This window comes from Lithobates pipiens, unplaced genomic scaffold (genome assembly GCF_037356315.1).
Source record: "Lithobates pipiens isolate NorthernLeopardFrog02 unplaced genomic scaffold, aLitPip1_a1.2 Scaffold_18, whole genome shotgun sequence".
NCBI lineage: Eukaryota > Metazoa > Chordata > Amphibia > Anura > Ranidae > Lithobates > Lithobates pipiens.
The window spans coordinates 257574020-257705648 of record NW_027507758.1 but is presented as its reverse complement, the minus strand read 5'-3'; the positions used below and the strand labels follow the sequence as shown (position 1 = coordinate 257705648).

General features: G+C 43.6%; 2 protein-coding genes and 4 non-coding genes across 9 annotated transcripts; 5 read left to right on the top strand and 1 right to left on the bottom strand.

Annotated features, from left to right (window-relative positions):
• Positions 1-10017: 10017 nt before the first annotated feature.
• Positions 10018-90763, bottom strand: SLC18B1 (solute carrier family 18 member B1). 4 transcript variants are annotated; one of them, XM_077486850.1, is made up of 14 exons: positions 90632-90763; positions 83720-83878; positions 77550-77645; positions 67281-67354; positions 66687-66834; positions 63017-63173; positions 35652-35788; positions 33851-33952; positions 31478-31569; positions 15171-15266; positions 12305-12379; positions 11295-11388; positions 11167-11219; positions 10018-10245 (listed from the first exon to the last, which is right to left on the bottom strand). In XM_077486850.1, the coding sequence occupies exons 2-14, from the start codon at positions 83867-83869 to the stop codon at positions 10182-10184; spliced, it is 1338 nt and encodes a 445-aa protein (XP_077342976.1). In that variant the 5' UTR covers positions 83870-83878; positions 90632-90763; the 3' UTR covers positions 10018-10181. The 4 variants fall into 4 exon arrangements, with proteins under 4 accessions (XP_077342976.1, XP_077342977.1, XP_077342978.1 ...); XM_077486851.1 differs by having other exon boundaries at positions 67281-67345; XM_077486852.1 differs by lacking the exon at positions 90632-90763 and adding an exon at positions 78920-79077 and having other exon boundaries at positions 83720-83858.
• A 13615-nt stretch (positions 90764-104378) lies between these two features.
• RPS12 (ribosomal protein S12) lies at positions 104379-112334 on the top strand. Its single transcript, XM_077486848.1, has 6 exons — positions 104379-104479; positions 104622-104669; positions 106488-106604; positions 109444-109546; positions 110790-110891; positions 112245-112334. The coding sequence occupies exons 2-6, from the start codon at positions 104656-104658 to the stop codon at positions 112305-112307; spliced, it is 399 nt and encodes a 132-aa protein (XP_077342974.1). The 5' UTR covers positions 104379-104479; positions 104622-104655; the 3' UTR covers positions 112308-112334.
• On the top strand, positions 106347-106417 carry LOC143990706 (small nucleolar RNA SNORD101). The gene has a single exon (XR_013277423.1). It is a non-coding gene; the product is annotated as a small nucleolar RNA SNORD101 (small nucleolar RNA).
• On the top strand, positions 109299-109372 carry LOC143990705 (small nucleolar RNA SNORD101). Its single transcript, XR_013277422.1, has one exon. It is a non-coding gene; the product is annotated as a small nucleolar RNA SNORD101 (small nucleolar RNA).
• Positions 110644-110728, top strand: LOC143990727 (small nucleolar RNA SNORD100). The gene has a single exon (XR_013277441.1). It is a non-coding gene; the product is annotated as a small nucleolar RNA SNORD100 (small nucleolar RNA).
• On the top strand, positions 112038-112170 carry LOC143990719 (small nucleolar RNA SNORA33). Its single transcript, XR_013277434.1, has one exon. It is a non-coding gene; the product is annotated as a small nucleolar RNA SNORA33 (small nucleolar RNA).
• Positions 112335-131629: the final 19295 nt, after the last annotated feature.

Genomic DNA, 131629 nt, shown 5'->3' with positions numbered 1-131629 from the left:
ATCCTGCAAGCTAGACCTGTCTGTTTTGATTCTGGGGCTGGGAGTGGTTAGATAGGCAGTGGGTGTGATCACCTGCATTTCAGTTCTGAGGCACCTCCACTGCTTCCAGGGAGAATGTTCTGGAAGAGGAGGCTGGGCCTTAGAGGTGGAGTGGTAGGCAGCACACGTGGGAGACCTGACCAATCCCTACCTGGCATTGGCAGGCCTCCTATATATGCTGAGGTTACATGCTGCTGGGGAGGAGTAGTCGACTGGTTGACGTGAGGAATGGAGTGCTAGACAGTCGCAGAATCTCACCCCCATCTGGGGGGGGGGGGGAGGTGTGGGATCAAAGGAGGAGGCCCGGGAGAACTGTGAGGGAACATTGCATTTACATGGTCACTGGCAATGTCTCTGTCACCACATGGACGGTGGCAGGGAACTCCTGGAACAGAGGGGCAGGAGAAGCTGTCGGAACGCATGGGCAGGGAAAGTTCCTCATCAAGGACTCAGGGCTGGAAGATTGGAAGGTCGGTGAGTGTTACCACAGTGGGTGGCTGGAGGATGTGCCAGGGATTCTGTAAGGGAACTCTGCTTCTACACGGTCACTAGCAGAGTCTTTATCATGCACACGGTGGATGGTGAAGAGTCCTGGATCAGAAAGGAGACTGTGGGGATGTGTGTGTCAAATCAATGTAGCCAGGGAACAAACGATTTGCAAATGGTACTGGCTAGGAGCAGTAGTCTATTTCCTAGAACATAGACTTTAACCTACTAGGCCTCTTGGGAGAGGTTCTGCAGGCCTCAGGCCTAGTAGCAGCAAGTCACCAGAGCCAGTAGAGGGGCTTACTCAGCGTGAGTTCTTCGAAGAGGATGTGTTATACCTTAAATATAATTACAAGTTGTGCAGGAGGAAATCAAGTGTGTAAGAGGAAGCAAGTTTGGACAGGTGATGGAGATAACAAGACCATTACTTTTACACAGTCAAAAGTGATGTTTCTGTCCGTCACACCATGATGGATGGAGAACTCTTAGTAACAGCAGTCTGCATGGAGATGCAGGGAGCAATAGTCTGCATAGGAGATGCAGAGGGAGTAACAGTCTGCAGGGAGCTGCAGGAGAACATTTCTACTTAGCTCAAGTGTTCACATTCAATCTTCAGGCTCTAAATATGATCAAAGTATATTGAAACCTGTAAATATGATGGCAATGATTAATTCTATGGGCATCCCATATCCCCAACCCTATGTACCCACCAATAAAATAACAAAAACAAAGCTCACAAATGACTGTTCATTGTCTCTGGAAAGGATGCAAGAAGTCTGGCAGTGGGGTGATTTGGCAGATTGTTGGTCAATAGTGCTAACACCATGGCTACACTTGGATTTTCCGGTCACTGAGGAAACGTATTCAGAAAGTAAAGATGCATTTGTACTGCACATAGGAAGAGACAGGATTGGATGCCTTACAAGCTTCATCCATGAGATCAGTTTTAACACGTTTCACACAGTTTGGCAGAATAAAGCAAGTTAAAATAATTATTTTTATTTTTGTAAGATTTTATAACATATCCCACAGTTGTAGTTACAGGTAAAAAAAAAAGGTGGTAATAAAACTAAAATAATTCAAACTACCACGTTTTCTATTCTGTTTTTGCATTACTAGAATTGTGAAACAAACGTATCCAGCTAGACAATCAGGGAATAATACAAAATTACCATACTAAATACATGGGTTTGCATGTGTGAGGGGGGTTCTCACACTACATAAACAAGTTAATCATACTTTGTTAACCCTTAACATCACGTCCCATGCCACTCTAAGTGGGCTTTAATGCCTGGGAGGCAGTACGGCTTCTTTATCATGTGATCATTGTGACTGGCTCCCATTTAGAAGCCTTCACTAGGAGCAGTAGTGACAGCTTGGTCAGTGTGCTAGGAGTGCACAATGAGTGAGCTCTCAGCACACAACCTTATGCGGCCATGGACACTTATGTGCGTAAGCTGGATATTAAAGCCCATGTTTCTTGCCATTATATACAGTATATGCATTATGGGGTTGGCTTGAGGTTAAAGCAACACATTATAATAGGCCAAAGCATTGTTAATGCCCAACTTAAGGAATTACAAAAAAACTACCTTTACAGCTTTAACTCTAGGAGATGAGAAATAAGGTGCAATACTTACCCTACTCCTCGCTCCAACCACCTCCTCCTTATGTGGGCTGTTCCCCCAAAGCCTCTTCTCTAAGGTGCTGTGGGCCATGGTCACATAATGATGTTGTCATCTACAATGCAGGGCCAAGAGCCCTCAACTATATGCTATGATGGCAAAGCACCATCCACAAACCAGAGGGGAAAGAGAACACTGCTGCCTGACTGAGCAAGGACCAAGTATCACACCATAATCTTTTTCCAGTAAAGTTACCAAGCATTTAACCCTTGCAGTGTGGAGGGATGGGTCCATTGCAAAGGGTATTTTTTTGTAATTCTTGGAGTTATTTTTTATCAACTCCTTATTGTTACTGTACTGATATTTACTGACACTTTGAATCTTGGCCTATAATGACCAGATCGAACATGGCATTTTCTAGAATCTCTACTTTACAATGTAATGATTTTATTCGAAAACTGCATGTTTTTAATAATCTAGATGCTAAAGACATCACTCAAAGTTAAATTCACCATTGCAACAATGATATATTCTTGTGAACATGCAAGTCATGTCTGAAGATTAGATCAACTCATAAATCTTGATTGCTAAATGATGACTAAAGAAAATGTAAAGAAAATTCTCTTGAGACACATGGAGGGGCTGCCATTGTCACCCCCTTCTAATAATGCCATAGTGGGTGTAGAAGATAATCGCCTCCCTTTAAAATATTCACATTTTTCAGTTTTGCGGCCTGCAATGAGGACAGACACCGTTTTTGTTTTATCCAGCTGTATTTACTTGCAATTTATAACATCTAAGTGAAAGATCAACATGTCAGAATTGTTTTTTTTTTTTTATCAAAACATTTTCAGGTGGCGTGGTTGCACCCAGGGGAAGTAGTGAAAAATTCTATATATACAGTATATGCTGCAATGTGACCATGTGTCGTGTAGGGGAAATGAGAGAATGATGCCCCGTGGGTAAGTAGCATTATTTGTATATATATTAACCTACTGCCCTGACCACATCACCTGCGCACGACAATGAAATATTTGTGGAATTTGTTGTATTATTATAAACTGTGACAACTGCTGGGATCCCTGTAGATTGGGCATGGGAGTATATGTATGCATGGGTATGTACATGTGTGTATGGCATGCACACATATGCATGTAAATGTGGGGAATTAAGGGGGCGACTGTATGTCTTGTGAAATGTATGTGCGCCTTGCCTTGGTATTTTTCTTTATATAGTTACAATGCGATATTCTCTATATGCACTGGGAGGCTGTTGTAGTGCATTGGATGATGAGTAGGCGTTGGACCTACCATACTCGATCTGCCACTCAGCTGCTATAGTTTCTAGAAGATGAACTGGTTGGAAATTGTATGTTGTGGCACTAAGAAAAGGGGAAAAATGTAGTGTGGTGGGTTGTTTTTTTTCGTGTTTGAGAATACAAGCTCTTTGGGGTGCTAAGTTGTTGGAATTTTTGTCTCTCATATATATTGGTGACTGTGATAAAAGTTGATATTTCCCTCTTATTATGGGGCCTTCTTTGAGTCCACTCCCCCCTCGTAGGTACACCAGCCCTCTGGTAGGGATTGGTGGGAATTGTTCTTTTTTTTTTCTATTTGGATATTTGTAATCCCTTTTGTGTCTAATATACTACCCTCCTTGTATAGTCTAATACCTCCTTATTTAGATTTTGGTTCCTGGGTAGCCCCAGGTCCAGAGAGAGTGATCTCTCTCATCCTTGTGTCCCCTTTTTTCTACCCTTTTTCTTGGTCTTTTTTTGCAGCCAGGAAATGGCACCTGACTCATCCTTGATATCCTCATTGAAACTTTTTTTCATATAATGTTAATAGTATTAACAACCAATGAAAAAGAGGCCACATTTTATATGTTCTTCATAAATCTAGGGTAGACATTATACTTTTCCAAGAGACACATTTTAAAGCTAATTGTATTCCAGCATGCTCATGTAGACACTATTCAAGATGGTTTCACAGTACCTTGACCTCTTCCAAGACTAGGGGAGTCTATCGCTAATCACAAGCGTTTACCAATATTGCCCTTGGAACATGTGACTGATCTGGAATAAAGTCTTTACAATTGCCAATCTGTACATTTCAAACAACAATCAAATAATGGCAATTACATGATACCTTCATTTTTTGACAGAATTTGCAGAATTACTATCCTTGTACGAGGGGGCTTTAATATGGTACTAGATCCTCAGCTGGATACCACCTCCCAGGCCTTAAAACAGAGTTGTTTGAACATGGACTGCTTGACCTTTGGCATACCTTAAACCCTAAAAATCTGAATTATACATATTATTCTTCAGTTCACCAATCCTATAGTAAGCTAGAGTATTATTTTTTTGTGGGACCACATATATTTGAATGGAATCCCCATATGGATATTGAGTCTTTTATTTGGTCTGATCATTCATCTCTTTTGACAATATACCCTCCAGAGACCCTGCGTTTTGACAGGTCTTGACGCTTAAATTAAACTCTTATGTCAGATCCACTTTGCCATCAGGCAATTGTGGCGGAGATTCAAAATTGTATTGCTGACGATAAGCATGAGGAGACTCTCTTACCGCTACAATGGGAAGCCTACTACGAGGACTATTTAACATGGAACCCGCCTAAAGAAAGAAAGATCTGTGACTATAGAAGATATTCTGTCCAAGCTTCGGGCTTTGGAGATTTCACATAAAAAAACTCTGACTTCTAAGCTATTGGCCGATATCTTTGACAAGGTCATCATTACTACAGTCCCTAGAGGTGTCCCATAATAGAGGTCAACATAGATATGCCCTAGGAAGGTATGGAAACAAGTCTGGGAGATCACTTGCTCGGTCATTACACCCGGGCTCCTCCCAGACCGTTATATCTAGTATTGCATTGCCATCCAGGGGAAATCACTTCAGTTCCACACTCTCTTCAATAGGCTTTCTGTGATTATTTTACAGCTTTGTATAATTTTGCTCCTTTACCATCTTCCGATTCAGACTCTTGACCACCGAATACAGGAATATGTGCACAAAACTGCTATTCCAAATTAGATGAATATATTGGGAACTCTTTGGATTCTCCTTTCTTACTTGAGTAATTATTGGAAGCAATTACACCATCAGGTAAAAGTCCTGGCACCAATGGTTTTACTTCAAAATTCTGCAAGACCTATAAAGGAACAGTGTTCCTTTATGGGTATTCAGTCAGTAGCATAACTGCTATCAATGGGTTTCCACCTCAGACACTAGAGACACATTACTTCCTAAAACAGAAACGGATTTTAGGCTGTGTTTTAGCTATTGTCATATATCTTTAATTGGGGTTTGTGTTAAAACCTATGCCAAATTGATTATCTCACGTCTGCAAAAATACCAGCTTGCCTTCCCTCTGTTGATGCAGAGAAAGTATTTGATCGTGTTGGTTAGCCCTTTTTGGAAAAACTAAAATAAATAGGACTTGGACCAGTTCTGTTAAAGAAAATTATGGCACTCTATACTAAATCAAGAGCCAAAATACAGATTAATCAATCCTCGTCTTCTAGTTTTCCCATCCAAAATGGTACTTGTCAGGGATGCCTGCTGTCTCCCATTCTGTTCGTCCTAGTAATGGAACATCTGGTAGCAGCTCTTAGACAAAACTCTTGTATGACAGGTATACCACTAGTCAGACGGGAGGTGAAGTTGGCAGTATTTGCTGATGACTTGATACTTTATGTCACCAACCCACATGTTTCCATGCCCTCTATGCTGCATGAATTTTAATGTTTCTGGGCCCTGAGCAATTTTAAAGTACATTTATCTAAATCAGAAATTCTTGATGTATCTCTTTTATCACATCAAGTCCAGGCTCTTGGGAATAATTTCCCATTTAAAATTTGCACTTTGACGCTTAAATACCTGGGTATTAAAATCCCACAAGATCTTACCACGTTATATATAGAAAATTATCACCCGCTTATGCAGCATACAATACAAGATTCAACATCTTAAAAATGGACATAGCTCTTCCAAACTATACCTATTGTGAGACCTAGACTACAAAAGGAAAACATTATCTCTCCCTAAAAAAAAGGGTGGTGTAGGGGCACTGGATCTATATTATTACCAGACTAGTAAACTGGTTCCATCATTCTCATATTAAAAAATGGGTACATATAGGACAGTCAATTGCCCCTTTTGACCTCCAGGCATTTTCCTGGCTAGACATCTCTGTTTGTGGCCCAATTTCTTCTACGTCTTGTCTCACAGTACATCTACTGCATGTCTGGGTTAAATTGCAAACCCAACTAGGACTTTCTCCTGAAGTGGGATTAATGACTCCCCTGTTCGGTAACACAGGGTTTCCTCCGACAGTGGCACAGAGAAGTTTCCTGTGATGGAGCAAGGAGACAAACCGATGGATATCTCAAATCCTTTGCCAGGGAACTCTTCCATTGGAATCAAATCTGATCCCTATTCAGCAGCAATCAATCCCATATTGACTGGAATATCGGCAACTATCAACTTTTCTCCCTTCCTTCTCTTCAAGGGATGTATTTAATAGACAGCCAGATACCTTTGAGTCTCTTCTGTTACAGGATACTATAGCAGATCACATTCTCTCTGCACTATATAGGGCTCTTGTTTTTTGGCTCCACCCATGCCTCCCGGAGTATATAAATAAGTGGAGCCTAGACTTGAGTGCTCAAATTAAACCAGAGGAATGGGAAAAAGCGTTTATTCTCACCCACTGTATGTCATTGGCAACTAAGGCACATGAGATGAATTTCAAGCTTCTTTCCCATTGGTATAGATGCACATTGTTACTTCACAGGACATATCCAAATGTCTCAGACCTTTGTTGGCATTGCCACTCTAAGGTTTCGCTATTGCATATCTGGTGGGAATGTCCATCTGTATATGATTTTTGGGATGTAATATTCCACCTTCATACTTGTGCAACTGGGGTGATTATCCACAACACGCCACAAATCACTCTGTTATCTATCTTACCTGGCTCATATAAAAGCATTAAAAAAGGCCTTTTAAGGCATTGGCCGACAGTTGCAAGAGCGGTTATACCACACCATTCATGGTCGGCACATGCTCCATTGTTGATGGACCATATTGAGATGATGGAGACTCTCCTGCCAAGTGAATTATTTTTTATTTTTTTTGTTTTCTTTGTGATAGTTTCGTTTTGTCGTGTTTTGTGTGATGTGTTATACACCACTGCGAGAGTCAAAGACATGGAGTAGTAAACCATATATTACATGGAAGTTGGATGGAAGAAGATTTGAATTGGTAATTTTTTTCCAGGGGTTAAAATCTGAATAGTCTATTGTACCACCATATTTTTCCTTATACTATACGAGTATTTATTGGTAGACTGTCCCTAATTGTACTCCAATTTGTTCTTGTTTTCGTTCTCTTTTTGGGTAGGGATTTCTGCAGGGTGAATGCATAGGTCTATATGTAATATGTTTTATGGTATGTACATAATGTAATGTGATATGCTTTTCATTATTGCCTATGGTATGTGGATAATGTATTTTGTTATATCAATTTGTATAACATTTCAATAAGGTTAGAATTCAGATAAAAATCAAAAACAGAATAAATGAGTTGGGAAAAGACTTACCTCCCCTCCTAAAAAAAACTCAATCAGGTGTAGTTACAGTAATCACCTTCTCAATGGCACACAAAGCCATTTTACTTTCAAGTGTGATCAGCTGTGGTCATTTTGATCAGCTCAGCATGAAAAGAGCTTTCCTGGAGCATTTCAGTCCCTGATAGTGCAATTGATGCAAACAACTATGCGTGGCAAGGCACTGTCAAAAAATCTCTGGGATAAGGTTGTGGACAGGCACAAGTCAGGAGATGGGTACAAAAGCATTTCAAAGGCTTTTGTAATGCCTAGAAGCACAGTGAAGTCTATCATGGAAGTGGAAGGTATTTGATACAACATAGACCCTCCCTGGATCAGGACGTTGCTCTAAACTGGATGAAAGAGCCAAGAGGAAACTGCTCAGTTAGGCTACCAAGAGGCTTACAGAAACTCTTAAGCAATTGCAGGAATTGACAAAGAGTGGTCATGTGACAACAATATCACAAATTCCCCACAAATGTGGCTTGTATAAGAAGGTTGCAAGAAAAAAAACATTCCTCAGAAAGGCCATATGCAGTCACAACTGAGCTTTGCCAAAATGCACCTTGACGATTCTGAGGCCACATGGAAAAGGGTGTTATGGTCAGATGAGGCTAAAATTGAATTATTTGGCCTGAACACCAAACAATATGTCTGGCGAAAATCCAATGCAGCTCATGATCCAAATAACACCATTCCTACAGTAAAGCATGGAGGTGGTAATAGCCTGTTATGGGGGTGTTTCTCTGCAGAGGGATTGGAGATAGGAGGATACATGGATGGGGGGGGGGGAGAAATACCTTCCAACATGACAATGACCCAAACCACACAGCAAAAACCACATGGCGTTGGAAGAAGAAAAATAGGCAAATGTCCTTACTGTGCCTTGTCCTAGTCAGAGCCCAGACTTAAACCCCATTGGAAATCTGTGGAATGACTTCAAGACTGCAGGCCACAAAATGGTCACCATGAAATTTAACAGAACTTGAGCTGTTATTCAAAGAAGAGATTGCACCTCTAGACTTTCCGATATTTGCACAAAGTTAGTAGAGACATATCCCAACAGACTAAAGGTTGTAATGAAAGCAAAAGGTGGTTCAACAAAATACTGACGCTAAGGGGCAATTCTTTTTCCAACTCAGTGATTCTGTTTTTGAATTGTTTGTTTTTTCTGATATGTTGGCATTATATGTTTCACTTAGAGCTGGATAAAACAAAAACTGTGTCTTCCTTAAGTTCAGGCTGCAAAGCAACAAAATGAGATTTTAAAGGGGGTGATTCATTTCTATACCCACTGTAGTTCTCTGGTTATAGCAATGACCAACTGGCTTAAACAATGATTAAGTCACTGACCTGTAACAAACATGCATATCAGAAAAGTCAGAGTAAAGTCTGAATCCTTGTACCAGCCAAGTGACTCAAAGAATTGAAGGAAGAGGGCAAACATGAAAGTTAGCGAACAAGCATTTACAGAATGAGAAGTTGTAGTGCTAGCCTCTTTGTTTATCTCAGGTTTCCTTCAAATAGGAGTAAAGAGAAACACAGTGGCTGTCTGTCTATTCAGAGCATGTTCAGTAAGCGGTGTACAGCAAATCTTAAGTCTGTGCGAAGTGAAAAGCAGAAAAATATTCAAAAACAGTTGAAATATGGCAAAATAAATATATGCACAAATGGAAATGAAACCCTTATGCATTGGTAGCTTTCCTGTTTAGTTTTCCCAAAAAAATTTAGGGAATCTAATAGTGAGATCTTCCCACCAATTCAAGTCTCTACCCCACATAACCATTAAGTCTTAATCCCCCTGCTGCAGTGGGACAAATAATAATACTGCCTACTGCATTCCTGGAAACGTGAATGAAAATGGTAATGGGGGAACTTAAATTGCCCTTTAATAGTTTACCAAGTTGGCAGACTTGGTAAACATGGTGCAAAGATCCTGCTGTCATAAAAAGATATAAAAAGCTTGGGAGTGATTTAACATGTTGTTCGCAACTACCTGTATTACTACAATTACTACTATAATAATTGAAATGTCAGCTTTAGTTGTTACCAAAATGTACTTCAAAGTACTTTGCAAAATATGTGTTCTCTATAATAACTGACTGACAGACTGCAGTGCACATACAAATAAAGAAAACATTCAGACTTCAAGCTAGCTTAATAAACCTGCACAATGACTATATAAAACAGTATAACTCTATAAAGAAATATTTGGCAAAATAAAAACAACTGAGTTAATGTGTGTAAAAAAATAGTGGCAATACCCATAACAACCACCCATTTTAAATTTTCTAACATTCAGGATAAAATGTAAACACTGGCATTTGTGGGCAATGCCTCCACTTTCTTTTGCAAAAGTGCTTTAAACAGTGGAAACTTTTATAACTTTTATTAGTCTTCAGCAATCCTCTTGCAACAAAGGTTCTCTTTCTTGATCTGTACTAAAATTTGCAGACTGTGGCCTGTAGAAAGCAAAATGAGTTTAACATTGCGTTATGCAAATGTGAAGATAAACACCATGTGCTGCTATGTAACTGGAAACAGTTGTATGCTTGTTTAGAAATGCTGCAAACCCCCCACCAAAAAGTGTATGCTATCACTTAAATAACCAGTAAATATTTAAACAAAGTGGTGCGCTGTTCCTTTAAATAACTATGAGGCATTGGATTATAAGTGAAAAGAATAGTGATGCACTGTTTCTTTAAAATAAATGTATAAAAAATATTATTTAATATTTTATTGATTATTAATTGCTGTATGAGATAGAAAGGGGGTAAACTTCAGTATGGTACTTTTCTATGTATATTTTTTATATTTGTTTTATTTTAAAAGGAACAGTGCATCACTATTCTTTTTATTTATAATGCAATGCATTATGGTTATTTAATTAAATTCATTATTGGTTGTTAATTGCTGTATGGTATAGAAAGGGGGTTAAACTTTAGCACTGTATGTGTGTGTATATATATATATATATATATATATATATATATAATTTATTTATTTTAAAGGAACAGCACATCTTATTTTTAAATGTTTGTTAAAATATTTCAATGTTTTGTTATGCCTTTACATTATTTTGGTTTTATTAACGGGCATCTTTACTTTTGTTTTAAAAACTGCCAAAATACATCTAGCCCTCCTCATTAAAAAAGTGCCTTAAATAGCAAGAATGAATCACTTCATTTGTTGGTCAGGAATGGTTTATTTTAAAGCTTTTTTACTGCATGTTAAAAATCTGTAAACAAGTCCATAGTCTGCATTATGTGTGTGCTTTTAACATGTATTAATTGTAATCTAAGTCTGGGGCAACATAAATGCATAAAGCATAGCTTTGGCGACTGCTCTAATTTGGTAAAAAATAAAATGCAAAATTAGCTCACCGTCTTTTCCTTTTATGAATTTCCCAGGAGTAAAACGCAACACTCAAAATAAACTGTGAAAACCAAAAAGAAATGTTAGTGGAAATTAAAAGCTAGAGGAAATCAGTTGTAACAGTTATGAAACTCACCACCACTAATGGTAAGAGGCCTTGCATGGCAGCTGCCCATTTAAAGTTAAACTTTTCATTCAGAAACCCACCAAGGGTCGGGCCAATAAATGATCTAGGAGAATAAACATGTGGTTGTGAAACATCTGAAAATAAAACAAGTACTTTATTTTATCTGCTAATAGAGCAACCTGTGAATGTTTGGGACGGCCTTCATTTGAAATGCTTAAAAGGTTAATTTAGTAATACTTTGCTGTCCTTGGGTCCTTCTTTTTCTCCTTCACATTCTGTTTTTATTATATACCCTACTTTAGATCCAGTGACATTATCACTAGATCTTTGTGATTCTCTGTGCAATTATATACTAAAGACGATCATGCGCATACCACCTAAATAAATACCTCATTAGTGTATTCTTATACAGATACTAAACGAATCATGTGCATCAAACATGTGACTATCAAATATTTGAATAAACAAATATAAACCAAAATGAAAAAAATGTCTCTGTAATTGTTGCAATTTCTCCTTTACCAAATTTATACACCACATGCTGTATATAGTCACCCTTTCCTTTTTCCTATTGTCTATAAAAAAAATATGTGTTAAAAGTTTCATACTATTTTTTTTTTCAGTTACCGGTCGGTAAGAAAAGTATAAATCTATAAAAAAAAAAAATAGTTTTGCTCACAGCACATACATTTAGAGGGAGTTTGCGATGAGAAAAAAAACGGGAGTTGACAATGCTGGCTGCAACCTTTGGGCTTTTCCAACTAGTATTTCTCATTGACCTGGAACAAGTATACAGATTAGGAGTTCATATTTGTAAGATTTCACAATCTCCATGCATGTTCCAGGTCCACAAAGCTGGTTACACAAACACAGGGTTTTTTTTTTCCTTTCAACCAGCTGCTTGAACAAAAAACAAAAAACAAAACCTTACCCCTTCTTCATCAACACAAGTGAAATATAAATAGATTATGATATCTGTTTACAACAAAAATAATCTGGTACATTTATAAAATACATACCCTGCAGACCACATAGCACCAAACAGCCCAGATATGAGGCCCAATGTACTAAGGCCTTCCTCAAAGCCATTCTCGCTGAAAGAAACCAACATCCACATATTGTATGATATTGCTACTGTACAACAAAGATGATAAAGAAAAAAGTAAAGAAAGCAACACTGAGCCCCCACCCTACAAAGTCAAAATGTCTGGAATGGCAATAAAAAAAAAAAAATTAAAAAAAAAACTGTTGCTAAAGAAAAAAAAATATTAAAACCATTTTGAATGGATATTATTTTTATTAAAATAACAAACATTTTATACCCACCTGCTCTGTGCAACAGTTGCACATAGTGGCCCTGAACCTCCTCTTTTGGGGCCCCCCCATCAGCAATCTTTGACTTTTCCTCTTCAAGTGGCTTGCTATGGGGGAAAACATGTACTCCTGAGCTGGTCCATAGACACACACAGCACAGTTTCGGCCCTGTCCCCTTCTCGCTACAGGATTTGATTGACAAAATCCTCCCTTGCTGCTGTTCTCCCTCTCCAATCAGTGACACCCATGGATGGTCTGCTAATTCATCATCCACCCACTTCATAGTAAGCTCCAGCTGATGGAACTCCACTGCCTCTTGCCACTTGTCCCCTGACTGCTGTGTGACTGAACCTCTCTCTCTCCCCTCTATGGTCATAGTGCTAAATTCCTCCTCTGAATATCTGAAAGGAGGAATGCTTGTGTATGACCAAAATTATCTTCCTGCAAAAGTCTACAATAAAAAGGTGTATTGCACTGCACAATGGTTTAACTGAGACTTTGGGGTGTTAACATGTGGAAAACTTGAATAATAGTTCTGTATGCTAGACACATATTCATAACAGCAACAGGCATATAACCATTCTGCATATGTTGCATGGTCAGCAACTAATTTGTTTATTAAAGAAAAAACTTTACAGCATCTGGAGGTTGTCACTGCTAACTTTCTTCTGAAAATGCCAGTTGTGTGTTTTTTTATACAGATCCAACGGCGTAAAATTCTTCCTGAGACACTGATTCGGAGTTGTGACTTCCCTTTGACTTCAATGGCTGTAAACTTGCTTAAAGTGATTGTAAACTCTCATTAAAAAAAAATATCAAAAACATACTTACCCGCATAGTGCAGAGCAGCCCTGATCATACTCTTCTAGGGTTCCCTGCTGGTGCTCCTGATTATATCTCTTCGGTGAGGCATCTATGCAGGCTCGATCCTGAGCCGCGCTGCCTGCGTCTATTTACGCATACAGTGTGGCTCGGCCCCGCCCCGTTTCCTTGTCACAGGATTTGATTCACAGCAGCAGGAGCTAATGGCTCCCACTGCTATCCATCTGCCCCATGAGGTGGGAGAGAGCAGAGGGAGCAACTTCTCCCTGGCACAGTGCTGGATCAAGATCATGATCAGGTAAAGGGGGGCTGGGGGGGATCCTGCGGCACAATTGCTTTTTTACCTTAAAGTGTAATTGCAGTCAAATTCAAACTAAGCCTAAACCTCTTACCACCCCCGTTTTAAGTATATTCTATCTGCCCCTTAAATGAAAAGATGTGTATACTTGTCTATTCTGAAATTCCTCCAGTCCAGTCACATGATCGGGTCCCAGTGCTGGCTTCAGTGTAGAGGAGGGCAGTCAGTCAGTTGCCCCATAGTAAGCCTATGGGTGACGTCATTTCCCAGGCTCTGCGGCCATTGTTGGATGATCTCTCCTCCATGCTAAAGCTGGCTTCAGAAAAGTATAGAAATATTTTCTTTTACAGGGTAGATAGAATAGACTTAAGCCTCATACACAGGGTTTGACTGTTGTACAACCGAGCGTCTGTTTTTTGTCAAATGGGCGTGTGTAGGATATTGTCTAGCATACTAACTATCCGCAAATTGTCATTCAACAAACACGAACGTAGTGACATACTACGAGAGTATAAAGAAAAAGTTATTTCTCAAGCGCTACCCTTTGGGCCCCTTCTGCTAAATTCATGTTAGTAGAAGTTTGGTGATTGTTGATTGACACTGTTTTTGTTAAGTTATTTTAATTTGGATGGCAGATAGCATATCTAATTTAATTTGGTTTTTTTCTGCACAATAAAAAAATTGTGTAGAATAATGCTTGGCTATGTGTTTTTCTTCAAATGACAGTTTGAGAGTAGGCAGTTACATTAAAAACAAGAAAAAAAAAACACAACTACAGGATAATGGTGTTGTGTGAACTATCCCAAAAAATAAAACAGCAATCATAATATTAATATTATTTAGATCTCTACAAAACAAATGCCTTTTAAAATATTTTTGCCATAACTACATCAGTATCACCAGCAAAGCAGCTTCATTATTATCCCATTAAAAAAGATGAGAATGTGCGCTGCATTTCGACATTTCATCAATTACCGCATCATGAATGTTAATTCTAGATTACGACCGGTAGTTCACAAGACCAAACTCTTCCCAGTTGTTCCTTAATTCGGATCATGCGTGTTTGTACTTTCGACTTTTGTGTGACGATTTCTGTACTGACCATCCAAAAATCAGACGTTGAGTTCACATCCAACAAAAATTTAATAGCCTGCACATCCAGCTTTTGTCTGACGAAAAAGTGAAAATCGGCTGTCGAAAGCACCGTACTAACGATCTGAAAATCCACAGACAGCTTGTCATAAGTATTATCCCTTCTGATTTTTGTTTCGTGTGTACAAGGCTTTAGAATGGGAGTGGGAGCCGGTTTAGGTAGGTTTATGTAGAAAGAACTACATACGCAGATTGTCAGACGATCACTGGGAAGGCAGCAATGGAACCCTATGTAGTTTTTTTCAGTACAGGTATACCTTAAGCATTGAAAAAGCATTTATTTACAAGTACATACTTACTATGCAGAGCTGAGCATCTCTGGATACACTGGTATGAGAGAGAGGCCAATACAAAATCCATCCAACACAAGTATGAAAATAAACAGCCAAAGTTTACTGGAAAAAAAAATATATATATATATATTAATAACAATATTTTTTGATATCCTAACCTCTTTACCTCAAAACTGCCAGTTTTAAATATGTATTGACATAAAAGTTTGAATTTGAAAATTATGTGATTAAAGGGTCTCTTAACTTTAGCAGTTAAATGGGCTGATAATTGCAACATCTTGCTGACTATACACATCTGTTATCTGTTTGGTGGCAGCCGATCATCATATATATAGAAGCTGTATTTCTACTTCTAATATCCATGATATCTTTCCACTGTAAATGGTTAAGGACAAAAATGGGTGCAGGCACCACTGAGTCCTTAACACCCATGTCAACTATCTCAATTAACTATTTGGTCATAAATTCCTGACTGTGTAAGCAAAGGAGCCTGGGATAACAAAAAAAGTGTGTGTCCCCAATGAGGTGAGGTGTCCCCCCAATAATTCAAACCAGTTACTTAACCGGGCATGCAGCCCGTCAGGCCAGGAAAGGGAGAGCGTCTTGTCAGGGGGGACCTTCCTGGCAAAGCACTTTGTCCTGTTGACAAGGGCCTTTTCTCCACAACTGTGGCCTGATGGATCTAGGGGTCTGCTGGCAGGGGACTTATTGGAATGTGGATTCCTCCTTTAATAATAAGGGGGTCCCCAAATACCATCACCTCATGTGAATGGGTAGGGAATACATAGTACCCCTACTCTTTACAAAAAAGTAAAGTGTATATTACTTTAACCACTTTCAGACCGGACCATTTTGCTGGTAAATGACCAGAGGTCTTTTTACACTTTGGCACTGCGCTGCTTTAACTGGTAATTGCGCGGTCATGCAATGTTGTACCCAAACAAAATTTGCGTCCTTTTCTTCCCACAAATAGAGCTTTCTTTTGATGGTATTTGATTGCCTCTGCGATTTTTATTTTTTGCGATATAAACGTAAAAAGACCGCAAATTTTGAAAAAAAATGATATTTTCTACTTTTTGTTATTAGAAAAATCCAATAAACTCAATTTTAGTCATACATTTAGGACAAAATGTATTCAGCCACATGTCTTTGGTAAAAAAAAAGTCAATAATTGTATATTTATTGGTTTGCGCAAAAGTTGTCACATCTACAAACTAAGGTACGTTTTCTGGAATTTACGCAGCTTTTAGTTTACGACTGCCTATCTCATTTCTTGAGGTGCTAAAATGACAGGGCAGTACAAAACCCCCCCAAATGACCCCATTTTGGAAAGTAGACCCCCTAAGGAAATTGATAAGAGGCATGTTGAGCCCATTGAATATTTTATTTTTTTGCCTCAAGCGATTGAATAATGACAAAAAAAAAATTTTTATTTTTTTTTTACACAAAGTTGTCACTAAATGATATATTGCTCACACATGCTATGGGCGTATGTGAAATGACACCCCAAAATAAATTCTGCTGCTTCTCCTGAGTACGGGGATACCACATATGTGGGACTTTTTGGGAGCCTAGCCGCGTACAGGGCCCCGAAAACCAAGCACCGCCTTCAGGCTTTCTAAGGGCGTAAATTTTTGATTTCACGCCTCACTACCTATTACAGTTTTGAAGGCCATAAAATGCCAAGATGGCACAAAACCCCCACAAATGACCCCATTTTAGAAAGTAGACACCCCAAGCTATTTGCTGAGAGGCATGTTGAGTCCATGGAATATTTTATATTTTGCCACAAGTTGCGGGAAAATTACAAACTTTTTTTTTTTTTTTTTTTTTTTCACAAAGTTGTCACTAAATGATATATTGCTCATGCATGCCATGGGCATATGTGAAATGACACCCCAAAATAAATTCTGCTGCTTCTCCTGAGTACGGGGATACCACATATGTGGGACTTTTTGGGAGCCTAGCCGCGTACGGGGCCCCGAAAACCAAGCACCGCCTTCAGGCTTTCTAAGGGCGTAATTTTTTGAGTTCACTTCTCACTACCTATTACAGTTTTGAAGGCCATAAAATGCCAAGATGGCACAAAACCCCCACAAATGACCCCATTTTAGAAAGTAGACACCCCAAGCTATTTGCTGAGAGGCATGTTGAGTCCATGGAATATTTTATATTTTGCCACAAGTTGCGGGAAAATTACAAACTTTTTTTTTTTTTCACAAAGTTGTCACTAAATGATATATTGCTCACGCATGCCATGGGCATATGTGAAATGACACCCCAAAATAAATTCTGCTGCTTCTCCTGAGTACGGGGATACCACATATGTGGGACTTTTTGGGAGCCTAGCCGCGTACGGGGCCCCAAAAACCAAGCACCGCCTTCAGGCTTTCTAAGGGCGTTACAGTTTTGAAGGCCATAAAATGCCAAGATGGCACAAACCCCCCCCCCCAAATGACCCCATTTTAGAAAGTAGACACCCCTAAATTTAGGGGTACACTAGTGAGACTAGGTAATAAATGGCGGGTGCCCTGAAACTATAAAAAAATAACTAACCAACCAGCGTCACCTGTAACAGTTATATGGTGATCACTGGTGAAAGGGTTAACTAGGGGGCAATCAGGGGGCTTTATGCGGTAGTATATGGGGGTCCCTGGCGCTATAAAAAGCTGCGGCGAACCTAAATACCTACCTGCCTAACTAGCGTCACCTGTGACACTAATACAGCGATCAGAAAAACGATCGCTTATTAGGCTGGGTTCACACTGGAGCGATGCGGGAACGCCACGAATGCGCGGCGGGTTCCCGCATCGCATGCCTCCCGGCGGCAGTTCACACTGCCCTATGCGAACTGCTGGGAGTGTCAGTGAAATGTTAATGACACCCCCAGATCAGTTCGCATATCGCAGTGCGATCTGCAAACTTGGATCGCATGGTGTGAACACCCATGCGATCCGATTCTGCTGCGGACCAAAAAAAGGGTCCCGTGCGAGTTTGCGGCGGGTGCGGCGGGTGCGACACGAATTCAGCCATACTATCTGTATAGCTGAACTCGAATCGCACAGAGATCGGATGTGATTTGCACTGCAGTGCGGTGCGAATCACATCCGTTCTCATAAACCGCTGCAATGTGAACCCAGCCTTAGTGACACTGGCGACGGGGGGTGATCACGGGGTTAAACCTTTATTGGGGGGGTTAGGGGGGTACCTTAGAACTAAAGGGGGCTAACCCTAACTGCCCTAACAGTTATTAGTCACAAATGACACCTGCCGGGTGATCAGGGGGTTAAACCTTTATTAGGTAATAAATGGCGGGTGCCCTGAAACTATAAAAAAATAACTAACCAACCAGCGTCACCTGTAACAGTTATATGGTGATCACTGGTGAAAGGGTTAACTAGGGGGCAATCAGGGGGCTTTATGCGGTAGTATATGGGGGTCCCTAGCGCTATAAAAAGCTGCGGCGAACCTAAATACCTACCTGCCTAACTAGCGTCACCTGTGACACTAATACGGCGATCAGAAAAATGATCGCTTATTAGGCTGGGTTCACACTGGAGCGATGCGGAAACGCCGCGAATCCGCGGCGGGTTCCCGCATCGCATGCCTCCCGGCGGCAGTTCACACTGCCCTATGCGAACTGCTGGGAGTGTCAGTGAAATGTTACTGACACCCCCAGATCAGTTCGCATATCGCAGTGCGATCTGCAAACTCGGATCGCATGGTGTGAACACCCATGCGATCCGATTCTGCTGCGGGCCAAAAAAAGGGTCCCGTGCGAATTTGCGGCGGGTGCGGCGGGTGTGGCGGGTGCGGCGGGTGCGGCGAATGGCTGAACTCGAATCGCACAGAGATCGGATGTGATTTGCACTGCAGTGCGGTGCGAATCACATTCGTTCTCATAAACCGCTGCAATGTGAACCCAGCCTTAGTGACACTGGCGACGGGGGGTGATCACGGGGTTAAACCTTTATTGGGGGGGTTAGGGGGGTACATTAGAACTAAAGGGGGCTAACCCTAACTGCCCTAACAGTTATTACAGTCACAAATGACACCAATGCAAAAAAAAAAAAAAAAAAAAAAAAAATGACATTGGTGTCACTGTGACTGGGGGGCAGGGGTAATTGGGGGGGTGATCGGGGGGTAAAGGGGGGGTGTGAGTGTGCCTGGCATGTTCTACTGTGTGTGGGATGTGTTGGTGCAACTCACTGATCCGCTCTCCTCCGTGTCGGAACGAAAAATACCGACACGGAGGAGAGAATACATCACTTCCTCTCCTGTGTTTACATTACAGGAGAGGAAGTGATGTCACCGGGGATTTCCATCCTCCGTCAATCATGTCATTCAGCGATGTAGATCCATCTCAATCATCATGCCAGACACACACAAAGAAAAAAAACTGCTATGTGACAACACAAATCTGAATGACCAATTTGGCAGATAACAGCTGATATAAACATTGGGTCAGGGTCTCCAGAGTGATGTAATTAACCGGTTCCCGACCAGCGCACGCCGATGTACGTCGGCAGAATGGTTTGGGAGCCACGTCGCATGACCGCGCAATTGTGAGTTAAAGAGACGCAGTGCCGAATCGCAAAAAGTGGTCTGGTCTTTGACCAGCAAAATGGTCCAGGGCTGAAGTGGTTAATCATATATGGTTAACAGCATGCCATGGATCCCTATGACATCATTGACCACATTAGCTTAGGTGTATTACTCTGGAAAATGGCCATTACTGTCTTTTAACTATCAGTTCCCACTGACTTCAAACTGGGTTTAGATTTGGCACCCAAACTTTAGTAACCTGCTTCAAATGGATTCCAGGTAGGTTTGTCTCATCACTATTACTTGACAAGCATCATTTCACAGTTTTGATAGAAATTCTGACTGATGGATTGTTTGATCAGATCATTTGTTTTTGCAATAGAGGGTTGGCTGAAAGTGTTTTATCTTGCCATAGCTATTATTAAAATAATTTTGCTCCACCAACCACATAAGATATAATCTGACAAAAAAAGAAAAAGATTCTTTATATACCATGTATGGAATATAAGTGTGATTTAGGTATATTGTAGTTTCTCAGCCCTTAGTAGTGCGGAATCTGCATTGAGTATAAGATGGATATTGCCAAATACACAGTGATCCGGGCAATTCTTTGGAAAAACTGGTTTCAGTCTGTAGGAGACTTGAGACTGAGGCTCAGGTTCATGGCGGCGATCAGTGGCTTTACCTTAGGAGGCCGATGTTGCTCCTCGCTCCAGCTTGCCGAAGGAAGAGCCTAGGCCATTGCTTCTCCAAGAGAAGCAACAAGTCCACCCTTTGTTAAGCTAATTAGAGCCTCAGGTTTTAATCATGTGCTTCAAAAAAAAAAAAAAAAGAAAAAAGAAAAAACCCCTTTGAAATCCATTTATCTGGCACCCTGCATGTAGATTATGGGCCGGGCGCATAGATTAGGGCACTGGATAACTACATCCAAAATAACCCTACCATGTTTTTACTTTGCCAATTTTACAGAACATTGAATACTAACAAGTTACTTAAATACATTTTAAATTTTAAATTCAAGATTGCATTGGCAGAAAATATGTACAAAACTGAGGGACAATGAGTATACTCATTCAAGGCAATATATATTGATTGTGTTAGGATCTTGTAAGTGTCCCGCAAAAGGTATATCATTACTCAGGCTGTGAATAGTACTTGCACCTACATGTAAATGCATGCCCTATAGCAGGGGTGCCCAACCTTTTGAAGAGCAAGGGCCACTTTTAAGCGACTTGGTAACCAGTCCTGGGCCACAATGAGCGGAGCGGGTGGATAGCATGTCCGTGTCCACCCTGCATTTGGAGAGCAGACATGGACACAGCCCACAATACTTTTTAGCAGATCGTATTGGAGGTAGAACACAAGTCGGTTTATGTCTGCCACTACTTAGAGGTGAATGGAGGGTCCAATTGGTTGGACTGTCAGACTGACCGTGTGAAAGGGGTCAAAGGCTGCTTTCACACTGATGTGCTGTGGTTTACCCGCACCATGTGTGCAACGCAGTTTACCTTTGGTTTTCCTGCAGTTTGCAATAGACTTCTATTATATTCTGCAGGTTTGGTGCACTTTTAGAAAGCTCACCAAACTCGCAGGTAATAATAGAAGTCTATGGCTCAGTGCAGGTAACCCGCAGGTAAATTGCTCTGCACCTGCGGATCAGTTTGAAAGCAGCCCAGTAACCACTGCAGAACAGATATGCCCATATATACACTGTGATTTTAGTAATAAACTGACCTTTAATAACAGTATTCTTTTTATTCTATCCCAGAGCAGGAGGTCGCGGGCCACATCAGAGGGCTCCGCGGGCCACATGTGGCCCCCGGGCCGCTGGTTGGGCACCCCTGCCTTATAGGCTGGAGGATTACAGTTGATACAACATACAAAACAAGCAAGCATCATGTTGAACTGAATTTAAAGCTAATGTTTAATTGGCCTATATTTTGCTTTCCTTGGTTCCTACTAGAGCTGCACGATTCTGGCTAAAATGAGAAATCACTTTTTTTTTTTTTTTGCTTAGAATAAAGATCACGATTCTTGCAGCATAACATCTTTCACATTATACAAAAAAAATTGGGCTAACTGTTTATTTTTATTTTTTTTTATTCATTAAAGTGCATTTTTTCCCCAAAAAATGCATTTGAAAGACAGCTGCGCAAATACAATGTGACTTAAAATATTGCAACAGCTGCCATTATATTCTCTAGGGTCTCTGCTAGAAACAAAATATATAATGTTTGGGGGTTCCAAGTAATTTTCTATAAAAAAATACTGATTTTAACATGTAAGCAACAAGTGTCAGAAAAAGGTTTAGTCTTAAAGTGGTTAAACTGACCTAATTTACAAACCGAAGTTCATCCCATTGATCTAAAAGAACTAAATGTTAAAATTTTTTTACAGTTGTCAGCTGTGAGCAGAGAATGGCTCTGCACTGAATCGAGGAAATTCTGAAGTTTTAAGATCGTGAGGGGGGTTGAATCACAATCTTGATAAATGATTAATCATGCAACTCTAGTTCCTCCCTTCTCCCTCATTAAAATGATGAAGATATTTTTCAGTAAAACCTTTCAGTTTTCATTACATACGTTATTTTGGACCCAGTGGCATCTTTACTGGGTCTCTGAGCAATGCAGGTAGATCATGGCCAGTGGTGATGTCCACAACTTTTTAAAAGCATCAGAGCGCCCTGCCTCAGTACTTCTCTCAAGAGCACTGCAAGCAGTGGGCTGGCTCTTAGGAGGAGTTATTCAAATATCAAAATGCCTTCATGGGTGGATGCCAGTCTGGAGGATTGGGTGCTCAGAGGCAGGATGCATTTGTATACAGACTGACCTATGTAATGCCCACATGTGATGGTGAGCATTCATGACTGAAAGAACTATAATCAAATTAATGGGGTGGGCCTATGCCAGTAAGAAAGGGGATGAAAGAGCTAGATGATGCTGGATGTCCTCCAAACAGCAATGAGGCAAGCAATCTGACTAGCTGTGACCTCAGGAAGCTATCTGACTTGCTGCAGTTTCTCACACAGGTTAATTTACTTTATAAAAAAAAAAAAAATGTCTGTGCTTCCTATTTCCTTCAGAGATACAAACTTGCATGACCATCTGTAAGAAAGATTATTCAGTTGCTGGATGGTGCATGTATGGCTGGCTGCCATCTGAAGTCTTTATGCAGCATTACAATGGTCAGCATACAGAGAAGTTAAAGGTAAAGTTGATAGAATGTAATTTGATGGTTTGTGTTTGCTTGTTTCAGATGTCTAGTACTTATCTGATATACTGTTCGTTCAAGATGGAATAATAAGCAGAAAGTATAAGTCCTGGTTCACACTATGAATTGCACAGGAATTGCACCACATTCCTGTGCAATTCACATGCGATTCAGTACGGTGTGAATTGAGCCCATTCATTTTGAATGGGCTCAAATCATACCGCATTGCACCAAAGTCATGTATGCACTACTTTTGGAAATGCACTGCAACCGGATCACATGGTAGTTTTGTACCATGCAATCCAGTGCAGGCAAATGAACTGCATTAGCGACCTGTGCTTAGGGTGTCATTAACATTGCACTGACACCCGCTGCAGATCGAAAAGGTGTTGTAAAAGCGCATGGATTGTGGATTTTCCACACTGCATTCTAGTGTGAACTGGGGATAAGTGTTCTGCCAGACATATACAAAAGACTTACGAATAGAAACGTTGTACTTTGTACCTCTATAAAGACACCACAGTTTGGAGGATAAAATGTCAGTGAATAAGAGATCCCTAAGTTGGAGATGCATAACAATGGGGTTGTGGCCTGCTACAGCCGGATGGCAACTTAACACAGAAGCTCCTGGCAACACGGGGATACAGAGGCACACAGCGACTCACCGGGGCACTATTCCACCTGTTTTCTCAGGCAGTCTGACTACGGGACACCCTGGGAACATGACCAGAAACACCGCCAGGCCTGCGAGACAGGTCAAACCTGACTGGAAGAAAGTCACAAATAAAAATGTAAAATCGCATACTTAAACATGGATGGGCAATAGAGCCAACTTAAATCCCTGGAAGGAAACCCAGGAGAGCCTACGGGCTTGAACTCACCCCTCGGCTAACTTGAGCAACAAAGTGCTGCATACGGGTATTTTCTTTACCCATCACTGTTATGAGAAATCCCCTAAATATGTTATTACACCAGTTGCATGGTTACTTAACTTTTTTTCTATGTTCCTATGTTCTTTTTCATCTACTAACACAGTCGGAAGTTGCAGAACTACCATAACGAATGATAAGCTCCACACAGCAGATCCCTTTGGAAAATCTCCTCTCTGGATGGACATTCAATCCTTCAGGGGTTTGAAACATGTTGCAATCAGTGAGTACCTTACAAACCATTTTGTCACACAAAGTACCTGCTTCTTGACATTTATGATTTGGTCACAAGATGGTGCTCACATCATAACAATGAATATACTACATCAACCTAATACAAAACACACTGACTTCTCCAAAATGGGTATTAAATTTCTCTCTATAAACGAGAAAGGTCTTAAAAGTGGTTGTAAAGGTTTGTGTCTTTTCACCTTAATGCATCCTACCTTAAAACACCTGTCAGTGACCAGCCCCCACCCCCCCCCCCCCCATTTTACTTACCTGACCCCTCGAACTTGTCCCACGGGAACGCCCCATCTCTCTGCTTGGGGTTCTTGGCTGTTGATTGGATAGATTAATATCGCAGCCATTTGCTCCTGCTGCTGTCAATCAAATCCAATGTCGTGGCCAGTGGGGGGGGGGGGGGCCCCGAGTCCTGCATTCAGCGTCTATGGATACCAAGTGCTGGACTCTGGAGCGAGTCCGCTAAGGTAACCCCCCCCCCCCCCCCCAGGAAGAGTACTTCTGCATCCGATGCAGGGAGGAGCCGAGAGAGCCACCGAGGGACCCCAGCAGACGAAGTTTGGGGCCACTCTGTGCAAAAAAACTGCACAGTAGAGGCAAGTATGATATGTTTGTTGTTTTTTTCTTTTTTATTTACCTTTAGTGTCACTTTAATCACCTAGAAAAGAGGAAGTCCCTATGGAAGGAAGCACTCTCTTATAAATGTGGGATTCTATGTGCACAGGAAATGCACTTTTGCAGCCTATTTCCACCTGTTTCCACCCACAGAAACTTTTCCCATGTATTTGCTGCCAACACAGAAACAAAAACAAAAAGGAGTCCTCAATTAGAGACTCTGAGGCGTTTACTTTACATGAAGAAGTCAAAGACTCTCAGGGCCATTTCCTAATTTTCGTTTGTGATCTCAATTCTGTCACATACACCATTGTAAATGTCTACTCCCCTAATCAACATCAGGTGCACTTTTTCCATAAATTAATTCAAAAGGTGTGCAACCATCAAAAAGGGACTTCTAGTGCTATATGGGGACTTCAACACAACACCGAACCCTTCTATAGACTCTTTCTCTGGCATTAATATACAAGCACATCTCTTCTAACATCTTTCCACAACCAAGATTTATTCGATACATGGAGGTACTTACATGCAGTTGAAAAGGGACTTCACCTTTTTCTCCTCACCCCATCGGGTTTATACTCAAATTGACTTATTCTTAGTTGATCAACAGACCCTATCCAAGGTTACTTCTGCTTCTATGAATAATGTAACATGGTCAGACCACGCCTCCATTACCCTATCTATAGAGGACTCCGTGGCCAATATCTCAACTCCTGTGTGGAGGACTAACCCATACCTTCTACAACAAGCAGAATTTAGAAAGACTTGAAATGCATTTAAAAGAGTTTTTTAACCAATGAATCCTTAGTGCAGGATCAATTTGTTTAATCGAATGCTCATAAAGCATTTATAAGGGGTATTCATATACAATTGGGTGCAAGGGCCAAGAGGCAGCAGGAAAAGTGCGTAAGAGAGCTCACAAATAAAATCTTTACGCTAGAAACAAGCAACAAACAAAAACCTTCCCCAATAATATCCCAAAAACTAACACAGTTGAGATATGATATCAGACGCCTCCTACTGGAGAACTTTGAAAAATCAACCAAAAGGCTAATAATTACATATTATGCCACTGGAAACAGGGCGGGAAACATTTTAGCGCAAAAATTACTGGAAAAAAAGATACAAAACCAAGATACCATATATAACCCATCCCACAGTAATATTAAACTATATAACCCCCAGGGTATAGGAGACCTGCCAACCCAACCATTATTATTATTATAATACAGGATATATATAGCGCCAACAGTTTACGCAGCGCTTTACAACATTAGGGCAGACGTTACAATACAATACAATTCAAGACAGGGGGAATCAGAGGGCCCTGCTCGTTAGAGCTTACAATCTAGGAGGGAGGGTCAAGTTATACAAAAGGGTAATAGCTGTGGGGGATGAGCTCATGGAGAAAATAGTGCAGTTGTTAGATGGAGGGAGGATAGGCTTCTCTGAAGAGAAAAGTTTTCAGGGATCGCCTAAAAGTGGATAAATTTGGAGACATTCTGACAGATTGGGGTAGTGAGTTCCAGAGGATGGGCGAGGTTCGGGAGAAGTCCTGGAGGCGGATATGGGAGGAGGTGATGAGGGAGCTAGAGAGCAGGAGGTCTTGGGAGAAACGAAGTGGGTGATTAGGTTGGTATTTTGAGACTAGGCTAGTGATGTAGCTGGGGGCAGAATTGTGGATGGCTTTGTAAGTACTGTATTTATCGGCGTATAACACGCACTTTTTTCGCCCTAAAATCAGGGGGAAATCGGGGGTGCGTGTTATTCGCCGATCCCCCGCTGTTGCTAGGGCTTTCTGTCGCTATCTGCGGCTTCCGTGTATTTTCGGTCGCACTCGGCCATTCTCGGCAGCTTTCGAAAAGCCGAAAGCCGCAGAGAACGGCCGAGTGTGGACGAAAGCCGCCGAGAACGGCCGACAACTACCGGCGCCATTTTTAAACGGTAAATGACTGACAAGACTGCAAATGCAAGGCTGTATACGACTGACAAGGCTGTGAATGCAAGGCTGCAAACAACTTACAAGGCTGCAAATGACTGAAAAGGCTGCAATGCAAGGCTGCAAATGACACTGATAAGGCTGCATTGATGGGCATTTAAATGTAAGTTTCCCTCCTAACAGTTTTTTCGTTTTTTTTAATTGCCTCCTAAACTTGGGGGTGTGTGTTATACGTCGACGCGTGTTATACGCCAATAAATATAGTAAGTGTTAGTATTTTGAATTTAATTTGTTGGGCAAGTGGAAGCCAATGGAGGGATTGGTAGAGAGGGATAGCAGACACTGCGGTTTGTAAGGTGGATGAGTCTGGCAGCAGCATTCATGATAGACTGAATGGGGGATAGTCTATTTAAAGGTATGCCAATGAGGAGGGAGTTGCAGTAGTCAAGGCGAGAGATAACCAGGGAGTGAATCAGGAGCTTTGTGGTTTCATTGGTTAGAAAGGGACGTAGTTTAGAGATGTTTCGGAGGTTGAGGCGGCAAGCTTTGGAAAGTGATTGGATGTGGGGCTGAAAGGAGAGTTCAGAGTCCAGCATAACATCTAGCACCCTGACATGTGGGGATGGGTGGATGATTGTGCCATTGCTTATAAGTTCGGTTTTGGACAAGTTGAGTTTGAGGAAGTGGTGTGACATCCATACAGATATGTCTGTTAGTAAGTTATTGATGCGTGAGGAGACTGATGGGGTGAGTTGAGGGGTGGAGAGATAGATTTGTGTGTCGTCAGCGTACAAATTATATTGAAAGCCGGGAGTGGCTATCAGCTGACCCAGGGAAGAGGTGTAGATTGAAAATAAAAAAGGTCCAAGAACAGAACCTTGGGGGACTCTGACAGAGAAGGGAAGAGGAGTGGAGGAAGTAGAATTGTAAGTGACACTGAAGGTGCATTGGGATAGGTAGGATGAGAGCCACTAAAGAGCACAGTCACTGAGACCAAAGGAGTAATGTTTTTTGAGGAGGAGGGGGTGGTCAACCATGTCAAAGGCAGCTGAAAGGTCCAGAAGTAGGAGTACAGAATAGTGTCCGTTGGTTTTTGCAGTTAGTAGGTCATTTGTGAGTTTTAAAAGAGCAGTTCAACCATGACCTAATCAGCAAATTTTTACAGAAATGAGATCTACCTAAACTTTCCCAAGACCTTCTACAGACACTAAATTTACCCTTCAGCCCAGCAGAGATTTATAAAGAAATTGAATCTCTCCCAGCGAATAAATCTCCAGGCCCAGATGGATTCACTGGGGATTACTCCTGCTGGCTCCTTACTTACTCCTTAGACTGTACTTTTAACACTACTGTGGCCTCTTTCTCCTTGCTACTTGAGATGCTGAAGGCATCGATTGTGAGTTTGTAAAAGCCAGGGAAGGAACCAACTATGCCTCCAAACTTTAGACCCATTTCATTACTGAATATTGATTTTTAAATTATATGCCAAACTCATTGCTACATGCCTAATAGATATACTCCCCCTTCTTATTCAGCCAGATCAGACAGGGTTTACCAGAGACCTCTGATGCTACACGCCGATTAACGAACATTCCCTATTTGGCTAAGCTCAATAAAAGGCCTTCTCTGCTATTGGCATTGGATGCAGAGAAGGCCTTTGATCAAATACATTGGTAATACCTAGCCCAGGTATTGGAAAAGTTTGGGTTCTCTGGTCCCATCCTTTCAGTAATTTTGGCCCTCTACTATAAACCATCTGCCCAGGTATATACCTCTGAGTTTTATCCAAACCCTTTGACATCTCAAAAATAGAACTAGGCAGGGATGCCTTCTGCCCCCACTGATATTCAACTTGCTAATGGAACCCTTAGATACCTATATCCGAACACACCCTGACATTATATTATTCCCAATACAAAACTCTACCCACACCATTAGCCTATTCACGGAAGACATAATTATGATACTCACAGGAGGCAGAAACTTCCCTGGCTTCGGTTGGAACTATTTAATCAGGTCTCATACTATAAAGTCAATGAAAGCAAGTCATATATAAAAGGGATCAAGTATTGGCCCATCCTTCCAAGCAAAACTTGGTTCCCATACACTTGGAAAGATGACGGGATAAAATATTTGGGTATACCATTAACAGCAATCATAGAGAACCTAGTTAGGGCCAATTACACACCATTCCTCAGTATACTATGTAGAAAACTCCAGGATATAGCGAACGTGGAAATGTCATGGTCAGGACGCTTAGCAACTTTCAAGATGGTAGTATTGCCGCAATTGCTTTATTCAGGACTCTGCCTATACCGGTCTCAAATTCCTTCTTCTCCATTGCCCAATCATTGATAAATAGATATTTATGGCAAAGAAAAGGGGCAAGATGTGAGTTTAGAAAACTAGTAGCTTCAAGGAAACGGGGGGGGGGTAGGACATGTACTACTTAAAGCAGGGGTCTCAAACTGGTGGCCCTCCAACTGTTGCAAAACTACAAGTCCCATGATGCATTGCAAGGCTGACAGTTACAAGCATGGCTCCCACAGCCAGAGGCATGATGGGACTTGTAGTTTCGCAACAGCTGGAGGGCCGCCAGTTTGAGACCCCTGACTTAAAGACTACCACGCGATTCTTGCACAGGTATAAACATGGTTCCCCCAGTCAAGCGACACTACATGGCTAGAACTAGAGAAATCTCAGATCCCTTGAACCAACTTATATAATGTGTGATTGACCAGCACATTCCACACACATATTAAAACAGCTCTATCCCCTACTATAAACTACTTTTTTTTGATATATATTTAATTAATTTCTCTATTTTCATATAAAAATTTCTTTTCTTAGATCCCATATATGCTCGCTCCTGATGAGTGGCGGTTAAGTCACGAAACGCGTAGAGCTACCGGTTTCTATGTATTTACCAAATTGTATTAAGACCTCTATGTCAATATAGAATTCTTACTCCCCCTTCAGCTTTAGTGAGGTCATAGGTCCTGCGGATTTTACCTTTAAAGTATTGTCATATACCATGTCCTTTAGAGACGAATGAGGAAAAGCTTTATTGTTTACATCATATGAATTCATTATTTATTTTTATATTTATTCTTATATTGTTTTGTTTACTTTATATTATAAATGCACTTAATTGTAGTGTATTTTTAATGGATTTATTATCATATGTATCATTATATGTATGTTATTTGGCATTATCAATTTGTATTTATTTATTTGTATTATTATTATGTATTTTTGTATATCTAGATGGATGTATCAATAAAACTCCTTCACATTCGCCCTTTTATTGTTTTGCTTCCATGTGCTGCATTTAAAGTCCCACCCCCCCCCCCCTTTGTAAATTATTTCCCCCCCCTTGATGGTTAATGTAATTGGGATGGATATTCACGACCTTACCAGGCCGTGTTATCATTTAAAGTCCCTAGGGATGGAATCATTGGGCCTTACCAGACCTTGTTTTCCTTAAAGTCCCTATCTCTTATAAAATGTTTTCGGCCACACTACAAGCATGGAAGACGCTCTTAATTATGCAGTTTATAGACTAACAAAAACCCTTTCACTTCCCATCTCTAGCATACCCATGATCATTCCGGACTTACACATAACACATTGGGTAGCTAAAGGTATACAAGTTGTAGCAGATCTTATGGTGTGCCCTACACCCCAAACATTTAGGACCATACAGTTAGAATATGGCCTAGAAGACCATGACCAATACAGATACCTCAAAATCACAAATTTTCTTCATACTAACTAATCCTCATACCTCTACTTTATTTCCTTGGAAAGCAGTTCTATACCTCACCACTCCCTCCACTAATATCAAAAGGTATTTCGTTATTCTACAACATCTTTAACAAAAATGGATTCACAAAATCCATAGCCATTAAAGCATGGGAACGAGACATGGGCACCTCTTATACCACAGAGCAATGGCAAAAACACTTCATACACAGTGGCAAAGAGTGTTAATTTATGAGAATGAACCCACAAAATACTGCTGCATTGGTATTTGACTTCATACCCACTAACCACCTAAACAGAATGGAGGTGGGATAGCACATTTTGATTGATGGAAGCTTCACCTCCCTGTTATTCTAAGACACAGACTGGAAGGGCATGACACAGCCTGTTACTGGCAGAAACCTGTCCACACCATGTTATTGCAAAAAATTTATAAAGATTTGATTTCAAATATATATTAGAATGACAATTTATAACAGTTTGATATTTTTTATTTTTATGCTGTATCCCAAAGCCTGTTTTTTTTTTTTTTGTTGCTGTTGTTTATTTTGAACATGTGACCAGCAGCAGAGGACTGGAAGCTCCTCCTGCTTATGTTTCCCTGCAGACAGACTGGGAAAGAGCTGGGTCATGTGACAGCTGTATATCTATTAGGAAAAAGGTTCCTACGATTTTTGTTGTTGCTAAAATACGGTAATTACAGTGACATAATCCTTATACAGAATGAGAAGGTACAATGTAAATAAAACAGTGTGTATTTAGTATAACTTTAAATATGTAATTATCTTTTAAATCACACAAACGCAAGATATTAGGGCTATAAAATATAAAAGGATGATCTACATTCAGTTAATAAAAAGTCTTGTGTGTAAATGCTGTGTGCATGCATGAATTCATTCATTAATGTAAAGATTTTTTATACACTTGTTTCCTTACTATAATTCACCCAACTTTTTTTTTTTCTCTTCTCCAATGTAACAGTAAATACTGGTGAAGACAGTTGATTAAATGAATAATACATGTCCTGAGGAGTCAAAAGGATATTCTCTAAAATGGATACATACCTTTCAATGTGAAATATAGGGGCAGGCCCTAACATGGAAAAGCACGCTGCAGTACCAAGACAGCCAGCAATAATAAGCCATTTCCTCTTTTCCTAATAAAAAAAATAATATGTAAGATACAGGTACTAGTGGATTAACTTGAAGGTCTTCATATAAAGAGGAATTTTGGCTTACTTGGAAATTCCATGAAGTATCTTGGCGTACAGCATGGGACACGGGCTGTATATTCACAGTCACTGGGTTTTAGGCTAGTACCTTCATGGGTTTGAAAACTGGCAAAGAGGCAGAAAGGTAGGGCTTACGTGCAAGACTACTTTGTCTATGTGAAGGGTCAAAAATGTCTCATTGCAAGAGTGACTTATCTGGCAGTGAGCAATGTGAGAATGACAGAATCCAAGAAACACCTGTCATTCGAGACATTGGTTTTAATAGCCATGCAATTAAAGCCAGTGATTGAGAAGCAGGATGGAACAAGGGACCCTGAGAAAGAAAGGCGGGCTTGTTTGTAAGAGGCCAAGGATTGTCTCCTAGAAATTTGAATATTTCTGTATACCAGGTTCTCCTGGGCCAGTTAGGTGCAACGAGAATCACTGATTTGCTCTATTTTGCTGAACAGTTGAGGCAGAATTTGCACTGGACGAAAGGCATGAATGAACTGGGACAGGATCTAGGGAATTATCTGAGCATCCAATGCCAGTGGTAGAAGATCCTTGGTTTTAGCTAGAAACAGGGGTAACTTGTTGTATCTGGAGGCAAAGATGTCCACATCTGGATTTTCCCATTTTTGACATAGGAGATTGAAGATGTCAGGATAAAGGGTCATTACCTCTGGTCAAAGTGGTGATGACTGAGGTAATCCACCTTCCAACTGTCCACTCCTGGGATGTGAACAGCAGAGGTGGCTAGACACTATTTCTCCATCCATGAGATGATCAGATTTACTTCCATTTAGGCTATCTGACATCTAATTTCCTGTTGTCAGTTGTTATAAGCCACAGTCATGGCACTTTCTTATTTACGCTGAACAGTTGACCATGAAGAAGTAGGGTGCAATAGCTCAGAGCTAGCTTTAGCGCTCTGAACTCAAATTTGTTGATAAGGGGTTAGTTGGATGATCATGTTCCCTGGTAAACGCTTTGTCGTAACACTCTAATCGACTACAGTTGGAGTAAAACGTATTCTTTAGAAAAAAACAACAGACTTACTGGCCAGATCACCAGGTGAAAACAGAGGAAAACAATCCTAAAGAAGAAAACTAATGCAGCTATCACATCTAAGAATTAGTAAGATGCAATATAATAATTTTTTTACTTTTAGGTTTAATACCACATTAAGAAGGCATGAGATCATAGAGAGAGAATTTTGTTTCCTGGGAGAAACACCTTGCCCTGGTCAGTGTTTGAAATGAGTCCAAAGTATGCTAGGCAAAGAAAAGGTTGGAGAGTAGACTTTTGAAATGTGGTTACTCAGCCAAAGGTCTCAAGCATTTGAATAGTCCTTAAGACATTTTCAGGAGGCGTACTTCAGAAGGTGGTCATCTAGGTACCCTGTAACCTGAATGCCCCGAGTTCCTAAGAGGGTGTGAAGACGTGCAAGTACTTTTGCGAATATTCAGGGTACAGGGGTAGTACAACAAATTGCAAGTGTTTGTCTCCTACTGCAAAGTGCAGGAAGTGATTATAAGGTTAGAAAATGGAAATATGTAGATAAGCATCTTGGATGTCTACTAATGCTACATATCCCCCTTGTCTCAGAAAGGCAATAGCCAAGCTTGTGAATTCCAGGTCACATTTTGAACATGAAGGTACTTGGTTTGATTATTTTATGTCCAGGATAGGACTAATACTCCTGCTGGGTTTTGGGACTGTGAACAGGTTTGAATATTTTGAACCTGTCCCTAAGAGAGACCGGCACGACCACTCCTTGGGACAAAATACGGTCCAAAGACCGTAGGGTTGCAGATCTGACTATCCTTTAGAAGATTTTGGTTGGTTTGAGAGAAAAGAAGATGGAGTAGAGTTTTGAACTCAGTTTTGTACCTACACCACATGTCTGCTACCATAAAATAAATAAAAACTTCTTATACTTCTACTAAAGACTTAGAATAACTACAAAACTGATGCAAAGTGACATAACATCTCAATTACAAGGCATTTTCCCACCCCATCATCAATTGTGTCTAGTGTCTCTTTATCTGTTACACTGTATTTTGTCCAATGTGTAATACTTTGGTGCTGTATTGATTGATTGTAATAAAAGAAAAAAAGCCAACATGATATACTATATATACATATATTGTTTATGTATCACCAAAAAAAATAAACTCAATTGTTGATTAAATAGTAGCAAATTTTCTTTGTATCGACTACTTACTGGTAACTTGTCGCTAATCATTCCAAGCAGTGGTGAACTAAGTGAATAAGACATGGCAAGCCCAAGAAATACCAGCCCAACATATCCAACTTTCAAATGAAACTGAAGACAAACAAACAAAAAAAAAAATTCAACATAAAACACAAACTTTGAACTTATATATTAAAGAGCTTCTAAAATGTTAAAGTTTTGTGACAAAATAAAATACTGCAGATGATTTCAAGCAATTTAACGTCTACTTTTTTAATCCTATGTAATAAACCTAGGAAAGTTCAGGGATGTTGGGGAAACATAGATGATGATCATACTTTAAATAAAGCCTGGCATTTTTTCTGTATACAGCATGTGACATTTATTGCTAGGCATTTCATTTAACAAAAATAGCACCAAGCAATAAAGTAAAAAATAAAAACTCATAATTTGTGACATAAGGCTTAATGCTTATTAGAAAGACCATCCACACTTCTTTGGCAGGTGTCTCTTGTTTTTAATGTGGCTGACCCTTTCCTGACATATTAAAATCTGTAAATGATTTGCATTTATCTGTGATATCCATGATCTCAATGTCATGTACAAAGTCCATTTTGCAGCTCCATAGTAGGGAGTTGGGGTGTATGAGGACAAACCATAGATTCACAAATTCTATTTGTTAAAGGCAGGAAAATTAGACCACCGTTCATTACTGTGCTGCCAGATAATATCTGGATATATCTGGGACTACAGCCCTCCTTAGGTTTAGGCGTGGAAAGGACACTTTGCTTTTTGAAGTCTAATGGCGCATACACAAGACCGGACTTTCCGGCAGACTAGGTCTGACGGTTTTCCCGATGGACTTTTGGTGGAGTGACTTTCCAAATGAACGGACTTGGCCACACATGAACGGACTAAGTCCATTCGAAAGTCCGTTCGTTTTAAACGTGATGATATAAACAAGACTAAACAAGGAAGTTCAATAGCCAGTGACTTCCCTTGCTTCGTATTTTGTCCATCGGACCAGCACACAGACTAACGGTTTTCTCGATTTTAGTCCATAGGAATTGAGTCGGTCGGATAGATTTCAAATATGTTCTATTTCTAAGTCCGTCAAATTTATTTTTTGAAAAACAATCGGACCAGCCCACACACGATTTGGATTGTCCGATAGACTAATCCCTTCAGATCTAGTCTGCCGGAAAGTCTGGTCGTGTGTACGCGGCATGAGTTTTATGGTTCAAAATACAATTCAACAAGCCCGCATGTAGATTTTTTTTTATTTTTTTTTTTTAACTGTGAGAGTGCTTGAAAAAGTAAGGAGGTAGTCCCAGGAGTGACAAGGGCAATTTTTCATTTGTGCAGGGATTGGGTAATATCTTTTAGTAAAGCTGCAAAGTTGTTTTTAAAGCATGGTATGTTGGCGTTAAGTCAACTCCAACGTTAAAGGTAGGTGGTTTTTCATGTGAATGGGTAGATTTTAGATGGAGCATTGTGGACGTAATTTTTACTTTTTAAGCTTAACTTGGGAGTACAGGTTCACCCTAAATGGATCTATTGCTTGTGTATAAAGTTAAAAAACCTTAAACTATAGTTACTCTTCAATGTTTGCATCCCCATTCGTTTTGTAATTATGATTGCAAAACTCAGAAAGAAAAGCATGCTTTTGAGAGTCAAGATGATTACTATTAGAAGAAATAGACAAGAGTTGTTCCAGTACACAACTGTAACAAATTCAGTTCCACAAATCTAAAGTCAATCCAAAACAGACAGGGTGATATGTACTCAAATTCTTAAAATCAAGGTAGCAAAAAAAAAAATGAAGACTTACTGTTTCAATTACAAACAACGACATGGTTGGGTCCAAAAATGCTAGGCATGAGCTCAGTGAAACAATGGTAAAACACATTACCAGAATTTTGGGGAGTTTCACTAAAGTCCAGAAAGAGTGTTTGCTTGGTACAGAATCTGCAAAAAGATATAAAAAAAAAAATATTCTAATAATTCTCAGTACACATGAAGTTTAAACGGGTTCTGCCTAAATAGTAAAGTTTGGAATAGCATTATTTAATACATTTTCTAAAATATCCTTCTTAATTATATACTGTATCTACTTTTTAATTTCTACTGTTTAATAAAGTAAATTTGCTGCATACTGTATGTAGCTAGTAGAAATTATACCCAATATGCCCAATACAGTGTATTATCCTACCAAAATACTATTGTTTCAGACTAAGGGGGTGATTTACGAAAGCTGTGCGCCATCAGTAGAGGCGCACGACGAGGCGCAACACACATTTCCATATTTAAGACACAGTGCGTCGGTAACAGAGCTTGAATCCCCCATTTACTATAGCGATCTCAGAGAATGCAATTTGTGCGCCACTATGGACATGGTGCACGACATCTCCAATTCCATATAAACAGAAGATGGAGGTGCCAATATTATGGGGTGATGTGAGGAAGTTTAGTAACACCTGCCCAAGTAACAAATATGCCCAAAATAGAATGAGAAAGTAATTTTTTCAGAGAAAGCCTGCTGTGCCTGCAAGTACGTTTAGAACTGCATGAGATCAATGTAAGCAGTGCGCATGCACAAGCGGCTCTTGCGCTCGTTCACATGAGTTTGTTCACTACATGGCCAAAATCTTAGTAAATGTTAACCAGTTGCCGACCGCCGCACGACGATGTACGTCGACAGAATGGCACGGGCAGGCATATGGGCGTACCTGTACGTCCCTGCCTTCCCGCGGGTGGGGGGCCCGATCGGGCCCCCCCCGGTGCCAGCGGTGGTTGGAATCCGTTCAGGAGCGATCCGGGATGAGGGGGCGGCCATTCGTTCATGGCCACCCCCTCGCGATCGCTCCTGACGAATGGAAGTGCAGCGTGACATCACTTCCTCTCCTGTAATGTAAACACAGGCAGAGGAAGTGATGTAATCTCTCCTCCGTGTCGGTATTTTTCGTTCCGGCACCGAGGAGAGAGGATCAGTGAGTTGCACCAACACTACACTACACAGTAGAACATGCCAGGCACACTCTCACCCCCCCTTCCCCCCCTGATCAACCCCCCAATCACCCCTGCACCCCCAGTCACAGTGACACCAATTGCATTTTTTTTTTTTTGCATTGGTGTCATTTGTGACTGTAATAACTGTTAGGGCAGTTAGGGTTAGCCCCCTTTAGTTCTAGGGTACCCCCCTAACCCCCCCCCAATAAAGGTTTAACCCCGTGATCACCCCCCGTCGCCAGTGTCACTAAGGCTGGGTTCACATTGCAGCGGTTTATGAGAACGGATGTAATTCGCACCGCACTGCAGTGCAAATCACATCCGATCTCTGTGCGATTCGAGTTCAGCCATACAGATAGTATGGCTGAATTCGCATCGCACCGGCCGCAAACTCGCATGGGACCCTTTTTTTGGTCCGCAGCAGAATCGGATCGCATGGGTGTTCACACCATGCGATCCGATTCCTGTCCGAGTTTGCAGATCGCACTGCGATATGCGAACTGATCTGGGGGTGTCATTAACATTTCACTGACACTCCCAGCAGTTCGCATAGGGCAGTGTGATGCGGGAACCCGCCGCGGATTCACACCATGCGATCCGAGTTTGCAGATCGCACTGCGATATGCGAACTGATCTGGGGGTGTCAGTAACATTTCACTGACACTCCCAGCAGTTCGCATAGGGCAGTGTGAACTGCCGCCGGGAGGCATGCGATGCGGGAACCCGCCGCGGATTTGCGGCGTTTCCGCATCGCTCCAGTGTGAACCCAGCCTAATAAGCGATCATTTTTCTGATCGCCGTATTAGTGTCACAGGTGACGCTAGTTAGGCAGGTAGGTATTTAGGTTCGCCGCAGCTTTTTATAGCGCCAGGGACCCCCATATACTACCGCATAAAGCCCCCTGATTGCCCCCTAGTTAACCCTTTCACCAGTGATCACCATATAACTGTTACAGGTGACGCTGGTTGGTTAGTTATTTTTTTATAGTTTCAGGGCACCCGCCATTTATTACCTAATAAAGGTTTAACCCCCTGATCACCCGGCGGGTGATATAAGTTTGAGGGTCAGATAAGGTCTGCGTCGCCCCAGGCAGCGTCAGGTTAGTGCCAGTACCGCTAACACCCACGCACAAAGCATACACCTCCCTTAGTAATATAGTATCTGATCAGATCTATATTAGCGTCGCCAGCAGTTTAGGTTTCCCAAAACGCATTGTTAGCGGGATCAGCCCAGATACCTGCTAGATACCTGCTAGCACCTGCGTTTAGCCCCTCCGCCAAGCCCAGCCCAGCCCACCCAAGTGCAGTATCGATCGATCACTGTCACTTACAAAACACAACACACATAACTGCAGCGTTCGCAGAGTCAGGCCTGATCCCTAACAGTTTTTTTTGTAGCGTTTTGATACAGTCGCTGACAGCCTAGGTGCTTTTTTACCTGTGAGTCTCACTAGTGTACCCCTAAATTTAGGGGTGTCTACTTTCCAAAATGGGGTCATTTGGGGGGGGGGGGGGTTTGTGCCATCTTGGCATTTTATGGCCTTCAAAACTGCGATAGGTAGTGAGGAGTAAAATCAAAAATTTACACCCTTAGAAATCCTGAAGGCAGTGCTTGGTTTTCGGGGCACCGTACGCGGCTAGGCTCCCAAAAAGTCCCACACATGTGGTATCCCCGTACTCAGGAGAAGTAGCAGAATTTATTTTGGGGTGTCATTTCACATATGCCCATGGCATGTGTGAGCAATATATCATTTAGTGACAACTTTGTGAAAAAATAAAAAATAAAAGTTTGTAATATTCCCGCAACTTGTGGCAAAATATAAAATATTCCATGGACTTAACATGCCTCTCAGCAAATAGCTTGGGGTGTCTACTTTCTAAAATGGGGTCATTTGGGGGGGTTTTGTGCCATCTTGGCATTTTATGGCCTTCAAAACTGTGATAGGTAGTGAGGAGTGAAATTACAAATGTATGCCCTTAGAAATCCTGAAGGCGGTGCTTGGTTTTCGGGGGCCCCGTACGCGGCTAGGCTTCCAAAAAGTCGACCACATGTGGTATCCCCGTACTCAGGAGAAGCAGCAGAATGTATTTTGGGGTACAATTTTACATATAACCATGGCATGTGTGAGCAATATATCATTTAGTGACAACTTTGTGTAAAAAAAAAAAAAAAAAAAAAAAATTTTGCTTGAGGCAAAAAAATAAAATATTCAATGGGCTCAACATGCCTCTTATCAATTTCCTTAGGGTGTCTACTTTCCAAAATGGGGTCATTTGGGGGGGTTTTGTACTGCCCTGCCATTTTAGCACCTCAAGAAATGAGATAGGCAGTCATAAACTAAAAGCTGCGTAAATTCCAGAAAACGTACCTTAGTTTGTAGATGTGACAACTTTTGCGCAAACCCATAAATATACAGTTATTGACTTTTTTTTTTACCAAAGACATGTGGCTGAATACATTTTGGCCTAAATGTATGACTAAAATTGAGTTTATTGGATTTTTCTAATAACAAAAAGTAGAAAATATCATTTTTTTTCAAAATTTGCGGTCTTTTTACGTTTATATCGCAAAAAATAAAAATCGCAGAGTCAGTCAAATACCTTTAAAAGAAAGCTCTATTTGTGGGAAAAAAAGGACGCAAATTTTGTTTGGGTACAACATTGCATGACCGCGCAATTACCAGTTAAAGCAGCGCAGTGCCAAAGTGTAAAAAGACCTCTGGTCATTGACCAGCAAAATTGTCCGGTCTGAAAGTGGTTAAGCAACGTACATGCAATCGCATGGGTTGCATGGCGCAGCTCTAAATGTGACAATTTTTTTTATGCTGGTTTACCTTTATATGTATTTTTTTTTTTTTTTAAGGACACATGGGTCATGTTAGCATGTTATGTTGCCAACATGCGACATGCACCTTGTTAAAATGATGTAAAAAGACTCTCGCTCCTCTATCTCCTCCTAAAAGGGCATTTAACCTTCCCCCTCTAATGCATACAATTTCCTTGGGCTAGACTCCATTCTCTAATGCTCATCTCCCCCCCAACCCCTTGGATTTTCATGGGCTAAGTTTTGCTTTTAAAGGGGAACTCCACTTCATTCTCAAAAGGCTGTGAGCTGACTTCACCAATCCAAACCACATCCTTTTTCAGAGAATACAACAGGGCCAGCTAGGAAAGGGGCAAGAAGAGTGATCGCCTAACCCCCTCCTGAACCATACAAGACCACATGAACTCAACATAACTGGCTGCCTTTGAGACATGTTGGGCTCAGCCCAATACCAACCACAAAGCACTTTGTATCCACCAGTTTAAAGGGGCTTTCCACATTCTGTAAATTGCCCCTTCTGCAGCCCCCCACAACCCCAGCCTAGGGTTGTGTGGAAGAGGCCCTTGTCCCCCTGAATATGGGAACAAGGTGGTTGACTTTTGGGGTGTCCAAGCCCCTCCTGCCCCCAAGCATTCACCCCCCCCCCTTTCATGGGCTGTCTTGCTGTGTGTTTGGCTAGGGGTTAGTATGTGGGAGGGGCACATTATTTTTTAGTTTGGGGTGGTATTTTTCATGTGGGGGTTTCCCATTTTAAGCCTTAAAGCGGTTCTGCACCTTTAAAAAAAAATATTAAAAGCCAGCAGCTACAAATATTGCAGCTGCTGACTTTTAATAAATGGACACTTACCTGTCCCAGGGTCCAGCGATGTCGGCGGCAGATGATGAGCGATTGCTCGTCTCTCTGCTTCCTCCGCCGCCATCCTTTGTCAGGGAATCGGGAAGTGAAGCGTTGCGGCTTCACTGCCCGGTTCCCTACTGCGCATGCGCAAGTTGCGCGTCTCTGCTGGTCCCCGCTGTGTCCTGGGAACTGTGTGTTTCCCAGAACACAACGGGGGGGGGGCATCTGCGGTGGTCTGTTCCAGAAGTGGGTGCAGATACCTGGATTATCCAGGTAACTGCACCCCCTCCCCCCTGAAAGGTGCCGATTGTGGCACCGGAGGGGGGGGAGGGATCACATGAGCGGAACTTCCACTTTAGGGTGGAGAACCGCTTTAACAGACCCAAATGGCCTTGTATGTATTGGGGGGGGGCAGGCTATTTTTTGTTTTTGGGTTAAAAACTTGCAATTGCAATGTAGATTTGTAAGTTTTCTCTAAAGTTTTCTCTAAAGTTTTCTCTAAAGCCGTACATTTTTGAAGCAGCATTTTGCATACATGCTACAGATGCACGACTTGCAGAACAACTAGGCTGATTGGCATGGCGAAACAAAAACTGAAAAAAAAAAAAAAAAAAAGGTGTGATTTGTCTAAAAGCTACTTTCCTGGTGCCTTCATGGCAGCATACGCATGGATTGTGCATATGCTACCATGGATAGACACCAGGAAAGGAAAATTACAGAGAGGCAACTGTTCACTTTTCCATTTTAGTGCAGTGGTTCTCAGCCTCAGTCCTCAAGTACCCCCATCAGGTCATGTTTTGGGAATGTATCTTAGCTAAAATAGCTGTCCAAAATACCAAGCCATTGACTCTGATTTAAAGCACCTGTGCAAGATGAAGGAAAACCTGCAAACATGGCCTGTTGGGGGTACTTGAGGACAGGCTTGAGAACCACTGGATTTAGAGTAGTGAACTAAAGTTCTAGCTCAAGACAATCCTATTCTAATTGTGGGCATGTGAGGGAAACCAAGCGAGTGTTAGTGTGATTTTATCATCCAATCATGTAGAAGCAAAGATAGTTTTTTTTTCCTTGCATGTCCCCCTCGGATCTCCAGCAATTTTACTTCCAAGTGCACTTGTAGTGCAAAGTGGAGTTGCCTTTAGTAAATAAACCCCAAAGTCCAAGATGGCAGAATTTATGATTTCTTGGCCATTTTTTAGAGACTATGAATGATAACATAAAAAAACTTTTCTTTCACTCATGGTTAGTGTTTGGCTGAAGCCATTCATTATCAATCAACTGCGTTTACTCTTTTTAAATCATAATCACAACAAAAACTACCCAAATGACTCATGAAAAGTTTACACACCCCACTTCTTAATACCTTTAACATCAATGACAGCTTGAAGTCTTTTGTGGTATTTGGGGATGAAGCTCGTTATCTTCTCAGATGGTAAAGATGCCCATTCCTTTTGGCAAAAAGCCTCCAGTTCCTGAAAATTCTTGGGCTGTCTTGCATGAACTGCACATTTGAGATCTTCCCAGAGTGGTTCAATGATATTGAGGTCAGGAGACTGAGATGGCCACTCCAAAACCTTCACTGTATTCTGCTGTAGCCAATGACAGGTCGACTTGGCCTTGTGTTTTGGATCATTGTCATGTTGGAATGTCCAAGTACGTCCCATGCACAGCTTCCTGGGTGATGAATGCAAAATGTTCCTCCCACTATATTTTGATAACGTACTGCATTCATCTAGCCATCAATTTTGACCAAATTTCCTGTGCCTTTGTAGCTCACACATCCCCAAAACATCGGTGATCCACCTCCGTGTTTCACAGTAGAAATGGTGTACCTTTCATCATAGGCAATGTTGACTCCTCTCCAGATGTAATGTTTATAGTGGTGAACAAAAAGCTCAATTATGGTCTCATCACTCCAAATGACTTTGTGCCAGAAGGTTTGAGGCTTGTCTCTGTGCTTTTTGGCGTATTGTAAGTGGGATACTTTGTGGCATTTGCGTAGTAATGGCTTTCTTCTGGTGACTCGACCATGCAGCCTATCTTTCTTCAAGTGCCTCCTTATTGTGCATCTTGAAACAGCCACACCATATGTTTTCAGAGAGTCCTGTAATTCACCTGAAGTTATTTGTGGGTTTCTCTTTGCATCCCAAACCATTTTCCTGGCACTTGTGGCTGAAATTTTAGTTGATCTACCTGAACGTGGTTTGATTTTAACTGAACCCCCTCATTTTCCACTTTTTGAATAGAGTTTGAACACTGCTGATTGGCATTCTTAATTCCTTGTATATCTTTTTATATCCCTTTTCTGTTTTATACAGTTCAACTACCTTTTCCCGCAGATCCTTTGACAATTCTTTTGCTTTACCCATGTCTCGGAATCCAGAAACGTCAATGCAGCACTGGATGAAAGATGCAAAGGTCTATCAGGAGTCCAGAAACTCATTGACCTTTTATACACACACATTAATTACAAGAAAACAGATCACAGGTGCTGATGGTTACCTTTAATAAACTATTCAAACCCCTTTGTCTCAACTTGTGTGCATGTTATCAGGCTAAAATGACCAGGGTATGTAAACATTTGATTAGGGTAATTTGGGTAGTTTGTTGTGCTTATAATTTAAAAAGAGTAAACATGGTTGATTGATAATAAATGGCTTCAGCCAAACACTAACCAGTGAAAGAAAGTTTTTTGTGTTATTCATATTCTCTGAAAGATGGCCAAAAAATCATAAATTCTGCCAGGGTATGTAAACTTATGAGCACAACTGTATATATACAGAGATTTGGTCTTGTGTCCACCAGCAGAGAGAAGTTGGGGCGGATGCCACACTCCCAAATCTGTAGGCATAATAATGGTCTAGCACAGGGGTCTTCCAACTGTGGCCCCTCAGTTGTTCAGGAACTACAATTCCCATCATGTGTTGTCATGTCTGAATGTCAGAGTTTTACAATGCCTCATGGGATGTGTAGTTCCGCAACAGCTGGAGATCTGTAGTTTGAAGATTCCTGATCACTCTAGCACGTCTTGAAAAAGGTGGTTTCTCATGTGCCTTGTATAATGCCCAAGAAATATTGTTTGGGAAATACAAGTGGGCCATGGTACATCTACATTCCAAATTTAGCACTTAAGATGGTCCTGCACTATGCAATCTGATTGGCCAATCTACGTACAACTCAATATTTTGGCAAAATAGGTAATAGGAAGACACACTTGAACAATAATTCAAATGATAGGAAATCAAACAGGCTATTTCACTAAATCTAATGTATTTAAGATCTAGCTGATTGCAGTGTATGGCCACCTTTAAAGATCAAGCTCTGAAAATATTAATTTATTAGGTTTAGAAATACTTCTCTGTTCTTTGTAATGTATTGAAAGATTTGGGTAAAAAAAGAAATAATAAAAAAAAAAAAAAAAAACACATTTCAAAGATATATTAGAAGTGATAGGAATGAGATTAGCATCAAAAGGGTTCATTAACAGGGAACACCTACTAATTGCCTACCAAGACACATCCAATTAGATGAAATTAACCAATTGTATTTGGCGTACGCTATTATCAATGAGAAAACCACAGTTACCCTTGCACCAGTTGCAGTTTACATGTGCGGGTATTTATTATTGCTATTTGCGCTTCAATGTGCGCCAGTTCACACGTTCTATTAATGAATTTTCCAGCGCACAAATTAAGGTATGAATGGTGCAGTGCCTTCTTCTTAGTAAATCAACCCTAAGCACCACACAAGATTTTAAAGTGGTACACAGTGCAAACGTGGTAAAGCTTTTATGAAATCTTTAATATCAAGCAGCTTTCATTTTTTATTTTATTTTTTGTTTTTTGTTTCTCCTTTTTCTTGTAAAAATAAATAAATAAAAGGAGAACATCTGGTGAACCAAACAACTTTGTTTGCACCAGTAAAATATTTACCATGATTGTCTTGGCCTCGGAATCAGTTTCTCAGGGCAAATACTTATTAAAAAGGTAATATTTAATTTCAAGTGTTCAATCTGGCAAATGTTTCCTAATGCTAATTACTGTATATTTCATACTTGGAAAATCTGCTGGACAAACTTGATAGATTCATGGAAGAGACTCTGATTTTAGGTGGGGGCTTCAACTTTGCCCTACACCACCAAAAAATATTTCCAAGAGTACCTAACATTTTTCCCTTGCAGCCCATAATAGAATATTGACATCTAGAGATTTTTTTCATCCAAAATTAAAAAGGACTTCATCTATTATTTGCCCATTCATGGAACCAACTCTACGATTTACTTTTTCCTGGTTAAACAAGCATCCTTGCCTCTGCTCTCCAGCACAGATGTAGGGCTCTTTCCCTACAGCCTACATCTTCCCAAATGCAATTGAATACAAGCTATTTTTTAAGTAGGGATACTTATAAACCATGGTCACTAAACCAAAAGGCTAGGGAAGAAACATCGAACAATCTGCTATAACAGAACCATCAACTGCTAACTTATCATAAACATACCAACTCCAAGCAACTGGAATCTGAACTGACCAACATGAGGGAAACACTAAGATCAAATTCCTTATACAAGATTAATGGCGTGTATACATGACCGGACTTTCCAGCAGACTAGGGTCCGGCGGACTTTCCAAACGAATGGACTTGCCCATACATGACCGGACTTTTCAGCAGACTAGGTTCGCCAGACTTCCCGGCGGAGTTCTGACGGACTTCCAAATGAACGGACTTGCCCACACACGGAATAAAGTCCATTCATTTTGAACATGCTGAGTTACGACGGGACTAGAAAAGTAAATCTCGCCGCTTTTATCGGAGAGATTTACACCTTGCGAGCCCCATCGCCTGGTATGTATTTTAAAGAGAACCCCCAACGCCAAAAAAAATGTGGGGTCCCCCCAAAATCCATACCAGACCCTTATCTGAACACGCAGCCCTGCCGGCCAGGAAAGGGAGTGGGGACGAGCAAGAGCCCCCCCCTTCTGAGCCGTACCAGGCCGCATGCCCTCAACATGGGGGGGTGGGTACCTTGGGGAAAGGGGGCGCCCTGCTGACCCCCCACCCCAAGGCACCTGTCCCCATGTTGATGAGGACAAGGTCCTCTTCCCACAACCCTAGCCATTAGTTGTTGGGGTCTGCGGGCGGGGGGCTTATCAGAATCCGGGAGCCCCCTTTAATAATGGGGCCCCTTGATCCCGGGCCCCCCACCCTGTGTGAATAAGTATGGCGTAACCCTACCCATTCACCTGGGGCAAAAGTGTCAATAAAAAAATTTAAAAAACACACTACACAGGTTTTTAAAGTAGTTTCTTAGGCAGCTCAGGGGGTCTTCTTCCGACTTTGGGGGTCTTCTTCTGACTTCTCTGCGCTCTCCGTTTTTTCTGCCAAGCTCCACCGCTATATTCTGCTCTTTTGCTAGCGGTGGCCCGGCTTTCTCCTTCGTCATCATCACCGTCTTCTTCCTCCTCCTTCTGTTCTTCCGATGTTGACACAATGCTCTCTCCCGCTGTAATGCTGTGGACATGGTGAGCGATGACTTATATAGGCATAAGGGGGCGGGGTCAACGTGTGATGTCACCCGGTGACCCGCCCCTTATGATGTCACAGTTCCGGGCATGCTGGGACTGACGTCATAAGGGTGGGGTCGCAGGGTGACATCACACGGTGACCCCACCCCTTATGCCTATATAATTCATCGCTCACCATATCCACAGCATTACAGCGGAAGAGAGCGTTGTGTCAACATTGGAAGAACAGAGGAAGGAAGAAGGAAGAAGAAGACGACAGTGACGAAGGAGAAAGGCGGGCCACCACTAGCAAAAGAGCGGCAAAAGAGCAGAAGATAGTGGTGGAGCCCGGCAGAAGAACCAGAGAGAGCGGAGAAGTCGAAAGAAGACCCCCGGTGCTGCCTAATAAATTACTTTAAAAGCCTGTGTAGTGTGTTTTTTTAATTGACACTTTTTCCCCAAGGTGAATGGGTAGGGGTGCGATGTACACCACACTCATTCACATAGGGTGGGAGACCGGGATCAGGGGACCCCCTTATTAAAGGGGGCTCCCGGATTCCAATAAGCCCCCCGCCTGCAGACCCCGACAACCAATGGCCAGGGTTGTTGGGAAGAGGCCGTTGTCCTCATCAACATGGGGACAAGGTGCTTTGGGGCGGGGGCCACGCAGAGCGCCCCCTTTCCCCAAAGCACCCACCTCCCCATATTGAGGGCATGCGGCCTGGTATGGCTCAGGAGGGGGGCGCTCGCTCGTCCCCACCCCCTTTCCTGATCGGCCGGGCTGCGTGCTTGGATAAGGGTCTGGTTTAGATTTTGGGGGGACCCCAGGCCGGTTTTTTGGCGTAGGGGGTTCCCCTTAAAATCAATACCAGACCTAAGGGCCTGGTATACCCCTGGAGGGGCATTCCCCCTCACTGCGATAGGACAATGTATTTTTCCTATTCCAGCCAGCGAGAGATGTACAGTACTCTGTCCCCGGGAACCGTGCTGAAAACATTCTCGCGGGCAGGTGCTGTAGCTGCCAGTGCGTCGTATTTGGTCCGTCAGACCAGCATACAGACGTACAGGTTTCCCACTAGGAACTGGGTCCAGCGGAGTTCCGGCGGGAACATTTAAAACATGTTCTATTTCTAAAGTATGTCGGATTTTTGGCAAGCAAAGGTCCGATGGAGCCCACACACATGATCAAATAGTCCGTCGGATTTGTTCTGTCGGACCTTTGCTGTCAAAAAGTCCGGTCGTGTGTACGCGGCATAACTCTTTTGAGGAGAAACCGACACTCTATGAATGGAAAGTGCAACATCCCCCTTGCAAATGCACTTTGTGCCCAAAAAGCACAGTCTTAAATACCCAACAATTCCAAAAGGATGTGAGCGTCACACCACACCCAATAGTTCAGATACCTTTCGCTCCTTTTGTACAGACTTATAAAACAAATAGCACATAATGGTAAACAATCTGCCATAACCTCATATTTGAAATATATATCCTTCCCCTGCCTAAGGAAAGTAAAGGTGCAGTCCTTAATATCCATCATCACCTTTACAAACTACTTTGGGCATTTTCAGAAACGTTCCATGAAAAGACCCCTGACCCTATTAGCCTTATCATAAAATATGAAAAAATATTCCTACCCCAGTTGTCCTAATTTCTAGAGGCATTTAACACTATCACATGGTCATAATCACCCCGTTGGATGTACAACTTGCCAATATATGATTTTCCCAAGGGCAAAGATCAATTTAAATATGCTAGTTATAGGTCAACCTCTCTTCTGAACGATGACCTCAAGCTTTTCACAAAAATCCTAGCTATCCGATTCTGTCCTATATTACAATGTATCATTAGCCCAATGAAACTGACTTTAATGCATTATGAGAAGCATGAGATCATACCATCAAGACCATTGACCTGATAGCAAAAGCTGGTTTGAAGCCATCCATATGCTTTTTCAGTATAAAGCAGAAAAAGCCTTCTAATGGGTGGATTGGGACCAGTCCCTGACTCAAATAGGTATATTGCCATTAATGTTTGCATGGATAAGGCCCTTTTACACTGCCCCCCCCCCCCGCTTCACTATACATCATGGCACAAGGCAGTGCCCTCTCTCACCCTAAGTATGGAAGAACCCAGACACAGAAGGCATTTTATCTGAGGGTCATCGGTACAAAGTATTGGGATAAGTTAATGACTACCTCTTCTATATCACCAATCAAATTACTTTTTTATCACAGGTATTTATATTAGCGCCAACAATTTAGCGCTTTACATACTGTATTGTACATTCATATCAGTCCCTGCCCCTAAGAAGCTTACAGTGTAAGGTCCCCTTCTCACATATATATATACACATGCAGAAATATGCTAGGGCCGATTTAAACAGGAACCAATAAACCTACCAGATTGACTTGAGTGTTAAAGGAAACCAGAGTACCGAGAGGAACTCCACAAAAAGTATAAGAAGTTAATATTACAGAATTCAGGTGCCTTAAATGTCTTTTCTTCCAATACTCTGTTCTACCTTCACCCAAGTTTCCTATTTAAATTATTATTATTATTTTTTTTTTTATGGCATAGCAGTTATATTTTCAGGAAGGCCTACCCTTTTTCTCAGTCCAACCAGTACTGGTACACAAAGGTTTAGCTAAATGTTAAGAAATAAATCTGCAAAGATAATCTCTGGAAGAACATACACACATACAGTAGGATGTGTGAAAGTTAATCAAAATAGGAGTAGAGAAGTGGGCTATTGAATGGGGAAGGGGGAGTAGTCACAGATGCGAGAATAGTTGGAAAACTAAAAGCTAAGGTCCATATTCAGTCTGTTATACTGTATCTCATGTCAGCCAAAATCATGATATGAAGTTCAAAGGTTTTCTTTTCCTGGAGTATTTTTAAAGTTCTTTCCAAAAACCAAAACAGTCATGTCTTGCATAGAGGGGTCTGGTTTAAGCCGTTAGACCCCTTTCACACTGGGGCAGCCCGTGCTTTAGCAGTAAAATGCAGCTTGTGTTAGCGGAGCTTTACCGCCGTTTTAGCGGTGCTTTTCAGACACTAGCGGAGCACTGTAAACCCCAAAGAAGGGGTTAAAAACACCCATGTTGCAGCTGAAAAACGATTCGGAAGCAGTTCATTCATGGCAATGGGCAGGTGCGTTTTAGGAGCGTTGTATACAGCACTCCCAAACCGCCCCAAAGATGCTGCTTGCAGGACTTTTTCTAACGTCCCACAAGTGCACCGTTGCTGAATACATTTCACCCTCCAATTAAACTAAAAATTTAATATTCAAGCACATATATGAATTTTCTAGACACCGCAGTATCCATCAAGGATGGAAAACTGCATATTTCTATTCACAGAAAACCCAGTGACCGATGCCACGATTGCCACAGTTTAGGCTCACACCTCCAACAAACAAAACGAGTCATCATACACACAGCCAAGCCACTAGATACCACAGTATATACACAGACCCATGTAGCGCCAACTCAGTACCATCAGAATCATTCCATAAAAAGGTCTCAGCAACAAAACGGATACAAGCATAAACATTGCCTTGAAAACTATAAGAAAAATCTCCTACAATACAAATAGAGAACAACCTCTAAGGCTCCATGCACACTGAAGCTCAAAAAAGCTTTTTCTGGATGCCAGATTGCTGGCAGAAAACGCTGGTTGAAAAACTTGCTTTTAACAGTGTTTTGTACTAGCGTTTATGAGTGTTTATGTGCGTTTATTAGCGTTAGCGTTTATGGGCGTTTTCAATAAAAATACACAGAGGACACTCCAAAAATCCCACAGTACATTCCAAACTCCCACAATGCATTGAAAAAATAGAATGCCGAACACTAATTAACGCGCGTTTATAAGCGTTTATCAGCGTTTGTCGTTTTTTGGCGGTGAAAAACTGCACTTTGAACGCAAATTTCTGGCGTTCAGAAAAAAGCCCATAAACTCCACTGCTCATTAAAGCTGAAAAACGGCCATGTGTGCATGGACACATAGGCTAACATAGAGTGGAGTTTATGGGCTTTTAAAAAAAACGCCCAAACTCCAATAAACTGCAGTTTATGAGCTCCAGTGTGCATGGAGCCTTATACTGACTTTCAGATGACCATCCAACCTCAGATACAAATAAAGCAGTAGGAATCTTCATGCTGACTATAGGGATGCAAACAAGGAGGGAAAAAACCTTGCAACAATAAGGCTCCATGCACACTGAAGCTCAAAAAAGCTATTTCTGGACGCCAGATTGCTGGCACAAAACGCTGGTTTAAAAACCTGCTTTTAACAGCGTTTTATACTAGCGTTTATGAGCGTTTATGAGCGTTTTACAGCGTTAGCGTTAATGGGCGTTTTTTATAAAAATACACAGAGGACACTCCAAAAATCCCACAATGCATTGAAAAATAGAATGCCGAACACTAATGAACGAGCGTTTATGAGCGTTTACAAGCGTTTATGAGCATTTATCAGCGTTTGTCGTTTTTTGGCGCTGAAAAACGGCACTTTGAACGCGAATTTCTGGTGTTCAGAAAAAAGCCCATAAACTCCACTGCTCATTAAAGCTGAAAAACGTCCATGTGTGCATGGACACATAGGCTAACATAGAGTGGAGTTTATGGGCTTTTACAAAAAACGCCCAAACTCCAATAAACTGCAGTTTATGAGCTCCAGTGCGCATGGAGCCTTATACTGACTTTCAGATGACCATCCAACCTCAGATACAAATAAAGCAGTAGGAATCTTCATGCTGACTATAGGGATGCAAACAAGGAGGGAAAAAACCTTGCAACAATAAGGCTCCATGCACACTGAAGCTCAAAAAAGCTATTTCTGGACGCCAGATTGCTGGCACAAAACGCTGGTTTAAAAACCTGCTTTTAACAGCGTTTTATACTAGCGTTTATGAGCGTTTTACAGCGTTAGCGTTAATGGGCGTTTTTTATAAAAATACACAGAGGACACTCCAAAAATCCCACAATGCATTGAAAAATAGAATGCCGAACACTAATGAACGAGCGTTTATGAGCGTTTACAAGCGTTTATGAGCGTTTATCAGCGTTTGTCGTTTTTTGGCGCTGAAAAACGGCACTTTGAACGCGAATTTCTGGCGTTCAGAAAAAAGCCCATAAACTCCACTGCTCATTAAAGCTGAAAAACGTCCATGTGTGCATGGACACATAGGCTAACATAGAGTGGAGTTTATGGGCTTTTACAAAAAACGCCCAAACTCCAATAAACTGCAGTTTATCAGCTTCAGTGTGCATGGAGCCAGTCCATTAACCACTTCAGCCCCGGAAGGATTTACCCCCTTCCTGACCAGAGCATTTTTTGTGATTCGGCACTGCCTCACTTTAACTGACAATTGCGACATTGTACCCAAGCAAAATTGATGTCCTTTTTTTTCCCCCACAAATAGAGCTTTCTTTTGGTAATATTTGATCACCTCTGCGTTTTTTCTTTTTTGCGCTATAAACAAAAAAAGGAATAATTTTGAAAAAAAAAAAAAAAAAACACAATACTTTGTACTTTTTGCTATAACAAATATCAAAAAGGATTATAACAAAAAAAAAAAGGATTTGTTTCTCAGTTTAGGCAGATATGTATCCTTCTACATCATTTTGGTAAAAAAAAAAAAAAAAAAGCATATATTGATCGGTTTGCGTAAACGTTATAGCGTCTACAGATAGGGGATAGATTTATGGGGTTTTTTTTTCTAGTAATGCTGGCGATCTGCGATTTTTAAATCAGGACTGCAACATTATGGTGGACACATCGGACACTTTTGACACTATTTTGAGACCATTGTCATTTATACAGCCATCAGTGCTATAAATATCCACCGATTACTGTATAAATGACACTGGCAGGGAAGGTGTTAAACACTAGGGGGAAATCAAGGGGTTAGGTGTGTCCTAGGGAGTGATTTTAACTGTGGGGGGGTGGGCTACCACTAACATAACAGCAATCACTGCTCCCGATGACAGGGAGCAGTAGATCCCTGTCATGTCACCAGGCAGAACAGGGAAATACCTTGTTTACCTTGTTCTCCCCATTCTGCCTCTCCATCTCACAACCGCGGGCACGCAAGGCGTCAAACTCAAAGAGACGTACAGGTACGCCCATTTACCTGTATGAGTCATTCTGCCGACGTTTATGTGTGTGCGGCGGTCGGCAAGTGGTTAAAAAGTGTCGCACACACAAAGGGAAGCTCTGGCATTATTGGACCATGCAGCTGCACCTCCAGTAATGTGGGATACCTCATTTAATGCAACACATACAACCAACCCCCACCCCTCATGCGATAGCCCACTTCTGTGTGCGAGTGTTTGCTTGTGTGCGAGTGCACACTTTTTTTTTTTTCTCAGGGAGTTTGTTTTCTTTGCACTATATGTAAATGCAGTGTACATTGGTAAGCAGCGGTGGCCCATCCATAAGGGGCGCAGGGGCACCCCCCCCCCCACTTCAAGCAACCCTGGAGAAGGAGGGATGTTTTTCAGCCTCTCATCACTGAGAGAAGAGAGGGCTACGAGACCCATTTTAGAGAGCCTGGGAACCACTTGGGGAGCAGGAGTGCCTGACCAGTACAATATACCCCTGGGAAGTGTTCTGTTAGTAGAGAAATAGAATTGAGAACTTTCCGTGGCTGCTATTACAGAGTCTGGGAGCTGCACTGTGCTGTGTGTGCCCAGAGCATGTTAGTCTGGAAGATTGTGTTAAATGATTGAGGGTTGCAAGAAGCCACAGGACTGTTGTGACCTGCTGACCACATGCTGTTGTCAGAGGATCTATTCTGCCAGGAAAAAATGTGCTGCACCTGAATTACACACAAAACTGTGTGCAGGGACCAGGCTGTGTGCTGCTGCTATTCTGAACACTACTTAATGCAGTGAGGGAGGAGCTTCCATTCCAGTGCGTTCCAGTTGCTCCCAGTGACCACGTGTTCCAGCTACCTGCTAAAGCTGCAGAGAGCTGGCTCAAGAGGAAGGACCCTTTTGCCAGCCACAGAGGAACCCCTCAAGACTTGAATCAGTCATCAATGGTGAGAGGTTTCTAGCCACCATCTTGTTTACTTTAGTGAGTACTCCCACGCAAGGGCCCCATCGCAGGCAGACTCTCTACATAGTCCCACTGGCCAGTGGTTAGGCAGGACAACTTTGCATTAGGTAGTAGGTAGGCTGTATTACCTTTGAAAAATGCCATTAGTATTGTTGTACGGTGTTGGATTGTCATTATTCTGCAATTACAAGCCAGTATCGTTCACCAGCACCTGCCTAGTGCACGTTTGTGCACCAGTTGCTTCCCAGGCAGATGTGCTGAACGAACAGTGACACCCTGTGAATGGTGTCACTTAACGAGGTGCCTACATTGCTATATTGTAAATCATTGTTATTTGACCCATTCCTTTCTAGGGCTTTGTCATTAAATAAATCCCATTTACACCTTCGAGGTGTGTCGGTGTTCTTGGATCCAGGAAAAGGAGGAGTCATCACAGGTGCAGGGCAGAAGAGACCCAATAAAAATACCAGCAGCTCCTGCGGAGGTGGCGCTACACATATTACAATTTTTTTTTAACTAAATCGTTCCACTGTGCGGGGCACCGGACTAATTTCTGTCTGTCTATTAGCTCCATCATTTGTAGACAAGCATATGATCAGAGCCTGAGGCTCCAACGGGCTTGTTTAATGGTGTCCTCGGGGTGCAGAGTACTGCACCCGAACCCTCCCACTTTTGACTTTAATGAAAATTTGCCACTGCCGGTTTTTCTTGTCCCGGAGTATTTGGAACACGGAACCTGCAGCCTGTCGGGTATCAGGGGATGTGTTTGAGGCCCCTTCCCCAAAATAATTTTTATCACTCGCGGCCACTGTCGGGAAGACACTGTTTGAAGTGTTCATTTAATCTATAATGAAGATTGTGATCCCACTTGTTTATGAAATACGGATTGCATTTTTTAGATTAAAATGGTATTTATACAATTCATTTTTTGGGCATCCTTATTAGCACTGCACTATTATTTTGTTTAATATAGGTTCTGAAGTTATTAAAGAAATAAATATTTTCTAGAAAACAAAAATAGTATGTTCTGAAATAAGTGTAAACACTGTAAAATTACATTTAGAGAATAGATTTTCTAATAGAATTATTTTTCAGAGTGTGGAAAACTCAGAGAATAGCTTAATTCATTAGTATGTTATCACAAGCAAACTTGTGCTTTCTATTTCTGTACTCATTGTCCTTTAAATCTGACCCCATCATTTTTCAAAACACAGTGTATATATTGTACTTCTAGATGTGAAGTTTCCCTGAAGATTTCATGGTTTTCTCTGCACCAATTTGTTACATAATGATTGAGTTCAATAGTATGCTTTGAGTGACCCTGCATACCATTTTAAAAGAGGGGCTTCAGTTTAACTTTTAAAAATTAAAAATGAGCAGCTAGAAAAACTGTAGCTGCTGACTTTTAATAAACAGACACTCCTGGTGCAAAATGAGCATGCATAAGCCATGCTGCTCATTATAAAATGGCCCTGTAGTCTTCTGGAACCTCTGACGTGTGTCTCAGAAGACTGCGGGGAGGAAGGAAGGAGGGTTAACTTCCGCTCGAAATACCTGACAAAACCAGGAAGCCACACCCTCCAAAAAAAAAAATGAAAAACGACTACAAGACAATTCTTACAAACTGCCATCACAGCAGTACACAGCCCCAGTGAAGGTAACAAACCGGTACCCAATGGCTTCTAATCTATGCTGGAGATGCAGAGAGGCTAGAAGAGACATGCTGCATATTTGGTGGAATTGCCCAAAAATAAAATTTTGGAATAATGTCCATGAACTGATTGTTCACATCACTGACACAAAAATTAAGCTCACCCAATCATGTTATCTCTTACATATCTCGAACTGTCCATTGAGTAGATATAAGTGATCTCTGACTAAACACCTCCTGGACGCTGCAAAATCTCTCCCCAAATGCTGGAAACTGACAAAAATGTCCTCTATTAGAGAATGGGCACTAACAGTAATCCATATCTCTGAAATGGAAGAAAGACTTGTTATAGCTAAAAAATCCTCAGACAAATTCCACAAAACTGGTTTCAGTTCAAACTCTGATGCATATGATAGTTGGACAACAGGGTGATGGGGTTCAAGAGTAACTAAGTGATTGATATACTATTTAAGAACCTGACTGTCTAACATTTATATCCCTTGCCTCACAGTCAGTAGAACTTGTATGTACCTATGGCTAATTTTTTTGGGGGTAATACTGACCCTTCATATATTATATTTTACTTTACTTTATCTTATTTTATATTTCTCTTTTGTTTTCTCTACTTCCTTCTTGGGTGATGCCCTCTACATCCTTCGTATTGGCTGGAAGTGGTGGTCATCATTTAACTTTACAAAGAATTGCAAGTCCTTTACATTTGCAAAAGATTATTTGTTTGTGTTTGATCATTTTCAGTTACACGTTTTATCGATACAAACCTGAAAATGTAATCAGTTTTACTAATATAGATGTACGTTGCTTATGATTTACTTGCTTTATATGTTCCTTAAATATGCACGATAAAACCTTTTATTGGTAAAAAAAAAAAAAAAATTAAATCCCAACTCCAGGATGGAAAAGACCCTACAGGATTCTTCTCTGCCCTTTGCTAATTAAATTTCACTTTGTTACTGTATTCTAAATATCCCTGGCTTTGTAGCTAAATTGTACCAACTGCCACTTCACTGTTTGATGTGGGAGGTGGATATAGGGAGGGCTGGATCAAAATGTAGCTTCAGAGGCAAATATATAACAGAAAAACAAAGAAAAAGGCGCTTCTAAGTGTAGAATTAAAAGCTGTTTAATTTCCCCAAAAAGGGTTAAAAACACTTACAAGATATGTAGACTGGCAGAGCATATCATTAATATCCATGTAGGTGGTCCGGCATGAATGCAGTCTTCCAGTCTGCCAGTCTACATATCTTGTAACTGTTTTTAACCCTTTTTGGGGAAATTAAACAACTTTTAATTCTACACTTATACCCCATACACACTATCAGTTTTTCTGCTGAGTTTTTCCATCAGGTTTACCAAAACCATGTAGTACAAGAGCCTGCCTGATTGCATACAAATGGAAACTCCTAAGGTTTGACCTCATATTATATGGTTTTGGTAAATCCGAAGGAAAAACTCAGCAGAAAAACTGATAGTGTGTATGGGGCTTTAGAGGCGCCTTTTCTTTGTTTTTGTTTCCTATTCAGAGATTGCTTCTCTCCTTAACTGCAGCCCTAAGTGTGGAAGATACCCTATTATAGACTTTCTGGTTCCATAAAGACATCTGTTTTTTGCTTGGTCCTGAAGTTCAGAGCGCCCTTACAAACTGTATCCAGAGGCAAATATATAAACTGCACTGAAGTATACAAATGCACTGGTTGGCAGTTCATAGAAATGAAGTGGTTGCCAAAACCTGCTGTTAACATTGAGATTTTCATATTTATTACATTTAACCCGTTTACGTCAAAAAAACACCCAGATCCTTACTACCGGTAGCAATTTTAAGCCCTTTTGTGATGGGACAATTGCTTCAAGGTCTCTAAAAACTTAGTCTGCTATCCTGTTTTTTGCAGTAACTCATGGATTCCACTGTTTGTTGACCATGCCCTTACTCATAATTGAGGTAAATTTATTGTACAGTGGGATGATCATTGGCAGTGCTTAAAAGGAAAGTATAGCTAAAGCTTTTTTGGCCAGATTTCTCTTCTGCATCATGGGAGTACATTTACTGGATGGGTTACATAATGGATGTCCCTGCAGCACTTTCTTTGCCAATGTCCAAAATCCCCTGAAGGTAGCGGCCCATAACCCATGGTTAAGACTAAGATCCTATGCCCTGCACTGTACGGTTAGGAAAGTACATAACGGCTGCCCAAATATGTTACCTCATTTAAATTTGCCAGTCTTAGAACATTTATTTTCATTAGGGAGATGTCTTAATTCTGCACATTATACCATTTAGCCTTTGGAGTCTACCCTTTCTGTTATACATAATTTCTTACAGGACAGATAGTACTTTAACCACTTCAGCCCCAGCCTATAGACATATGACGTCCACAGATGGGATCTCCCATCCTGGGTGGGCATCATATGATGTCCCGATTGCCGGCCGTCTAGGGGGCGCGCGCACCCGCAGCATCACTCGGGACCCAATGCGTGTGCCCAGCGGCCGCGATGTCCGAGGGGCACCCGCGATTGCCCGGGAACACAGCAGGACCATGGATCTGTGTATGTAAACACACACATCCACGTGCTGTCAGAGGAGAGGAGACCGATGGTGTGTTCCCAGTACAGAGGAACACCGATCGGTCTCTTCCCCTTGTGAGTCCCCTCCCCCCAGTTAGAATCACTCCCATAGGGAACATATTAACCCCTGCAGTGCCCCCTGGTGTTAACCCTGCCAGTCACATTTACACAGTAATCAGTGCAATTTTATAGCACCGATCGCTGTGTAAATGTGAATGGTCCCAAAAATGTGTCAAAAGTGTCCGACATGTCCACCATAATGTCGCAGTCACAAAAAAAATAAAAAATCACAGATTGCCGCCATTACTAGTAAAAAATTTTTTAAAAATGCCATAAATCTATCCCCTATTTTGTAGATGCTATAACTTTTGCAGAAACCAATCGCTAATTGAGATTTTTTTTTACCAAAAATATGTAGAAGAATCAAAGTGAACATATGCTTTTTACCTTAGGAGAGCTTTATTACCCTTTTTAGGCTACATTGGGCAGAGGCAAGGAAATAAAACTGTTTGCATATGGTGTTCTTAGGGGAACATTAGGAAAAGATTATTTTAGGTTGGCCATGGCACATGTAGGCAGGTTGTTTAGAACTAGTTAATGGCTGGCCCAGGCTGTGTGAGGGAGTGGGGAGGGTTTGTGCTCAGTCTCCAGCCTACTTATCAGTGATGTAAATATGGGAGAAGGCTGGGTTGGGCACAAAGTTTTGGCCCGTGCTTGACTGTATCTGTTGTGAAAGAGGACTGCTGCGCCTTGCAGTCCCTCTGAGGCACTGAGGTTAAAAAGCACCTGGAAAACACCAACATGGATGACTATCTTGCAGAGGTATGCCTGGGCAGCCATTCAGTTGTAGTTAGCGTTAGCAAGTTGACTCTGTTCATAATGAATTGTAATACTAAAGAACTTCTAAACTGTTACTAAACCCACAACAGTAAAATCAATCTGTATGTGCAGTAAAGCATGTTTGTTATACTCAATGTGGAACCTTAGGGGTTAATCCTCTGCATTGTGTAAAAAAATACTGTTTGATCCTGTCTTCTCTGTTCTTCCCCTTCTACTGTCCCCAATCCATCTTCTGATAGAACAGAGGCTAGAGGACAAGCTACACATGCTCAGTTTGGTGCATTTTTCTAGAGAGTTTTTTCTTCTTGGGATAGTGCATGTGATCAGCACAGGACCAATCAGCAGTGTCCAGGCAGAGGGTGAGGGGTCATGCAGCCTCATAAGACAGTAAGAGCAGAATGAAAACCCCTCCCACAAGCTTTAACCAGTGCTCAGCTGGACACTGATAGAAGTTACAAGACTGCTATATACTGCTGATGAGAAAAGGCATTGATCAGCTTATATTTACTAAAACTATTGCATTTCCATGTTCTGTGGGAGATCAGATAAAGTGTTACTAAACCCAGGACCCTGCATTCACTATAGTAAAGTAGCATCAAAATTGAGCATGATCTGAGGTTATTGAAAGGGGTGCATGTTAGTTCTGGAGTATTAAAGAACCTGGGTTTAAAAAGCAAAGAGGGGAATGAAGTAACATCACTACTAAAGGGTTAACGCTGCAAAACAAGGACTATAATTGCTAAGGTTAACCAAGCACAGTTCAAGGCACAAGCAGTCATTAGATCTGGTACTTGGTAAAGGTGGCAGGTCCACCAGTAGCGAGGGGGGGGGCGATGTCTGGCTCCCTCTCTAGCGGTCGGTTTCCAAAAGCAACCAGAACCAAACCCATGTTACAGATATGTATGGCCTGGTCACAAGATATGGGAAGTGAAGGAGTTAACAAGTGCACGCATGAAGTCCACATTAGAATGGCCACCATGCAGCTATTACTGGGAGTGAGGTAACAGAGGTATGCTAGACTGGTGGAGTGGGCGCAGGCCAGTCGGGGAACTAACTTAATAATGTATTCTTCACATGATCGCAGTCTCCTCTTTGTTCTGCATTGATGCGTGTGCTCCACACGAAAGGTAACCTCATGTGCAGGGTAGTAGGGAGTAGGCCCCATCCACATGCAGAAGCATACTTTGTATATTCGCTACAGCATGCTACTATTGTATGAATTTGAAAAGTGGTTGAAAAGGTGGAATATATTTTTTACCTTTATGCATTCTCTCTCTCTTTTACATTCATGCATGAAGGTAAATATTTATCTGAGCCCCCTCTGATCCAGCGATGTTCACGATAGCCTCGGCCTTATAGGGACTCTCCTTCCTCCTTAGCTAAAAAAGCTGAGGGAGCCCACTGGCTCCCACTGCTGTCAATCACAGCCAGTGAGCCAATTAAGAGAGGACGAGGGGGATGTGGCTCTATGTGTCTTATGGACACAAAGAGCAGTGGCTAGGGAGCAACAACGCAACGGTGCCCCCAGGAAAAGCAGCATTCTCTGGGAGCACTGCTCAAGTGGAAGTTCTGCATTTTGATCTGCAGCACCTCCCGCCCCTTGCCCTGCTGATAGGATGACATCATTGGCTGGGTGGGTGGAGGAGACGGGAGAGAACACACAGGCATGGCAGCACAGCAGATGATGAGCGTCAAGCACGGTCTGTGATAGGCCTGTGTGGACCGCAGTCGCCTCTCATCTCCTTCTGAGTGGCCCGGTCATCAACAAGCTATAGACCGGCACCCCTAAATTAACCACTTCCCGATCGCCTACCACAGATGTATTGCAGCAGGTCGGCTCTATTCCAAGAAACAACATACCTTTACGTAATTTTGTACAATAGACACTGGAGGCGCTCACGCTGATTGGACAGAGGGGGATCCAATCAGCAGGTCCGGTGGACCCGATGTCCGCCAGCCACCCACGATCATTCCCCAGAGAGGCAAAACAATGATCTGCCTATGTAACCAAGGCAGATTGCCATTCTGACAGGGGGAGAAGATAGAGATCTTGTGTTTTTGCTAAGCAGGTACATCAATCTCTGTCTTCACACATTTAGACCATCCCCCACACAGTTATCAAGCGACAGATAGGCACCCTTTGATCGCTCCTGATGTTAACCCCTTCCCTGCCAGTGTCAACAGTACAAAAATAATTGTAATAATGTCCCTAGTTCCCAAAAAAGTGTCAAAACAGTCAGTTAGGTATCTGATCTGTCCGCCAAAATGTCGCAGTGTCACTAAAATCACAAAAAAAATCAAATAAATAAAAATGCCATAATAATATCCCATAGTTTGTAGACATGATAACATTTGTGCAAACCAATCAATATACACTTATTGGGATTTTTTTAACCAAAAATATGTAACGGTATACATATTGGCCTGAATTGATGAATAAATTAGATTTTTTTCATTTTTTTTTATTGGATGTGTTTTATAGCTAAAGTAAAATATTTTTTTTGTTTTTTTTTCAAAATTGTCACTCTTTTGTTTATAGCGCAAAAAAAAAAAAAAAAAAAAAAAAAAGCAGGAGGTGATCGAATACCACCAAACGAAAGCTCTATTTCTCGAAAGGACATACATTTGATTTGGGTACAGCGTCACACAACCACGCAATTGTCAGTTAAAGGAATGCAGTGCCGTATCGCAAAAAATGGCCTAGTCATTAGGGGGGGGGGGGGAGTAAAATAAAACCTTCCGGGGCTGAAGTGGTTAAAGGAACAACCAATATACTAATATCTAATGATGATACTTTAGCAGGTTCTTTATACTAATATATTCTCCTGTTTAACTGCACAGGCATCTTAAAAGGGCAACTCCACTTTCATGGGGAAAAAAAATGAAAAATAAATAAAAATATAGCATATACAAGTCATACAGTAATTGGAAATGTTTTATCTTTGCAATTTGAAGAGTTGTAACTCTCTTTAAAATACAACATAATATGGCAACCTGAAGGCGTTTTGTAGATAGGTGTATGGAATGCCCCCAAGAAGTACGATTTCCTGCTTGTGTAATTGGCTTTAGCTTCTGTGTCAGATTTTCCCAGGGACTTTCAAATGGAAACTATGTTTAAAGGGATTGAGACCCTGCCACTTTCTTTATTAGAACTCCGCAAGTGCAGCACCTGATTGATAATTATAAAGCCACTCCCATCTACATCTACTTTGCACATGGACACAGACTAACAGCTATTTCTTCAAAATAACAAAAAGGTAGGGATCTGCAACAAATTTGATTTCTTTAATAAAGTGACCAGATTTTTCAAATTAAATCCGGGACATATTTTTTATAGGCAAATGGTAAACTATTTATAAGCATCTTTTCCTCAAATTATATATGCAGTGTATGTGGTATGTATATATGGAATGACATTCCTTCCATAAGATAAAAAAAAAAAAAAAAAAAGAGATACTTCTTAGAATTTTTTGAGATATGACTACCAAATATTATGAAGATAAGATAGAGAAAACACGGAGTGCAGTGCTCAGGAGTGCTCTACATAAAGAAGGCAGGGCTCAGTAGTGCGCTATATAAAGAATTAAGGGCTCACCAGTGCCCAGCAATGCAGTCTCACCAGTGCCCAGCAATTCAGCCTCACCAGTGCCCAGCAATTCAGCCTCACCAGTGCCCAGCAATTCAGCCTCACCAGTGCCCAGCAATTCAGCCTCACCAGTGCCCAGCAATTCAGCCTCACCAGTGCCCAGCAATTCAGCCTCACCAGTGCCCAGCAATTCAGCCTCACCAGTGCCCAGCAATTCAGCCTCACCAGTGCCCAGCAATTCAGCCTCACCAGTGCCCAGCAATTCAGCCTCACCAGTGCCCAGCAATTCAGCCTCACCAGTGCCCAGCAATGCAGCCTCACCAGTGCCCAGCAATGCAGCCTCACCAGTGTCCAGCAATGCAGCCTCACCAGTGTCCAGCAATGCAGCCTCACCAGTGTCCAGCAATGCAGCCTCACCAGTGTCCAGCAATGCAGCCTCACCAGTGTCCAGCAATGCAGCCTCACCAGTGTCCAGCAATGCAGCCTCACCAGTGTCCAGCAATGCAGCCTCACCAGTGTCCAGCAATGCAGCCTCACCAGTGTCCAGCAATTCAGCCTCACCAGTGTCCAGCAATTCAGCCTCACCAGTGTCCAGCAATTCAGCTTCACCAGTGTCCAGCAATTCAGCCTCACCAGTGTCCAGCAATTCAGCCTCACCAGTGTCCAGCAATTCAGCCTCACCAGTGTCCAGCAATTCAGCCTCACCAGTGTCCAGCAATTCAGCCTCACCAGTGTCCAGCAATTCAGCCTCACCAGTGTCCAGCAATTCAGCCTCACCAGTGTCCAGCAATGCAGTCTCACCAGTGTCCAGCAATGCAGTCTCACCAGTGTCCAGCAATGCAGTCTCACCAGTGTCCAGCAATGCAGTCTCACCAGTGTCCAGCAATGCAGTCTCACCATAGGATGTCTGGTCACCATACTTTTTAATCATTGAGCACCACTAAAAGCAACTTCTACAAAGGTTTTTGATATTGGCATTCTCAAAAGTATTATTAGTAATAAAAGATAACTGTACATTTAGAATAGTTAAATTCACCCCCACAGAGCAACTCCCCTTACTCCTGTCAGATCTTCACTTGGTGGCCTTCATGCATTGCTATGGACAATGATCGCTGAATAGGAACATATGGAGATTGTTTGGAAGAAGCACATCTGCCTTACCAAACACAGTGCAGTGTAAAAAATACACAGTGAAATTCTGTCAGGCGCATGGACAGGGGAGTAAAAGACTTTGTAACAGAATAAAAACAACTTAGACCTGAACACTACAAAGCACACATGTATTAAGTACTGAAAATCTACATACCGTATTTTGGCAAGATGTAAATATTGAATGGCCCCATTGAAAATACAACACAGCCAATGGCAATGAAGGGAACTTCATATCCAAATGTTTCGTATAGAAGTCCTCCTATTGGAGGACCTAAGATAAGTCCAAGCCCAGTAAAAATTTCAAGAAATCCCTGAAGATGAAATACAATAAATAGTGGTTAAAATAGTCTGAAGTTCACCTGTGCCCAGACAATGGACATTAAACTATTTACATACTCTTCACAAACAGTAAGGTTTCATGGACACAACCACGTAAGGGCTATGAAATTATAAAATTTGGGCATATTTCACAGCCTGGGGTCCACAGGAGCGGTGTATAGCCACACATTGGCTATATGCTATTTGTGTGAACATGTAAATGCATATGGGTGTACAACTAAGGACACAGACAAGTTGCATCCACAGTTGTACGCCCATATGCATGCACTTATTTATGCAAGTAGTGGCATAATGCCATGTACAGTCACACAAAGCCATTGATTGCTGTGTTTTTTTTTTTGTTTTTTTTTGTACTACCTCTGGATACTGGGCAGAGAAATGCACCCAGATGTATGTCTGTATGTCCCTCTTGAGGCCATGTGCATGTAACCTAAAAGAGGTTTAAATAAGCCACCACTGGCCTCCCTTGCTGCTTGGTATAGTAAATTGTTCTCATAGATCCTCAAAGATCACAAAAAAAATACTCAAAAATCAGGTTTCATTTGGTTTCTAACAGCTTAGAAATACCAGCTGTAAAGCTTAAAGTGGAAGTAAACCCTCCTATTATTTTCAGCCAAGGAAGCTGCCATCTTGGCCTATGCTTAATCTTTAACTGTCATGATGCTGCACATATGATCAGTTATGACACCAGCCATTGGATGGTTTGACAGTTTGGTTGAGAGCACAACTAATGTGACAGTTAGCATTTCCGGCATGCCGGGAATTTAACTGTTTTTTGAAACTATTAAATCAATGGGTTTACTTCCGCTTTAAAAACCTGCAGGCTTCCAAGGTTTGTTCTCAAATAAAAAAAAATATTTCTATGCCTTGGTTGTGGACTTTCAATATTAATTTCTCTACAATGCCTAAAGCTTCACAGGTGAACGTTGGGTTCTTCTGAAATGCTTTTCGGTTTCATTTATGTGGGCATGGTGGCCAGGTCAGGCCCGCGCACCCACCCTGCATGTTTGTGCCATTAGGACCTGTGGTTGTGTCTGCACAGCTATTGTCTCCCCATAGAGTAAAACAAGCTGTCTGCACTGAGCTCCAACCACAACAACAAACAGCTCATTCATGCTCCATGTGACACAGAGACTGTGTGAATGAGGCCTTACTGCTTGTTCAGAATATTCAGACACAGTGTATGATCTGGAGACAGATAACGAAAGTGTCACTAACCACTTAGAAAACTCTTTACCCTATTTTACACACATTAAGTTAGCTTGGCCACGGTTTTACTTACGATTAGTGTTTTAGATTACAGTACCATGCATACCTTGGCTGCGGAATCTAACCAAAGCTGATCCAGAGCTCACACCTCTGTGGATGCCTCCGTGAAAATGTTATCTTGTTAAAAAAAAAAAGGTCCTAAATCATTTACTGAGCTGGAACTAGCTCATGTAAATGGATAGGTAGACAAGCATCATTTGCATAAGTCTTGGATAACATCTTTAGTAAAAGAGCACACTGTCACGCATACAGATGTTTCAAGACCTAGTCTAAGCTCTGAGCTAATAAAAAAAATATCCAGTACCCTCTCTTCCTCCTTTCAAATGTATCTTTTAATTAAAGTTGTTAAAGTTTTTGCATTTATATAACAAACACTAAGAAAGAAAACAAAACAATAAAGAGAAAAAATATAAAAAAAAGTATATATTTGTTTCTTTTTACAAAACATCAAACAACATTTCATATGCTATAATAATATATTTATGCACGGTTAAGCTTCTAGCCCTTTGTTAACCATAATGGTAAATATACCAAGTGCAAAAATATAATACATACTATTTCACAGTATCATATGTCAAACAGCCTCCAAAATATCAATATGCATTTAAAAATTTATTGGCACTACTCAAAGATGAGAAGAAAAAAAAAATATGCAGTTCTAAATATTGCATACTTTCTTTTTAATCCTGTGTACAATTTTGAAGCAATATGGTCCAAGTGGATAGTGTGTATGTATAATCATTTTTTGATAGAGACCATTTGTTGATCACTTTAATTATATTATATTAAATTACTTATATTAAGAATATGTAATGTGTAAATACAGAGAAGAAAAAGCATTGAAAACCAGAAGTTACATGGGCCCAATGGCCTAAAGACATACATGTATAACTACAACAGTGTATGATCGTTTAATCCAGCTATAATACCAAAAAGTTATATAACAAAATTGTGATGTGCTGAGGATATATAGGTGGGTAATAAGGGTTATATGGTGGAAATTAGCTTTGTATCTTAGAGGCCTGGAGGGACATTTTTAGAGAGAAAGAGGTCAAAAGTCCAATTTGGAATGGACTACGCTGTGGCTTGAGCTGTACACAAGAGAGGTTTGTTAAGAAATCTCTGTAGGGTGTTGAATGGAAGTAGTCTTCAGGGTGGGGAATGATATAGGGTGATATTTACAAGTGTTTAGGGGGGGTTTTCAAGGTTGACAGACTTGCCGGCAGCCTTGGTTAGATCCATTAGTCAGTTTTGGCTATTGATTGGGCATAGTGGAGAGAGGGGATTGGAGAGAAGAGTAGGAGATGGGGAGGGGTGTGGGTGCATAGGTTGTAGGGGATAAGGGAGGAGAAAGCCGAAAACGGGGGGGGGGGGGGGGGGCATGTGCCTACTACCTGACCCTGGTTTACAGCCTGACTTTGGCTATCCCCAGATTGTTCTGTAGGATAGGCTGGTGTGGGATCACCAAGAAAAATAATATTGTAGGTGTTGTCCCTAATCATTTGGGTTTGGCATCCATAGATTGAGTTTATTGGGTGGGTTTTTTATATTTTTATGTGCCAATTGTATAAGTTTTTTTTTTTTTATAAATAAAATATGAATTAAAAAATAAATAAAAAAATTGCACTGTCAAGATTTTCAGTATTCATTGCTTCTATTAATTTAATACATAACAGGATCTTGAAAACAGAACCCAAAAAAGGACAGCTGGTTACTCATTGATTAGTATCATTATTTTGGAGCTTTGGAGTTTTTGGTTCAATTCTGGTCAGCGCAATAGTAGGCCTCATTCACACAGGTGTGAAGGGCAATCTTTGCCTGCATAGGATACGCAGGTGTTTTGTGTGTATCCACATGCAGGCCCAGTCATGTCTATTGAGATGCAGCAGTTGCACAGACTTAGCCCCTGGTTCCAATTTGACAGCTGTGCGAGTGCATGCATTTTCCAGAATGCATACTGTCACACACATGCGCGGCTGTTATAATGCATACTGCGTACTGAGAGAAATGTAAGAATCTGTACATTTCTCACGGTCCAATGTATGCTGCGTACTACCAAACTAAATGGATTTGGTCTAAAATATTGTGGTTGTGTGTATACCCTTAAAATAATTGTATGTAATCTTAGCTGAGATTGGTGTAAATCATTGAATGCTCTTGGTAAAGCCCAACAAGTTGGCACTGAATAAATAACATAATTTTTCATTAACATTTACCATTGCAGTAGCTATATTGTTGGGGAATGCCTTTGCCAAAATAGAAAAAGAAGCTGTTAATGAAGCACCAAAACCCACAGCGTCCACTGCTCTGACCAGAAAGCACATAGCTGCGAATATTGTTCCATCAGAAATTTTGTCAAGCAATCTAAAAATTAAGAAAGACAACAATTTTACAATCCATGTGATCACGTAACAATAGTCCTAGTGCACCATCAAGCAAAGGCCCCTGTGTAAATTGTTCATATACCATTTAACTAGGAAACATAACGTGAAATGAAAATAAAAAAATGTCATTGACATGCAGACCTGTTACAATTATGCATTGTTATGCATTTTCTAGTTTTTAGGTTTAAAATATATTTTATTTATCGTATACTATTATTTAAAAATAAAGTGTAGTCTATAACTGCAGATTAATGTTTGATTTTGACCAGTACCTGCTTTTCTCAGTACTTAGCAAACCTTAATCCTGCCCTACTTTCATTTATTTTCCGAGTTGTGTTATGTACACTACCAAGTGCATGCCAAAGCATAAAGTTCATATCACTTATTAAATTTAAGAACAAAAAATAAAAAATAAAAAAAACTTACCCAAAAAGTACTGTAGCAACTCCAGATGCAAACAAACCTGACACAAACATAAATTTTGCTCCAATCTGTACAATCTGCAAGTTTAAAAAACCCTAAAATTAGTGAAATTCTTTAAGGCAAATGATATCTCAGTCAAATTGTGTGATATTCAGTATTGTAGCTTTACAAATCTGGGGGTAGAATGTGGTCATTAATGTAACACAGTTTTGATCAGTGGCTTAACTACTGTAGAACCTTCAGGGCCCTGGTGCAAGAAACCATGAAGGGCGCCCCTGACCCCCAGCCGGGGGCCCTTTCTTCCGAACCCGATGGTGGAACGTGGAAATGCGACCTTTATGACCCTGGTATAGATAGGATAGTTCAATTCTAGTGGGGTGTAGGAGAGATTGCCCACATCCCTAATATGAACCAAAAAAAACAAAAAGAGACCCTCTGGTGGGACTTTGTAGTGCAATGACTTCAAATAGGCTTAAACTAATTGAATAACTAAAATATAATCTACTTATTCAATTTACTCTTATTTAGAGTCAGGGTATAGGGTATCTTTTTGTTTTGTGGTTTATGACCCAGGTAGTTCCGCCACTGGTCTAATTCATTTTTTTTATATATTGTTTTTTCTTTTTTCTTTTTTACTGTTTACATTTTATAATTTTTAGGAGCCCCATTGGGGGGCTTTGGTGAGATATCAGGGGCCTAAACAGACTTCCGTTTCACCTTTGAGATGAGATTGAGGGCTGTGTCTCCTTTATCTCCTTCTCTGCAGGCTCAGCTGCACTAAATGAATGGACAGGGATAGCTTAGTCCAGAGCTTACCCTCCATTCACAAACTGAAGCATAGTGAATACAGTTTACCATGTTTCAGTTATGAATGGACATAGTCAGTGATCAGTACAGATCACGAACACTCCATTCAGAAAAGGAAGGGGCCGGGGAGGGGGGGAACCTGCCAGAACTGCGAAGGACAAGGAAGAGGACTGGAAAAGAGACCCCCCCCCCCCCGGGGGGGGGGGCAGCAGAAAGAAGTTGGATAGGAGGAACAGATGCTTCCCTCCTGCAGGCATTCAGCAGCTGCAGGAGGAAAATGGAGAGATTGGTTTCCCTATATGCAGCCTCTGCTGCTCCTCCTATCCAGGCGTACAGGGGGGGCTGCATGGGGCTGGGTGACCCATATAGGTATGCTGCAAGGCTATGATTGAAGCTGGCTTGGCTGTCATCAATCATGTGGCTTGGCTGTCATCATGCATGTGGGGAATATCTCTGTCACCATGAAGAGCATTAACTCTATGGATAGTTGTGTGCATGCTTAGCAAGAACCAGACCTTACTCCCTCAGGGTAGGTTATGTCAGGCATTAGTAGTATAAGAGATTTACTACAAATGGTCCTGAAATGCTTGTGTTGCAGAGGCACCAGGTTTTGGTGTTTTTTGGGAGGGAGCAGACAATTAAAGATATCTTTTATCCACAGTATATATTTCACTGTCGTTGTTACATTAGTACCATGTAATGTTACTCTTCACAACATACTTTATATAGTGTTTTAATGTTACACTGACAATAAAAAAAAATTGCCACGGACATAGGATCTTTTTAATTGTCCCCTCAATATGCAAAATCCACCATAACCATTTGTCTCTGCAACACAAGCATTTCTAGACCTTATTTTTTGGCCATATCTCTATGTTGATCTAAAGCCAGGTAAATACAGGCCAAATATTGGCAGATATCGGCTGGTTTAACAGAAACCGTCAGACATTCGGCCAGTGTTTACCTAGGCTTCTGTCAAATTCTGGCAGAAAATGGCAGTCCCCTCAGCAAGGAGATGAATGAATGAAATACTTGTATAGCGCACAATGCGAACTGAATCGCCTCTAGAGATCGTTATACTAACATTGCATAGTTAATACAGATTGCTCTTTCCGAGCACCTCCATTTTTTTTTTTTGTTCAGCCCGCTGGGTCGAATGAAAAAAAAAATGTAAAAAGTGTATCGAGCTTAAAGAGTTTTCAGAGTGTTTCTCTTTTGTTTTGGCTCAGCTGTGGGTATAGGGTTCTAAAATGTAAGGTTTTTATTTTTTTGTTGAAATTAGGGATCATTTGTCTTTATGTTAAAAGTATAAATACAATATAGTCATTACATGACTGAAAACATTCCAGTAAACTTATTAGGTATTTGCACACTTACAATTAGGATAATGTAACGCATCGGCATTATGAACACTAGAAGTCAACACAACAATAGAGATATTGATATCACCCAACGTTTGTAATGAATATGGGCCGCCACAAGCCTCAGCAGACACATTTTGTGGTTTGCAACTCTGGGACTGGAAGAATAGCAGCCAGTTTTAATGTTTTGGTCAATACACAATGTTTCTCCTGAGATAAGCGCACCAAGGATATGTAGTGTGTGCCCAGTCATGCACATACATACAGCTACCATCTGCTGTTTAGACATGTGTGGTTTGTTTCATTCCAAACTTTGGATGAAATTTCATTTTTCAGAAATTCAGATGTTTTTTGAATTTCCAAATTACCATATTTAAATGATTCCGAAATCATAAAAAAAAAAACATTTTGGGGGCGTGTCCGGAAGCCGAGCTGGAAGGACGCACGGAGTAAGAGCTCTCCTCCAGCCCGATGCTACAGAGGTTCAAAACGGGGGTCCCACCTGCTAAAAATATGGGGAGATCACGGGCTACGTGATCCTCTTCAGCCCGGGGCACACCTCAGCCTCCGCCGGGCTCTGCCTCGGCCTTCAAGACTTACTTTCAGCCGCCCGAGGCCTTGCCGGGTGGCGGAGGCAAGATGGCGCCGGACGGCGTGGATCCTCACCGCCAGGTCCCCACAGCGTCTCGCCCTCCGCCCCATAATCTCCAGGCGGACCATGCTCGGCAGCCCCCACACCGCCCTCCGGGCTCTTTCCTGGACTGCCTGGAAGCCCCGGCCGAGCCTGCCCAGGACCTCCGCCACAGACTAGGCTGCAGCGGCAAGATGGCACCAACTGGCCCCACAGCTCCACCGCAGGTACGCCAGCCCTCCAATCTGCCTGAAGCCACACAGCCCCTGCTTTTACCGGCTCTCCCACAGGACTCCCCGCAGGAGCAGGCAGCTAACTGGGGTGGATGACCAGGGCTGCCCATCTCCCACCCCCTCTTCTGTGTTCTGGGGGGGAGCAGGCCACTGATCCACCGCCTCCCGTCCCGCATACCCAATGCTCGGAGGCCTTCCCTCGCCTCCTCTGCACCACTCCTCTCCTAAGTACGGCTACCAGTGCCTGCCTCTGCCCTACGTCCTCGGACCCCATGGAGGACTCTCAGACCCGCTCGGGCCCTGCACACAGTAGGGATGATGGGGCACCCCCCGCGGCTGCGGAGGGGGATCGGGCAGCATGGCCATTGCCTGCCTCTCCTAAAGCACAGAGCCCCCCCCCCCCCGCTCTCGGGACTCCAGTGCAGCCAAAGCTTCTGGCCACACTCAAGGAACAGCCCAGCTGGACCCCTCACCCTGCTCTCCCCATGCTACCTCCTGGGCAGACCCCTGGAAACCACAGCCATTGTGGCCCCCCTCTCCCACCCGGGGACTTCCACGAGGAGAGCCGCCCCTCCACTCTCTACCTTCTCCACCTCTACTCAAACAGCAAGAGACCATTCACCCCTACTGGCAAGCGTATCTGCAAACCCTACCGACGAAAGATGACTTTAAACAGCTTGTAGCGGAGGTGCAAGCTACTTGCCGTGCTGAAATCCAGACCCTGCACACTGGCCTTAAACAACTAGCTGACCGTGTGGAGATGGCGGAGGAGGATATCCAAGAGACTAAGTTGGCGGTCCACCGCGCTCAGGTGGAGACCTCTGACCACCGCCTCTTGCTATGGGATATGCAACGCCAAGTGGAAGATCTCGATAACAGAGGCCGCAGAAACAACATCCGCGTCCGCGGCCTGCCTGAGGCGGAGGGCACTGAGGACCTTCAGACCTCGCTGCAAACATTATTCAACGAGATGTTAGGGGAAGACCCAGACAAGCACATAGAAATGGACAGGGCCCATCGGGCCCTGAGACCCAAAGGTCCGGCCTCAAAACCGAGGGACGTTATCTGCAGAATCCACTCCTTCCCACTTAAGGAAGATATCATGCGCAAATCCCGCTCCATCCGCGACCTGGCCTTTGACAACTCTCCAGTCCAGCTTTACCCGGATCTATCCTGGATCACGCTTCAAAAACGCAGGCTGTTGCAGCCTCTTCTCCGGACCCTCCAAGACAAGAATGTCCTCCACAGATGGGGCTTCCCCTTTAGCCTGACTGCAAGACACCAAGGAAAGTCTGCGACTTTACGCTACCTGGAAGACCTGGTCCCCTTCTGCGACACTCTGGGCATTCCTGTCCCTCAACTGCCCGACTGGGACTTGGTTGCCTCTCCCCCCCCCCCCCAATGCCAGTGATCTGGCAGAAAGTTCCCTCGGCCAAGCGGCACAGAGGCCCAGATCCCCACCGCAGGTCACCCAAACGTAAATGAAGTAAACGCTCAGCCCAATGGACGTCTCCCCTTCGCAGTTTTTCTTTTTCTTTCCCCCACATCCCCTATTTTTGGGGATCTGATTCCCTTTCCCCCCCGATTGCCGGAGCTACAATTACTCCTCGTTTTTCTTACCCCGGGCTGGCCTAGGTTGAGTCCAAAGACGGATCGACTCCCGGGTTACTGCCCCCCTGTGGTTTTCCACCTGTTGGTTCCTTTCGTGGAGTGGACTGTTGGTGCCTCCCTAACCCGAATTTTTGGACTTCTTGGTTGGGGAGTCGTTAAGGAACCGTACAGATCCAGTGACCCTATAGGACCTCTGGATCTGTCTTTTGTTAATGTTTCATTTTACTTTGTACTCTGTTATTGTTTCTATTCTTTCTCTTCTCTCTAGGTTTTCCCTTCTTCTCGCTCCTCCAGCGATGCCCTGCCAGTGGTTCTCCCGGTCGCCGGCCCTCCTCCAGTGGTCGCCGCTCCTCCCGAGGCATATAGGCCTCCAACAAACTAAGCTAAGTATGCCTTGTACACCACCCCTACTTGATCATGGCTAAGATCCTGTCCCTTAATGTACATGGCCTGAACTCCAACAAAAAAAAGAGGCATCTAGCGCTCAGGGAGTTCCGACAGGCGGGGGCAGATATAGTGATGGTCCAGGAAACACACTTTAACCGGGGAGATTCCTTCTCATTTGCCTCCAGACATTTCCCTCAGATCTATCAGGCTTTCAACCCACGTAAGAGAGCGGGAGTGGCCATTCTTTTCCGGCAGGGGGCCCCTTTTACTTGCACCTCCATACACTTAGACCCACGGGGCCACTACATTATTCTCCATGGTCTGTGGCGCACACAGGCTCTGACCCTGTGCGTCCTCTATGCCCCCAATGTCCATCAACATCAATTCCTGTCTAGGGTGCTTTCCCGCCTGTTCAGGACGCCCCCCAGGCTTCTGGTGATGGGGGGGGGACTTCAACCTCACTCAGTCCGTACTCTATGATCGCCTTGCGGTGGACTCCCGGGCGCCTCAGGCTAGGGCCCTAAGAGACTCTAAGCTTTTCCGCCAGATCACCAGAAGACAGGGCCTTTTTGATGCCTGGCGAGCTCTGCACCCACAAGACCGCCAGTACACCTTTTACTCTGCTCCCCACAGCACACACTCGCGTATTGATCATTTTTTTGCCAACACCACTACACTGAGGGCTGTCCAATCTGCACATATACTGCCCATCTCTTGGTCCGATCACGCTCCCATAACTCTAACCCTAGAATTGGACCTCTCCCTTCGTAAGCCCTGTACACGGAGGCTGAATAATTATCTCCTGCAGCATGCTCCGGCAAAGGCAGAGCTGGAGACTTCACTCCGGCACTACTTTGTTGAGAACGATACCCCAGACGTCTCGCACGCTACCCTGTGGGCTGCCCACAAGGCAGTCATCCGAGGTCGCTGTATTGCCCTATCCTCAGCCCTGAAGCGGGATGCACAGGCCGCCAGGCTACTGGCCGAAAAACGGCTTAAGACCCTTGAAGCCCTTCTTCTGGGATCCCCCTCTATCTCCACCCTCAAGCAAATTTTCCAGACTCGGCAGACACTGTGGGACCTGGCATTGGGATCTGTAGAAAAGGCACTAATCCGCCTGCGACAACTCTACTACGACAAGGGAAACAAAGCGCAGTCGCTGTTGGCCCGGAAACTGGCGGACCGCACACTGACCTCTGCACCGGCCCAAATTAAAAATGGATGGGGGAGATCATTTGACCCATCCCCAAGCGATAGTGGACGCGTTCGCTGACTTTTATACAGATTTGTACAATAGGCCGGACATTCCCCACCACCCCCCGACCTCGGGCCTGTCTAATCGTATAACCCAGTACTTAGAAAATATAGTACTGCCCCGACTGCAAGACACGGACCTCCGGGAACTGAATGCCTCTATCACTGAGGAGGAACTCCTAGCGACTGTAAAGGCTCTCCCGACCCATAAGTCTTCAGGACCAGAGGGGCTCCCCTACGAGTATTATAAGGCGTTTTTAACCTATCCTGAGCCCACATATGACCAAACTATTCTTTCTAAAACTCCTTTCTCCAACAGTCCCCGGTTCCGACCGAAATGCTAGGCTCCTTCATTTCCCTCATCCCCAAACCAGACAAAGATCCGACCTCCTGCGCCAGTTACCAGCCTATAGCTCTACTGAACGCGGACCTAAAAATTTTCACAAAGCTCTTAGCAAATCGCTTAAATGCGATCCTCCCTTCCTTAATACATAAGGATCAAGTGGGCTTTGTCCCTCTGGGACAAGCAGAGGACAACACCAGGAAGATTATTGATCTCGTTTATGTGGCGAATAGGGACAACCTAGCATCTCTGATCCTTAGTTTAGATGCCGAGAAGGCGTTTGACCGCCTAAGCTGGCCCTTCATGGAGGCTACGTTACACCGTATGGGCTTTCGGGGCCCATTTCTGTGCGCGGTGCAGCACCTCTACACTACTCCCTCCGCTAATGGCACCCACCAGGGTTGTCCGCTGTCTCCTCTCCTTTTTGCACTGTGCGTAGAGCCTCTGGCGGCTGCCATTAGAAGCAACCCCGACATTCGGGGGATTCCGGTCAGGGGCAGGGAATTTAAGATATCGCTTTTCGCAGATGACATTATCCTTACCCTGACTCAGCCCAGGATCTCACTACCCAACCTCCACTCCGAGCTGGACCGCTATGGGGAGCTTTCGTGCTACAAAATTGACACGTCCAAATCGGTGGCCCTCCCACTAAACATGGCGATGGATGAGACGACCCACTTGCGCTCCATATTCCCATATAAATGGGAAAGCTCTTCCCTTAAATACTTGGGAGTTTTTCTTACGCCATCGTTCCATACCTTATATCAGGCTAATTTCCCCCCCTTTATCGGGCAATTAGGGAATGGAAGGTGCACCACATATCGCTCCTGGGACGAATCACGTCTATTAAAATGGTGATCCTCCCCAAGCTCCTGTATTTGTTTCAGACACTGCCGATCCCGGTCCCATACGCACATCTACGCACACTTCAGAAGGAACAGTTGAAATTTGTATGGAATTACAAAAAACACCGGGTCCCGGTCTGTCATGACGGCCTTACGCTCAGACGGCGGCCTGGCGTTCCCCGATTTGGTTCGTTATTATCAGGCCGCTCAGCTACGGGCCATAGTCTCCTGGTTTCCGCAGAGGTCTTATAACAAGTGGTCGGAGATTGAAAAAATCTGGCTAGCTCGGGTACAACCGAACAGCTTCCTATGGGGCGCGAGCGTCGAGATAGATTTGGGTCGGCTACTAGGGCAGATGGCCCAGCTCCGCCTGCTCTGGCGGAAGCTTTCCCGCGAACGCAGTCTCCACTTGGAGTTCTCCCTAATGACCTCCTTTCTCTGCAACCCGAAGTTGCCGACCAGCCTGACCCATCAGATGTCCTGGACCTGGGCTTCGTGTAACCTGTTTCATCTAGGGCATCTGGTGGACCCTAGAACAAGAAAGCTGTTGACCATCTCGGAGCTCCAGGCCAAGCACGACCTCCCCCGACAGACGTTTTACAGCTACTTACAAATCAGACACTTCGCACAGGCCATGGCCCCCCACCTACAGTTTTCCCCGCCCTCCCCATTCGAGCAGATAATATTGGAAGGAAGGAATCGCAGAGGGCTGATTTCAGACATTTATCGCATCCTCAACACACACCACTTCCAAATGAGGGGTAAACATTCATACATGGAACGCTGGGAGAGGGAACTAGGTGAGGAGCTCCCCCTTGAGGCTTGGCAGGGAGCGTGGCGTCAGGCGGCCAAGTCCTCTCTGTGTACACTGTACAAAGAGAACTCCTACAAAATCCTCTTTTTCTGGTATCAGACCCCAGACATACTCCACAAAATATACCCCTCCACCTCAGACCGCTGTTGGCGATGTCTGAAGGAGCGGGGCTCCCTGTTCCACATTTACTGGGCCTGCCCTCTGATTGCCCCATACTGGCTCATGACCCGAAGGCTGCTCCAGCGTTTTTGACGTGTCGGTACCCCACTCCCCTAAATTTCTCTTACTAGGCCTGTCCCAACCCGCACTAGCCAAGCCGGGTCGGAATCTCCTTAGGCATGTCCTGACAGCAGCTCGTTGCCTAATAGCCCTTAACTGGAAAAATCCATTGCCCCCGTCCACGGAGGCCTTATACTCCAGGATTAAGGATGTTGAACTCATGGAGAGAATGACTGCCAGGGTGAAAGATAGGCTTGAGGAGCACGACCTGGTCTGGGGGAGATGGCGGCTGCTGGAGGATTGATGGCGAACCAGTACGGGTACGGTGATGTAGACCACTGGCGTTCTATTTCTTTTTCCTTATTTCTCTCTCTTCTTCTCTTTTTTACTCTCTTTGTTTATATTGCTGATGGTCCTTGCTCTGTTTTGAATCTGGCATATAAGCTAGGCAGCAGACCTTGGGTGGCCTTTTGGTTGCTAGCACGGATAGCTGACTTATGGTGTCTTCCGTCCGGCTGCGCACCCTCGGTCGGATTGCCTAATATTGCTGCACCTCCCAATACTGTGTTATTCTGCACTGTCTATTTGTACTGAGCCCCTCATATTTTGGGAGCCATACTGCTGTTGCTGTATGCCTGTACTATTATTTCTGTCATGCTACCATGAAAAATAAATTGTTATTTGAAAAAAAAAAAAACATTTCGGACAAAATTCTAGTTCTAATTCAAATCGTTTTCCCAACGTCTGAAGAGAATAAAATAGAAGAGAAAATAAAGTGATATAATAGAAAATAATAATAATAGACTAGAAAAGAATATAACAGAAAAATAAAAGAATAGAATATAAGAGTAAAATAGAATAGAAAATAAAAACAGAATAGACTAGAATATAATACCAACAAATAGAATAACATAGAAAGAATATAACCATCTTATGAAATTCTAATTTCAAATAGAATACATTTGAAAAGAAAAGAATATAAAAAGAAACTACAATAATAGAATAGAAAAGAATAGAATAGACCCATAAGAATATAAATTAAAAAAATAGAACGAATATAACCATTCACAAAATTCAAATAGAATCAGTTTGAATTTAAATACAATAGAAAACAATAATTTTCTATACTATTGTGTTATTTTCTATTGTATTCTTTTCTATTCAAATTGATTCTAAGCTTTGAAAATGGTTATATTATTTCTATTCTATTTTTTTAAATTTTATTCTATTCAAATTTCAGAAGCAGGTTATAATTATTATTTTATTTTTTATTCTATTCCTTTCTATTCTATCCTTTTATTTTTGATCCTATTTTGTTCCGTTTTAAACTATTATTTTATTTTCTGTTATATTCTTTTCTATTCTCCTCTATTCCTTTATTTTCACTTCTTATTTTCTATTTTATTATCTTTGTGTCTTAATGTTTTGAATCGATCTGAATTAGAATACGAATAAACAAAAATTCCGAAAACAAATTTAACTAAACAAAAATTTATTTAAATAACGTATCTGAAACTAAACAAATTTTTTTTGTTTTGCACATCTACTATTTTTATCCTGCAACCACTTATGTTCAAGCATTAGGCTCAATTCACTTTGGAACAATAGTTACCTGGCTTATCAATTGTTTTTTTTTGTAAACAGAAATGGGAGCTGAAGATGCTTAAAATCATGATAGTTATTACAAATATACAAAAATTTAACAGTTATGTAAATATCTGTATAATAGCATGGGTCACTTTTTTCAAGGGAAATAGTCATACTTACATATCTCCCAAATATTAAGGAGCTTAAAAAATTAAACAAAGCAAAACATCCAAATATTAAGCCGATTACTGTGTTACTGAGCCCTTTCTTCACAGCCTATTAAAAAAAAAAAAAAGAAAAAAAAAAGAAATTATAACATTTAAATATACACCATTCTACATTTTTAGAAAAAAATATTTTTAGAAAAATCTGATAATGTAAAGCTGGGAATACACATGAATAACCATCTTGCAAGGTCTGACATAGGCGACCCAATGTGCTGTCTGATGGATTGATATTGGGGACTGCCATAAAAAAAAATTGCTAGGAGAGTGACTGTGGATAACTTTATACTTTATAACTTTATTCATAAATATAAACACATATATAAATGTAACAACTTCAAAACTATCTATATTTGAATTATTGTGTTATGGAGTCTAGGTTATTGTGTTCCACTGTAATCTAGATTTTACACACAAGGCTCATATCACTGGTACTGGATGTCTGTATGTTATGTCCAAAATCACAACTTCACATTTCTGAAGTCCTCAGAGTTTTCAAATAAAAAAAATTTGTTAATTCAAGACAAGTTATACATTTATTTAAACACATACAAAAACATACCTCCCAACTTTTGAACTTCAGAATGAGGGACACTCAAAAAGAATGGAGACTTTCCATTACAAATGGCTTTGCTTGAACTATGGAAGTGTGCGTTACACAAAGCGCAGAAGGATTCAGGATCCATTATGCACAGAGTTCAGGAATGCATAACGTGCAGAATGAAGGGTTCAGGAATGCGCTATGTACAGAGTGCAGGGTTCAGGAGTACACAATGCAGAGATCATGAGTTGTGCACTAGGTACACAATGTAGAAATCAGGCACACACTACGTACACATGGGGGGGGGGGGAATCAGGCGTGCACAGTTGAGGGATCAGGCGTGTACAGTGGAGGGATCAGGCGTGCACTGCGTGCATAGTGGAGGGGTCAGGCGTGCACAGTGGAGGGGTCAGAAGGGCACTACGTTCAAGATCCCTTGTTACTAAAGTGTGGCAAACATAGGTTTAGTAGAATGCCACCAGACAATGTCCTGTCATTTTCCAATACATTCTTCTTGTATTGTGACACCAGCAACATTTATGTTAAAGATGATGGATGGATGGATGGATAGAACACTCAGACATCCCAGATTATTTTCAGAGTCTCTGTAAGTACCATGTGACTTGTGCTGGCAGAAAGGAATACAGTCTGTGTTCTGTATGCCCCACAGACAATCTTTATCACAAGTCTTGCTCGTGCCAGTATACAAGCCTGGAGGGATTGGATGAATGATTTTGATCTCTATTCTCTCCATGCTGGCAGCAGTGCAGGGTAATACAACTCACTGTTTGTAGTTGCTGGGGCTGAGGAATCTGTCTGCTTCTTACAGTGTGTCCCCATAGTAGGCTGTGTTCTCTCCTCTCTCTCCCCTTCAATGCAGCTGCCGACATCTCCTCTGCTTATAAGTCAAGGAAGGCGGGCTGGGTACAGTGCTTCCCATTGGCTGAGGAGGCAGAAGAGAGATTGTATATCAATCTGCCTCTGAAATCTTCTTGCTGGTTCTAAGTAAAGATCATCGGCTTATGCGGCCAGGCTGCTGTATCCTTCCACAAAAAAATAAATAAAAAATAGTCCCCAGTAACATCTGCAAATACTAACGTAAATGTTGAGGCACCTTGAAGTACAAATGCCTCTCTCCCCCTATGCAGCGGCTGCTTGACAGTGGGAGCGGGTCTGGGTAGCAGTCCCGCCCACACCCGACATCACAGCTTGGATCTGACAGCTGCAGTCTCTCATGGGGGCTGAACAGTACACACCTAGCTGTCTTGTTCACCAATCCCTGGCTATTCTGAATGGACACACTCCTGCAGGTCCTATTGAGCTAGAAGAAACATTTTCACAAAAGAATAATGTGAGACAAAGCCCCGGGACAGCGGGACAAACTTGTAAATGAGGGAAAGTCGCGCTCAATCTAGGACTGTTGGGAGGTATGCAAAAAGTCTCTCATTCTTTAAGCAATACAAGTCAAAATATATAGTTTCATATTCTAAAAAAACTCAAATCGTTTAATAAAGCTAGGATTACATTTACACCAAAGTGAATAAATATTAGGCAGAAATGGTCATTGCTGGACAAAATGCTCCAGGCACCCTACAGAGCTGGCCACATGTCCGAAGGTCTATGCACTTGGTCACATGATTTCTACTGAAGGGAAATATCAGATACTAAGCTCTGATCCTTCTCATCTTTTCTTTTACTTTGCAGGGTCTGTAAAGAAGAATTCCAAGTATGGATATTTTTACATTGTTTCATTGGTCCAGTTTAAGTATGTATATAACATACCTGTGGTATCCCTCTAGAATCTGGAAATCGCTATAGTAGCAGTGTCTACACCAGTAATCTCCACTAGCTACTGAGCACCATGCTGCATTGTAAATGGAGAAGGCCGCTGGCTCAATATGGATGCCAGAGATCAGTTTGCATTCTTTCAATGAATACAAAGCGTTTTCTGATTGGACGAGGTTGAGTGGCGATGTCCCACTCTCTGCCTCATCCCACCAAAGCATGCTTTGCTTTCTTTTACAATGCAGTGAGGCAGCCACTAGGGATGAAAAAACTAGTGGAGGAGATAACCATGGTAGCGGTGTCTACTACAGCGATTTCCAGCTTCTAGAAGAATCCCACAGGTATGGTATAGTATCTCACAAAAGTGAGTACACCCCTCACATTTCTTTAAATATTTTAGTCTATTTTTTCATGTGACAACACTGAAGAAACTACCCTTTGCTACAATGCAAAGTAGTGAGTGTACAGCTTGTATAACAGTGTAAATTTGCTGTCCCCTCAAAATAACTCAACACACAGCCATTAATGTCTAAACCGCTGGCAACAAAAGTGAGTACACCCCTAAGTGAAAATGTCCAAATTGGGCCCAATTAGCAATTTTTCCTACCGGTGTCATGTGACTCAGTGTTACAAGGTCTCAGGTGTGAATGGGAAGCAGGTCTGTAAAATTTGGTGCTATCGTGCTCACTTTCTCATACTGGTCATGGGAAGTTCAACATGGCACCTCATGGCAAAGAACTCTCTGAGGATCTGAAAAAAAGAATTATTGCTCTACATAAAGATGACTATAAGATGATTGCCAAGACCCTGAAATTGAGCTGCAGCATGGTGGCCATGAACATACACCGGTTTAACAGGACAGGTTCCACTCAGAACAGGCCTTGCCATGGTCAACCAAAGAAGTTGGGTGCATGTGCTCAGCGTCATATCCAGAGGTCGTCTTTGGGAAATAGACGTATGAGTGCTGCCAGCATTGCTGCAGAGGTTGAAGGGGTGGGGGGGGGTCAGTCTGTCAGTGCTGATAAAATACACCGGACACTGCATCAAATCGGTCTGCATGGCTGTGGTCACAGAAGGAAGCTTCTTCTAAAGATGATGCACAAGAAAGCCTGCAGTTTGCTGAAGACAAGCAGACTAAGAACATGGATTACTGGAACCATGTCCTGTGGTCTTGTGAGACCAAGATAAACTTATTTGGTTCAGATGGTGTCAAGCATGTGTGGCAGAAACCAGGTGAGGAGTACGAAAACAAGTGTGTCTTGCCTACAGTTAAGCACGGTGGTGGGAAAATCATGGTCTGAGGCTGCATGAGTGCTGCTAGCACTGGGAGCTACAGTTCATTGAGGGAACAATGAATGCCAACATGTACTGTGACATACTGAAGCAGAGCATGAGCCCCTCCCTTTGGAGACTGGGCCGCAGATGGGCAGTATTCCAACATGATAACCACCCCAAACACACCTCCAAGATGGTTCCCGCCTTGCTAAAGAAGCGGAGAGTAAATATGATGGACTGGCCAAGCTTGTCTCCAGACCTAAACCCTATTGAGCATCTATGGGGCATCCACAAACGGAAGGTGGAGGAGCACAAGGTCTCTAACATCCACCAGATCCGTGATGTCGTCATGGAAGAGTGGAAGAGGACTCCAGTGGCAACCTGTGAAGCTCTGGTGAACTCCATGCCCAAGAAGGTTAAGGCAGTGCTGCAAAATAATAGTGGCCACACAAAATATTGACACTTTCGGGCCAATTTTCCCTGAGGGGTGTACTCACTTTTGTTGCCAGCAGTTTAGACATTAATGGTTGTGTGTTGAGTTATTTTGAGGGGACAGCAAATTTACACTGTTATACAAGCTGTACAATCACTACTTTACATTGTAGCAAAGTGTCATTTCTTCAGCGTTGTCACATTAAAATATATAATAACAGTTACATAAATGTGAGGGGTATACTGTACTCACTTTTGTTAGATACTGTATATGCATAATTACATGCATGACCAAGCTGGACCAATGTAAATATGTAATTATTCTTTAATGTTTGATCTTTCTTCAAGCATGCTAAAAATAGCTTGCACCACCCAAGAGAGTGTGAAATTATCAGCTAAGCATTTTCTACTTGAAAGTCCATCACAAATTATTTATGTGTGTTTATTCAATTATTATTGCAATGGCTGATTCTTGAGTATGGTAATGAAAGACCTAAAAGTTTGTGGAAAATATTCTGTTTTACACCTGCCACAACCCAAAAACCTCACAGCCACAGATGCCTGACACCACATCAAAGGGTGATGTTCAGCAGAGTTAAGCCAGCCATACATGGATCAAAATTTGACCAGTTTAGCAGAAGGGACCAGCAGAATTTCGATCTACTGATCAACTTTTGTACAATCACCCTATCAGATTTTTCCCACTTGGTCAGTGCTGCAGGCTATAGTTTGCAACGCTGATCAGTTTATTCTGACAGCGGAAAAGTCTCCCCACTGTCAGAATGCAAAGACATTTCCCCCGCCCCCTCTACCAATGTATGAATGGGAGAATCAGGAGAGGTTTTTTTTCATTCAAACTTCTGGCTGAATGAAAAAAACGATATCATCTATGGGCTGCCTTAAGGCAGTGGTCATCAATCCTGTCCTCAGGGTCCACTAACAGGCCAGGTTTTATGTATTACTTTGGGGAGAAACAGACTAGAATACAGCAATCACTGAGCAGACAATGATATCACCTGTGATGTATTTCAGTTATCTTGAAAACCTGGCCTGTTAGTGGACCCGAGGACAGGGTTGATAACCACTGCCTTAGGGTCTATACTTTGCAAAGGAGCCTTGGTGCAGTTGTGTATTTGCAATTGTATGCAACAAAAACGTATATTTGAATGCAAATTATCCAGTTTAGACTTTGTTTTTCCTCCATGCACCTTGTGTGGATGGAGGAATCTTTCATTTTTTTTGGCTGAAAATAAAAACAAGACATCTATGACCAGTTTTAAAGAGTTCTCACAATAACAAGTACTCCATTAAAGTCTCCCTCATCATTTTAGCTAATTTTTTGTCCTACTGATAATAGTCACAGTAAATAGTGTAAATCTCTCCCAGCGAGGGCACAAACAGCAATGAAATCTGAAAGAGATTCTAATCTTCCAATGCTATTAATTTTTTTTTTTTTTAAATGAGGAAATTTGCATTGAACCAACAGCAGCTTTCAACTCACTGGAAGCTTTCGTATGACACATATTACAGGGAAAAAACATGAACAGACAGGCGAGACTGAGTGTAAGGCTGCTTTCACACTGGGGCGGGAGCGGCGTCGGCGGTAAAGTGCCGCTATTTTTAGTGGCGCTTTACCATCGTTTTAGCGGTGGTCTGCGGGCGCTAGTGGGGTGGTTTTACCCCCGCTAGCGGCTGAAAAGGGGTTAAACCCGCTGCAGCGGCGCTTTGCCGGCGGTATTGCCGCGGTGTCCCATTGATTTCAATGGGTAGGAGCGGTTTAGGAGCGGTGAATACACCGCTCCTTCACCGCTGCAAAGATGCGGCTGGCAGGACTTTTTTCACCGTCCTGCCAGCGCATCGCTCCAGTGTGAAAGCCCTCCGGCTTTCACACTGGAGTTAAAGGGGCCGGTTTTTTTCAGGCGTTACACAGGCGCTATTTTTAGCGCTGTAACGCCTGAATACCGCCCCAGTGTGAAAGCAGCCTAACTGGCACACGCCACTCAACCACCTTGCTTGTTCGTTTTAACTGGTATTCCCAAAAATTCTTTACACAATACTATTATGAATGGGTCAAGGACCAGGTTTGTTTTTACCTCTTGAGGAAAAAAGGGTCCCAAAATGGAATAGCAGATCATAGAACTAAAGTTAAGTGAAGCAGTAGAAATAAGTGTCAATATCTGATTCCTTGATAGCTTTCTGATGCTGTTAGAATTATCAGGTGTGCTGTCAGTAGGATCAGTCATCTTGATTATCTGAAAAGAAAAACACAAGAGTAAACAGTTGATCAGGCATTGCAGTGGTGTAACAAGACAAAAGTTTAGGAGACATCTACCTGTCTTTATGTGTCTCAAGACTGCTGAGACTTGACATGCACCATCCCCAACACTGACAGCAACACAAAATATAAGAAGCCTTCCTGTATGCCATAAAAGAGGGAGCAATCAAGCCACTCAAAAAATGTTTTGAAGTTCACACATAGTCTAGCCACTGTAAGTGATGTCCAAAGTGCAGACTATCACTCCATACCTCCCAACTGTCCCTGATTTAGAGCAATGTCCCTCTGTCCCTCATTTGTACCTCATTTTGGTCTGATCTATATAGTTGTATATAAAATGTACTTTTTATCTATCAAAAAGTGTTTTCCAGTGCTAAACCTTTCATCTGATTTCTAAATTGCTGCGTTTGTAAATTCCAAAAGCCAATGTGATGGAATGTTAGTGGTAAAAAAAAAAAAAGCACTTGTGGGTTTAATCAATCTTGTTTTTTTTGTATAATTCTCCTTTAAGGGGGTGTGGCAAGGGGGTGTGTCCTATGCTTGCATACCTTTTGCTGATAGGTGTCCCTCATTCCCATCTCAAAAAGTTGGGAGGTATGTCACTTGTATATATTGGATTGTCTATAAAGTATAAAAGGGATTATAGAGTTACATTATATTGCATGATAACTGCATTGTGATGACATTAAGATAAAGTTTAAACTATTTTGCCATACTTGCATCTCCTACTTAAATGTCTTTTGGAAATGGAAAAGCTTAGCCAGCACAAGCCGGGAGTAAAGCTGCAACATGGGTAAAGGGCTGCGGGAGACACAGTCTACACATGTGTGGCATCCAGTACCATACAAGAAGAGAATCTACACAGCTACCAAACAGAAAAGTGTATGGGAAGTGTAGCTACCCATCGCAGGAGCCAGGCACATGAATTTACCACCCACTCTGGAAACAAGAAGCAGTCTTTGCAGCTTTGTTTTTTGATTTAGGGAGATTAAACTTGGAAGGGGAAGGGTTGCTATGGGATACCCACTTGATCAGCAAAGATATCTTCAGGGACACAAACTATATAGACGTCTCCTCTTCTACCTCCAGCACAGATTTGCTTGTAGAACTGCATCTCCCAGGACCAGCTAGCACTGACAGTTTGATCTAACTAAATCTCAGTCAGATCCAAGTGAATGCCCTTTGCAGGCAGGGACCGTGGGCCCCTTTGGTAGTGTAGAAAAAAGAGAGAGGTCTTTGGTGCTAGCTGTCCTATTCCTGTGGCTACTGCTCTTAGTATCACCTCTTCAGGCACTGCAAGCCCACCAGGTTGCAGCTGCCCCTTTCACTAGCCCTCCTGGCTACTTCTCCACAGTCCTCCCATGCTGACTCTGCAGCCATCCCAGACTGCTTGCACCCAGTCACTTCAGGCATGCCTCTCAGTCTTCTGACTGTCACACACCATCCCACATGGCTGTCTTTCTCCCTGATGATTTGCCCGGTAGTGTTCTCCCACTGTCCTCTGCTTGTTTCCATGCCTCCTGGTCAGGATCTCCTTGTGTGTCAAAAGGAAGGGTTCATTCTGCACCCAAGCCCAGGCCTGAGCTCACCTCCTCCCCCAAGACTGGCAAGCTATTCTCAAAGGCCTCCGACAGCCTAACACTCCATCTCCATCTTCCACCCAAACTCCACACTGCCCCGCTAAGCTGACCCAGAGTATTTGAGGGTGACTGCCCCCTGCCAAACTATCTGTTGGGGATTGGTAAGGGCGCTCAGAATACTCCAGCCAGCTCCTCCTATAACCTTCCCAGCTGCTTCTGGAATCTTCTCCAAGTTTCCAGCAAGCAGGGAGGAGTCACCAGAGATGTTGCTGCTGAGTCATCCAGTCCTCCCTGTGTCACTCAAAACCCTGACCCAGAAAAACACACCTACAAAAAATGACCTACAAAAATCCTAACATTAGCACTCTAGCCACGCTGGGGGGGGGGCTACAGAAGTTTCCTGGGCTTCCCGATACCACAGATCAAACATCAGCAGGGCAGACATTGTGTTGCTGCAGTCCCTTCCTTAAAGGGGTTGTAAAGGCAGAAGGTTTTTATTTTTATTTTTTATTTTAATGCATATGCATTAAAATAAAAAGCCTTCTGTGTGCAGCAGCCCCCCTCAGTCACCCTAATACCTACCTGAGCCCCACCTCTGTCCACGAGTGTCTTGGCCATCTGAGACTCTCCCTCCTGATTGGCTGAGACACAGCAGAGGGGCCATTGGCTCCCGCTGCTCTCAGTCAGCAAATCAGGAGAGGGGGGCGGGACCAGGCCTCTGTCTCTGAATGGACACGCTGAGCTGTGATTCGGCTTAGGTGCCCCCATAGCACGCTGCTTGCTGTGGGGGCACTCGACAAAAGGGAGGGGCCAGTAGCAGAGAAGAGGAGAATCTAGGCTGCTTTGTGCAAATCCACTGCACAGAGCAGGTAAGTATGATGTTTGTTTGTTTGTTTTTTATAGAAGAAAAAACAGAACTTTACAATCACTTTAATCCAGGGCTTGACAAATTTGCTTGGAATCTAGGAGCCAGCTAAAAAAGTTAGGAGCCAGGTCGGTAACGGGGATCCGGACCTGTCCCTGGCCTGACATGGAGACGAGTGAGGGGAAGATGGCGCAGCCCCCCCACCTGTCTCCAAGTCATTGCCCTTAGCTCTTAGAGGGACATTTTATTTATTTTTTCAAATGCCAATTTTTTTTTAAATTGCATTTTAGTGTAAATATGAGATCTGAGGTCTCTCTGACCCCAGATCTCATATTTAAGAGGACCTGTCATGCTTTTTTCTATTACAAGGGATTTTTACATTCCTTGTAATAGGAATAAATGTGACACAATTTTTTTTTTTTAAAAGAACAGTGAAAAAAATAAAAGTTAAAGTGAGAAAATAATTTTAAACGCGCCCTGTCCCGCCCGCATATGAAAGTGGTGTTCAAACCACACATGTGAGGCAACCTGTAGAATTTTTTAAACGTCGCCTATGGAGATTTTAAAGGGTAAAAGTTTGTCGCCATTCCAATTTTGAAGCGTGACATGTTGGGTATCAATTCACTCGGCGCAACATTATCTTTCACAATATAAAAAAAAATTGGGCTAACTTTACTGTTGTCTTATTTTTTTATTAAATAAATTATTTTTCCCCAAAAAAGTACGCTTGTAAGTCCGCTGCGCAAATACGGTGTGACAGACAGTATTGCAACGACCACCATTTTATTCTCTAGTGTGTTACAATAAAAAATATATATAATGTTTAGGGGTTCTAAATAAATGGAAGGAGATAGGCAGGCAATAAAAAAACAGGCAGGGGAAGCTCCATTAGCATTGCTGGTTGTCATACCAACGGCCACCACAAGAGGGCGCCATATTCCAGAAGGAATCATAGGACCGCAGAAGGCGTCAAAGCCGCGGCCTCATTTACCGGCCGCCGGCGGAACGGCCCGATGCGATCACGCCAGGGGGGGTCCACGGAGACAGGATACCCCCAGCTGTGCTGTCCCAGGCACCAGGTCGCTAATTCTAGTCGCAAATGCGACCTGGCGCCGGGTTTTGTCGAGCCCTGCTTTAATCCTTGCCACTTGGGCATCTTACTTACAAAAGTAAGCTTTCCTCCTCCTTTTTAATCCATTCCCTACCTCTTCTACTCTATTAGCCAAATGAACTCTAACAAAATTACTGTTGAATTCCTGATCAGTCATCCCCAGGGCCAGTGCTACCGCTAGGCAAACTAGGAAGCTGCTAGGCAAACTAGGCAGTACCTGTCTCTGTAAAGCCTTGAGTGTGCTCAATGTATTGGCTGGCATACACATCCACAGGGGTGAGTCAGTGCCGCCATACACATGACAACATATTGCTTTGATTACAGGCTCCCTTGCTCCCGCTCCTCTCACATAACAGCAGCTTGTGCCTTCATTATTAAACCTCCCGAAACCTTTGCTGAGAGACTGCCTAATACTCTACCTGTGCCGGTGTCCTGTCGGATAGTGTCCGCTGTGTACTGCGCATGCGCAGTACACAGGACAAGCAAATTCCGAAAATAGTCGAAGATGAATGGCGCCTGCGCCGTGAGTCCAGGTTCTAGCCCCACCATCCAAGTGAACATAGAGTTAGAATAAAAAGAGCCGTGTGATGCGAGGCTATGCCCAAAGCGTGGCGAGCGAAGCGTGGCGAGCGAAGCGAGCCTGCAAGGGGCCCTCTAATATGTACAGCCCTATGTCCACTTGGATGGTGGGGCTTGCATCTCGACTCACGGCGCAGGCGCCTTTCATCTTCGAAGATTTTCCGAATCTCCTTCTGCAGGCGCAGTACGGGGCGGACACTTTTAGATGGCCGGACTCTATATGTCACAACACCGGCACATACATAGGTGGGTTGAGCAATTAATCTGGAGTCTGTGCTTGGAAATTATTTAGACTCCCCAGCAAAGTGCAGCTAAGCCAATTACCAGTCCATCCAACCAGGAAGGACTGTAGTGCACAGCTGCAAAAAGCACTAAAAATGCATAGGTGTGAATCAGGCCTTAAGTGCCGGTTCACACTAGCGCGATGCCAGACATCGCATGTAATTCGCAGCGCACGGCTGTTCACATTACATGCGATGTCTGTGCGGGTGCGATATCAGCCATACAGATAGTATGGCTGATATCGCACCGCATTTGGTCCAAACACGCACAGGACCCTTTTTTCTGTTCGGACCAGAATCGGATCGCATGTGTGTTCACACATATGCGATCCGATTCATGTCCGAACTGTCAGTTCGCAGTGCGATATGCGACCTGAAATGGGGGTGTCGTTAACATATAATGACACTCCCCATGAGATCGCATATGGCAGTGTGAACTGCCGTGCGTGTCAAGTGCGATGCGGGAACCCGATGTTGATTCGCAGGGTTCTCGCATCGCACTAGTGTGAACCGGCACTAACGGTGGAAAAAGTTCTGAAAGGATCTATCTTTGTCTCATTTTTTACATTACAGAAACCTGAAAATTTAAAGCGGAGGTCCACCCTAAAGTGGACCTTCCGCTCATTGGAATCCTCCCCCCCTCCGGCGCCACAATTGGCACCTTTCAGGGGGGAGGGGGGTGCAGGTACCTGTACAGTACAGGTATCTGCACCCACTTCCGGCGTAGATTCTGCAGAAGGTACGCCCCTTTCCGCAGAATCTACGCCCCTTTCCGAAAGTCCCCCGCTGCCTGCTGGGAAACACACGGATCCCAGAGACAGCGGATACCATCCTTGTTGAGCAGCGTGACTCGCGCATGCGCAGTAGGGAACCGGGAAATGAAGCCGAAAGGCTCCACTTCCTGATTCCCATACCCAAGATGGCGGTGGTAGCACCCGAGAGACGATCGAGAGATCGGCTTCGGGTGCCGACATCGCGGGCGCGCTGGGCGGGTAAGTGTCACTATTTTAAAAGTCAGCAGCTGCAGTATTTGTAGCTGATAGCTTTAAAAAAAAAAAAAAAAAAACGGCGGACTCCCGCTTTAACAGGGATGTGTAGACTTTCTATATACATTGTATCTGTTGTCATGCAGGAAAATGCACCAAAAATGAATGTATATGCATTCCATCGAAGTCTTTGATCTCCAAAATGCACCGTGCTGCATGTAAAAAAAAAGTCCCTGCACCTTTCCAAAAGACGCATTGCGGGAAATTTCACATATGTGAATGGGACATAAGGTTAAATGGATTATAGTGTGTTTCTGTGGATCTTAAAACACGCTAAAATGCATAGCTGTGAACCTAGCCTTCGATTGACCTAAGGGCCACTTCACACTAGATCACGGTGCACATTTCCCTCACCGCATTCACAACGTACTGCAGTTGCGATCTGCAGCTGGTGGCAATATTATGACACCCAAAATGCAGGTTGAAAGCGCAGTGTGTTTGCCTGCACCAGATCGCCTGGTACAGAGGTACCATGCGATGCGGTTGCAGCGAGTTTCCAAAAGTAGTGCATGCGCTGCTTTTGGTGTGCTGCTATTTCAGCCCATTCATTTTGAATGGGCTGAAATCTCACTGAACAGAACTGCTTGTGAATTCACGGTGTGAGCCGGCCCTTAGCCTAGGTAAACACTGACAGTGGGAATGAAATAGTGCGAGTTCAGCTGAACTTACACAATTTCATTCCCACATGTCAGTCCCGACTTCGGGGGGTGATTTCAAAGACATTTGTACCTGCGGGTTTCTACACAGATCTCTATTGAAATCGCACCCCGAAGTCGCCAAAAGTAGCACAGATTCAGACAGTGCCATTGCCACCGATTTGGCATGCCAAATTGCTGCAATGTGAACCAGGGCTAAAATCAGAAATCAGATATACACTGATGTCTTTTCCAAACACTATCTGACATAAGACAACACGTGCCTGGGTCCTAAGTGATTGCAATAAACATTGTGGCCAGCTGGTGCTACCTAACCATCCACACTTACCTTACAAACATCTTTCCTATATTCAGAAGGGCATTCTCCTATTCATCAAAGCCAAGCAAAGCAAAGTTTAACACACAAAGAAAACTCCCTGACCTTCATATCTCCCACAGCAGCCAAGTAAAGCACACAAGTAGCATTCCTGAACATAAAAGAATGAAGAAAATAGAAAAGAATACACATTGACGCAGATAATTAAACATTCGTTCCTCAGTTATCAAACACCAGGGCCCTCAGATACAAGACATCGTTTGGAAAAGAAAGTGTCCAATCAGTTGTAAAATGACCTGTCCCCTGTGATTTTCTGGCTCCTCTTTCTTCTTCCCCAGCTGAGATTGTGCATTGAGAGCTCTAGCTCCTACTCAGGGCTGTCCTGTGTACTTAGACTTGCCCTCCCCTAATCACATGGTGCTGGATGAAGCACATTCTTACACAATTCACGCACTGTCATCCGATTCCTACCCTTCTCTGTGTGTCATACTCCTATAGTACAAGAAAATTGACCCTAAAGAGCCCCTGTCATCTCCCCATGCATGTTAAACACAAGTGAATACATAGCTCCCAACTGTCCCTAAATGGGAGGGACTGTCCCTGATTTGGAGCAATGTCCTTATGTCCCTCTTTCCCCCTTATTTGTCCCTCATTTTGGTTTTATCCATATAGTTGTATATAAAATGCACTTTTTATCTTTCAAAAAGTGTTTCCCAGTGCTAAACCTTTCATCCATATTCTAAATTGCTGCATTTCTAAATGTTAAAAGCCAATATAAAGGAATAGGAGTGGCAAAAAAAGTCCTTGGATTTAATTAACCTTTTTTGGGTTAATTCTCCTTTAAGTGTTGTGTGTCAAGGGGCGTGTCCTATGTCTACATACATTTGTAAGTAGGTGTCCCTCATTTCCATCTCAAAATGTTGGGAGTAGTGACGAGCTCAGGCGTGTTTGCATGGTCCACATGCAGAGCCTGCCATGAAGTCAGCGCAGCGCTGAGCTAATCACAGGCAGTGATCTCTTGTAGAGCCCTAAATAGTCCACTAGGTGCCAAAATGAGTATACTTGTACTTGTGCTGACGCAAAGGTGTTTGTGTACAGCCACCTGCACAAATCAATGACAATTTGCGTAAGCATAGGCTCCAGGTGCAATCACTTATCATTGGAGGCATGGATGAGCAGGATGTCTGTGTCCAGGGCCACTCATCCATCACTGTAGGTATGAAGGTATGTGGTTACACACATATAGACGCAGCCTGCCATTTATTCATACAGGAGATTGTAAGCATACAATTGTTGCACATATACATTGTTTCCATATAAACACACCCCAGTTCACCCTATATGGCCCTATTAACCTTTATGAATGGGGTCCCAGACTGGATGGAGCACTTCAAGGTTGTAATGAAAAAAAAAGATTCTGGGGGGGTTCAGCCTTACATACGATGACACACGGGAACCATTAAGTGGGAGACGCAGAATATTGCAATGGATTGTGGATGTGTCAAAGTTATGCTAACCGTGAGAGGGGCTTAAAAAAAATTTGCCTACCTACTGTGCATACAGCAAAATATGCCACAGTACTTGTACCAAAACATATGCCACAGTACTTGTAACAACACATACGCCACAGTACAGAGAAAAAAAATATGCTTTGTTTACTGTACCACACACAAGACTCAAAAATACACATACAAATCTTAGTGCAATCATTTGTAGAAAATGAAACTCTTCCATTACGTATAGTATACTATGTTTTTCTGCACATAGCATGGTATGCTTTTCTGAACACAGCCTACCTTTAAGAACAAGTTAACATAGTCAGTGACTTCTCATTAGCAACTGGTGTACAATATAAATAGTGCAGTGGTCAGAAGTATATGTAGCACCCTCTATTTAGGTAGGTGCTAGAGTGAGGATTTTCTGGAGAGTAGGAAAATTTAGGCAGGCCTAGCTGGTAGCTAGACCTGTTTGTTTTCATCCTGGGCTGGGAGTAGCTTAGAGTAGTAGCTGGTGACTCATGGGTAGCATCCATCACTTCACTGTCACCTCCCTCTTCCTTCTAGAAAGTCCTGGAAGGTGAGGAGGGGAAAAGAGGTGGAGCTACCTTGGGTATCTTAGGGAGACTTAAAATAAAAAACGCAGCACTTATATATAAATGACAGTGAAAGAATATTGTGAAGAACATTATTGACAGTAAAAAATATTAAATTAAGTATCAACAATACTAAATGAATGTGTAATAAAGTCGACCACGTGAGTTGTAGTAAATCATAAAAAAGTCTGGTATCAAATGTCAATGGGTCAGCATTTCTAAAACATGTTTAGGGTAAATAGTATCAATGAAGACATGTTGAGAAGGAATGTAGAAAAAGAGGAAAATCTTGTGAAAAGATCACCACCAATTGCTGATAAACACCATGTGGAATGTAAACCTTCTATGATCCAGATAGCCACGGTCGCAGTAAAGACTTTAAACGATACTGGTCAGTAGTGTATTCACAATGAACATACAAATGTGGTTCAGATGGGGAAAAGGACAGCCAGAGGAGATTCACATGCTCACACTATGAAACCAAGAAATGAAAAAAAGGTTCCAGTGTGATAATGTTTAAGCAAATGTTTATTAAAAGAAAGAAAAAATTGGACACTCACATTTTAGAAGCAGTCAAAGGCTTAAAGGACATGGAAAGCGCAGTAGTGATGACAGAACCAGACCCGATGCATTTCCTCTGATTAGACGTCATCTGGGGTATGAGTAACTGCCATCACCTCTGCGCTTAAATAGACAAAGTGACCGCAGATTGAATCACGTGCTGACCGGAAGTTCTGGCCTGAAAAATTGTGTCACTTCCAGTCCGTCTAAAAGCTGAAAATAACATAACCTTTATAAAGGAAAAATGAAAGCTTAATGATTTGGAATTAAAATCAAAAACTCCGGATTCGAAAAGACTAATATTTGGAATAAAGTAGGCCTAATACATAATAAGGAGGTGGGTGCGATCCATGCCTCGATATGGCTATTGCTAACTCCAAAGACGATTCACTGTAGACATGCGTGACTAAGCCTCATTCTAAAGTGGGGCCGAACGTCATCACTTCCTAACTTCAACGACGGATCGTGGAAGGCATGTGTGACCAAGCCTCACTGAAGTGGAGCTGTGGATCGTCACTTCCGGTCAAACCCAGAAGTGGACAAGTGTCAAACTTCGCTATGAATAGCAGGAAAACACCCGCCAACACGTGAGCTGCAATTACATGGTGTGCACAATGACGTCATACGCATCAAACGTGGAGGATGGCGTAAGAGTTACACTTTGATAGAAAATACTCCCGGAAGTTCTCTGTAACTGATCAGTATGGGGCATAGATCAAACTGATTATAAATATGTAAATGGCCGGATCAAGTTGGAGCCACATAAAAATAGCATTATAATAGACTGAACAATTACAATGATATACAACAGACAAAAATATAAAATGTACATATCTGCATACACTTATAAATATTTAAAAGTTCATGATAAAAATATCAAGAGATTGTGGGTGTCACTAACCTGTGTTTAAGATGGTATCAAAATATTAAGAAACACAATATCAAATCTCATGCTCTATTAATAAAAGCATTTATGCCCCACTCCAGATTCATAGGGAGACTTGACCAATCCCCAACTTGGATTGCCAGGCGGCAGGCTTCCTTATATACCTGAGGTCAGCCCAGCTGGGGAGGAATCAGTGGAAGAGCTGGAGTGAGAGAGTGTGGAGGCTGTCGGGGCCCACGGGGAGCTTCCCAGTCTGGGGGGGAGCGACCCTGGGCTGGGGAGGGGGGGCCAGGAGAAGTGACGAGATCCTGGAAGGAGAGGCGCATGAGAGAGCAAGTAGAGGACAGTGGGAGAGAACACTTCTAAGGATTTCCAGGGAGGACTACTGGTCGCAGCCGGGAGGGCTGGTGAGTGAGTACAGCAGAGGACTGGGGAGGCACGCCTAAGAGAACTTAGAGATTGCAGTTAAGATATGTGCAGAAGCAGAAGAGAGGACTGTGCGAAGGGCAGTGGAGAGAGGTCATTGCAGCCAGGCTGGCTGGCAGGACCTGAAGAGAGCTATCTGGAAGTGGTAGCTAAATAGAGGACAGCTAGCACCTGAACTGTTTCTACGCCACAGGGGCCCAAGGTCCCTGCCCGCAAAAGGCAGTTCATTGAGGCGGGGCTGAAGCAGTGTAAGGCCTACCCATGCGGTGCTAGCTGGTCTGGAGGAGGAACAGTCTGCAGCAAGGGAATTGCTGCTGGAGTAACAGTCTGCAGCAAGTGAAGTGCTGGAGGATGAACAGTGTGCAGCAAGTGTTGTGCTGGAGAGAAGATTGAGGTGTATATACTAGAGTGTATATACTGTAGGAGTTGCAAGCAAGTTTGCACGAAAAATTCCTGGGCATCCCATAATTCCCAAATTCCCATCCAAGCTTAAAGGGGTTGTAAAGTTTAATAAAAAATAAATATATAACAAACATATCATACTTATCTCCACGGGGCAGTTTGTTTTGCACAGCGTGGCCCCGATCCTTGTCTTCTGGGGTCCATCTGCGGCTGTCTCAGCCCCTCCCCACAAGAGCTAACCCCCCCCTGGGAAGCCCTCTCCCAAGGGGGTTAGCTTTTGGGCATGCTCCCGTGTGATACAGTCAGTGGCTATAGCCCCCCGATTTGATTGACAGCAGCGGGAGCCAATGGCTGCACTGCTATCAATCATCCAATGAAGAGCCCACAAGAGCTGGGGGAAAGCCATGCGGGATCGCGCCCACAGAGATTCGGGGCTCCGGTAAGTAAAGCGGGGGCTCTGGGGGGCCAGAGAGTGCAAGATGTTTTTTCACCTTAATGCATAGGATGCATTAAGGTGAAAAAACATGAAGCTTTACAACCCCTTTAATCCCCTCAAAGAAAAAAGCAAAACAAAGCTATGGACTTGTTTATGTCTCCGAGTGACTAAGGGATGAATGTCTGGCTGGGCAGGGTGACAGGCGAACCACTACTATGTAACTATATGTAACTACAGTACATTCAGCAACCCCTACAGGGGCACGGCTACATATATAACTTACTTAGAGTGCAGTGGTCAGGAGTACTACAGCCAAAGTACAGTACAGCTTTTGTCAGTACAGATCTCTCCCCAGCACATCTCTACCCCATGGGGCTCTTCCCCACTACACCCCCCCCCCAGTATAAAGAGAGCCTGAGCCTCCTTCGCCTCCCTCGCTCTGGACTGCCTGTCTCTGGAGTCTGGTAGGTGGCCCTGCTTCAGTTGCTCAGCAGGAAAAAATCTAAACAAAAAAAGGGTTGCCTTTTTAACATTGAAATACAAGGGGCACGGCGTTTTTTTGAGAGAAGGTCTACTTTAAGCAATCTTTGCAAAATTGCAGAAGGAGTGATGGCTGTACTGTAAATCAGGGGTGCCCAACCTTTTGAAGAGTGAGGGCCACTTAAGCAACTTGGTAACCGGTCGCGGGCCACAATGAGTGGAGCAAAATGATGACAGTTCCATGTCCACTCTGCCTATGATGCCCAGAGCGGACGCGGATACAACCCACTCTACGGGCCCTTGGATCCCATCTGCCCAGATAGAAGATTAAGTAATAAACTTACCTTTAATAACAGTTTTCCATTCAGGTATCGCTCGCTGTTGTCCCAGGCAGATCGCATTTGTCATCACTCCACCTGTTATAGGAGTTGGCGCTATAGAGGAAGCATCGGCTTATGCAGCTCTGCAGCCACTTGCTTCCTCTACCAATGGCTTTTTTTTTTGAACAGAAGCTCTACCAGTGGATTTACTCACAACACTGATGCTCTGGGATGGCGGATTAGCAACCCACAATCTTGGCTTGCCAACCCGCCATCCCAGAGCAGGAGGGCGCAGGCCACATCAGAGGGCTCCGCGGGCCACATGTGGCCCCCCGGGCCACTGGTTGGGCACCCCTGCAGAAAATAATCTTGGATTGTTAGGGTCACAAAAAATAAAGAAGTGGCCCCAGGATCATCACACCTATCACCCATTTGTTTTCAATTATTACATTCCTATAGGGCTATGGTTCTTTCTGGTTTGTGTTTCAAGTTACAAGCTGCCTGCTTCTAGGTGTGGTGCAGAGCAATGCAGGGGCAGTAACACACTCAGTCCCAGTGCAATGAAAAAACTTGTATTGAAATAATACAGAGACAGATCACAAATAACCCAGTGGGAAAACAACTCGGCCAAGAACACTCAGTTTAAACAGAATGTAGAGAGTAGGGATGGGCGAACGGTTTGGCCCAAGCATAAGTTCGGGCCGAACTTTCATTGTTGGGTCGTTCGGCGAACATCTGAACAAACGGGTCATTCAACCGTTTATTCAGCCCCCCTGAATGTGCATTGCAGCGTTGAACAGTGCATTGCAAGCCCTGATTGGCTGAAGCAGTGAAAGCTTCATTCAATCAGGGCACAATGTCCTGTCAGAGTCATGACTAAAATTGGATAAAGTCACTGTCATCATGACTTTATCCAATCATGGCTCATTCCTGCCCCACAGTATAAAAGTATTCTTTCAATGGCAGCCATTTTCAGCCACTTTCAGAAAGATAGAACAGTGCTCTGTGCAATGCTATTAGTTAGTTACTGTACTATACTGTGCTATTTTGCTTCAATTGTCAGTGTAGAATATTAGTTTAGTGTCAGCTCAGATAGTTTCATTGTAGTGTAGTGAGACTGTGTCAGTAATCTTTACATTACTGTATATTTAGAGTAGGGACAGTTCAGATAGAGTCAGTGTAGTGACAGTTGAACACTGTCTATTTTATTGTGTTACTGTCAGTTTAATGCCATTTATTTCTGTGTGCGTTACTGCCAGTTTAATGCCATATAGTTTTGTGAGCATTACTGCCAGTGTAACGCCATATAGTTCTGTGTGCGTTACTGACAGTTTAACGCCATATAGTTCTGAGTGCGTTACTGACAGTTTAACGACATTTACTTCTGTGTGCATTACTGACAGTTTAACGCCATATAGTTTTGTGTGCGTTACTGCCAGTTTAATGCCCTATAGTTCTGTCTGCGTTAGCCCTTGTACACACGGTCGGAGAATCCGTCGGAATGTGTCCTATCGGACCGTGTTGTCGGATAATCCGACTGTGTGTGGTATGCATCGGACTGATTCTGTCGGAATATCCGTCGGACCCAATTTTCCAACATGTTGGAAATATTTCCCGACCAACTGGTTCGATCGGACATTTTCCGATCATGTGTAGAGAATTTTGATCGGACCAAGTGCCACGCATGCTCAGATCAAATTCCTATATCAAAGCTATTGGCTACTAGCCTGAACGTAGTCCCATCGTAACGAAATTACGTCATCACGTTCTGAATGATCGGATTTTTCGACAACTTAGTCCGACCGTGTGTATGCAACAGTTTCGGACAAGATCCGACGGACAAAATCCGACGGATTTGGTTGTCGAAATCTCCGACCGTGTGTACAGGGGCTTACTGCCAGTTTAATGCCATATAGTTTTGTGTGAGTTACTGCCAATTTAACACCATATAGGTCTGTGTACGTTACTGCCAGTTTAACGCCATATAGTTATGTGTGCGTTACTGCCAATTTAACGCCATATAGGTCTGTGTACGTTATTGCCAGTTTAACGCCATATAGTTTTGTGTGCGTTACTGCCAATTTAACGTCATATAGGTCTGTGTACATTACTGATAGTTTAACGCTATATAGTTTTGTGTGCATTACTGCAAGTTTAACGCCATTTAGTTATGTGTGTTACTGTATGTTTGGCACATTATATTAAAGTTTATTATAGTGTATCTGTGGAGTGTGTCTGTGTAGTCTGAGTACTCAAATTAAAGTGCAGCAAACACCACTTTACATTGATTAAAGCGCACCTATGTACATATTTTCACTTCTTCTTTACATTTGCTTATAAGCACCGCACCTCCCTCTCAATAATGTGTGGGAGGACAACAAGGAGAGGCAGACGTTCCCTTGGCATTGTAAGGGGGCCAGCAACAAATGTGTCCACAGGCAAAGGTGGACATGGTGGTCAGTCCTCAGGCAGAGCATCATTTCCTCTGTTTAGTGAATATGCCCGTGCTATGCAGCTACAGCATGCAGAGGAGGTGGTGGACTGGCTTACTAAACCTTCCTCATCCTCTGTCACACAAGCAGAGACAAGTGTGCAGTCCCCTGCAGTTGCCAGAGTGGATAAACTTGCCTACTTGTCCACATCTATTCCTGACATAGCCCCAACATCAGCCATTGAGGAGTCAGCTGAGTTATTTGACCACAGCATCAGCCACTTGCCCTTGATGATGCCCAGCCAGTACTGGATTCAGATGTTGGGTCTAAGGTTGAGGATGACAGGAACATGAGCCTAGAGAGAGGGAGGAACACTGGTAGACAAATTGGCATTCATATCCCTCAAGCCGCAGTGCATTGCCAAGTTGTCTCCAGTGGTAATGATGAAGATAGAGGAGATGGAGATGGTGAAGATATTGAGGTCACTGATGCGAATTGGGTGCCAGATAGAGCAAAGGAGGAAAGTGTAGGTGAGGCGGCACAACCCCAAGGAGGCCGACATCAAAAAATAATAGAGAGCAGCCATCCTATTCCATCACATTCTGCAGCTGTTGTTTCCCGGCCCACTCCCCAAAGCTCAGCTATCTGGGTCTTTTTCAGCACATCTGCAGAAGATCGCACTGTTGCTATCTGCAAACTGTGTCTCAGCTCTCAGGCACATCAAACGTGGCAAAAACATTTAACGTCCAACCACTCACCCTTTTCGCAAGAGCACCTAAAAGCCACACAAAAGGGGCACAAATCTGTCCCTCCTCATCCTCCTTACACACTTCAGCCTGCCCCTGCTATACCAAGACATTACCTCTTAGCAGCCTCCACTGACAGGGATGATGGTATAGCACAGGGTGTCGTAGGTCCTAGCAGCACATCTACCAGCAGCACACTACCAACTGTAGACTGTAGCCAGAAAATTTCTCAGCCCCATCTGCTGCAGCAGAAAAAATAATACAGTCCCTGCCACCCACATGCCCAGCATCTAAATGCAACCTATTCAAAGCTGTTGGCTCTCCAACTTCTGCCTTTCAGCCTGGTGGAGTCTGCCCTCCTCCGTTTATTCGCACAATGTGCTGTACCACAATGGCAGGTTCTCAGTCACTACACGTAAAGCCGTTCCATTTCTCTACCATCACGTGGAAGGGAATGTTCTGGCATCGTTGGGCAAGGCAGTCAGCTTTCAAATCCACCTTACTGCTAACACATGATCCAGCAAGCATGGGCAGGGATGATATATTTCGTTCACAGCACAATGGGTAACACTCTATGCCCTCCTGCAGAATTGTCCTATGAACATCAGGTACCCCCTATGCGTTCAAAGGGCTATTCCATGAATCAGGCTAAAAGGTGCTATGCAGAGCTTCAGCTGGTGGGTTTAGGGGACAGGAATCACACAGTTCTGCAGGGACAAGCCCAGAGGTGGTTCACACCATGCCAGCTGGAGCCAGGAATGGTCGTGTGCAATAATGGTTCAAACCTTCTGTCCGCCCTTAGACATAGAAATGTCTTTTTGGGATGTGTAATCTCTGCAAGACTTCGAAGCTGCCTAGCTTTGAGGGTGTTCAATCATTTCATGTGGAAGAATGTTTTTGGTATAGGTTTCTTGAAGACTAAGCATGCTGGTCTGTTAATAGTTAACAGCGGTTCTGTTTGATAATAAAGGTTAAAGTTTATTTCATGGTTAAAATTTACTAAAAATCAATACATGGGTTATAATTAATGGTCATTTGATACTAATAAAAACTTTTCCTGCAACCTTTGTTCTGTGTTTTTCCTTGGTGTGATGGGTGTTAGGGTGTTATGATGGGTGTTAGGGGGGTGTTCAATGACAGAGATACAGGTTGTGGGCAAGTAGAGTATAACACCCAGCTGGGAGGGTTAATGTTAGTTAATGTTAATTGTGTTTCCCGTTTTTTTTCTTGTAGGCTTTCCTTGGTCCGTCCCACTGGTTCTGTGTATTATAAAAACACAAGAAACTGCTGCTACCGTTGCCGGACTCTGTCTTGTTGGCCTGCTAAATATGCCAAATCCAAAATGACAATAAGGGCACATCTACCCTCAGGACCCTGCTACTGCCTGAAGTAGCTGATGGTCATGGCTGATACTACTACTGTCATGGACTCTGCCAAGAATGGATTCTTTACTGAGCACATATGCTGAGGCAGCCACAAGCCTGAGTTAGGGACTAGGAATATTAGGAAAAGACTACACTATGTTGAACTGTCGTGTCGTGTTAACTTATTCTTCAGTAAAGCATTGAAATTTTGCCTTTGCGCCTGGTCTGAAGTTACTAAAAGGGTGTAATTCAAGTAACTGACACATATAGTTTACAGCTTGCATCACTAAGCACATTGGGGGTATGAAGATAATGGTACAATGGTGCAAGAGTTAATACAGTTTGAGAGTACAGTGGTTACCAAGGGTAACAAAGATTTCTCTAGCAGTCTGTCTTTAAAATGTACATGTGAAAGGTGGGATAGATAGCTTCTAGCTAAAGAAGTTGTTGTTGGCACTCTCCCCATGAGCAGGTCTGTCTCACATAGCAATGGGAGCAGATCAGCACCGCAGAGGTCACCAACCTGCACACGGGTTCGGAAGAGGTAAGTGAAGAGTACGCATGGAGTCTGCTCTAGATCCACTACGTTGATACGCTGGACTGATGGAGAGATCATTCGCTCTGTGTGCCCCTTCTAATGGCAAAAGTGACCGTGGTGGTATATAATACACCAAGAGATACCCCTTGTTCAAAGTGCCTAGCGTAGTCCAGAAACCCCCCCCCCCCCTCTTATGTGACTCTTGCTTGCCGCCCAACAAAGAGGGAAACATGGAGGACATGATAACCACCCCATCACCCTACCCTTTACAAGTTGACAGATGTGGAGGAAGTGAAGGGACTAACATACTGTAGAAGCAGCACATTTCTATTACATGCAACATATTAACAAAATGTTATGCGCCACTTCTCTCAATCTGGCGCAAAATGTGCCACCTCAGCCGGCATATAGAAACCAGAGCTTATCTTGGCCACACAAAACTATTTTTATCACAAAAAAAAAAAATTAGGACCATCAATGCTATAGTTCAGGGGTGTCCAACCCGAGGCCCAAGCCAGCTATGAATGTGTTATGAATGTGGTCAAACAGAAAAAATGTTGATTTCTTCATGGAATTTCTTTTGTAAAAATGCGTTTACAATTAATGAACACATGAGGCCAAAGAAATTTACAGGGTCTCTTTACTGGACTGCACACAAAGGGCAAAATTAGACCCAAAATATCTGATGAGCACCTTGAGTGTTCATTGAGAATTGCTACTATATCCATCCAACCAGTAATTGATGTGATAGTTTATAAAAAAATAGGTTCAAATATTGCACTAGTTTTAGGCTACCCTCTTATACTTTTAAAATAAAAAATATTACAAAAAAAGTTTTATTACTCATATAGGTCCATTATCTATATCAGTGATCATTAACTTGTGATCCATTGACCTTTTCTGCTTATCAGCTATCCTTATTGTGTGGCCCAAGACAACTCCTTTTCTTCCAATGTGGCCCAGGAAGGTCAAAAGGTTGTATACCCCTGCTATAGGTCATCTTTTTTTAACCTTCTTTGTTGGAATAATTTTGAGGTCTGAGGGAACCCCTGCTAACCCCTCTGTTTTTTAAGGATTCATTCACATTTACGTCACATTTGCACTACTGCTTACCACCCTCTGAAAAGCAATCCGTGGTGGCATAACAGCAGCTGACAGACATTCAGGAGGTGCTACAACTTCTTCCTGAACGTGTTTTTTTTTCTTCTTTTATATTTACTTGAATTTTTAAATTGCCAAATGGCAATCTTACATTGCTGGACCATGACCCAACCCCTAGTCAAGTTTTCTGCTCGCAGTTGCAGTGAGGCCCTACTGAACTCAATGATCAAGTTTGACAGGCAGTGCCGCCTGTCAAACTTTGTAACCCTGAGTTCAGAAATGCCATTGCTGCAAAGCAAAACATCACAACCACAACACGTGTACAGCCCTATATGGCTTTGTTGTTGCAATTCGGACAGGTGGCTTTTTACTGCCCCCTGGCCACCTGTCTTAGAGAGTACTAAATATTTGGACTTTTTTACTTTATATAGTAAAAAAAAATTTGATTGTTTAATATTACAAAATAAATGCCAAAAAATGATTTAAAATTAATTTGGGTACAGTGTTACATAACTGATGATCAGTCAAAGTATCACAGCACTGAGAATATATATATATATATATATATATATATATATATATATAATATTATATGTAGCAAGGTCTCCGGCCTCCTTTGGTCTGATTTTAACCTCTAGGGCCAGGGATAGCTGACATCCTTCTGTATATAGTAGGTTGTGAGACATAGTAGGTGCAAAGACGGTGATTGGGTGCCAGATAATTCTTGGATGTAAAAGATGTTTTATTCCTCTTAACAGTCCTTTTTGTATTTTTGGGGGGGAGAGAGGGTTAGGGTCAGGACACACTTTGATAGTTGCAAACTCAATTAGCAGACTCTTGAGACTTCAATAGGAGGACAGCCATGCAGGGAAAGGCCTCCAGCAAGAAGCCACATCTGCACGTGCAGGAATGCTGTCTCCTATGGTAAAAGTCTTTAACAGTTCCTAACCCAAAGTGAAACAGTTCTTTTACCTTCACTACAACTTCTCCTTGTAGTTCTACCATACACTGAGCTCCCGGTCTCTCACTAGACCCACTGATTCACTGCCACTGGATCCCTTAAGCTCCTCCAATCTTCATGGTGGTATATTCCTCAAGCGTCACCCCCGCCTGTCTGCTGGGTCCCTAAACTACAGGGTGCTACAAATATATAGATGTGATGTCCATAAATGAAAACTCTTTAAATGTGATATTTTGACACTGTAAAAAAATATATGTTTGTGGGGTTATAAATAATTCTCTCAGCAAAAATATGCTGAATTTAAAGCGGAACGTTTTTCATTTTTTCATCTTTCCATATATTAAATCTTCTCCTCTTGTTGTTTTAACTTTGGATAGTACTTTTTTTTTCTACGAGTAAACACCTTATGCAGCCCACTTCCTGTTTCTTGTCTGGTAAAAATCTAAGGAGTCCTCCGCTGGGGACACCTGATCTAAGGAGCCACTCCGCTGGGGACACCAGATCTAAAGGGCACTCAGCTGGGCACTCTTGATGTAGGGAGGCACACCGCTGGGGATGCCTGATGTAAGGAGGCACTCTGCTGGGGACACCTGATCTAAGGAGGCACTCCGCTGGGGACACCTGATCTAAGGAGGCACTCTGCTGGGGACGCCTGATGTAAGGAGAGACTCCGCTGGGGACGCCTGTTGTAAGGAGGGACTCCGCTGGGGACGCCTAATGTAAGGAGGGACTCCGCTGGGGATGCCTGATGAAAAGAGGGACTCCGCTGGGGACGCCTGATGTAAGGAGGGACTCGGACCACACCCCTTTGAGCGTGCCCCATTTAAGCCATGCCCACTATTAAGTTTAAACCAAGCCCATTTTCCTTTTCCATCTACACTGTACCGCAAAACAAATACCCCGCCCCCTAATTGTAATACAACTCCCCCTACAGGTAAAAAAGTGTCCCTATACATTTTTTTTGCAATGTTGGCAACTATGAAATAATCTGCAAAGTGGTTGGTGGGAAGCTTCATAATGGCAAAGATGTTTTTTTTTACAGATTATGTGAGTAGATCGCAGTTCCTCTTTAACATGTATGTGAAAAAATGTCATAATCACCCCAGTAGGCAAGGGATTAATCAGCATGCCAGCTGAGATTTTTAAAGCGATTTTTAGCATTAGTAGCCTCCATAAAAGAGTCATTTATATACGTAAAAACGTAATGGTAACTTTGTTTCCCGTCTCAATCGTGTCCGAAGCCCTGCAGCCCTCAAGAAAAATGGCGGATGTTGCCCATGGTGTAGCACGGAAGGACTTCCCTTTGCCCTCACGCTGAAAGGCGGAGCGGCGGCCAGCGCACTATAAATTGGTGACGTCAGCGCGCTTCTTTCTCTTTCCTTCATGCTGAGCAGGTTGGGTAAGTGATGGCGGAGCTGAGGGGGAACACCGTGCAAGTTACAATCTGTTGGAAATCTCTGGCATCCCGTCCTCCCTGAGCTCGGGAACAGCGGCGGACCCATGGCCATTGCTAACGCTTGTCGTTTGTGTCTGTATTACAGCGGAGTAACGCCGAGCATCCATTAGACATCGAGGATGGCCGAGGAAGGGTGAGTGTGGATTGTTATTGCTATGATTGGATCGTATAGTCCGCTCGCTGTTCTGAGGTGTCAGGATCCTTATATGTGCCGGCAGACAGGTGTCAGTGAGCTGCCCATAGTGAAGGCAGGCGGTGGCCTACTTACCATTATTCACCTAATGGTATTTCATGTCCGTGTCATACAGCAGGTGTGTTGTCCTAAGCTGCCAACACATGTCAGGGAAGTGACACACAGGCCCCAGGCCTGTTATCAGTCTATAGCCAGCTCTATCGCTTCTAGTGTCCACATTACTGTGTCTAGGATAGAAATATGGATTGCGATGCTGTAACTTTTTATTCATCCTGCATTCATTGTTGGACACAGCTCTTCTGATCCCTGTCAGTTATATCGCCACCTACTGGTGTAGGACACTAGGCTGGGAAAGAACACAGCAGTCCCTATGGACAGTCCTAGCTGGTATGATCCACCTCTCTGCTCTAAGCAAACTTATTTAAAAAAAACTGTGTACATAACTTCTATAGGTTTGTTTCATTTTTGGATGCTTGCTTTGGCCGCCAAGTTAGCCGATGTTTATGTCTTTGTTTGCCAGCCCATTCTTGACACTGCTTTGTGATGGCCTTATGGGTTGCGAATCGGAAGAGCTGTGTCTGTCAATGAACGTAAGGGCCCTTTCACTCGTGGGGACCGCTTAGATCCGCCTGCCATGTTTTTTAGCGTATCTGAACAGTTGCTCCATACACATCTATGGAGCGACGGATGTAAACAGTGACATGTCTGCTGACATTCGAGCTGCAAAATCCAGACGGATTGATTTATTTTCCATCGATCAGATGAAAACTGACAGGTGGTCTGTAATCATCAAATTCTCCCCCCCCCACATAAAGAATGGTCTCTCTGGCAGGTCGGTCCCTGCGCAGTGTGCAGAGATGGACTTTTCATTTGCCAGCTCAGCGGGGATCAACAGAGTGATCCCTGCTGAGCAAGCAGATGGCTGGATATGGATCCGCACATCTGAGTCCCTAAGAATAAATATTTTTGTTACCTTTAAAATCCCTTTGCTGAGTTTCATGGATGCCACCTGCCATTGCTTTGTGACTGCCTGGTTTGCTATAGTAGAAGTAGGTTATACCAGTTAGTACTGCACATACATAGTGCTGTTTCCTGCCTAGTGTCTTACTCCTGTAGGTGGTGATATAACCCTATGGTCGATAGTCAGAAGAGCTATGTCTGCTTATGAACTCAGAAAGGAATTTTACACTAATTGTTTGTTTTTGTGAGGGTAGGCAGGGCTATGGCAACCCCTGATACCAGAGGGGGCCACATTGGGCAGCCCTTGACACCAGTGTTTGGGGAGCAGACACCAAATGCGCAAACTAGCTCTTTAGTGTGCATTGCAAAAAATACAGCAGTACCACAAATTTTTGGTGATGGGCAGTATGCCATCTTGGCATGAAAACACTGCAGTGGTTTTCTCTGGAAGTCTGTCCTGCACTCACGGCCCTCTTTTTTTTAGGCTACTTCTGTACCAGACAAATGGCAACAAAAGCACACTTGTCGGTGCATTTGGATATCCCATCCCTTCTTGGAATTGTAACTGCCAGGTCGGGAAGTGAGGTATTAGTATTGCTATAGAGAGACCTGGGCAGTGTTTGGGATCATTTCAGAAGTGATTAATACTGCTACAGTATATGAATGATGTTACTATTAAGTCGGATACCCCTTCACTCGTTGTGAGTGACACTCTGAATCTGACATAACTGTAGCCTTATTTGTGAGTTTCTCTGTTCTTCCTCTGACAACAAAAATCAGCTTTGTTTTGTCTTGCAGCATTTCTGCTGGAGGTGTAATGGATATTAACACCGCTCTCCAAGAAGTGCTCAAAACCGCACTTATACACGATGGCCTGGCTCGTGGGATTCGTGAAGCTGCCAAGGCTCTTGACAAGTAAGTCTACCTGTGGTCAGTTTTTGTTTGAATTCGTCAAGTGATTTTTTTTTTGTTTTTTTTAATGGTAGTCAAGGTGCTGATGGGAATGACATTAGATTATTTATATTGCACTGAGTATTTACATGTTGTATATTCACATCAGTCCCTGCTCTCAAGGAGCTTGCAATCTAAGATCCCTAACTCTCATACACATACTAGGGCCCATTTAGTCAAGTCGATTAACCTACCAGCATGTCTTTGGAGTGTGGGAGGAAAGCAGAATGGTGGTAGGAAACGGCACAGGGAGAACATGCAAACTCCAGGCAGGTCATGGATGCCCCCCAAACTTGTTCTCAGTTGCCAGCACGTAAATGTAGTTCGACAAGCTTCACATCATGCACTCCTCAGATGCTTTGCCCTTTCCCAGACTTTTATTGATGGGGTGAAAATCCTGGACCATAGTTCTAGAGGTCTGATGAAGGGGGGAATCCAACTGCGCACAGGAACTGTTGGAGCTAGTATATAGCAGCTGCTTGCACTTTCTACAAAGCCCAGCAGTGATGTCACAGCTCGGCAGAAGTCAGCCAAAGGAATCCAAAGAGTATGGGCAAACGTTGCTGCTGGTGCTAAATAGGAACTGCTGATGCAAAGGGAGCAAAGAGTCACACTGCCGACTGGACACTACATGTTTCAAGGACACGCCCCATTTGACGTGTCCTCAAAACATGTGTCTCCAGTTGGCTGGAGACTCTTGTCACCAGTAGCGGGGGATCCTTGGCCATATTAAGCCTTAGTTTCTCTTGGCACTCTTTAGTCATCAACCTAAAAAAATTAACTAAAAGTGGTTGTTACATCGGTACAATAAAATCTTCCCATCCACTCTAACATAACAATGTGTGCCTGTGTTGATCAAAAATTTGCTGATCTGTACCTGAAATCTGAGTGTCTCCTGGGGCTCACGTGACTCCTTGGCTCTCTTGGCCGATGGCTATAGTGGGCAGGGTGAGCACTTCTGCTGATGTCAGCCTGGGAGGAGAGGGCAGAGAAGTTGCATGAGCGCTGAGGAGACCGATACAGGTACAGATCAACAAGTTATGTTGGCTGGGAGGATTTTATTCTAGTTATGATGGCGGCAGGAGGGGAGGGTGCTAACGCGGAACAGGCAGGGAGAGGAGGCATGTGATTGGACCAGTGTGTCAGGGCCCAGCAACCATGGAAAAACCATAGCCGGTTTACAGGGGTGAGGTTATGGCCAGGTTTTTTTGGTGAATAAAGGGGCCAAATTGCACAGCATAAGCACTGTATAACAAGCTTTAAGGAAACAAAATTTGTGTTGGGTGTATCTTGATTTTTAAATTTGTGCACGGTTTTCCTTTCCAAAAACATTCACTTGCAACGTGCTTTTAGCCCACGTTCTCATCAAGACATTTTGACATGCGAATTGATATGTCAAATCACCCTCTGAATTGGTGCAATGTCGACTTTGAAACTCTGCACCAATTCACAAAAGTATTTCTACTACTACTTTTGGTAACTTCGGTGGTGATTTGAATAGACATGTGTGCCTGAACCTGCACATGTCTGTCAAATCGCCCCTGTAGTCCGACTGCATTGCCAGTTTGAAATTGTGCGAGTACAGCTGAACTTGCACGACTTCAAAACCTGCCCCAATGAACCTGGGCTTAAACGTGCTAGAAAGTTTTTGATTCCAAGAAGTCAGGTCATGAACAGACCTTGCACGTTATAGCACTCTGCTCTTCTGGGGGTGTCTATTCTCTGCTGGCTCATCTCCTACCTTTAAGGGAGTAGCGAAGCAGCGTTATCACTTGAGTGACATCTAGGACTTTCATTGCATCCAAGATGATGGTGCCCAGTCAATCTTGGATGCCTATACAAAGAACAGTTTTTTATACAATATGTAATCTTATAGGATGACCTGACAACAGCCCTTTAAACTAATATTGCTGGTATTACCTGGCCATATTCTAATCTATAACAAGTCTAGTATGTTTTGAATATCCCCTGCTTTGCCTATAGTTGTCTACAGATATTTTGACAGAAAAGTTTGAGTGTTAAATGTAAATTATATCTACCAAATTTGTTTTCATTAGGGGTGCACCAAATGGAAATTTTGGTGCCAATACTGAAAATGACAGATGCACTAGGCTGAAAACCGATACCAAAAATGAGTTTTAAAGTATATTTTGCTATATAATTGTATTCAACTTTTTTTAATTGTCAATTTAAATATTTGCCATTATTGGCACCTTTAGTGCAAGAAAAATGCAGTAGTCTCTAACCATCTCTTGTATTATGTCTGCAATCTTACTTACACATTGCTAATAGTATTAGCAAAAGTTCCTTCCAATGCACCTCTAGCAGACATGATACAGGAGATCATTGCAGCCTGCCTGTTCCTGGATCAGAGCAGCAATCTCCATGTGTCATGGAGCAGGGTTTAAATTGCCTGGGCTGCAGTAACAATGTCCCGCCTCCTGTGATTACATCATGCTGATTCAATGTCCCACCATTGGATCAGTGTGCCATCTATCACAGGAGGTGGAACATCAGGTTGACACTCGCGCAATGGGAGGGCCCTGCCCCATTTCGGTATCTGTTTTGCTATCGGCTGAATGAGAGCAGTTTTTGGGTAATCTTCAGCAGCCAAAATTTCAGCGCACCTCCTAGTTTTCATGCATCAGGTTTTGCAGTGCTTGAGTGATGATTTCATCATTGTCGGATACCCCTTCACTCTCTCCATGAGTGAGAAAACCTAACTGACAAGCCTGTAATAAGACTTGAGAAATGCTGACAATGCTTATGCCTAGCTTTTGGTAAAGTGTGTGCTATTTTCCAGACGCCAAGCCCATCTTTGTGTACTGGCTTCCAACTGTGATGAACCAATGTATGTGAAGCTGGTTGAGGCGCTTTGTGCTGAACATCAGATCAATCTGATCAAGGTAAGGGTGTTTGTCGCCCCCCCCACACTTTTACCCAACCTTTTGCATCATTAGTAGGGTTTTACTGAAGCTGTTTTACGGGCAAGTATGAGATCTGATGCTTTCAGTCCAGTATTTGATAAGAGTTCCAATACCTGTGCGGTTTGAGCTCATACAAAATGAATGGGCTCAAATTGCACTGCAAGGAATTGTATGCTAACGGAAATGTAGTAAGATTCCTGTCAGTTGCATGCAGTTTCCTTCACCGTTCCTGTTTGAATCCAGGTTGAAGTCTCTGACAAGCCTGTGCTTGCACAGTAGTGATGGGGAACTGCATGTGATTCGGACAGGAATTGCATGCAATTTCATTGTGATTTGAGCCCATTCATTTTTGTATGGGCTCAAATCGCACTGCAAATGTATTGGCGCATTGGCAAGTATTTGTCCAAATGCTTGGTATTGGTGCAACCATAATTGGTATTGAATTATGCATGACTTTTTTAGAAGTAATTTGACTAGAGAAATGTTGGGTGTGGCTCAACCTAAAATACTATCCCGTTTGTGCCCCCCATGCTTTTAGCTGTCTCTGACTATGACTTCTAGTATAGCGCAGGATGGCAGGTAATCTGAACATAACCCCTATTCAGTGCTACCAACCCTCTCTTCTGTGCCTTAGGGGTCAGTTAGGAGCATGTATATGTTTATATAGCTATATCTATCATATCGCCGTAGACAGCGTTGCCTGTCTTTCGGGAAAAATCTCCTAAACCGTGTAGGTTTAGGAGATATTTCTTGGACCTACAGGTAAGCCTTAATCTAGGCTTGCCTGTAGGTCAAAGTTGGTTGTAAGGGTTTACAACCACTTTAACTGGTTTATGCTTTCTGATTTGTATGAAAGTATACAAATCCGTAAACTTAAGTATTGGTCAGTCCTTGATCAGTGGTGCATGCAGCACATTAGTTGCTGTTAACCAAGCTTATATATTTTATGTAGTACACTGTAGATTTTATAAGTAAGATGTTCTAAATAACCTTAGATGGGACTACAGTGCAAGGAATCTAGTGCATCAGTCCCAATGTCTGTAAAATTGTCTAGTGACTGAGGATAACTTCAGCTTGCTGTACATGATGAAAATGTGGCTCCCTCTACTGAATTCTGTGAGGAAAAGGCCAACATGTTACCCAAACTTTCTGAGTTGCAGCTTGCTAGTAAGGGACTATTTACATCTACGTTAATAAAATAGTAACTAAGGCTTTTGTTTAGGTTGACGACAGCAAAAAGCTTGGTGAATGGGTCGGCCTTTGTAAAATCGACAGGGAAGGAAAGCCTCGCAAAGTGGTTGGTTGCAGTTGTGTTGTTGTCAAGGTAAGTAGGACAGTGTTCTAACTCTAAATGAACCTTTATCTCCCATAGGCAAATCATAGCTTGGCACTTTTCTCTGTGGAACAGGTTTGTCTTGCAAGCCTTAAAAGTTAAGGAAGGTTTTTATCTAAATTCTATTCATCAAAATATAAAAAACGTGTAGCGGCACCCCCCATTACCTACCAGAGCCCCATCTCTCTAGTGATGTCCACAATCCCCTCAGCCATCCTGGACACTCCTGATTAAGACAGCAGCGGTGTCATTGGCTCTCATGATTTTTAAAGTCAGCTAATCGGGAGAGGGAACAGCTGGGTTGGGGATACATGGAGCTCTTATTTGTCTTGGGTGCCCCATGGCAAGCTGCTGGCTGAGGGGCTAGGAGCAGTGAAGAGGATGGTCCAGGCTGCTCTGTGCAAAACCAACTGCAGAGGAGGAAAGTGTAAAGGCTATTTTTAAGCATGTTATCACTTTAATAGTCATGGGTTGATGACTGCTTTTATATACTGAAAAGCAATTGCATTTCAGAGGGCAGTACAGATGTAAACAAGCTGTTTGACTCTTTTTTTTCTACATTAGAAAGCAGTCTAAAATGTAATGCTGACCGTGAAGTCTGTTTTTGACCTTGGATTTTCAGGACATTTACTTAATACTACAAGATTAAAATGTGGTCGGTAACCCTTGAAGTACAGCCAAACTAGCTTTGGCTGTACTCTCTGCAGTTTGCTCTGCACTCCTGTTTTTAGCCGGCTGGAGTCAACTCTGCTGTTAGAGACTGTCTTGGCAAGATCGCAACAATGAGGCTGTGTGATTGCCTAAATCTGAGCCTCCAACCCTCTCCACAGCCCAGTGAGCAAGGAGACTGGAGAGCAGAGAGCTGTAACTGACAGTCACCAGCTCTACTCAAGGAGCTGTGAGAACCAAGCTATCTGCAGTGTTGGAGCTGGTGGGGGACAAATGCACCATCGGACCGATGCTGCATCTATCTAGGTAAGAAGAAATCTGAAAAAACCCTCTACCTTTAACAAAGCCCTGTCATAGTATAAGTTTGCAAGAGTATGTGAATTCATGTTCGGATGAAGGGACTGTCTGCCGTTTGTGAGTTTTCAGTCTAATTGTGTTGGATTACCACATATTGACTTATCTGTTTTTATGCCATTATTTCTGCTGCAAAACTGAACCTAGTTCTGCAGCTGTCGTTCAGTTATAGTGGCAAGAGCAAGGCCATTGTACGAGCCTTGAGACCACCCTATGGTTTTCAAGGTCCCTGAAGATGGCTACAGGTCTTAAATTATAGTATGATTATTTTTTTCATTTAACTATTTTTCTTGCTCAGATGCCTTCACTTTGTTTTTGCAGGACTATGGCAAGGAGTCCCAGGCCAAAGATGTCATTGAAGAATATTTCAAGTCCAAGAAATGAACATCTAAATAAAAAGTTTGACTTGAATGCAGTGTTGTGTGTCTTTCTACATCATTCAGATATAGCGTTCTATAAGCAAAGTGGCATTGCGTAGAACTCGTTAGACGGGCTCTTGGAATTTGTGTTGAGGGGAGCTAGTCACTATAACTAAGGTCAGTCAGCAGGCCTTTGGTTTGTCAATTACATCAGGATGAAGTGCTTCTGAGATCATTCTTGAATGCATTGAGGGATTCATTTGACTTCAGACGGGTTTAGTATTTTAAGACTTGTATAGTTAAAATGCCCTTGAAATAAACAAAAGCCAGTCAACACAGGCTCCAAATATGCAGCTGCATCAGGTCTCATGGTTTCAGACCTAACTTATTTTTAGTGTTGGTAATTTCATGACTTTTGTTAACCACTTGCTTACTGGGCACTTAAACCCCCCTCAGTCCCAGACCAATTTTCAGCTTTCAGCGCTGATGCACTTTGAGTGACAATTACGCGGTCATACAACACTGTACCCAAATGAATTTTTTATCATTTTTTTCCCACAAATAGAGCTTTCTTTTGGTGGTATTTAGTTACAGCTCGGAGTTTTATTTTTTGCTAAACAAACAAAAAAAGATGCAAAAAAAAAAATCATGTTTTAATAGTTTGTTATAAAATTTAGCAAACGGGTCATTTTTCTCCTTCATTGAAGTGCGCTGATTAGGCGGCACTGATGGGCTGCATTGGTGGGCACTGATGGGCTGCATTGGTGGGCACTGATGGGCTGCATTGGTGGGCACTGATGGGCTGCATTGGTGGGCACTGATGGGCTGCATTGGTGGGCACTGATGGGCTGCATTGGTGGGCACTGATGGGCTGCATTGGTGGGCACTGATGGGCTGCATTGGTGGGCACTGATGGGCTGCATTGGTGGGCACTGATGGGCTGCATTGGTGGGCACTGATGGGCTGCATTGGTGGGCACTGATGGGCTGCATTGGTGGGCACTGATGGGCTGCATTGGTGGGCACTGATGGGCTGCATTGGTGGGCACTGATGGGCTGCATTGGTGGGCACTGATGGGCTGCATTGGTGGGCACTGATGGGCTGCATTGGTGGGCACTGATGGGCTGCATTGGTGGGCACTGATGGGCTGCATTGGTGGGCACGGATGGGCTGCATTGGTGGGCACGGATGGGCTGCATTGGTGGGCACGGATGGGCTGCATTGGTGGGCACGGATGGGCTGCATTGGTGGGCACGGATGGGCTGCATTGGTGGGCACGGATGGGCTGCATTGGTGGGCACGGATGGGCTGCATTGGTGGGCACGGATGGGCTGCATTGGTGGGCACGGATGGGCTGCATTGGTGGGCACGGATGGGCTGCATTGGTGGGCACGGATGGGCTGCATTGGTGGGCACGGATGGGCTGCATTGGTGGGCACGGATGGGCTGCATTGGTGGGCACGGATGGGCGGCACTGGGGTGCAGCACCTGAGGCAGATTTTGGGTGGCACTGCTGGGTGGCACTGCTGGGTGGCACTGTGGGCACTGCTGGGTGGCACTGTGGGCACTGCTGGGTGGCACTGTGGGCACTGCTGGGTGGCACTGACAGGGGGGCACTTACTTTATTTCAGGATGGCAGGTGGGCACTGGCAGGGGGCAGGTGTCCTTTTACATTGCTGGCCGTGATCGGGACTGATGTCCCGAACACGGCCGCCGGCGATCGGCTTTTTTTTTTTCTCCTCGCGCTGTCAGCGCGAGGAGGAATACTAGCCGATTACCGGCTCCGTTTTATCACATGATCAGCTGTCATTGGCTGACAGCTGATCACGTGATAAGGGGTCGGGATCGACCCCTTACACGGATCGGTGATCAGGCGAGTCTCACGGACTCGCCGATCACAGAGCGCGCCGCGCGCGCCCCTCAGGGGGCGCGCAGGCCGCTCGTAACCGGGACTACGTCAATAGACGTAGTCCCGAAAATGTGGGTCCGCGCTATTGCCGTCATTTTGCAATAGCGCGGATCCCAAGTGGTTAAAGTGACTTGGAGGCAGCTGAGGCTTGGTCTAGAACAGTAATGGCTAACCTTGGCACCCCAGATGTTTTGGAACTACATTTCCCATAATGCTCATGCACTCTGCAGTGTAGTTGTGCATTATGCAAAATGTAGTTCCAAAACATCTGGGGTGCCAAGGTTCGCAATCACTGGTCTAGAATGTCTGTCTGTTTTGGGTCTTGTACAGGCACAGCATACAATGACTAGCGTTTGTTGTGAGATGCAAATATCAATATGCACTTTCCCTGTTTGGGACACTAAACTGATGCAATATATAGTGGTTACAAATGGTAAAATTATGACCGATAGAAGAAATGGGGTATGGTGCAGTCGACTATAACGTGGTTTGTGTGCTAGTGAAGTACCACCTTTTACGGGTTTCCATGAGTCTTATTAACGCAGATCACAAGCTTGTATTCTAATCTGACTCAACAGATCTGAGTTGTAAATACTGTGCTAAATCAATGTTGGCTGTAGTGATTGAGCAGGGGTTAAATGCTTCCTTTGCTGCCATTGGCTGTCAAGTTAAGGGCTTCTTAGGTGTCTACTTCTTGCATGCTTTCATTTGTAAATGTCCTGGAGGTTAGTGGTTGTAAACTCGAAACTGACACATGCACTCTGAAGGAATGGCATACCCTTGCTGTCCCTTCAGAGGTGTACCGTGGCTCCTACACTTATGCATGGGAGTGATGTCATTGCAGCTTGGCCATTCAAGCGCTTGCGAACCTGGAAGGAAGACAGGTGAGGATGCAAGCCTATGTAGCAGTGACGGCACACTGCTAAATGGCTTTCTTTTTAAGAGGGTTTTTCATGTGATGTATACTATTATGCATTTAAGACCCCATACACGCACATGTAAACCGTGTTCGTGCCATACTTCTGTCAGCTCGGAAGAGGGGCACTTTTTTTTTTTGCCCCCTATTTACACTGTCCCTTTATTTGATTGCATACCTTTTATTTGGGGATAAAAGGAAACATCCACTATAATAGAAATCAGGGATGAGAGATCGGGGTCAAAAAGGCCCCCAAATCTCTCCTTTTTTCACTTTAAAAAAAATCAAAATTGATTACTTCTGACTTGGACCTGAAACAATGTTGCTGTGGTCCTCCAAGCAAGGTTCTTAACCACTTGCTTACTGGGCACTTAAACACCCTTCCTGACCAGACCAATTTTCAGCTTTCGGTGCTCTCACACTTTGAATGACAATTACTCAGTCATGCAACACTGTACCCAAATGAATTTTGTGTCCTTTTTTTCCCACAAATAGAGCTTTCTTTTGGTGGTATTTGATCACCTCTGGGGTTTTTATTTTTTGCGCTATAAATGAAAAAAGACCGAAAATTTTGAAAAAAAACGCATATTTCTTTGTTTCTGTGACAGAATTATGCAAATTATTAATTTTTCTTCATAAATTTTGGCCACAATTTATACTGCTACATATCTTTGGTAAAAATAACCGAAATTAGTGGATATTATTTGGTCTTTGTGAAAGTTAGAGTCTACAAGCTGTGGTGCGAATCGCACAAAATTGATCACATCTGATGTACTGGTGACCTATCTCGCTTCTTGTGACCCGAACAAGTCAGGAAAGTACAAATACCCCCCAAATGACCCCTTTTTGGAAAGTAGACATTCCAAGGTATTTAGTAAGAGGCATGGTGAGCTTTTTGATGTTGTCATTTTTTTCCCACAATTCTTTGCAAAATGAAGATTTTTCATTTTCTTTATTTTTCTCCACAAAATTGTCATTGTAATAGGTTATTTCTCTCACATGGCATGTGTATACCACAAATGACACCCCCCAAAAAATTCTGCTACTCCTCCTGAGTATTACAATACCACATGTGTGGGACTTTTTCACAGCCTGGCCACATAGAGAGGCCCAACATGCAGGGAGCGCCATCACGTGTTCTAGAAGCATAAATTACACATCTAACTTGTTGACTACTTATTACACTTTTGAAATACCAGGACAATGACACGTGACACTGATGACAGATGACACTTATACGTGGCACTGATGACACGTGGCACTGATGACACGTGGCACTGATGACACGTGGCACTGATGACACGTGGCACTGATGACACGTGGCACTGATGACACGTGGCACTGATGACACGTGGCACTGATGACACGTGGCACTGATGACACGTGGCACTGATGACACGTGGCACTAATATGTGGCACTGATGACACGTGGCACTAATATGTGGCACTGATGACACGTGGCACTAATATGTGGCACTGATGACACGTGGCACTAATATGTGGCACTGATGACACGTGGCACTAATATGTGGCACTAATACGTGCCACCGGTGACAGATGGCACTAATACGTGGCACCAATGACGCGTGACACTGATGACAGATGGCACTGATAAGTGGCATTGATGACACGTGACACTGACAACAGGTGGCACTGATGACAGATGCCACTGGGGACAAGTGGCACTGGGGACAAGTGGCACTGGGGACAGATGGCACTGGGGACAAGTGGCACTGGGGACAGATGGCACTGGGGACAAGTGGCACTGGGGACAGATAGCACTGCGGGCAGGTGGCACTGGGGTGGGTGGATTGCACTGGGGTGGGTGGATTGCACTGGGGCGGATGGCACTGGGGCAGGATGGCACTGGGGGGGGGGTGGCACTGGGGGAGGATGGCTCTGGGGGAGGATGGCACTTTTTTTTTTACTTTTTTTTTTTTTTTTTCTTTTTTACACTGACGGCTGCTGCAGCCGTTCTTCTCTCCCCTCTCACACGCTGTCTGTGTGAGGAGGGAGAGCGGCGCTGAGAGATGATCTCATATGTTTACATATGAGATCATCTCCCATTGGACACGCCGATCACGCTGTAAACGGCCGCTGTGATTGGCCGTTTACAGCGATCTGTGTTTGCCTGTCCCCGGGGGACACGGCAAACAGAACTTCCGCGATGCGCGCCCGCGGCGGCGCGCATTGCGGAAGTAAACACCAGGCCGTCCAGGGACGGCCAGGCGAGGGAAGCCGCCCGCCCTAAGGCCGTCATTCGGCTATAGGGCGGGCGGGAAGCGGTTAAACTGGCAGCCCTCCACTGTTGCAGAACCAAGTCCCATGAGGCATTGCAAGGCTGACATTTACAAGCATAACTCCCACAGGCAAAGGCATGATGGGGCTGCCAGTTCGAGACTCCTGCCATAGAGGCTATGGCTTCTGGTCGCCTCCTATGGTGAGACATATAAACCATTGTATTGTTTCTTGGGTGTGCCATAAAACTGGTAAGCCCAAGATACCCAGCTGAGAAATATACATGTTGTAAAGGTGTAGGGTGCTCTGAATAAAAGGACTGGCCAGAGGCAATGTGGGATAGATAGAAATTCAGGCAGGATGGTGTCTTGGAACACTTGAGCAGCACTTCATGTAGGAAGCATACTCCAGGGAAGAGAAAACAAAAAACACCTTTTAGTGCAGCAGTACAAGACTTCAATAGCCCAAAAAGGTTAAACACTTACTAGACATAAGATATTGCAAATGAATAAACCTAAACAATAACCATGTGAGAAGTGATTAAGTGTCCATAAATTCAGACTCAAGTCTGTAAGGCATTAACGAATTGAAACATCCAAGTGATTAGACTCCATAAGTGAACAGAATCTTGAAGCAATCTTCCACCACACCATGTGTTCAGTGTCACCGTTCACTCAAGAAATGCACTCGCCAATAGAACATGCCTTGCAGTATCACTTACTATCCCCCAAGGGTATCAAATGGCTACAAAGGTTCTTGGAAGCACTTCTTACATGTGGAGTGCGAATTGTTCAAATAGTGAACTATAGTAAAATTATTTAACACAGCACCTTCAATTATTGCACTTGCATCCTTTTCATCAAACAAAGGCGCTTCAACAAAGTTTCCTAAGTGGGGAACTCGCAGTGGTAACGTGATGTAGTGTGGACCCAAAAACAACTTGTAAGTCTCACCCTCCGCTCGTTCGCCTATCCACTCCAAAAGCACTGCACACATGATGGCTGGTACATCCGAATGTTAAAAGCTCCTAATAATTGCCATGGATCCACGCCCAGACATGTTTTGCCAATACGACTATCATTGGGGTATATATTTGACATGCAACCAGGTGCTATATATAGGTGCACAATCCCAAACTTCCATAAGGGCATATACACTGGACCACCATCACATTTACTTGCTGTGATGAACCCTTATCTTAGGTCAAGTAAGTGCTTTAACCCTTTATGGGCTATTAAAGTCTTGTACTGCTGCGCTGAGGCAGTTTTCAGGTGTTCTAGGGCTAGAAAAAGTGCATCAAAGCTGCCTCCCATTCTCTGCAATGGGAGCTTTAAAAAAAAATATACACACACACACACACACACTGATGGATTTAACCATGGTAAACCACTTGCAGACAGCAATTATATATTTCACAAAAATTTGTAAACCCCTCACGTTTTTTTTTTATTATCTTTTCATGTGACAATACTGAAGAAATGACACCTTGCTACTGTAAAGTAGTGAGTGTACAGCTTGTATAACAGTGTAAATTTGCTGTGCCCTGAAAACAACTCAATACACAGCCATTCATGTCTAAACTGCTGGCAACAAAAGTGAGTGCACTCCTAAGTGAAAATGTCCAAATTGGGCCTAAAGTGTCAATATTTTGTGTGGCCACCATTATTTTCCAACACTGCCTTAACCCTCTTGGGTATGGAGTTTACCAGAGTTTCACACGTTGCCACTGGAGTCCTTCCACTCCTCCATGACGACATCACAGAACTGGTGGATGTTTGAGACCTTGCGCTCCTCCACTTTCCATTTGAGGATGTCCCACAAATGCTCAATAGGGTTTAGGTCAGGAGACATGCTTGGCCAGTCCATCACCTTTTACCCTCAGCTTCTTCAGTGAGGCAGTGGTCGTTATGCTGGAATACTGCCCTGTCTCTGGAGGGAAGGGATCGAGCTCTGCTTCAGTATGTTATAGCAGTGGTCATCAACCCTGTCCTCAGGGCCCACTAAGAGGCCAGGTTTTATGTATTGCCTTGGGGAGATGCAGACTAGAATACTGCAATTACTGAGCAGCACAAGGTATAACCTGTGATGTATTTCAGTTATCTTGCAAACCTGGCCTGTTAGTGGGCCCTGAGGATAGGGTTTATGTTGGCATTCATGGTTCCCTCAATGGACTGTAGCTCCCCAGTTCTGGCTGCACTTGTGCAGCCCCAGACCATGATGCTCCCACCACCATGCTTTACTGTAGGCAAGACACACTTGTCTATACTCCTCACCTGGTTACTGCCACACATGCTTGACGCCACATGAACAAAATAAGTTTATCTTGGTCTCATCAGACCACAGGACATGGTTCCAGTAATCCATGTCCTTTGCTTGACTTCGGCAAACTGTGGGCTTTCTTGGGCCTCATCTTTAAAAGAGGCTTTCTTTTGGAACAACAGCAATGCAGACCGATTTAATGCATTGTATGATCTGAGCACTGACGGGCAGCCTCACCACCCCTTCAACCTCTGCAGCAATGCTGGCAGCACTCATACGCCTATTTCCCAAAGACAACCTCTGGATATGATGCTGAGCACGTGCATCCAACTTCTTTGACTATGGTGAGTCCTATTCTGAGTGAAACCTGTCTTGGAAACTGCAGATCAGTTTCAGGCTCTTGGCAATCATCTTATAGCCTAGGCCAGTGATGGCGAACCTTGGCACCCCAGATGTTTTGGAACTACATTTCCCATGATGCTAAACTACTCTGCAGAGTGCATGAGCATCATGGGAAATGTAGTTCCAAAACATCTGGGGTGCCAAGGTTCGCCATCACTGTCCTAGGCCATCTTTATGTAGAGCAACAATTCTTTTTTTCAGATCCTCAGTTCTTTACGATGAGGTGCCATGTTGAACTTCCAGTGATCAGTATGAGAGCGATAACGCCAAATTTAACACACCTGCTCCCCATTCACACCTAGACCTTCTATCACAGTGGGAGGAAAATGGCTATTTGGGCCCAGGTTGGGCATTTTCACTTAGGGGTGTACTCACTTTTGTTGCCAGCGGTTTAGACATTAATGGCTGTGTGTTGAGTTATTTTGAGGGGACAGAAAATTTACACTGTTATACAAGCTGTACACTCACTACTTTACATTGTAGCAAAGTGTCATTTATTCAGTGTTGTCACATGAAAAGATGTAATAAAATATTTACAAAAATGCGAGGGCTGTACTCACTTTTGTGAGCTATTGTAGGTGTGTGTGTGTGTGTGTGTGTATATATATATATATATATATATATATATATATATATATGGACATATATTTCATGGAGAAGTATGGGATGGGTTAAATAGCGCCTATTACATTCATCACAAATCAGCAATTTTTTTTTCCTACCTCCTTTAGTTTTTTTCAGCATGTGCACTTGAACTTTCCTCCAGCTGTCAAAAATGGTTCATTTGCTGTTTGAAAAGTTCTCAGGGTGTATACAGCTTCAGCAACACACCTCCTGCCTCTGCCCCCCTCCCCTGAGCGAAGTGGCTATGCTGTGAATGAGCATGTTGGTCACATGGTTCTGTTTCCATAGTGATACGACCTCATACAGGAAACGAGCTGCTTTGACTGGAATCTATTGCTGGGAGATCAGAGTTTCACAGAACAAGTTTCACAGGCTTGTAAGGATCTGGAGTGTGGAGAGGGCTCCCTCCTCCCCTCTCTGCTCCTCTCACTTCACACACACACAGGCACTCGGAGCGCCCCCCCCCCCCCCCCCCCACATACACACTTATTACAGAATTATCTTACAAACGGCCTAGAGCTGCTCACTGTTTACACAGACAGTGCCTTGATATGCACACTGTATATACAAATAGCCTGCATGTGTGTGGAGACTGTATATAGCTGCCTATGAAGCTTGCTGCAGCTCCCACATCAGAAAATCTGAGCAGAATACCATGAGGGGGAGGATTGTATGGCACCGCATGCCTGCTGTACAGTGCCATCACATGCCGTACAGAGTCATCACATTTTGTACAGAGCCATCACAAGGTTTATCGGATGGGAGTCATTATTCAACAGGACACCTACAGTTGGCTACCAGTGAGGAAATGGAGTGAGCCACTTTGCAGAGGGTAATAAGGTGACAGAGGGAGGACATGGCGCTGCTAATCATCTTACCATGGCGGCCCTGCTACTGACAGGAGGCCTGAACCGAGGGCCTGTACTGCGAGGAGGTGAGTCACCTTCTCTGTGTGTGTCTACAGGCTTTTACCTATCTACACGGGGGGACAGCCATGTACACAGGCCTATACCTACCTACACAGGGGGCACAGCCAGGTACAGAGGAGAGCCATATACAGAGGAGGGGAAACGGGAGCGGTCAAATCAACAGTTTGGTACATACTGAGGAACGAAGAATGCACTGGTGTGCTCAGCAACATAAAAAGGCCTGGATGTCCACGGAAGACAACAGTGATTGATGACCGCAGGATCCTCTCTATGGTAAAGAAAAACCCATTTACAACATCCAGACATGTGAAGGACACTCTTTAGGAAGTGGATGTATCATTGTCAAAGTCTACAATCAAGAGAAAACTTCATGAGAGCAAATACAGAGGGTTCACCACAAGGTGCAAACCATTTATAAGCCTGAAGAAGTGAAAAGCCAAATTAGACTTTGCTAAAAAAAGTTACTTACCGGTAACATCCTTTTCCAGGAGTCTTTCAGGACAGCCACCGTAGAGAGACCCTGGCTCCTCCCCTCTTAGGAAACCGCCTTCAATTTCACAATTTAATTCTCATCCTCCCTCTGTCCCCTCTGTTCTTCCAGAATACCTCAGGCCAACTGGGGAGACACAAGAACACTTTAAACAAACAAACTTAAAGAGGAAGTAAACCCTGATGGGTTTACTTCCTCTTTCATTCCCTGCAAAGGCAAAGCATAATGGACTACTATGCATCGCATAGTAGCCCATTATGTGTCACTTACCTGACACAGGAGCCAGCAAAGTCGCCGCTGTCCCCTGTAGTCCGCCGCATCCATCTTGCTGGTGGCGTCTCGCAGCTCCGCCGCTGTCATTCATCGAAGCCGCGATGACGTCACTCCCGCGCATGCGCACGGGAGTCGACACGCGCGGCAGCTCCATTCTTGGAAATGCCGCGCTCAGTGCACCTGCGCGCCGCTGTCTACGGCGCATGCGCCGTAGACAGCGGTGCCCGTTTTCAGGCAAATATCTCCTAAACCATATAGGTTTAGGAGATATTGCTTGGACCTACAGGTAAGCCTTAATCTAGGCTTACCTGTAGGTCAAAGTGGTTTGTAAGGGTTTACAACCACTTTAATCTTACCTGACGGTCTCATGTGATGAGTTCCCAAAGATATCCAAAAACCTGGGTGGGAACCGTTGCTGTCCTGAAAGACTCCTGGAAAAGGATGTTACCGGTAAGTAACTCCGTTTTTCCCAAGTCCGTCTAAGGACAGCCACCGTAGAGAGGATAAGCGAGCACCTTACTTTAGGGTGGGACTACTGCCTGCAGCACTTTACGACCAAAGGCTTGGTGCTTGGCTGACAGAAGATCCAATCTGTAGTGCTTTACGAATATAGAAAAACTGGACCACGTCGCAGCTCTACAAATCTGTTCTGGAGAAGCACCAGCCCACTCTGCCTGAAAAGTCAACAATGCCCTGGTTGAGTGTGCCCTGATCCCAACTGGGGGTTCTAACCCCCCTGTTACATAAGCCTGCTCAATGGCCAACCTTAACCATCTGGCTATCGTACGTTTTGTAGACATGTGCGATTCGTTTCGTTCGAATCTCAAATTCGTACGAATTTCTCAAAATTCGTACGTTCGGGAGGATCCGAAAAACTAATTGCCGTGCGTCCGAATTCTGTACGGAATACGAACTTTTGTTTACGAATTCCGGATCTCAGTCATTATGCTTATTATGACTTGCAGAAGACTTCTGTGATAGAAGTCAATGTAAATTGCCTGAAGACATCAGTGAAGGACTTTCATCCTCTCTGGGCAGGCTGCCAAGAAAAGAACAAAATGATACAATGTTTCTTCTTCAATGGGCTTAAGGCCCCTTTCACACATGCTGATGGTATGTCCGTATTTCATCCATCCGTTTGCGGATGAAATACGGACATCCATTCATCCCTATGGGATAGCGGGTGTCTGCGGATGAGCATCCGCAGACACCCGCTATTGTCCGCCTCCGCAAATGTCCGATTCTGCAGACGGAGGAAAATCCTATTTTTCTGTCCGTCTGCAGAGCGGATCGGATGAACACGGACACACGGTCCGTGCTCGTCCGATCCCCATAGAGGAGAGCGGAGAGCTGACAGGGCGGTCCCTGCACAGTGTGCGGAGACCGCCCTGTCCGCAGCCGGCTCAACGGGGACAACGGAGCGATCCCCGCTGAGCGAGCGGATCATCACGGGGCGGATCTTTACTGATCCGCCCCGTGTGAAAGGGGCCGAACTCTGTGTGTAGAAGTTTTCAGTTTAACCATTTAAAGACTAAATCTTTTCTGACACTTGTTGCTTACAAGTAAAAATCCAGTATTTTCTGCTAGAAAATCACTCAGAAGCCCCAAAAATTATATATATTTTTTTAGCAGAGACCCTAGGGAATAAAATAGCGGTTGTTGCAATATTTTATGTGACGTGGTATTTGCGCAGAGGTCTTTCAAACGCAAGTTAGCCCTTTATCACGGTGCTGGTGTCATTGCTGTATGTCACGCTGCTGATGTCAGTGCTCTCTATCACAGTGCTGGTGTCAGATCACTCTATCACGGTGCTGGTGTCATTGCTGTATGTCACGCTGCTAATGTCACTGCTCCCTAGAGGTCGACCGAAAAAAAAAGGGCTAACTTGCGTTTGAAAGACCTCTGCGCAAATACCGCGTCACATAAAATATTGCAACAACCGCTATTTTATTCCCTAGGGTCTCTGCTAAAAAAATATATATAATTTTTGGGGCTTCTGAGTGATTTTCTAGCAGAAAATACTGGATTTTTACTTGTAAGCAACAGGTGTCAGAAAAGATTTAGTCTTTAAATGGTTAAACTGAGAACTTCTGCACACGAGTTCAGCCCATTGAAGAAGAAACATTGTATCATTTTGTTCTTTTCTTGGCAGCCTGCCCAGAGAGGATGAAAGTCCTTCACTGATGTCTTCAGGCAACTTACATTGACTTCTATCACAGAAGTCTTCTGCAAGTCATAATGAGCAATGTTTTTGCCTTTAAATTCATCGTAAAGAACGTTCGTACACGTTAACGACAATTCGTATTTCGTACGAAACAGAACGAAATTTCAGACACGAAATACGAAGTACGAATTAATTTTATTACGAATAGTAACGGAACAGAACGAAACAAATTTATTGACGGTGCCCATGTCTAACGTTTTGAGGCTCTGGAACCCTTCCTGGCCCCTGAAAATAATACAAAAAGTGAATCAGACTTTCTGAAGGATCTAAATAATGGACACATCTTCTAACATCCAATCTATGAAAAATGTGTTTCTGTTCTCTTACAGGATTTGAACAGAAGGTAGGCAGCACAATCTCCTGGTTTATATGAAAACCAGAGGCCTACCTTTGGTAAAAAGGCCTGGATCCGTCTTAAAAATCAAACGGTCTGGAAAAACCTGAAAAAAAGTGTGCCCTAACAGAAAGGGCTTTGAGTTCACTCACTCTCCTTGCCGTAGTGATCGCCACCAAAAACACAGTTTTGAGAGTGATCAATCTTAACGTGCAAGACTCCAATGGCTCAAAAGGTTCTCCTGTGAGAACCTGTAAAACTAATGAAAGATCCCATACAGGTCTCTGCCTACTTAAGGCTCTAAAGAACCTCACTATCCAAGGGTCTGTTGCTAGATGCCTTTCCAGAAATACGCTCAAAGCGGATACCTGACTCTTCAAGGTCCCAAGGGCAAGGCCTTTATCTGCCTCTGCCTGCAGGAACTCTAGAACGGTTACAGAGCTGCGCACATCAAAAGAGTTCTCTGAACACCAGCTATTGAACCGCTTCCAAACCTTCAAGTAAATGGCCTGCATTTCCTTTTTCCTGCAACTTAGGAGAGTGGCTACTAAGTGATCTGAAAACCCTTTGCCCTTCAGCAATTCCTCCTCAGTAGCCAGGCTGCCAGGTTCCACCGCTCCACCTGAGGACAGCAGATTGGACCCTGAGAAAGAAGATTCTCTTGGACTGGGAGCATCCGGTTGGGTTCCACAGACAGGCTCTTCAGAATGGAAAACCACGGCCTCCTGGGCCAGTGTGGCGCAATTGGAATGAGAGTAGTGTTCTCCGCCTGAAATTTTCTCAACACTGCAGGGATCAGAACAGGAGGGGGGAAGCATAGCACCTGGAGAATCTTCAGCTCTGTGCTAGTGCGTCCATCCCCAACGCCCCGTCCCCCCTGTTTATGTAAAAGAAGAGGGCTACCTTTGCGTTTTCCCTTGAGGCAAAAAGGTCTATCGAAGGAATCCCCCACCTTAGGGTGACCATTTCGAAAACCTCTTGTTTCAGAACCCAGTTGCCTTCTCTCGGCGTTCTCCTGCTGAGGAAATCTGCTACCTGATTTTGATCCCCCTTCAAATGTATCGCTGAAAGGGATAGGACATTTGCTTCGGCCCACCTGAGGATGGCTTTTGCTAGGGCTCATAAGGATCCGCTCCTGGTGCCCCCCTGTCTGTTGACGTAAGCCACTACCGAGCACTCGCACATGATGTCCCTGAAGTTCCCTCTGAAAGGCCCTGAGTGCCAGATCTACTGCTCTCAGCTCCCTCCAATTCGAGGATCTCTTTGACTCCCTCCTCTCCTAGGTACCTTGTAACAGACAGGAGTCTAGGTGCACACCCCAGCCTGAGCCGCTCGCATCGGTTGTAACAACCCTGGATACTGGTAAAACCCACTCCAGACCTTGCGACAAATTTGCCCCCTTTCTCCACCACCAAAGGGACCTCTTGACCTGAGATGGAACCGAAACCAGAGTCCAAAGACCCCTGGCTGTGGTCCTAAACCCTCAAGATCAGGGGTCTCAAACTGGTGGCCCTCCAGCTGTTGCAGAACTACAATTCCCATGAGGCATTGCAAGGGTAACGGTTAAAAGCATGATTCCTATAGGCAGAGGCATGATGGGACTTGTAGTTCCGCAACAGCTGGAGGGCCACCAGTTTGAGACCCGTGCTCAAGATGAATAGTTGCAAAGGACAGAAATGTAACCCCCCCACTGAACTGCTGGGAGTGTGGATGTCAGCAAACCCAAGGCCGACATGACCTTCCTCACTGAGATCTGACGGCTGCCCTGGAGAAACAACAATGCTTTGTCTACCTTTTGGATTTTCTCTAAGGGAAGGAAGACCTTTTGTTCTGTTGAGTCCAACACATACCCCAGGAAAGTGACCCTTTGGGATGGAACTAAGTTGGACTTCTCCAGGTTCAGAAGCCACCCCAGGCTCACTAACAAGTCTTTTGCTACCTGCAGATCCAGAATCAACTGCACCGGAGAAGGGGCAAACAGGAGAAGATCATCGAGATACGCGATCACCGAGATTCCCCTGAGATGCAGGAATGCCAGAACTTCTACCATCACCTTGGTGAAGATACGGGGGGAAGAGGATAGCCCAAAGGGAAGTGTTTTGAACTGGAGTTGTATCACCTCTACCAAGGTTTTTACTGCCAATCTGAGGAAACGCTGGTGGCTCTCTGTGATGAGAATATGCAGATATGCATCTTTTAAATCTATCGATGCCATGAAACAGTTTGGTGGAAGAAGTGCCTTCACCGAGTAAACTGAATCCATCCGAAACCTCCTGTAGGAGACTGAGACATTCAAAGGCTTCAGGTTCAGGATGAGCCTGAACTATCCCGAAGGCTTGCGAAACACAAAGATGTGAGAATAGAAGCCTTTGCCTGTCTCTCCTGCTGGGACCCGTACCACCACCTCCTGTTCCTCTAGCTCATGTAGAGAGGAAAGAAGGGCAGCAGATTTTTCTGCACATTTTGGCAGCTCGGTAACAGGGAGTCTCGGGGGGGGGCTCTGAAAACTCCAATCGGTAACCTCTTCTGATGATCCCCAACACAAACTGATTGGAGGTGATCATCTCCCACTGTGGGAAGAAGGCCCCCAACCTTCCTCCCACCATGACCTTGTCATTCAGACTTTTTGGGCTGTTCAGGAGGGCGAAAAATCACCCCCCCATGCCCCTTGCCCTTCAGCCCCCAACTTTTCTTCTGCCGATCAGTTCTTGGGGCTTCAAACTTTTTTCTGAGGACGAGCCTTTCTTTTTGACTGCTCCCCATACTTCCTCTTAATGGGAAAGGCCTTTTTCTTACGTGATCTAGCACTGCTTGAAGACCTGGGCCAAAAAGCAAGTCCCCTGTGAAAGGGATCCCACGGAGCTTTATTTTGGACACACTGTCCCCCTGCCATGTCTTTAGCCATAAGGCCCTCCTGGCTGAGTTGGTCAGGGCCGTAGACCTTGCAGACATTCGCACAGATTCAGCCAAAGCATCTGCAATGTATGCTACCCCCTTAAGCAGCATGGGAAAGGAGGATATAATAGTCTCCTTTGCCGTCCCTACTTCAATGTGTGCCTTAATCTGGGTAAGCCAATATTCCATATTACGAGCCACCACTGTGGCTTCCATGGCAGGCTTAAGATTTCCCTGTGATGAGTCCCAGGCGTTCTTCAAAAGTTAATCCATCCTTCGATCCATAGGGTCTGAAAGTACCCCCATGTCCTCAAAGGCCAGATCAGTATGTCTGGACACCTGAGAAAAGGCAGCATCTAACCTGGGAGATTTATTCCAGACAAGAGCCTCCTCTTCCGCAAAAGGAAACCTTTGTTTCAACGCACCAGAAAAGAAAGGTTTTCTTTCGGGATCCTGCCATTCCTTTTTGATGCCATTGATCTAGACATCATGAACCGGGAAAACTCGCTTTTTCTGTTCCCCCAGGCCCTTGTACATCTGATCGTGGAGTGACAATGCTTTCCTTTCCTCTTGTATACCTAAAGTGGTATGAATAGCTCCTAAGAGCGCCTCCACTTCTTCCAGGCAAAGTTTATACCGTGAGGTTCTTTTGGATTCCCCATCCAATCCCTCTCCATCAGATTCCCCTTGGGAATCTGAGGCAGCACTGTCAACTTCTTCCTCAACTTCCTCTCTGGAATCCCCTGTATTCTCCCCACCAGCAGGGGAAACATCCGCTGGACTAGGTGGTACACTCTGATGCACTGGTGGAGGAGTGTTCTGGGGCTGTGTCAGGAAATGTTCCATCCGCTGATAATATCTGTCTTTTGGCGTGCAGTACTGTGGTCCACCAGCAGGTGTCTCCTGTCAGTTTTGAGCTGTCAGGAGAGCTTTTCCCTGCTGATGTTATAGCATCTTTGGGCTGCAGTACTGGCGTCCACCAGCGGATGGATCCTGGCAGTATGGAGCAGGCAGCACCTCCTGCAATCAGGTGTCACTTGAGGCCAATCACAGGCCTATAAATAGCTGGCAAGCACTCATATGTTTGCCTCGGTATTGTTCCTTGTGCCCTGACCTGCTGCTTGTAATCCTGAGCCTGAGCCTGATTCTGAACCTGTTCCTGCACCCTGAACCTGTGACCCGTGGTTCTGATCCTGATTCCCTGTTCTGGTCCCTACCATGTCCCACCTGTTACCATTATCCCTGTCCTGCAGTCTGATCCGTCCATCCTCTCCCTGTCCTGTGTTCCTTACCCCATCTGCTGATCTCCCCGTGTATGACCTTGGCCTGGCTTGTATCTCGGATTCTGGACTGCCCTTGTTTATTTACTGATCCTCTGTGCATGACCCTGGCCTGCCTATCATTTACGATCCTGGTATTTCCCATTTATTGTACATATCTGTCTGTTGTTGTTTGGGGGTCTCTGTTGGTTGATTTATTGCACTGTGTGGTTGTATTTATATTATTCACTTTCCTTAATAAATCATTATATTTCACTTATACACGTTTGGGTTTCCTCTGTTGCAGTCCACACAGTTCTGGTCTTATCTGATATGTGACAGAATACCGAGGCCATCCCTGACCAGAAGTGGCTACACAGAGGAACCATCTTGGTTCAGGTTGCTTACTGAAATGAATTTAGAGGTGATTCGTTATTATGCTTTGCTGGCGTCTGAGAGTGGAGACTATCTCCGCCAGACACTGAAAGAGTGGACCAGTGATCAGCTGTTGGAAACCATTCATTTAGCTCACTCCTGGGTTGATCAGGGCTGTATGCTCTTTGGGGATGTTCAGCCGTTAATTCAAATCTGCACAGAGTTGGCCCTGCCCTGCATCCCAGGGGGCCATGATGATTTTTCTCCCCCTTTCAGTATTAATCAAGTCACATCACTGGTATGGCTTTTGGAAGATGATTCCCCTTACTTTTTTGAGCATTACACAGCCTGTTCCCAACAGATGATAATAGAATGTGTTGATTCTGTACAATCCCTTGTTAGACAGGCAGTATGTAACCCGCAGTTTGTACAACCACTACTTTTAGCATGGTCTGATATTTTGCAATCAGCCACAGCCAGCCCACAACAAACCATCTCTACTACCAAACACCTGCCTGCCCAAGAGTCTCTTCCTCCATCACCTATGGCAACCTTAGTTTCAGCCCAATATACTCTACTCCCCACCAAATATCAATACCCTGTTTCTTCCTGCTGCACATATCCTGCCTTTAATCCAACTGCCTCTTTCCCATTGCCCACTATCCCTCAAGAACTTCCCCCAGCCACTGTTACCTCTTCCCTGCCATATTCCAACCCTTCTCTCCAGTCTGCTTCATCCCCTATCTATAGATCTGCAGCTACCTACAGGACTTCAGTAGGTAAATCAAAAAAGAGACAGAAGTTCTTTCCTACCAATTTGATCCTGCCAGTAACGCAACCTGCCTCCACACCAACCAACCTGCTCCAGTCTGCCTGCATGCCAGCTGAACCTGATCACCCACCTGATTCTGCCAAACATCTGCCTGCTATCCAGCCAGTGTCTCCGCCTGATGTTCCTGTGCTCCAGCCTGACGACTTCCAGCCCGATTTCCCGGCCTTCCAGCCCGATGTCCCGGCCTTCCAGCCTGATGCCTTGCAGTCTGATGTCCCGGCCTTGCAGTCTGATGTCCCGGCCTTCCAGTCTGATGTCTTGCAGTCTGATGTCCCGTCCTTGCAGTCTGATGTCCCGGCCTTGCAGTCTGATGTCCCGGCCTTGCAGTCTGATGTCCCGGCCTTGCAGTCTGATGTCCCGGCCTTGCAGTCTGATGTCCCGGCCTTGCAGTCTGATGTCCTGGCCTTGCAGTCTGATGTCCTGGCCTTGCAATCTGATGTCCCGGCCTTGCAGTCTGATGTCCCGGCCTTGCAGTCTGATGTCTTGCAGTCTGATGTCCCGGCCTTGCAGTCTGATGTCTTGCAGTCTGATGTCCCGGCCTTGCAGTCTGATGTCTTGCAGTCTGATGTCCCGGCCTTGCAGTCTGATGTCTTGCAGTCTGATGTCCCGGCCTTCCAGTCTGATGTCTTGCAGTCTGATGTCCCGGCCTTCCAGTCTGATGTCTTGCAGTCTGATGTCCCGGCCTTGCAGTCTGATGTCCCGGCCTGGCAGTCTGATGTCCCGGTCTTCCAGTCTGATGTCTTGCAGTCTGATGTCCTGGCCTTCCAGTTTGATGTCTTGCAGTCTGATGTCCCGGCCTTCCAGTTTGATGTCTTGCAGTCTGATGTCCCGGCCTTCCAGTCTGATGTCTTGCAGTCTGATGTCCCGGCCTTCCAGTTTGATGTCTTGCAGTCTGATGTCCCGGCCTTCCAGTCTGATGTCTTGCAGTCTGATGTCCCGGCCTTTCAGTCTGATGTCTTGCAGTCTGATGTCCCGGCCTTCCAGTCTGATGTCTTGCAGTCTGATGTCCCGGCCTTCCAGTCTGATGTCTTGCAGTCTGATGTCCCGCCCTTCCAGTCTGATGTCTTGCAGTCTGATGTCCCGCCCTTCCAGTCTGATGTCTTGCAGTCTGATGTCCCGGCCTTCCAGTCTGATGTCTTGCAGTCTGATGTCCCGGCCTTCCAGTCCGATGTCTTGCAGTCTGATGTCCCGGCCTTCCAGTCCGATGTCTTGCAGTCTGATGTCCCGGCCTTCCAGTCCGATGTCTTGCAGTCTGATGTCCCGGCCTTCCAGTCTGATGTCCCGGCCTTCCAGTCCGATGTCTTGCAGTCTGATGTCCCGGCCTTCCAGTCCAATGCCTTCCAGTCTGATGTCCCGGCCTTCCAGTCTGATGCCTTCCAGTCTGATGT

What these genes read in the sequence shown, in the direction of transcription:
- SLC18B1 (XM_077486850.1), bottom strand. Translation starts at nt 83,869, where the DNA reads ATGACTGATCCTACTGACAGCACACCTGATAATTCTAACAGCATCAGA. An exon ending in GACCCTTTTTTCCTCAAGAG is followed by an intron (nt 77,646 to 83,719) that starts GTAAAAACAAAC and finishes TTTTTTTAATAG; the next exon opens with GCTGTGAAGAAAGGGCTCAG. An exon ending in GCCTCTTACCATTAGTGGTG is followed by an intron (nt 11,220 to 11,294) that starts GTGAGTTTCATA and finishes TGGTTTTCACAG; the next exon opens with TTTATTTTGAGTGTTGCGTT.
- RPS12 (XM_077486848.1), top strand. An exon ending in GCTGCCAAGGCTCTTGACAA is followed by an intron (nt 106,605 to 109,443) that starts GTAAGTCTACCT and finishes GCTATTTTCCAG; the next exon opens with ACGCCAAGCCCATCTTTGTG. An exon ending in GCAGTTGTGTTGTTGTCAAG is followed by an intron (nt 110,892 to 112,244) that starts GTAAGTAGGACA and finishes TTGTTTTTGCAG; the next exon opens with GACTATGGCAAGGAGTCCCA.